The sequence below is a fragment of the Hyperolius riggenbachi genome, chromosome 9, assembly GCF_040937935.1.
Source record: "Hyperolius riggenbachi isolate aHypRig1 chromosome 9, aHypRig1.pri, whole genome shotgun sequence".
NCBI lineage: Eukaryota > Metazoa > Chordata > Amphibia > Anura > Hyperoliidae > Hyperolius > Hyperolius riggenbachi.
Window position 1 is genome coordinate 112,528,417 of NC_090654.1, and position 144,179 is coordinate 112,672,595.

Genomic DNA, 144,179 nt, shown 5'->3' on the forward strand with positions numbered 1-144,179 from the left:
CACCCGATGGGCATTACGAGTACCTAGTGATGCCCTTCGGGTTGTGCAACGCGCCGGCCGTCTTCCAGGAGTTAATCAATGAGGTGTTCAGGAAAGTGTTGGGGAAGTTTGTTCTGGTTTACTTGGACGATATACTGATCTTTTCGTCCAGTCTCTCTGAACATCGCCAGCATGTCAGATGGGTTTTAAAAAAGTTAAGACAGAATCAACTTTATGCAAAACTAGAGAAATGCCTCTTTGAGGTAGAGTCAGTAGCCTTCTTGGGGTACATTATCACCACATCTGGTCTCTCGATGGACCCAGGGAAGGTTTCGGCTGTCCTGGAGTGGCCTCAGCCTGTGGGGCTGAAGGCACTTCAGAGATTCCTGGGGTTTGCCAATTACTACAGAAGGTTCATTAAGGGGTACTCAACCATCATCGCTCCTCTCACCAGCCTCACCAGGAAAGGGGCTGACACTCATCACTGGTCACCAGAGGCTCATGCGGCCTTTTCGACCCTAAAGAAACTGTTCTGTTCTGCCCCGATACTGAGGCATGTTGATGTCGCCTTCCCCTTCATTGTGGAGGTTGATGCCTCAGAGGTGGGGGTGGGAGCTGTGTTATCTCAGAAGTCAGGCTTGCAAGGCAAGTTGCACCCATGTGCCTATTTTTCTCGCAGATTTTCACCCGCTGAGAAAAACTATGACATTGGCAACCGTGAGCTCCTGACCATCAAATTGGCATTTGAGGAATAGCGACACTGGTTAGAGGGTGCAGAACACATTATTACAGTTTATACAGATCACAAGAATTTGGAGTATATTGAGGGGGCTAAGAGACTTAGCCCTCGCCAGGCCCGGTGGTCCCTGTTTTTTGCAAGATTCAGATTTGTAATCACGTATACTCCCGGAAGTAAGAATGTCAAGGCCGATGCTCTCTCCCGGTGTTTTGAGCCCGAGTCAGTGCAGCCTGCAGTTCCTGAAACCATCCTACCCCCAAAGGTAGTTTTGGCAGCCACTGAGACATGGACAGATTGGACAGCCACGTTGAGTCCCTACCAACAGGATGTACCAGAGGGAAAGCCTGAGGGGGTCATGCTTGTGCCGTTGCCTTTCCGTTAGCAAATCCTACAATTATTTCATCCTCACAAGAATGCTGGTCATCCTGGAGCCACTAGAACTCAGGATCTACTAGCTAGATGTGTCTGGTGGCCTACTCTGCCTACAGATTGTAAGGAATTTGTAAGAGAGTGTGCTGTATGTGCAAGAAGTAAACCCTCTCGTCAGGCCCCCGTTGGCACTTTACAGTCCTTGCCAGTCCCCAATGAACCCTGGACTCATATTTCCATGGATTTTGTAGGTGAACTTCCTCGGTCTGAAGGCAAATCAGTCATTTGGGTGGTAGTGGACCGGTTCAGTAAGATGTCACACTTCGTCCCTCTGAAAGGACTCCCCTCAGCCCAGGAATTGGCTGATCTCTTCATCCTGCACATCTTCCGGCTGCATGGCATTCCGGAAAATGTAGAGTCAGATCGGGGAGTCCAATTTGTTTCAAAATTTTGGAGGGCCTTTTGCCATCAATTAGACATGGAACTCGCATTTTCATCAGGCTACCACCCACAGACCAACGGTCAGACCAAGAGAGTTAACCAATTGTTGGAACAATTTCTCAGGTGTTACGTTGCTGATGCGCAAACCGATTGGGTAAAGTTTTTGCCGTTTGCAGAGTTTGCGCACAACAACCTGAAGAGCTCTTCTTCTGGGTTCTCCCTATTCCAGGTGGTGTCAGGGAGATCACCTAAGTTTGCTCCTTTTTCAGTCGCTTCCACTCCTTTCCCAGCTCTGGAGGATTGGAAAAGGGCTCTGAAAGATATTTGGGCAATGGTTAAGCGGAACCTAGGGAAAGCTTTTCAAACCCAGAAGAAGCAGGCAGGTAAACATCGGTCTGTAGAGTGGAGATTCTCTCCAGGAGATTTGGTGTGGGTGTCCACTCGTCACTTGGCCGTAAAACAATTGTCACCCAAGTTGGGCCCTAAATTCATAGGACCTTTTCCAGTGGCCAAGAAAATCAATAATGTCACTTATGCCATTTATCTCCCAGCCAGTATGAAAGGTGTGAGATCATTTCATGTGTCCCTGTTGAAGCCAGCAGTGCAGGTGGACTCCTCTCCCCCCCTCCCCCCCCCCCCCCCCCCGTGTTGGTGGATGACCAACCAGAGTATGAGATTGAAAAGATTCTGGATTTTCGCCTGGTACAGAATTCGGTACAATATCTGATCCACTGGAAGGGATATGGCATAGAGGAGAGATCTTGGGTGCCAGATTGTCGCATGCATGCGGAAGAATTAAAGAAAGAGTTCCATGACTTACATCCTGGGAAGCCTGGTGGAGAGTGTCCGGAGTCCACTCCTGGGGGGGGGGGGGGGGGGGGGGGGGGTACTGTGAAAGATTGCGGAGAAGCCGCCGCTTGTGCTGGTAGTGAGGCGGCGGTTTCCGCGCACAGAGCGGCGGTTTCCTCACAGCAACATGCGTCTTTGTTATCTGGACCTAGTAGTGCACACAGATGGAGAGCAAGACAGGCTCTCCGTCCTTGTATTGATTACCGAGGGCTGAATAAGATCACAGTGAAAAACCGCTACTCGTTGCCTTTGATTGACGATTTGTTCACGCAGGTGGCCAATGCCAAGATTTTTTCCAAGCTAGATCTCAGGGGTGCATACAATCTAGTCCGTATCGGGGATGGTGACGAATGGAAGACGGCCTTCAACACACCCGATGGGCATTACGAGTACCTAGTGATGCCCTTCGGGTTGTGCAACGCGCCGGCCGTCTTCCAGGAGTTAATCAATGAGGTGTTCAGGAAAGTGTTGGGGAAGTTTGTTCTGGTTTACTTGGACGATATACTGATCTTTTCGTCCAGTCTCTCTGAACATCGCCAGCATGTCAGATGGGTTTTAAAAAAGTTAAGACAGAATCAACTTTATGCAAAAACTAGAGAAATGCCTCTTTGAGGTAGAGTCAGTAGCCTTCTTGGGGTACATTATCACCACATCTGGTCTCTCGATGGACCCAGGGAAGGTTTCGGCTGTCCTGGAGTGGCCTCAGCCTGTGGGGCTGAAGGCACTTCAGAGATTCCTGGGGTTTGCCAATTACTACAGAAGGTTCATTAAGGGGTACTCAACCATCATCGCTCCTCTCACCAGCCTCACCAGGAAAGGGGCTGACACTCATCACTGGTCACCAGAGGCTCATGCGGCCTTTTCGACCCTAAAGAAACTGTTCTGTTCTGCCCCGATACTGAGGCATGTTGATGTCGCCTTCCCCTTCATTGTGGAGGTTGATGCCTCAGAGGTGGGGGTGGGAGCTGTGTTATCTCAGAAGTCAGGCTTGCAAGGCAAGTTGCACCCATGTGCCTATTTTTCTCGCAGATTTTCACCCGCTGAGAAAAACTATGACATTGGCAACCGTGAGCTCCTGACCATCAAATTGGCGTTTGAGGAATAGCGACACTGGTTAGAGGGTGCAGAACACATTATTACAGTTTATACAGATCACAAGAATTTGGAGTATATTGAGGGGGCTAAGAGACTTAGCCCTCGCCAGGCCCGGTGGTCCCTGTTTTTTGCAAGATTCAGATTTGTAATCACGTATACTCCCGGAAGTAAGAATGTCAAGGCCGATGCTCTCTCCCGGTGTTTTGAGCCCGAGTCAGTGCAGCCTGCAGTTCCTGAAACCATCCTACCCCCAAAGGTAGTTTTGGCAGCCACTGAGACATGGACAGATTGGACAGCCACGTTGAGTCCCTACCAACAGGATGTACCAGAGGGAAAGCCTGAGGGGGTCATGCTTGTGCCGTTGCCTTTCCGTTAGCAAATCCTACAATTATTTCATCCTCACAAGAATGCTGGTCATCCTGGAGCCACTAGAACTCAGGATCTACTAGCTAGATGTGTCTGGTGGCCTACTCTGCCTACAGATTGTAAGGAATTTGTAAGAGAGTGTGCTGTATGTGCAAGAAGTAAACCCTCTCGTCAGGCCCCCGTTGGCACTTTACAGTCCTTGCCAGTCCCCAATGAACCCTGGACTCATATTTCCATGGATTTTGTAGGTGAACTTCCTCGGTCTGAAGGCAAATCAGTCATTTGGGTGGTAGTGGACCGGTTCAGTAAGATGTCACACTTCGTCCCTCTGAAAGGACTCCCCTCAGCCCAGGAATTGGCTGATCTCTTCATCCTGCACATCTTCCGGCTGCATGGCATTCCGGAAAATGTAGAGTCAGATCGGGGAGTCCAATTTGTTTCAAAATTTTGGAGGGCCTTTTGCCATCAATTAGACATGGAACTGGCATTTTCATCAGGCTACCACCCACAGACCAACGGTCAGACCAAGAGAGTTAACCAATTGTTGGAACAATTTCTCAGGTGTTACGTTGCTGATGCGCAAACCGATTGGGTAAAGTTTTTGCCGTTTGCAGAGTTTGCGCACAACAACCTGAAGAGCTCTTCTTCTGGGTTCTCCCTATTCCAGGTGGTGTCAGGGAGATCACCTAAGTTTGCTCCTTTTTCAGTCGCTTCCACTCCTTTCCCAGCTCTGGAGGATTGGAAAAGGGCTCTGAAAGATATTTGGGCAATGGTTAAGCGGAACCTAGGGAAAGCTTTTCAAACCCAGAAGAAGCAGGCAGGTAAACATCGGTCTGTAGAGTGGAGATTCTCTCCAGGAGATTTGGTGTGGGTGTCCACTCGTCACTTGGCCGTAAAACAATTGTCACCCAAGTTGGGCCCTAAATTCATAGGACCTTTTCCAGTGGCCAAGAAAATCAATAATGTCACTTATGCCATTGATCTCCCAGCCAGTATGAAAGGTGTGAGATCATTTCATGTGTCCCTGTTGAAGCCAGCAGTGCAGGTGGACTCCTCTCCCCCCCCCCCCCCCCCTGTGTTGGTGGATGACCAACCAGAGTATGAGATTGAAAAGATTCTGGATTCTCGCCTGGTACAGAATTCGGTACAATATCTGGTCCACTGGAAGGGATATGGCATAGAGGAGAGATCTTGGGTGCCAGATTGTCGCATGCATGCGGAAGAATTAAAGAAAGAGTTCCATGACTTACATCCTGGGAAGCCTGGTGGAGAGTGTCCGGAGTCCACTCCTGGGGGTGGGGGGGTACTGTGAAGGATTGCGGAGAAGCCGCCGCTTGTGCTGGTAGTGAGGCGGCGGTTTCCGCGCACAGAGCGGCGGTTTCCTCACAGCAACATGCGTCTGGGTTATCTGGACCTAGTAGTGCACACAGATGGAGAGCTACGCGCGCGCCGCAAGACGGGCTCTTTATGCCAATAGGAGAAGGGTCAGCTGATCGGGACGGTCAGCTGACCCCAGCTCAGCAGATGATTGGTTGATGGGAGCTGGGCGGCGCTGAGGAGCGCTTCACTGTATATATCTCTTGCTGTTCAGTTGCTGGTTGTCTGGCGTTGCGAATACCTATGTGTTAGCACTCAGACCTTAGTCAGATCCTTCAGTGTGGTGGAACCAGGTGGACCTGGGAATCCACACTTAGCCAGTTTACTGTGTATTATCTGTGTTATTCATTAGACCAGTTCGAGGGTGTAGAGACCACGGACCTCACACCCCAGACTAGGAATACTGTGTATCATCTGTGTTATTCACTAGACCAGTTCGAGGGTGTAGAGACCACGGACCTCACACCCCAGACTAGGAATACTGTGTATCATCTGTGTTATTCATTAGACCAGTTCAAAGGTGTAGAGACCACGGACCTCACACCCCAGACTAGGAATACTGTGTATCACCTGTGTTATTCATTAGACCAGTTCCAGGGTGTAGAGACCACAGACCTCACACCCCAGACTAGGAATACTGTGTATCATCTGTGTTATTCAATTAGACCAGTTCCAGGGTGTAGAGACCACGGACCTCACACCCAGACTAGGGAACTTGTGTTATCATTCTGTTATACATCAGACTAGTTCCAGGGTGTAGAGACCACAGACCTCACACCCAGACTAGGCATTGTTTGATATCTGGTATGACTTTGCTTTCCTGACTATTCCTCTGATCTCTGACTCGGTACCTTGCACTTCTGATATTCCGTTGCCAAACCCTGCTTGCCTTGGATACCGAATCAGCCTTCTGTCTTTGTACTTCATCTGTCTGTGTGTTGTCGACCCGGCCTGCCTGACCTGTCTGACTGTCACCCACCCCTTGGGTGCTCAGTCCTCCTGCAGGGGTCCCCTGCTTCTCAGAGGGGGCACTGCTGCTAACCAGTCAAGGTCTGCTCCCTCCTGGAGCCCTTGACTGCAGTAGAGTCTGTTTCTACTTATTGGACCACCTGCTACCCCGGTGGTCCGATCCATACTGTTACACCTAACACTTACACGCTTCAGGTGCCCAGAGGTTAGCGATATATCTGTATTATCGGTGATTCTGCAGATCATCAATAATCAGGTATATATCTGTTTTCTTGGTGATACTGCAGATCGCCAATAATCAGATTCTCTCTGCGTGCTGACACCCATCGTTACATATACATTTATGATGTCATGTTACTGCCCACTTTTTGTGTTGTATAAATTAAAGGTTTCACTGACAGCTCATCAGATATTATACTATAGACTACTTTTGGTCTAATAATATCTCCACATATGTGCAAAATAAATTGTATTCTTTTTAATTTGGAAACCGCTCAACGTTCTTGTTTTATATCTGAAAATTGAAATTTCTCCAACAGAAAAATAAGGGAAGGTTCACACACACATCCTTGGAAAACATCTGTGTTTTTTTAAACAGGCGATTGTTCATTTGCAATGTGCATTTTCAGAGCTGCGCGCATTCCACATGACGTGTGCACAACACAGTGTGCGGTTCAAAACTTTCGCATGTGCAGTTCAGAATGTGTGTTGCAGCTTAAGGCGGGGAGAAAGAAGGACTAGGGATGGGTAATGGGAGGAACAGCATCAGAAGATCAGTTCCCACTTATAACAGATCAGTTTGGCACAGAGCGAAATGGACAGTTCTGTCTCTGCTCTTTTTTAGCCTCACGTTTGCAGGAGGATGAGTTGCCCCATAGGCAGCTATGGGCAATGTATATGCTCATCTAGAAAAACGCAGCAAACTGATCGTATTTTTTTTTTTAGGACAACTGAAATGAAAAGAATATGGAGGCTGACATATTTATTTCCTTTTAAAGAGGAACTGTCGCGAAAATCTTAAAATTTAAAACACATACAAATAAGAAGTACGTCTCTTCCTGAGTAAAATGAGCCATAAATTACTTCCTTCCTATGTTGCTGGCATTTACTGTACAGTAAGTAGTAGAAATCTGACAGTACCGACAGGTTTTGGGCTAGTCCATCTCTCCATAGGGAATTCTCAGCATGGCTTTTATTCTTTATAAAGACATTCCCTGAAAAAGATTTATACAAAAATGCTGGCCAGCCTCCCTGCTCACCACACACTTTTTTGGCAGTTGACGGAGCAACTGCCATTCACTAAGTGCATTTTGAAAATAAAGAAGTCCCTGACAACCCCCCATGAGGAGATGGGCTAGCCCAAAACCTGTCGGTAATGTCAGATTTCTACTACTTACTGTAAGTGACAGCAACATAGGAGAAAAGTAATTTATGGCTCATTTTACTCTGGAAGAAATGTACTTTTTAATTGTATAAATTTACATATATTTTAAATTTTAATATTTTCGCGACAGAGGTCATTTAAACAATACTAGTTGCCTGGCTGTCCTGCTGATCTATTTGGCTGCAGTAGTATCTGAATCACACCAGAAACAAACATGCAGCTAATCTTGTCAGATCTGACAATAATGTCAGAAACACCTGATCTGCTGCATGCTTGTTCAGGGTCTATGGCTAAATGGATTAGAGGCAAAGGATCAGCAGGACTGCCAGGCAACTAGTATTGCTTAAAAGGAAATAAATATGGCAGCCTCCATATCCCTCTCACTTCATTTGTCCTTTAACAAGTGCAAGTGGATCCTATTTTTAACATTAGGCTCTACTTCCTGTGCTGAGCATAGCTGCAAAAAACGTACCAAAAGGGTACTTTTTTAACAAGTGGGAACTAAGTCTATGAAGAAGGTAATTTAGTTCACCATGGACTTCATTCAGTATTTTTTACCCTATCTCTTGGCTGTTGAAGTTGATTAGCACACTTTGTATTTATATATTAGGTTTGTTAATAACACAAGTATACAAAACTAGGTCTCAAATAATAAGCTTGATACTCATGAAATAGCTTATATTATGCTGAATACACACGGTGCGTTCGCGCACTCGATTTCCCGCTCGATTCCCGTTGCATGCGAATTGACCTAACGATCCATCGAAATCCAAATCGGACATGTTGGAAATTAACAAATCGACGGGAATCGAGCGGGAAATCGAGTGCGCGAACGCACCGTGTGTATCCAGCATTAGTCTGCTGGCAACATACATCACCCAACTTTTTTTGACATAAGACAAAAGGACACCTTCAAGACACAACTATCACATCTCTAGTCATGCCCCCACCACACCCCTAGTTACACATACCACAAATGAATAAGCAAAAATACACACTGGTCCTTTCTATCATCCTTAGCTATTTTTAACATTTGAAAATAAGAAATATTTAATTTTAAAGGGTGGAGATAAAGTTTAGAGATCATTAAACACATTTTCAATAGAAAAACATACATTTATGTAGATTTGCACATCACTCCTGAAAAAGGGACAAATTAAGTTTAGGGATCAGAGAGATTTAGTGCGTGCGTGACAAAGGGGATCAGGGAAATTTGGGCGCCCAATATTTGCTAGTAGAATTTCAGTAAAATGTATTGATAGTCTACATTTTAAAAGTGTAAATTACCATAGTAAAGATCGGTAAATAATACTTATAATTTACTACAACTTAACCTAACACTATTCTCACACAGAACCCTTCCTTACTGATGCCTAATGTTCACCAACCCCATACGCCTAAACCTTAAAAACCAAAGTAGGTCATCTCGGTGCTTAGTGCCGAAGCTGGGTACCGTCATAGCACTAGTGCTATTGCTGCGCATCCTGCACAAGAGTAATTCAAAGATCACCAGTCCCAGAATTACGTCTCCCTCTGAGTTGCTACAACTTAAGAGGGGGAAAAGCATTTAGTGCAGCAGGGTGAGCTGTCCGCCCCCGAGCTCACCTGCAGCCGAATTATACATATGTTTAAAAACACCCTCCCCCACCTAACCTTAACTGTCCCCCCCACTCCTAACCTTTAAAAACACCTCCCCCCCCCAAATGCCTAACCTAACCTTCCCCTTCTTTAAAACCACTTCAGCACCACAGGGTTTTTTGCTTAAAAACCAGAGCAATTTTCACATTTCAGCGCTCCTCCCATTCATTCACCAATAACTTTATTGCTACTCATCAGATGTAAATGATCTATATCTTGGTTGTTTTGCCACAAATTATGCTTTGTGAGGGTGATATTTGCTTTTAGTAATTATGTTATTATCTGTGCATTTTTAAAGGGAAAAATTTGAAATAAAAGTAAAAATACACTATTTCTCCATTTCAATCCACTATAGTTTTCAAATAAACAATGTTACCATAGGTAAAACCCACACATTGTATTTGCTAATTTGTCCTGGTTATCTCAACATTTAAATAATGTTCCTAGATCAATGTATGGCGATAATATATTAGTTGGGAATAAAGGAGTATTTTTTTCTGGTTTGTGTTTTTTGTTTTCTCATTGTACTCTATCAGTAATTAAAAGCCCTTATCTTCATGATTAACAGTAATACACTCTCATGGCATACATATTTTAAAAGCTAAGTCCCTAGAGTAACTATTTATGTATTCTCAATGCTGTCACTTTTGGTTTTTTTTACAAGTATTCATTTGGGGGTACAGAGTATATACAAATAACAGTTTTATTGCTTTTCATTCAGTTTTCCAGTAAAAAAAAAATCACATGACTTAGCCCTCAGTTGTCAAACAACACAAAATCTATTCTCTCACTTGTCACGGTTAAAATGATACCCTATATACATAATCAGATAGCTTGTTGGGCATACAGCACACTGTTAACCACAAGTACGCCTATCTACTCCCCTGATCCCCAGGTGAAGTTCTGTGGGGAGTAGATAAGCGTAGCAAGGGTTGCAAAGTGGTTAATTAAAATTAACCAACCCCTGTGGCAATTATAATAACGTTAGGGACAACATAATAAATTGTGGCTAGACAGTAAATTTGGGCATCTACACCGGCCAATAAATAGTGGGTTCTCCAAGGGTGCCTATGCATCAGGCGCAGGTGCCCAAATTTCACAGTATAGCTGCAAGTTTTAATGGCGAGTATGCAGCCGCCCAAGTTTCTCCCGATAGTGGGCACACAAATTTCGCCAGATCTTTTGTTTTGCATTGGTACTTAGGGCCTGTTTCCACTGGCGCGATTGCCGTGCCGAATCCGCAGTTTCCCCGCAGGCAAATCGCATGGGGAAACTCTGCCACAGGGTACAATGGTGCCACCAGCCGAAATCGCTTGCGCTAGCGATTCGGCCAACAATGCCATCCGAAATGGTGCAGGAGGCTGAGTCCCATAGCCGTTACAGGCACGGCTGATGAGATTCGTCTGCGTAGCCGCAGACCTGGAAGTGCCAACGCGTGCGGCTCAAGTGGAAACGGCCCTTCTTACATACAGAAAACTTTTTGAGGTACATTTATACATTGGCGACAGAACAGACTCAACCTTCACATGACATCATTTTATTTTGGTCTCCTGTTAAAATTATCTAAACGTCCCACTGCTTTGTCTGCCAGAAGGCACTGCACACTCAGAATGACATCCTGTCACAGAGTACTCCATGTCCAGCTGTTGTGTAAGGCACATGACAGAAGTTACGAACACTCGTCCTAAACAGCTGTGGCACAGTTACGTTCTGTTTGTTCAGGTTCATTATGTCATAGACTGGTGACTGGCATTACGTTCTGCGGAAGAAGACGCTGGAGGGACCGTCGCGCCACGCCCAGTCACGTGAACACACACCGCATTGAGGTGCCTCTTACGTAACCTTTTCATTGAAAGTAGTGTCCGCCCCGTCGCCAGCGCAGGCCTATGGAGACGCCAGTGTGTGAGTGACAGCAGCTGCTCCTTTCCCATCATGCCTCGCGAGGATGTTTGAATGGCGCATCCTGCAGTCGGAAGCGACCAGGCAGACCCCGCAGTGAAGTGAGGTTGAAAAGTGAGCGGAAGTCGGTGGAGTGGAGGTGTTCTGTTACCCCCCGTCGGGGCCATGAGCCGGTGAGACGTGTGTCCTGGTGCCTGGGTGCTGGAGTATGGCGAGTGTCTGGGGCGGCTGTGTTAGGCCCAGAAGTTTAGCTTCGCCTTAGTGATGGGCAGACATGGCTTGTTAGGCTGAAGTATAGACAGTGAATAACCGCTCTCCTGGTACTTTCCTCTTCAACTTGCACAAGAATGTCTACACATCATTCCAAGTTTCTCTCAGGTGAATAGGTGACTGTGGGCCACCTAAGTCTCTTCATGATCCTGGATCAAGTCTCTTTTAGGGGTAGTTTTGCTTTTATGTGTTCTGTGTACATGTGGTGTATTGGTGTTTAAAAGTTGTTCCCAAATGTGGGAGTAGATTGTTGTTGGGCTGGCGCACAACAAGAGCGGTTTTGAAAAGCGCTTGGCTAATTTATTTCAATGGGATGGTGCACACCAGAACTTTCCCCCCCCCCCCCCCCCCCCCCAAACGCAAACTCTGGTCCTGCAGCATTGCTGATTTCTGAGGCGATTCAGCCTCAATGTTAAGTATAAGAAAATTGGAAAATCGTTCGGAAAAGTTCTAGATCAGAGCAATTTTCCAAGTGTTTTTATTACAGAAGCTTTTCAGTTACAGCTCTACTGTAAAAAAAAAAAAAAAAAAAAGTAAACGCTCCAAAAATCGCTAGGCACTTGATTAGAATCGCTCTTAAAAATCACTTCAAAAAGTGCTGATCGTTTGTGATTACGCTAGCGCTTTCTGGTGTACACTGGCCATATAGAGGTATGTGCGCTCTATGATGACCAGCTAACTTGCTGTCAGTTTGGAGAAAGGTGTTAGGTCAGATTTTAGTTGCAGTATGTGTGCCGGTTGGATGGCTAGATCCTGTTATTAATGCATACATACAAAGTTGGATCTGAAAATTATGGGGAGAAATAAGCCTATGTCTCAATTTTATCTTTGCTTGGCAGGATCTAGAATTTGTGAGAGCTGAAAAGGAAAAGCACAGCTGAAAGCTAATTATTTTAACCTCCCTGGCGGTTTATTAAAATCCGCCAGGGGGCAGCAAATACGTGTTTTTTAAAAAAAATAAATTTCGTGTAGCGAGACAACGTCTCGCTACATGATAGCCGCTGCTCAGCGGCATCCCCCCAGCCGCTCCGATCGCCTTCAAAGAACGGGATCTCTTGGAGGGCTTCCTCCGTCGCCAGGGGAATCCGATCCACCCCACAGCGCTGCCTGGCACTGATTGGCCAAGCAGCGCACGGGGTCTCGCCTGGGGGGGCCCTGCATCGCGGCGGATTGGTGGCGGCGATCGGGTGAGACACGCAGCAAGCAAAGTGCTTGCTGCGTGTTTAAAAAAAAAAATTATTCAAATCGGCCCAGCGGGGCCTGAGCGGCGACCTCCAGCGGTAATGGACGTAACAATGCGTCCATACCGCTAATGGGGTTAAGGGTCCCATACACTGAGCCGATTAGCGGCTGATCGATTGCAAATTGATTGACTGGCCGATCGATTTGCGGCCGATTTCAATCGAGCTGACATGCTGGAAAATCTAGGTCGATCTGTTGAGATTGCTTATTTTGCATTGGACCTAATGGAAATCTGATGGCAAAAAATACCATCAGATCGATTTTTCAATAATTTCATACTGAAATCTATTGGAAATCTGTTCCTAGGTACACACCATACAATTTTCTGTTAGATTCTTCTGTTAGCTTTTTTCCATGTTGTAGGTAAATCTATCTGGCAGGTAAATCTAAGAGAAAATCTAACAGAAAATTGTATGGTGTGTACCTAAAAAATGTTCCTAAACACATCAGATAGATCATCAGATAGATTTCTGATCTATCTGCTGCTAATCTAACGAGTGTATGTCCACCTTAACCTGACCTTTTTTCTTAGTTAATCCAACAGGCATGTTTTAATTAATGTATTAGATTTACATGATTAGCTGTGTGCTAGTTTTCTTTAGGGGATGCAGGAGGAAACCTGATGGGGAACAGTTCTCCAATCACAGGACCCTCTTTCAGCACAAAGCATTGTGATTGGCCAAATAGTGTGGTTGGAGTTTACTACAACCTAGTGGAAACCAGCGCCCAAATTCTGGGTGATTTAGAGCAAGGGAATAAACATTAGTTTTGTATCTCATAACTAATCAGGAGACAAGCTGTCTCCTGATAGTCTAATCATGCCTTTTCAATTTAGCTACTGGAGTGGCCATGTGTTGCTATGAATGTAATAGCATGGACTGTGTCGGCACACTAAGTGATTGCAGCAGCGTAGTTTGCTTGTTAAAGTGGACCTGAACTTTTGTTGAGGACAGAAGGAACAGAGAAATGTACCCTGTATGTATTTAGAGAGTTTAGCCTGTCTAATCACAAATTGTAATTTGATTTCTCCTGGGTCAGCTGACTGCCACAGCAGATAAGCTAACTTGATGCACAGGATTTTAAAGAGGATCTGTACTGTCTGATTTGTACAGTAAAAAAAACATACCAATCGAGTCATTATGATCTCCTGGATCCCCCTTTGGGGTTTCTGCCGCGATCCTGGCTTTAAATTGCCAGTTTGAGGCAGTGTTTACAAACAAAAAACATGGCCGCTAACCCAGGGCTGCGGAGTTGGAGTCGAGGAGTCAGAGTTGTGGCAATTTTGGGCACCCGGAGTCGTGGTTTCATAAACTGAGTCTGAGTCGGGAGTCTGATGATTTTTGTACAAAATCTACAGCCCCGTTAAGTATTACACTAAGGAGTTGGAGCCATTTTGGGTACCCGGAGTCGGGAGTCGTGGTTTTAAAAACTGAGGAGTCTGATTTGGAAGATTTTTGTACCGACTCCACAGCCCTGCGCTAACCAGTAAGGTGTGTGTGTGTGTGTGTGTGTGTGTGTGTGTGTGCGCGCATTTCTATATCACACTCACTCACCTAAAGCATTATTAGGGACACCATACTAATATGGTGTTTGACTCAATTTCGCCTTCAGAGCTGCCTTAATTCTACGTGGCATTGATTCAACAAGGTGCTGAAAGCATTCTTTAGAAATGTTGGCACATATGGATAGGATAGCATCTTGCAGTTGATGGAGATCTGTGACTATGGGGGCCATTTTAGTACAGTGAACTCCTTGTCATGTTCAAGAAACCAATTTGAAATGATTCGTGCTTTGTGACATGATGGAAGTAGCCATCAGAGGATGGGTACATGATGGACATGGTCAGAAACCAGGGCTGTGGAGTCGGTACAAAAATCTTCCGACTCCTCAGTTTCTGAAACCACGACTCTGACTCCGGGTACCCAAAATTGCTCAGACTTCGACTCCGACTCCTTAGTCTAATACTTAACAGGGCTGTGGATTTTGTACAAAAATCATGCGGCTCCGACTCCTCAGTTTCTGAAAACCACGACTCCCGGGTGCCCAAAATTGCCCCGACTCAAACTCCACAGCCCTGTCAAACAATGCTCAGGTAGCCTGTGGCATTTAAACGATGCCCAAATGGCACTAAGGGGCCTAAAGTGTGCCAAGAAAACACCCCCCCCCCCCCCCACACACACACACACCATTACACCACCAGCCTGCATAGTGGTAGCTAGGGTTGCCGCGATATACCAGTATTACGATATATCGCGGTTTGTTTGTGCACGGTATCCATACCGTGCACAATCTCGTTTTTACCGGTTTTAGGGGGCGGGTGACCGGGAGGGCAGGGCGATGTAGCGGCTGGGTTGCGACGCAGCGACGAGCGCACGAACAGCGGTGGGGATACAAATACTTGCGAGAAGCCAGCTCCATCCTTCACAATGTACCCGGGCTTCATTGTACTTCCTGTTCTTGCATCACATTTCCTCGAAACAGCGCCCCCTGGGTGCTATTACAAGATGATGCAAGAACGTGAAGTACAATGAAAGCCCGTACATCGGTGAAGGACCTGGCTGCCAGCATGTGAGTATTTATCCCTGCTGCTGCGTCCCCTCTCCATCCCCCCGACTCTCTGTGCTGCAGCCACCTATTTCTGGCTACCTATGCTGCGAGCACCTTCTACTGACTACACCCATCCCTGGCTACCTATGCTGTGAGCACCTACTACTGGCAACACTTGTCCCTGGCTACCTATCCTGCGAGCACCTACTACTGACTACACCCTGTCCCTGGCTACCTATCCTGCGAGCACCTACTACTGACTACACCCTGTCCCTGGCTACCTATCCTGCGAGCACCTACTACTGACTACACCCTGTCCCTGGCTACCTATCCTGCGAGCACCTACTACTGACTACACACTGTCCCTGGCTACCTATGCTGCGAGCACCTACTACTGGCTACACCTGTCACTGGCTACCTATGCTGCGAGCACCTACTACTGGCTACACCAGTCACTGGCTACCTATGCTGCGAGCACCTACTACTGGCTACACCCATCAGTGGCTACCTATGCTGCGAGCACCTACTACTGGCTACACCTGTCCCTGGCTACCTATACTGCCTGCCACCTATTGCTGGCTACCTATACTGCGGTCACCTATTACTGGCTACCTATGCTTCGGCCACCTACTACTGGCTACACCTATCCCTGGCTACCTTTGCTGCGAGCACCTACTACTGACTACACCTGTCACTGGCTACCTATGCTGCGAGCACCTACTACTGGCTACACCTGTCACTGGCTACCTATGCTGCGGCCACCTACTACTGGCTACACCTATCCCTGGCTACCTTTGCTGCGAGCACCTACTACTGACTACACCTGTCACTGGCTACCTATGCTGCGAGCACCTACTACTGGCTACACCAGTCGCTGGCTACCTATGCTGCGAGCACCTACTACTGGCTACACCCATCACTGGCTACCTATGCTGCGAGCACCTACTACTGGCAACGCTTGTCCCTGGCTACCTATGCTGCGAGCACCTACTACTGGCTACACCTGTCCCTGGCTACCTATACTGCGGCCACCTATTGCTGGCTACCTATACTGCGGTCACCTATTACTGGCTACACCTATCCCTGGCTACCTATGCTTCGGCCACCTACTACTGGCTACACCTATCCCTGGCTACCTATGCTTCGGCCACCTACTACTGGCTACACCTATCCCTGGCTACCTATGCTTCGGCCACCTACTACTGGCTACACCTATCCCTGGCTACCTATGCTTCGGCCACCTACTACTGGCTACACCTATCCCTGGCTACCTATGCTTCGGCCACCTACTACTGGCTACACCTATCCCTGGCTACCTATGCTTCGGCCACCTACTACTGGCTACACCTATCCCTGGCTACCTATGCTTCGGCCACCTACTACTGGCTACACCTATCCCTGGCTACCTATGCTTCGGCCACCTACTACTGGCTACACCTATCCCTGGCTACCTATGCTTCGGCCACCTACTACTGGCTACACCTATCCCTGGCTACCTATGCTTCGGCCACCTACTACTGGCTACGCCTATCCCTGGCTACCTATGCTGCGGCCACCTACTACTAGCTACGCCTATCCCTCTCTACCTATGCTGCGGCCACCTACTACTGGCTACAGGGGGGCCCGGGTCAAAACAATTGTACTATACCGTCATACCGTGGTATTTTTTTTTTTTTTGGGCGGTTATACCGTGGAATTTCATACCGTTGCAACCCTAGTGGTAACAAGGCATGATAGATCCATGTTCTCATTCTGTTTACGCCAAATTCTGACTGTCGACACTCATCAGACCAGGCAACATTTTTCCAGTCTTCAACTATCCAATTTTGGTGAACTTGTACAAATTGTAGCCTCTTTTTTTCCTACTTGTAGTGGAGATGAGTGGTACCCGGTGGGATCTTCTGCTGTTGTAGCCCATTCACCTCAAGGTTGTTCGTGTTGTGGCTTCACAAATGCTTTGCTTTGCATACCTCGGTTGTAACGGGTATTTCAGTCATTGTTGCTCTTCTATCAGCTTGAATCAGTCGGCCCATTCTCCTCTGACCTCTAGCATCAACAAGGCATTTTCGCCCACAGGACTGCCGCATACTGGATGTTTTTCCCTTTTCACACCATTCTTTGTAAACCCTAGAAATGGTTGTGCGTGAAAATCCCAGTAACTGAGCGGATTGTGAAATACTCAGACTGGCCCATCTGGCACCAACAACCATTGCTTAAATCGCTTTTCTTTCGCATTCTGACATTCAGTTTTGAGTTCAGGAGATTGTCTTGACCAGGACCACACCCTAAATGCATTGAAGCAACTGCCATGTGATTGGCTCAGGGTTGTGGAGTCGGCTCAATTTTGGGTACCCGGAGTCAGTGATTTCATAAACGTCGGGAGTCTGAGTCGGATGATTTTTGTACAAAATCCACAGCCCTGGTAAGTGTTAGACTAAGGAGTTGGAGTCAAGGAGTCGGAGTCATTTTGGGTACCCGGAGTCTGAGTTGGAGTCGGTGATTTCATAAACTGAGTTGGAAGATTTTTGTACCGACTCCACAGCCCTGGATTGGTTGATTAGATAATTGCATTAATGAGAAATTGAACAGGTGTTCCTAATAATCCTTTTAGTTGAGTGTATATCTCATGTTACAGTATATTACAGGTTTTTATTACATAGTGAATTATCTGCACTCCAGTCTGGGATTCTCACAGTTTCTAAGCATGTTTCTCAGCAACTCTCTCCCCCCTCAGACTTACAAACTGCATGACACAGACAAGCTGTCTGTGAGAAATAAACATAGCGCACAGAGCCTGCAGGGGGCATGCATAGCTGGTATTCATTACAACAGAGACAGCCCATTCATCTCTGGGTCGACAAAGCTTGACAAAGAAAAGATTAGGTATATTACAGAGATAGTGCAACTAGAAATGCTGCAGTAATCTAGACCACATTAGAACAGGTATAGGAACTTATAGGATAGAAGAAAGAAGGCTGAACATTTTGTTACATAGTCTCTTTAAAGAGTAACTGTCGGGCATAAAATCAAAAATCCAATTCTTTATTTTTATCTGGTAAACAAAGTAATAAGGATGCTAATCGGGCAATCCAAAAGTTAAAATCACTATTACTTTTCTTGTTGATAAATTATCATCCACCAGTTTACATGACTCTTATTTAGTACACAGAAAATTTGGTACACAAAAGAGAAGTTGCAGGGGTTGCTGGGTTGTTACACACACCACACACCACACACCACACACACACACACACACACACACACACACACACACACACACACACACACACACACACACACACACACACACACACACACACACACACACACACACACACACACACACACACACACACACACACACACACACACACACACCCCTCCTCTTTAGAGGGACTCCGAGCAGTAACTAAAATCAAAATCTGAACTTACCTGGGGCTTTCTCCAGCCCACCGTAGGTCGGGAGGTCCCTCGGCATCCTTCTGGCTCTTCTCCCAGGCCCTGCTCAGAAATGGCTCCCGGCGACACTGGGCCCGAGTGTCTGGCTCCTTCTTCCTGAAAGATCATGTCAGTTGTCACCACGCCGGCCGCCTCGCGTCATCACGGCGGCCGGTGTGACAGTACTCCCGGAGACTGGACATAGATTTTAATTCAAAGCCTTCCTGCTGCAGGTTAGAATAACGTGGGAAGCATGGTGGCGTATTGGTTAGCGCTCTCGCCTTGCAGCGCTGGGTCCCCAGTTCGAATCCCAGCCAGGCCAACATCTGCAAGGAGTTTATATGTTCTCCCTATGTCTGCGTGAGTTTCCTCTGGGTACTCCAGTTTCCTCCCACATCCCAAAAACCATACAGATAAGTTAATTGGCTTCACTCCAAATTGGCCCTAAATTACGATACATGCACTACACGATACATACAGAGACGTATGACTATGGTAGGGCCTAGATTGTGACGACCTTTGAGGGATAGTTAGTGACAAGACAATATACTCTACAGGGCTGCTCAATATGTTAGCGCTATATAAATATTTAAATGAAACGTGATCGGTTACAATGCTGAGATGTGAGCAGCCCCATAGAATTGGATGGGCAATGAGATGACATGCAAAATTATTCTGCAACGCAACTGATGCACTGTGAACCTAGCCTTATGGTTAGGCCTCTGTTTAGGAGGCTCTCAGTGGATGGCAATGGTTAGCTGTATGGACAGAAAAGGGGATAACATGAAGGGGGCATGATTCTGTGTGAGGAAGGGTTTGAACTCAAAGGGAATGTTAGGTGTCAGGAGAAGGGAGTTGATAAGGATATTTGTAACAAGCAGCTGTATGATGGGTGAACAAAGCTGAAACTGTCACTGGAAAAACATGCAGTTGAATTATCTATCATCTTCTGCACTAGGGATGGTCAGTGAGATGCAAATATGGGTTGATGCAGTTTTGTGAAAGTTTTGTATGCAAACACATGTAGCTTGAAAATGGACCAATTGAATTCTGCTTTCATAGTAAACAATGTCTGGCACTTCCACATACGCTTCTACAATACTTTTTGTGTGCAGTTCTGTGTACTGGACCATTCAATGTTTTGAATGAGGTCTATGCGTAAAACCAGACACACAGTTGCTGCGTGTTGCAGTACTGATGCACTGTCACCTGCAACTTATAGTTGGGGGTCTAACCAAACTCAAAATAATACAAACACCAGCAAAATTTCTACACTGACACGCATTTTATGTAGTGTAGTAGGGTGTGTGGTCTCCTCTTGCAAAGCATCTGTCCTCTTGTTAGGAACGCAGCGCTGCATTACATTTCTGGTACTTCTTAGTCCCATAAACTAATGCTAGGTGGCACAGGTAGATTCTGATTCTTGATGCAGATCAAGAGAAAAAAAGATACTTATCTGAGAGGTAAGGCCTATACAGCCGCCTCTCCCGGTGCCCTCGGTGCAGCGCTTGCTCCTGTGTTTTAATCCCCTGCTGAAGGGGACTTCGGGAACAGAGTCCTCCTGAAGACAGGCAGCTCCATACTGCACAGCCGCGAGTGCAGTATGGAGCAGCCTCTTTTCAGAAGCACTCAGGCTCCTGAAGACTTTCTGAAGCCTTTGGCAGTGGAGGGAGCAGTATTTGACCAAATTGGTTAAATACTGCTCCTGGGGACAGCGCTGCCCCGAGGGACTGGGAGAGGAGCGGGAAGGCTCTATAGGACCCAGAGCCTTCACTCTCCTTGGGTAAGTATCGTTGTTTTTTTCACACAGTTCCCATTGACTTTAAGTGCTGCATATGTGTCAGGAGTCAGGTCATGCCACTCTCTGCCTGCTGGTGGCAACATTGACTTGAACTTTGATGAACTTCCTTTATTCCCAGGTGGCTCTGGGGTCTGTGTGTCCTGGACTTTCTCTGTTCCACCATTAGGTGGCTCTACACTGTTTGGAAATGGCTCTGCCTTTGCAAGGTTGCTCTATATGGACTGTGCATCTCAATTATACAACAGGTGTGTCCTCATAAAATGGCCCTGCAAGATGTAACCTGTGCCAGAACTTTGTCCTTACAGGCTTGAGTATCTGGACAACCCTGGTTCCTTGTTATCCTTTATTCCTGTATCTGTTACTCTGTTATTGAACATCTTTTCTGTCTGACCTCGATTCCTGCTTGCTCCTTTTGTACCGTGATTGCTCGATTATTGCCGAATTTATGCTCGTTCTGACCGTGACTTCTGCCTGCCGCCTTGCACTGCGATTGGTGTATATATTCATCTTGTATGTATGTGTATATACAGTATTTCGTTAGATAGGGTTTTTTTTTTTTTTGTATGGTGTGTGTATGCATATGGTGGTTGCTACATTGTATCTAGTTGTCAACGCATTTCCTGATTGTTTGTATATAGTTTATGCATGCGGGCGCAGTGAATTTGCATAATGTATGCCCGATTGTTAATAAACGTTTTTGCATGGTATTTTCTGCCTCAGTGTCTGTGTTGCTGCAAACTGCAATCAATCCGTTTCTCTGTTCATGTTTGTGACAAATTTTAAGGTGTTCTGTGGAGGGGCTCAAAAAACGACACTTAACTGGGGCTTCTATCGGCCCCCTGCAACTGTCATGTTCCGCGCAGTCCTCCTACGATCTTCCTTTCCTCTGGATCCTATCAAGGCTATCCCGTCCTCCTCCATCCCATGGTGGTCTTGCTGAGCCCCTCTGAACAGTGAGCATGTAAATATTTGCTTTCCCAGCACCTGAGCAGTAGAGTGGACCTGACTGGGATCGGCTATTTCCGCCTTATACCGAGCCGATGGCCACTACTGCGCTGGAGCTGGGGAAGGTAAATATTGCAGGCGCTACTGACAAATTGTAGGCTGTGGCTTCAGAGGGGCCCAGTGAGACCACCAGGAGATGGAGGAGGTAAGTACCCCAGGGGCACTTTTTTTTTTTTTCTTTTCATGTAGCGAGACAAAGTCTCGCTACATGATAGCCGCTGCTCAGCGGCATCCCCCCAGCCCCTCCGATCGCCATGGCGACGGGGCGGGATGACGTCACCGACGTCATCGACGTCGTGACGTCAAAGGGGATTCCTATCCACCCCATAGAGCTGCCTGGCACTGATTGGCCAGCCAGCGCACGGGGTCTGGGGGGGGGCGGCTGCGGCGCGACGGATATCGGCGGGTAGCGGCGTCGATCGGGCACTGCACGCAGCTAGCAAAGTGCTAGCTGCGTGCAGCAAAAAAAAAAAATTATGCAAATCGGCCCAGCGGGGCCTGAGCGGTGCCTTCCGGCGGCATAACCCGAGCTCAGCTCGGGCTTACCGCCAGGAAGGTTAAGGACCGGCCACTTTTTTTTCCATTCAGACCACTGCAGCTTTCACGGTTTATTGCTCGCTCATACAACCTACCACCTAAATGAATTTTGGCTCCTTTTCTTGTCACTAATAAAGCTTTCTTTTGGTGCTATTTGATTGCTCCTGCGATTTTTACTTTTTATTATATTCATCAAAAAAGACATGAATTTTGGCAAAAAAATGATTTTTTTAACTTTCTGTGCTGACAGTTTTCAAATAAAGTAAAATTTCTGTATACATGCAGCGCGAAAAATGTGGACAAACATGTTTTTGATAAAAAAAAAAAAACCCATTCAGTGTATATTTATTGGTTTGGGTAAAAGTTATAGCGTTTACAAACTATGGTGCAAAAAGTGAATTTCCCATTTTCAAGCATCTATGACTTTTCTGACCCCCTGTCATGTTTCATGAGGGGCTAGAATTCCAGGATAGTATAAATACCCCCCAAATGACCCCATTTTGGAAAGAAGACATCCCAAAGTATTCACTGAGAGGCATAGTGAGTTCATAGAATATATTATTTTCCGTCACAAGTAAGCGGAAAATGACACTTTGTGACCCAAAAAAAAAAACTTGCGACAAAAAAAAATGAAATCTGCCACGGACTCACCATGCCCCTTTCTGAACACCTTGAAGGGTCTACTTTCCAAAATGGGGTCATTTGTGGGGTGTGTTTACTGTCCTGACATTTTGGGGGGTGCTAAATTGTAAGCACCCCTGTAAAGCCTAAAGGTGCTCATTGGACTTTGAACCCCTTAGCGCAGTTAGGCTGCAAAAAAGTGCCACACATGTGGTATTGCCGTACTCAGGAGAAGTAGTATAATGTGTTTTGGGGTGTATTTTTACACATACCCATGCTGGGTGGGAGAAATATCTCTGTAAATGACAATTTGTTAATTTTTTTTTACACACAATTGTCCATTTACAGAGATCTTTCTCCCACTCAGCATGGGTATGTGTAAAAATACACCCCAAAACACATTATACTACTTCTCCTGAGTACGGCGATACCACATGTGTGGCACTTTTTTGCACCCTAACTGCGCTAAAGGGCCCAAAGTCCAATGAGTACCTTTAGGATTTCACAGGTCATTTTGAGAAATTTCGTTTCAAGACTACTCCTCACGGTTTAGGGCCCCTAAAATGCCAGGGCAGTATAGGAACCCCACAAATGACCCCATTTTAGAAAGAAGACACCCCAAGGTATTCCGTTAGGAGTATGGTGAGTTCATAGAAGATTTTATTTTTTGTCACCAGTTAGCGGAAAATGACACTTTGTGAAAAAGCACAATTAAAATCAATTTCCGCTAACTTGTGAGAAAAAAATAAAAACTTCTATGAACTCACCATACTCCTAACGGAATACGTTTGGGTGTCTTCTTTCTAGAATGGGGTCATTTGTGGGGTTCCTATACTGCCCTGGCATTTTAGGGGCCCTAAACCGTGAGGAGTAGTCTTGAAACAAAAATGACCTGTGAAATCCTAAAGGTACTCATTGGACTTTGGGCCCCTTAGCGCAGTTAGGCTGCAAAAAAGTGCCAATCATGTGGTATCGCCGTACTCGGGAGATGTTGTATAATGTGTTTTGGGGTGTATTTTTACACATACCCATGCTGGGTGGGAGAAATACCTCTGTAAATGACAATTGTTTGATTTTTTTTTTTTACACACAATTGTCCATTTACAGAGAGATTTCTCCCACCCAGCATGGGTATGTGTAAAAATACACACCAAAACACATTATACTACTTCTCCTGAGTACGGCGATACCACATGTGACACTTTTTTGCAGCTTAGGTGCGCTAAGGGGCCCAACGTCCTAATCACAGGTCATTTTGAGGCATTTGTTTTCTAGACTACTCCTCACGGTTTAGGGCCCCTAAAATGCCAGGAACCCCACAAGTGACCCCATTTTAGAAAGAAGACACCCCAAGGTATTCCGTTAGGTGTATAGCGAGTTCATAGAAGATTTTATTTTTTGTCACAAGTTAGTGAAAAATGACACTTTGTGAAAAAAAAACAAAAATCAATTTCCGCTAACTTTTGACAAAAAATAAAATCTTCTATGAACTCGCCATACACCTAACAGAATACATTGGGGTGTCTTTTTTCTAAAATGGGGTCCGTTTCTGGGGTTCCTATACCGCCCTGGCATTTTACGGGCCCAAAACCGTGAGTAGTCTGGAAACCAAATGTCTCAAAATGACTGTTCAGGGGTATAAGCATCTGCAAATTTTGATGACAGGTGGTCTATGAGGGGGTGAATTTTGTGAAACCGGTCATATGCAGGGTGGCCTTTTAGATGCCAGGTTGTATTGGGCCTGATCTGATGGATAGGAGTGCTAGGGGGGTGACAGGAGGTGATTGATGGGTGTCTCAGGGGGTGGTTAGAGGGGAAAATAGATGCAATCAATGCACTGGGGAGGTGATCGGAAGGGGGTCTGAGGGGGATCTGAGGGTTTGGCCGAGTGATCAGGAGCCCACACGGGGCAAATTAGGGCCTGATCTGATGGGTAGGTGTGCTAGGGGGTGACAGGAGGTGATTGATGGGTGTCTCAAGGTGTGATTAGAGGGGGGAATAGATGCAAGCAATGCACTGGCGAGGTGATCAGGGCTGGGGCCTGAGGGCATTCTGAGGGTGTGGGCGGGTGATTGAGTGCCCTAGGGTCAGATAGGGGTCTAATCTGATAGGTAGCAGTGACAGGGGGTGATTGATGGGTAATTAGTGGGTGTTTAGGGTAGAGAACAGATATAAACACTGCCCTTGGGAGGTGATCTGACGTCGGATCTGCGGGCAGACTATTGGTGTGGGTGATCAGATTGCCCGCAAGGGGCAGGTTAGGGGCTGATTGATGGGTGGCAGTGACAGGGGGTGATTGATGGGTGGCAGTGACAGGGGGTGATTGATGGGTGGCAGTGACAGGTGATTGACAGGTGATCAGTGGGTTATTACAGGGAAGAACAGATGTAACTAATGCACTGGCGAATTGATAAGGGGGGGGGGTCTGAGGGCAATCTGAGCGTGTAGGCGGGTGATTGGGTGCCCGCAAGGGGCAGATTAGGGTCTGATCTGATGGGTAACAGTGACAGGTGGTGATAGGGGGTGATTGATGGGTGATTGATGGGTAATTAGTGGGTGTTTAGAGGAGAGAATAGATGTAAACACTGCGTTTGGGTGGTGATCTGATGTCGGATCTGCGGGCGATCTATTAGTGTGGGTGGGTGATCAGATTGCCCGCAAGGGGCAGGTTAGGGGCTGATTGATGGGTGGCAGTGACAGGGGGTGATTGACAGGTGATTGACAGGTGATCAGGGGGGATAGATGCATACAGTACACGGGGGGGGGGGGTCTGGGGAGAATCTGAGGGGTGGGGGGGTGATCAGGAGGGGGCAGTGGGCAGGGGGGGAGATAAAAAAAAAAATAGCGTTGACAGATAGTGACAGGGAGTGATTGATGGGTGATTAGGGGGGTGATTGGGTGCAAACAGGGGTCTTGGGGGTGGGCAGGGGGGGGGTCTGAGGGGTGCTGTGGGCGATCTGGGGCAGGGGGGGGAGAAATCTGTGTGCTTGGGTGCAGACTAGGGTGGCTGCAGCCTGCCCTGGTGGTCCCTCGGACACTGGGACCACCAGGGCAGGAGGCAGCCTGTATAATACACTTTGTAAACATTACAAAGTGTACTATACACTTTGTATGCGGCGATCGCGGGGTTAACATCCCGCCGGCGCTTCCGTATAGCCGGCGGGATGTTGCGGTGACAGGCGCCGGCGGAGGATCGCGTCACGGATGACGCGATCGCTCCGCCCATGCCCTTAGAAGGACCGCCGCCTCTGTGGGTGAGCCGGTCCTTCAGGGCTCCACTTCCCGGCCGCCTCTGTGCGTTAGGCGGTCGGGAAGTGGTTAAGCTAGCAATAGTTTTAGAACCTGAGATGGCATAAAATATACATACCTTGGGCTTCCTCCAGCCCCTTTTAGTCTTATTGGTCACTTGCCATCCTGCTACGCCTCCTGGTTCTGCAATACAGCTGGTAGTTCGGGCAGTCTGTGCATGTGTGATCCGGTCACCGGGAGAGGCCTGCACAGGTGCAGAATGCTTGCGGCTACGGGAGCGTGTGCATGGCCGTACTGCGCCTGTGCCGACTAGCCAAATTGAGGAAGAAACAGGAGGCGGAGGATGGTAGCGCGGGAGCGATAGAGCGATAAGCCTGAAGGGGGCTGGAGGAAGCCCCAAGTATGTGTGGTCTTTTTTTGTTTGTTTTTTTGTTTTTCTTTTCCACCCCCCCCCCCCCCCCCCGTTTTGGGCAATTTTAGATACGCTTTAAAGTCATTCGTCCTGTTGTGGGTATGTATGTTATATTGTATACAAAACACACTGCGTGCTGATACTCGCGTTCCTCCCCACCTCACTTGACTAGTTTGCCCCCTCTGCACACAAAAAACAAATTAAAATCTCAGAGGCTGGCGCTCAGTCTCCAGCACACCCCCACGTGTCTGCTGCACAAGCAAAGTAACTCCCACTGGTATAAATCACATATGTCTATATTATTGCATAGGAGAGTCCTTCATCTGGTCAAAACACACTATTTTTCACTCAGGGGTCCGCATCTTCATATAACAGTCCATATACACTTCTTAAAGAGAACCCGAGGTGGGTTTGAAGAATATTATCTGCATACAGCAGATGCATCAGAAGGTGCATCGGGTTCCTCCGCTGTAGGCCTCACCTCCACCTCCGACATTCTGCCAAACAGCTCCAGCACGTCTGTCACTGCTGCTCCACTCCAGACATGCTTGGCCCATGTGTCCCCATCCAAAATGGCCGCTTGGATACGCATAGGAAGTGGGGTAGAACGTCAGGTTTTTGTAGGCAGTGTGTTCTGTGCCTTCCGTTTCCCATTGGTTTCTGTGTTCCGGATGGTGCTGTCAGGCTCCGGTCCGGGTGCGTGGGCCGGAGATCCGGACCCAAAAAAATAGCGCATGTTGGAAAAGAGTCCGAATCCGATCCGGCTCGATTAGTACGGAACGGACGCGTGTGAACGTCCACATACACTTTACATTGCTATGCGGAACGTATGTTCCGTTTGTACAGCAGTGTTCTCCCCAGAGCCTATTACCCGGGCGGAGCGCCCACCAGATCTCTGTCCCCGCCCGGCTGCTGTGATTGGCCGCTTTCTGCATCATTAATTCTTTCCTCCGCACGATAGACATGACAGCTTGGAACGCAAGCAGAGACACCATCTCCGCCCTCCTCCTCAGCTCCTTCCTTCCTATCAGCAGCGTGGAAGGGCGGGGAAATCTCATAGCAGAGAGAGGAACAGGCAGACCGAAGGAACTTTCAGCTGGAGTCCGCACTGAAAAGAATGTGCGGTTTGATTTGTTATCTTTTGGTGAGTCACTCCCGCTGGCTACTACAGTGGACAGACGCTCTTCTCTTCCTCTCCGTCAGAGCAGCATGTACAATGCCCCCTTCCCCAGGTCCTTCAGGTCACAAGAATGTCAGAGACCTCAAAGAAGTGTGGCACATTAACATATCAACATGTTTCTTTATTCTGGTGCATTCGGTGAGAGAGATAAGTGGTTTACAGAGGCTGTAAAAGGCAGCTTTCATTCTGCCTCCTGTGTCTCTGCACTTTATCACAAGCTGACACTTGGTTTGCTAGCTATTAACCCCAAATTGTTCAGTTCAGTTCCATCACTGTATTATCTAGCTTTCAGTATGGGCAATGGCAAAAAGTTTAGTTCAGCATTTTACATCAAGTTTAGCCTTTTTTTTTGTCTCAGCAGTTAGTTATTTAGGTTGAGAAAGACATACATCCATTGAGTTCAGACAGACTACTTGTATGTTCACAAATCACTGTGCTGTACAGAACAACTGTAGTGAGAGGTATAAGGAGGCTGCCATCTTTATTTACCCGACAGCCTCGCTGAGCCTTTGCCTTTAATACTTTTAGCCATAACCCCTGAACAAGCATGCAGCAGATCAGGTGTTTCTGACATTGTTGTCAGATCTGACAAGATTAGCTGCATGCCTGTTTCTTGTCTGATTGAGACACTACTGCAGCCAAGTAGATCAGCAGGGCTGCCATGCAATGTGTATTGTTTAAAAGGAAATAAATATAGCAGCCTCCATATTCTTCTCACTTCAGTTCCCCTTTAAACTAGCATGGCTTTTGCAAAGTCTTCGCTGGAGTTCTCACCACTCATGTCGCCTGCCCGTGTGATCAGCTTTAAGTCAGCACTCCTCTGCAACTAGTGTGTGCAGCAGCAGGAGTAACATACATTGCATGCAGGGATGGTGAATGGTGTCAGGTCATATATGTGATGATGGGGCTATGGCACTAAGGCCCCATTCACACAGGTGCTTTTCAGGGAATCCTTAGAGCTTTGCTGAACGCCAGCGAACAGAGAATCGCTATGACAAAGCTGCCCTATGGTGGCATTCACACTGCAGTTGCGATTTGTATGAAAATCAGAAATGCACTGCATACAGCATTTTGTGAGTATTCGCAATGCGATTTTTGTTTCTTGAACAAGTTATCGTCCCACCCAGTAGCACTCAGTGTGATGCTGACCTCTCCCCAGCCAGTGCGATTCCCCAGCCAGTATGACCCTCACTCTCCTTTCAGCGTTTCCTTACTTTCTGACCCAGCAGCACCCTGCGTAACCTTACTTCCCCACCCGGCTACTTTTTCATGCCACCCGGCTGGAAAATATTTCTGGGGAGAACACTGTACAGTATGCGGTGCGTATCAAATCCGGAAAATCCGGATAGCGAACGCTAATGTGAACCGGGCCTAAGGGTGTGAGATGTCTGATTTAGCATGTGTACTGTGTGGCTGTAGCATTCAAAAATACTGAGTAGATCTACAAACCGGATTTGTGTTGAGCTTGAACATTCATATGTGGAAAGTAAACAGATAATTCGGAAGGCTTTTGGAGAGTACGTTGTGAGTTCATTGCAAAGAGAGCTGCAAAGATGGTCAAGGATGTGTTGAAAGTGATCCACACTCTGGAGGGCAAAAAACTAGGAGCACATCACCTTAGAAAGTTAAATCTTTATGGGCTGCAGTCATTAAGATTGGTGACTCAGTGTGGGAACTAGAAGCTAATCTTGATATTCCAGAAACTGCTGAATCTGAGATTTTGACATATCCTCTTTGCATTAAAGGTGATGTGGCAAGATCTGTTGTGGGGTTTGCTACCAGAGCAGAAGAAATATTGTGCTGCAGTTATTTTTATTTAGATACCACCAACATCAAAACAAATAGAGAGCATAGACATGAGCTGTTAAAAACGCTTTATAGTCAGGACATCCCGCAATACAAATACAAACATGGGTAATGTGTTTTAGACATTACCAATAATGGTACATGCTCATATGATACATTTGCTGCAGAGTAAGAGACTAGGAAGAGGTCCCTGCCCTTCTGAGCTTACAAGTTAGATGCTAATGGTTTGTTTCAAACTGCGATCAGTGAACCAGAAGAGGATAGTAACCAGAGAGGAATGGGTCTACAGCCATTATCTGGAAGTAAAGGCCCTGTTGTCCCAATGGAAGTGTCCTAATTTTCCATGCCTAAATGAGGCATGGCGAAGTTGCAGCAAGAGCGTATTAAGAACAAGTGTTTTTATGATTTGTGAGGTCCATCATGATTAGTTTGGGTGTTCAAATGCAACATGGCGAATTCTAAACACCAGAATATTCCCGTTTGCCACTGTTTAGCACCAATTAAGCGGATGAGGTCAGGAGGAGTTCACTGGCTCTCGAGTCACATTGCGCTTCACTAATACTTTCTACTTCTGGTTTGGAAGGAAGAGGGATTGGTCATGTGAAAGGCAACAAGGTTTTGTTTCTTTGTATCTTCAACTGTATCTCTTCTTGTATTACATAGCTGCATACTTTCCTGACAGACCTCCGGCCTATACATAAAACCTGGGAGAACCAACACAAAGTATAATGTTCTCAGGAAACCAAGGTCTTGTCAATACACTTGGGCAGACCCAAGGCCAACCTTTCAGGCAGTTAACTGGAATGATCAAAATATATATTTTGCTACTGAGAATGTCAACTTAAAGGGAATGTCCAAGCAAAATAATAAAATGAGTTTCACTTACCTGGGGCTTCTACCAGCCCCATGCAGCCATGCTGTGCCCTCCTAGTCACTCACTGCTGCTCCAGTCCCCCGCTGGCAGCTTGCCGACCTCGGAGGTCGGCGGGACGCATTGCGTACATTTTTACGCATTCCCGCTGGTGCAGGAACATTAACACATACATTTTTACGCATTACTGGTTCAATGCATAAAAATTTACGCATTGAACCAGTAACGCGTAAAAATATATGTTAATGTTCCTGCACTAGCGGGAATACGTAAAAATGTACGCAATGCGTCCCGCCTACCTCCGAGGTCGGCAAGCTGCCAGCGGGGGACTGGAGCAGAAGTGAGTGACTACAAGGGCACAGGATGGCTGCATGGGGTTGGTAGAAGCCCCAGGTAAGTGAAACTCATTTTATTATTTTGCTTGAACCTTCCCTTTAAGTACATGCATATGTTTTCTTTTCCATCTGATCTTTTGATTGATCAGTTGGATCTGCAAAATATGCACAGTCCATATTTACATGCATATTTGATCACTCGGCTGCCTATGAAAAGTTGGGCTTTACATTAAACATCCAACAGAAGAATTTGCTTTTGCGGTGTTTTTTTTTTTTTCTTTTTCTTTTTTTTTTTAAACTACATGTTGGATTAGTAGAGGGTATATAGTTGTGTATTAGGCCTAAAGCTATGTACACATGCTGGATTAAATTTAGTCAAGGCAGCCATTAAAGGTAACCTGAAGTGAGTCATATGGAGGCAGCAATGTTTAATTTTTCCTTTTTAATCCATACCAGTTGCCTGCCAATTCTCCTGCTCTTTGGCTGCAGTAACGTCGAGTAAAAACAAATAGCGGATTTATCTTTCGATCTAACAAGTGATGATTGAATAGTGTATGGCCAGCTTTAGAGGCTGAGGATCAGCACAACAGCCAGCAATTTGCATTGTTTAACCACCTTAGCGTTACAGGCGAGCTCAGCTCGTCCATTACCGCCGTGGTGGATATCTTAGCCCCTGGTGGGTCTTGTTTTTAAAAATTTTTAAAACACGCAGCTAGCACTTCGCTAGCTGCGTGTTTAATTTGGTCGCCGCCGCGAAAGAGGTACCCCCCACCCCCCCCAGACCCTCAGGGCAGGCTGGCCAATCGCCACCAGGCTGTGCTATGGGATGGATCGGGACTCCCCCTGGCGTCATGACGTCATTCCGATCGTCGCCATGGCAACGAGGGAAGCCCTAACAGGAAATCCCTGTTCAGAGCGGGATTTCCTGCTGGGTATGATCGGAGGGGTGGGGCGGGATGCTGCAGGGAGGGGGGAATAATGTAGCTAGCGCTAGGCTAGCTACATGATAAAAAAATTAGGTTAAAAAAACCCACCCGCAGTCGAACGCCGCAAATAATCAAAACGCCAGGATGGTTAAAAGAAACTAAATATCTCAGCCTTCATATACCTCCAAAGATGTCCAATGCCAAAAGCTATTTGAGTGCATATGAATCCTATTTTGTGTAAAAGGCATGTGAGAAAATACCAGATTTTAAAATGTAATTCTGTGAGAGACCTACAATATTTCAAACTGGCACAGTGTGCATGCGCACCTGTTGCCATGGTTATGTGTATACAGTTGATCCTTCGGACAGCGGAAGTGTCAGACACGTCTTCAGCTTCTCTTGGGTTTCAGCAACATCAGCAATTTCCCAGAGAGCCAGACAGGAGACATATCGACTAACAGCTTGTGCAATTAGCTAGCTGACTTGAGGGTGATTCACTTTGTAGCACGAGATCCCCGTACTTTGGCCTAGTAGGCCATCTGTCAAGTGAAAGGCAGCCTATTGGGCCAATCAAAGTGCAGGAATCTCGTCCTACAACCAGGAAAAAATATTTACATCGGGTGTTTTGATTTTGCCCCTTCACTATGCATTAACTATGTGGATGCCAATGGATAAACAAGACGGACACTTTTTTTCACCTATGTTTGCTCTACTCTCTAGAGCCAGCTTGGAGATCTTAATTTAGTTAGGTTGTGTGTACTTTGCAGGTCCGTATTCAGACGGGTACCAGAGAACGGAGCAGGTCACAACCCCTACTAGAAAATATTCCTTCCTTCCTTCCTTCCTTTTTTTTTTCCCCCCCTCTCATTGAGATGGACTTTAAAATGTTATATTGAAGACAATGCTATGCCTATGTTGGAGTTGCGTGAAAACTATTCTTATTGATTGTTTTGTGACAGATTGTGTGGGGATTATGGCATCAGGAGCCCACGATGTTAAGAAGCGGAACCTAGATGATGACAGAGCCACTGATTACCCAAGAAAGAGGGTCTCTCCTTCAGCCAAGCAGAACATGAAGGAGGTATGGAACTTATTCAGGTTTTTTTTTTTTTTTTTTTTTTCCAAGATAAAGTAGACTTTCATTGTATGGCATTTTTCCCTTTAACAATTTTGTTTTCTATGCATTTTAATGAGAAAAAGAGGAAAAAATTGAAAACACATTTCTCAGTTTTAACAATTCCATTTTAAAAATAAAAATGGCTAGTGTGAATAAAAAAAAAACCATTTTGTTTGGCTTTTTCTACTGTTTATCGCAAAACTTAGATTCTGCTGCTGTCACAATTTATATTTAGGGTATTTGATTTTGAAATAATGCTACAGGGTGCTTTTTTCACTATAATTTGAGAAAATAAAAGTACTTTTAATAGTAAAAATCAATCTTATTGGTTTAGGGAACATATATTCCCTTTCACCAATTAGTTTTGCATCAGATAGTGCCAGAGGTGTGCACAGGAGCAAGCCCAATTGTGCACAGCTGGGCTTCTGCTACAAGATGTTTATCTATGTCCTCGTGGCTTCGATTAAGTCAGAGGACGTAGCTATACTGCAGTGGTGGATAAAGTGGTTAATAAACCTTATTTTACTGGCATGCAGTATTAAAAAAAAAAAGTTTTAATTGTTAATAGGTGTTGCTTGCTGCACGGAAAAATGTATTTTAAACGAGTTTAACACGAAGCTTCAGTTTGTTAAAAAGTGGTTTATTTTTTGAATGCATTGTACGGTCATATACCTTACATAAAAATGCTAGCGTTTCATATGTACATACACCATGCTTTCATAAAATGGTGACACCTCTGCATGCTGGCATCTAGTCGTCCTATCTAAAATTTCTCAATATAATTGAGAAAATTATTCAGGCCATTTACTCAGTACATACTTGAAGCACCTTTGGAAGCAATTTCTTCCTGGTCATCTTTGGTTGTCTGAAAAGCATTGCACACCTGAATTTAGAATTTTTTAATTTTTATAATTTTTTATCATTTTGTCTTGAGATCTCGCGCTCTGGCAAGTTGGAGGAAAGCTATGTTGACGGATTTTCTGGTCTTGATAGAGGTTCTTGTCTGGTTTCAAGTTGGATCTATTGCTGGGTCACTCAGTGCTGACCCTAAACGATTCTTTGCTATCTTTGCCTAGTGTCTGTGTGCAGTTGGAAGGCAACCACTGGCGAAGTCTGAGATACAGAACACTATAGGAATAGGGTTTCTGTTTGCAGGCAAACATTTAAAAGCACAATGTAATAGCTTAGTGTGCAAATGTTATATTTTCAGTGTGAAAAGCGATTTCTGTAGCTGAAAGGAGGGCCAGAAGCAGAGGGTAGAGTGATTTTTTTTCAAACCCTATGGGAATGGCTAATGAACAGGCATGGATTGCATTCTTGTCATTTTTTTTTTCAGACTGCAAGGGGAAGGCTCCTGAATTGTAGGCCATAGCACAGGCAGCGAGTGACCATGTTGGAATCAAACATGTTTTGACACACACACTTCAGCACTGGCCGTTGTAGTCTGTCCTTCTCGGGAATTGCATAATTTGCTAATTTTTGTTCTAAACTGAAAGCCAATTTTTGCTCTTTCCTGTATAACGCATGCTTTTTCAAGTTCAGTACGTTATGATGCAGTCCAACAAAAATGCGGGGGCAAAATATGATCCTAAAACTCCAATGAAATTGATAAAGCAAGTTTGCTCCCAACCTTAGAAAATGGTTCCTAAACTGAGGCTTTAACCACTTAAAGAGGAACTTGAAGAGGAGGCTTTCTTTAGGTGGGACATTATGCCAAAAATTATTTTATTTTAAATCTGTTTTAATGGGAAAATAGGAAAAAATGTGGGAAAAAATTCATTATTTTTCAGTTCTCGGCCATTATAGTTTTTAAATAATGCATGCTACTGTACTTAAAACCCATGAAATGTATTTGCCCGTTTGTCCTGGTTATAAAACAGTTTAAATTATGTCCCTATCACAATGTTTTGCGCCAATATTTTATTTGGAAAAAAAGGTGCATTTTTTTTTTCAGTTTTGCGTCCATCCCTAATTACAAGCCCATAGTTTATAAAGTAACATTGTTGTACCTAGGGTTGCAACGGTATGAAAATGCACGGTATAACCGTCACAAAAAAATTTCACGGTATTACACAATTCTCATTTCAATTAACCTGAACCTGCATGATCTGTGGCTGGAAATGCAGGTTCTCTTTAAAAATGAACTTATCTGCTTTGGTGGCAGTCAGGTCACAGGTGACATGGGGAGAGAGCAAACACATTAGACGTTGATTATGGTAGGATTCGATTGTGCGCTCCTATGAGGACAGTCAGTGACATGACTGTGTACTCTGTAAAGTGCTGCAGAAGATGTCAGTGCTATATAAAGACATAATAATAATAATAATAATAATGTGGGCATTAGACTATGGAAGGATTAGATTTAGAGCTCCTATGAGGGCAATCAGTGACATAACTATAAACGTTATAAAATCTTTATTGAAGCACTATAAAATAAATACATCATAAACTTAATACAGGTCAGAGAGAGGAAAGTGAGAGAGAAGGAAGGGAAATACACAGCAGTCTGTGAGAGAAGGCAGGAAGGGACAGTAATAGTGGGTACACACGTTGCGATTTCCCGCTCGATGCTGGTTGATCGATTATTTCCGACATGTTCGATCGGGTCTCGATTGATACAGCTGTCAATTTGCTCATGTTAAGTATGCAAAACCGACGGCTGTATCAATCGAAACCCGATTGAACATGTCGGAAACAATCGATCGACCAGGATCGGTCCCGCCAATCGAGCGGGAAATCGCAACGTGTGTACCCAGCATAAGAGCTAGCAGAGAGAGAGGCAAGAAAGCGGAAGATTGTCATGAAACAGAGGTAGAGGAAAAGGAGAATGTGGGGGGGGGGGGGGGGAAGTAAGGCAGATAGAGGAATGAAGGGGGGACGGATGTTGAAAAAGGTGTGAGAGTCAGAGGAGAGTGAGTGAGAGATGTCACACCACAGGTGGTCCAGTTCAGCAGGGCAGGGGTTAAAGCAATGGGAAGGGGGGTACAAGGAGGGAGGTGAGAGGAGCATATGGGATGTAGAAAAGCAAAGCAGGACAATAACAGGGCAGCCAGACACAGGAACTTAGCTTGCTTATGTACAGTTAATATAGTGCAGACCTTCCACAGTGCTTCAGCGTCTCTGATTCTGTCACTGGAACACGCAAAAGAAACAGCTCATCTCTCCCCACCTCCTGTGCATCTGTCAGCTTAGTCTCTGCAGCTGATAAACTCACCGCTGCTGGCTTTCATGCTGGTGTCTGGCACGCACTTTCAAACAAGCCGAGCGGGAATGAGAGGGGGTGGCGCTCATCCTTAGAGCAGGAAGCTCTGCAGGGCTGTAATGTGAGCTCCGTGTTTCTGGCCGGGAGCTTTCTGTGTGTGCGTTCCAACCGCGGCCAGGAGCTCCCTGCATATGCGCTCCAGCTGCGGCATGACGTCCTGTCCTGTGCGTCACCATCCAGCACCAGTCAGCAAGCTTTGGGAGCTTGCTTTTCTAACGGAGGGAGACAGAAAGCTGGGAAATAGCGGCGCGGTGGCGGGCATAATGCGGAAGGCGGCGAAAGCATAAAAAAAGGTATTCCGAGAATCTGCATGGTATGATTGCCATGCGATGTGAAACCGCGGTATATTGTGATACCGGTTTACCGCAACAACCCTAGTTGTACCCTCCTGACATAAATATTTAAAAAGTTCAGTCCCTAAGGTAACTATTTATGTAGTTTTTTTTTTTTTTTTAATTGTAAATTTTTTTTGTTTTAATTACAAAAAAAAATTGGGGAGTGTGGGAGGTAATGAGCTAATTTTTTTTGTGTAAAACTAATGCATTTGTATTTAAAAAATGCTTTAGGGTGTAGTTTTACTATTTGGCCATAAGATGGCCACAGTAACATTTTGTTTATGCGGCAGGAAGTGCTATGAGGCTGGGAATTTTTTTTTTCCCAATGTCCATTGATCTCCGGGCGGCGGCGTGCATTGAGCGGGAGTGCGCGCATGAGCGGGAGGGCGGGGAGCGCGGGAAGTACGGATTTCACCGTCCCTGGTGGTAAAAGGATGGAAAAAGGGACGGAGAAATCCGGGCGGCTGAGGGTGAAGTGGTTAAGTACCAGTGGTCTCATCCCCCACTTCCCCCCAACCCCCCCCCCTCCCTTAAGGACCACAAACCACTGGTACCATAAATGTCTGAATACCAACTAGTCTCAGCACTAACCACTGTCCATGCCACATGCAGGAATCCTCAGGCCACTCACTCTGCCATCTCTATGACGACAGATTCCTTGTGAGCCGGTCAGGAGTAGCTTGCATTGGCTCCTGACCCTGTCTATCAATGTAAGCCAATGGGAGTTGCTTACAATGAAATTGGCTCCTGACTGGCTCACAGAGATGGCAGGGCGAGTGAGTGGCAGCGGAAAGACAGTGACTAGATTGCCAGGAGCGACGAAAGCGGTGTGCGGCGGTGGTGAGCTGAAATCTGCGCCCTGGCAGCCACAACGCCACCAAAACAGGGCGTAGATTTCAACTAGCGTAGTCCTTAACCAGTTAAAGGAAACCTGAGATGAAAATAAACGGATATACAGTAAACTGTTCTGTCTATCCTACTCTTTCTAGTTATTTGTATGCTTGTCACTGTACATACATGTGATTATGTCACCTCAAGTAGCCTTTAAAGAGGAGCCGCAGTGAAAATAACATGAGGAATAATTTATTTATTTATTTTTTTTTTACAATATTTCTTCATTGTAGCTTTCCCTCAGAGTAACCCTTCAGTCAGCTCTGATGAAAAGCTCTCTATGACCGGTTTCCACTACATGCTTTACTTTTGAAATGGCATTTCTGAGGTCTTGAGTGATTTGGTTTTATAAGAGCAGGAATTGTTTGAAGGTCCTGTACATGACTTTTTGCCAACTCTATGCTGTTTTCAGGTGTCTTAGGAGAGACTGTCATCTGCTACTCTACTGCAAAATGCAGGTCACCTTCAAATTTAAGGACACTACTCACTACTCTTCAGTTTTGTTGTACTTCAACTGATTGTCATAAGACCCTCCATAGCATGGCAAATGTACCAAGACCGGTCGTTATCGGCCACCTCAAGTCAGGCATGTGTACGAGGCTTTATATTGTAGAGCTTATTGCTTTTCAGTAGAACTTTGAGCTAATGAGCAAAACCAGAACAAGTGACACAAGGCACAATCCTGTCCACTACTGATGGGGCGAATCAGTTGGTGTAGGTCAACTGAAGTATAACTGGACTGAAATAGGGATCAGTTCAGACTGATGTTCATGTGGCGTCAGACCAGATTTCCTCTCAGTATTCCACAGATTTTTATTTAGTTTTTTGCAAACCTGGTTTATGTTTATCAGCAGAAACTGGTACAGTTAAATTGAGTTTAGGTTAGACAGTCAAAGGGAACCTCATGTGACACTAAGGTCACCAGTTCAACGTACCTGGGGTTTCTTCAAGCTCCCTGTAGTTGTCCTGATCCCTTGCTGTCCTCCTCTTCTCCCTTTAGCCGCTGTGCCTGTCAGTTGGCCAGTCATGGGCTACTGCGTATGCATGCCCCTGGACCAAGCACGCCTTGATCACACGCACTCCCAGGGTAAGAGCATTCTGCGCAGAAGCAATTTTTTTCTAACTGTGCAAGTGCACAATGCTCCCTTCCACAGTAGCGCCTTTAAGGTGCAGACAGTCTGGGGCCTTGTCTGCAGCTTTCAGATGGGCACAGAGGCTCAAGCAGAATAGTGGGAAATCAGCAAAGGACAAGGACGACTATAGGGGACTGGAAGAAGCCCCAGCTAAGTTAAAGTGTACCTGAGATGAAGGGGACTAAAAGGTGTGTGTGTGTGTGTGGTTTTTTTTTTTTTTTTTTTTTTTTTTCTATATGCATATCTGGGGCTGTCTCCAGCCCCCTCCGCGTTGATGGCTCCTACGCCGGCGGCTAAATCCTCCTAGGTGGTCCGGTAGCTGCCCTGTTCACTGTGACCAGTCGGTGCAGTGCGACCAAGCGCGCTCCCCATCTCACTCCTGCGTCTGGGAGCAGTAGTATTGCGCAGGTGCAGAATGCTCCTGGTGACAGGGGCGGGCGCATGTGGGCAGGCCGTGCATGCGCAGTATGCCTATCTGACCGCGGTGAAGGGGGCTGCTACCAGACCATCAAGGAGGATTTAGACACCGGCGTGGGAGCGATCTGCGTGAAGGGGCTGGAGGAAAGCCCAGATATGTATAAAACTTTGTCCCCTTCATCTCAGGTTCCCTTAAAACTAGTCACCTTAGTGTTACTTTAGGTTCACTTTAAGCTGTAATAATGGTACTGACTCTTAAAAGTAGCAGTATTGTAGTGTCCAGACCTTTCTAGAGCAAGAAAGATTTTGACCATATGCAGTACAAGAAAAATACTTTTTGATTACATTTACCTTGAAATTATGAAAAAAATCTTTTAGAAAATTTGGTTTGGTATCGCACACAATGTTTTTTTGTTTTTTTTTATAAGCCTTCCCAAAAATCAGAGTTTTGCTTTTGCACACTTTTTTTGGGTCACATGAACCTTTTCTAGTGATTGTCATAGACGTTTTTTTTCCCTGAAATTCTCTGAAAATTCATGGTGTGATGAGCAAATCTAACTAGTTTTTCTGCTACTGTGTATGAATCTTGCAGTCTTCCTTGCTGCAGGCCCCACACCTTAGCTTGTATTTGCAAAGCTGGGTTGTGATGTAAAATAAAGAACCCTTTTTACAAGGATGTAAATTAAAAGGATATGCAGCATGTTGAACAAGTTTATTTATAGAACAATTTTGTTTGAAGTTGCCTTTATCCCTTTTTTCTGTCTGTATGTAGTTTGAGATGGTGATACTTCTACATATCTCTATGGCTATATCTCTATCTATATATATATATTTTTTTGCCTAAAATTTTTGCAAAGTGGTAATACCTCTATAAATATATTCACCGCATGAGTTTTTTTTTTTGTTTTTTTGTTTTTTTTTAAACCGGCTTTTAAGTTTATAACCTGGGAAAAAAATAAATTGGTATTTGTGACCACTAGAGATGCAAATAATTTCTAGTTGACACAGTCTTTCCCTTTTCTCTCCAGTGCTTATTTGGAATGGCAAAGGCAGGCTGGTTATATTGGAGTCTACTGTAGATGAGAATGTAGTCATGCCTTTCCCTGCCTGGCCATACTTTAGCTCTCCATAAGAGCAGAGGCTGTCTAAAGTCTGGTACACACTTTCCATTGGGATTGCCCAATCACTGACCAATTTTACCAGCTGATATACTATGAGCAGATTGTGTAGGTAAGCTCTCATACTATTCAATATCTCTCAATCCTCATACCACATGGAGGTCATAAAATTGGTCAGTGAATAGCCAATTATAATTGAAAGTGTGTACTAGGCTATAGGTGCGTACGCGCATCCAATTTTGATTGGCCAGTTTTAGCCCATTCGATGTAGTATTGGTGCCAACAGATTAAATAGGGATGAGCTTTTGGCATGTAAACTTTGTTCCACAGGTGCAGCCTGTGACAGTGGGGGGAGGGCACAATGACTCTCTCTCCCCTGGCTGCAGCACTGTACACTGTGCTTTATCACTCAGTTACTTCCTTATTCAGGAGGAAATATCGGACCGATGGATCACTGTGGCCTGGGGTGAGATTTACACCCTCGTGGGTCGCATCGGTTTCCGTTCCAACTCGGTGGAATGGTGTTTAACATGCCGAAAGTTCATCCCTATTTTTGAATACTATGAACAGATTGTGTTGGTAAGCTCTCATACTACATAGAAATGTTACCATTTGCCTATGATTGGCCATTCCAAAATTGGTTGTGTGTACACACCCTTAGTGGCTGGCATCACTTTTGACGGCACTAACAGCAGTTGACCTACTTTGGGGTAAGATTCCATTCAAACTTGTTCTTTTCTTTGGGAGCACAGCTGCTACATTGGTAGATTGAGGTTCTTGCACTTTAGATCTATTGCGGTGAAGTGTTGTATTTCTTTTGGACCATACAACGCACCTGACCATAAGACACACTTAGGTTTAGAGGACAAAAAACCAGGAGAAAAAAAAATATTCTAAAACTTATGCGTCCATGGTGCAGGGGTGTGTTGTGGAGCATTTCCGCCTCCTAAGCTAAACATGCTACCAGGTGAGTGTCTATCTTGTCAATGGCAAAATTGTTACCATAAAGATGTAATTGGACTACTGGCAATCAAGCTGGATTTTCTTTAGTCTAATTTTACCTGCCTTCCCTGCTAAATTAACCACTTGCCGACCGCCTACTTCATATTGGCGGCGGCAAAGTGGCAGCCCCAGGACCACGTAACGCAGATTGGCGTCAGGTCCTGGGGCACTCTCTGGCCGAGGATCGCGCGCTGGGATGCGCGCGCATCCACCGGCAATAGGCTCCGCCCACCCGCGACGTCAACCCGCCGGCCAATCGGAAGCGCCGGCGGGTTGTTAACCCGACGATCCCCGGATAGGAAGCGTATAATACGCTTTGTAATGTTTACAAAGTGTATTATACAGGCTGCCTCCTGCCCTGGTGGTCCCAGTGTCCGAGGGACCACCAGGGCAGGCTGCAGCCACCCTAGTCTGCACCCAAACACACTGATCTGCCCCCCCCTGCCCCCTGATCGCCCACAGTACCCCTCAGACCCCCCCCCCTGCCCACCCCCCAGACCACCATTTGCACACAATCACCCCCCTAATCACCCATCAATCACTCCCTGTCACTATCTGTCAACGCTATTTTTTTTTTTAGTCCCTAAACTGCCCCCTGCTCCCTCCTGATCACCCCCCCACCCCTCAGATTCTCCCCAGACCCCCCCAGACCCTCCCCCCCCCCCCTGTGTACTGTATGCATCTATCCCCCCTGATCACCCGTCAATCACCCGTCAATCACCCGTCAATCACCCGTCAATCACCCGTCAATCACCCGTCAATCACCCCCTGTCACTGCCACCCATCAATCAGCCCCTAACCTGCCCCTTGCGGGCAATCTGATCACCCACCCACACCAATAGATCGCCCGCAGATCCGACATCAGATCACCTCCCAAGTGCAGTGTTTACATCTCTTCTCTCCTCTAAACACCCACTAATTACCCATCAATCACCCCCTATCACCACCTGTCACTGTTACCCATCAGATTAGACCCTTGCGGGCACCCAATCGCCCGCCCACACGCTCAGATTGCCCTCAACCCCCCCCTTATCGATTCGCCAGTGCATTATTTACATCCGTTCTTCCCTGTAATAACCCACTGATCACCTGTCAATCACCCCCTGTCACTGCCACCCATCAATCACCCCCTGTCACTGCCACCCATCAATCAGCCCCTAACCTGCCCCTTGCGGGCAATCTGATCACCCACCCACACCAATAGATCGCCCGCAGATCCGACATCAGATCACCTCCCAAATCCATCGTTTACATCTATTCTCTCCTCTAAACACCCACTAATTACCCATCAATCACCCCCTATCACCACCTGTCACTGTTAACCATCAGATTAGACCCTTGCGGGCACCCAATCGCCCGCCCACACGCTCAGATTGCCCTCAAACCCCCCCTTATCGATTCGCCAGTGCATTATTTACATCCGTTCTTCCCTGTAATAACCCACTGATCACCTGTCAATCACCCCCTGTCACTGCCACCCATCAATCACCCCCTGTCACTGCCACCCATCAATCAGCCCCTAACCTGCCCCTTGCGGGCAATCTGATCACCCACCCACACCAATAGATCGCCCGCAGATCCGACATCAGATCACCTCCCAAGTGCAGTGTTTACATCTCTTCTCTCCTCTAAACACCCACTAATTACCCATCAATCACCCCCTATCACCACCTGTCACTGTTACCCATCAGATTAGACCCTAATCTGCCCCTTGCGGGCACCCAATCACCCGCCCACACCTCAGAACGCCCTCAGACCCCAGCCCTGATCACCTCGCTAGTGCATTGCTTGCATCTATTTCCCCCCTTTAATCACACCTTGAGACACCCATAAATCACCTCCTGTCACCCCCTAGCACACCTACCCATCAGATCAGGCCCTAATTTGCCCCGTGTGGGCTCCTGATCACTCGGCCAAACCCTCAGATCCCCCTCAGACCCCCTTCCGATCACCTCCCCAGTGCATTGATTGCATCTATTTTCCCCTCTAACCGCCCCCTGAGACACCCATCAATCACCTCCTGTCACCCCCCTAGCACTCCTATCCATCAGATCAGGCCCAATACATCCTGTCATCTAAGAGGCCACCCTGCTTATGACCGTTTCCACAAAATTTGCCCCCTCATAGACCACCTGTCATCAAAATTTGCAGATGCTTATACCCCTGAACAGTCATTTTGAGAAATTTGGTTTCCAGACTACTCAGTTTTGGGCCCGTAAAATGCCAGGGCAGTATAGGAACCCCACAAGTGACCCCATTTTAGAAAGAAGACACCCCAAGGTATTCTGTTAGGTGTATGATGAGTTCATAGAAGATTTTATTTTTTGTCAAAAGTTAGCGGAAATTGGATTTTTGTTTTTTTCACAGTGTCATTTTTCACTAACTTGTGACAAAAAATAAAATCTTCTATGAACTCACCATACCCCTAACGGAATACCTTGGGGTGTCGTCTTTCTAAAATGGGGTCACTTGTGGGGTTCCTATACTGCCCTGGCATTTTAGGGGCCCTAAACCGTGGGGAGTAGTCTAGAAAACAAATGCCTCAAAATGACCTGTGAATAGGACGTTGGGCCCCTTAGCGCACCTAGGCTGCAAAAAAGTGTCACACATGTAGTATCGCCATACTCAGGAGAAGTAGTATAATGTGTTTTGTGGTGTATTTTTACACATACCCATGCTGGGTGGGAGAAATTTCTATGTAAATGGACAATTGTGTGTAAAAAAATCAAACAATTGTCATTTACAGAGATATTTCTCCCACCCAGCATGGTTATATGTAAAAATACACCCCAAAACACATTATACTACTTCTCCTGAGTACGGCGGTACCACATGTGTGGCACTTTTTTGCACCCTAAGTGCGCTAAGGGGCCCAAAGTCCAATGAGTACCTTTAGGATTTCACAGGTCATTTTGCGACATTTGGTTTCAAGACTACTCCTCACGGTTTAGGGCCCCTAAAATGCCAGGGCAGTATAGGAACCCCACAAATGACCCCATTTTAGAAAGAAGACACCCCAAGGTATTCCGTTAGGAGTATGGTGAGTTCATAGAAGATTTTATTTTTGTCACAAGTTAGCAGAAAATGACACTTTGTGAAAAAAAACAATTAAAATCAATTTCCGCTAACTTGTGACAAAAAAAAAAAATCTTCTATGAACTCACCATCCTCCTAATGGAATACCTTGGGGTGTCTTCTTTCTAAAATGGGGTAATTTGTGGGATTCCTATACTGTCCTGGCATTTTAGGGGCCCTAAACCGTGAGGAGCAGTCTTGAAACGAAATTTCTCAAAATGACCTGTGAAATCCTAAAGGTACTCATTGGACTTTGGGCCCCTTAGCGCAGTTAGGGTGCAAAAAAGTGCCACACATGTGGTATCGCCGTACTCAGGAGAAGTAGTATAATGTGTTTTGGGGTGTATTTTTCCACATACCCATGCTGTGGGAGAAATATCTCTATAAATTGACAATTGTGTGTAAAAAAAATAAAACAATTGTCATTTACGGAGATATTTCTCCCACCCAGCATGGGTATGTGTAAAAATACACCCCAAAACACATTATACTACTTCTCCTGAGTACGGCAATACCACATGTGTGGCACTTTTTTGCAGCCTAACTGCGCTAAGGGGCCCAAAGTCCAATGAGCATCTTTAGGCTTTACAGGGGTGCTTACAATTAGGCACCCCCCAAAATGCCAGGACAGTGAACACACCCCACAAATGACCCCATTTTGGAAAGTAGACACTTCAAGGTATTCAGAGAGTAGCATAGTGAGTCCGTGGCAGATTTCATTTTTTTTTGTCGCAAGTTAGAAGAAATGGAAACTTTTTTTTTTTTTTTGTTACAAAGTGTCATTTTCCGCTAACTTGTGACAAAAAATAAAATCTTCTATGAACTCACCATGCCTCTCACTGAATACTTTGGGATGTCTTCTTTCCAAAATGGGGGGTATTTGTACTATCCTGGAATTTTAGCCCCTCATGAAACCTGACAGGTGCGCAGAAAAGTCAGAGATGCTTGAAAATGGGAAAATTCACTTTTGGCACCATAGTTTGTAAACGCTATAACTTTTACCCAAACCAATAAATATACACTGAATGTTTTTTTTTTTATCAAAGACATGTAGCAGAATAACTTTCGCGCTCAAATGTATAGGAAATTTTACTTTATTTAAAAAATGTCAGCACAGAAAGTTAAAAAAGTAATTTTTTTGACAAAATTCATGTCTTTTTTGATGAATATAATAAAAAGTAAAACTCGCAGCAGCAATCAAATAGCACCGAAAGAAAGCTGTATTAGTGACAAGAAAAGGAGGTAAAATTCATTTAGGTGGTAGGTTGTATGACTGAGCAATAAACCGTGAAAGCTGCAGTGGTCCGAATGGAAAAAAAGGCTCTGGTCCTTAAGGGGTTTTATGACTGCAGTCCTTAAGTGGTTAAAGTTGTGTTCGCTATGTCGCCATATTTTTTTTTTTTCTTTCCTCCCGCCCCTAGCTCGGCAACCTAAAATGCAGAGCAGGGAGCGCTTCATATATTTACCTTTTACAGATACTGGATCAGCTCTCCTCTTCGTCCACCGTGCGGATGCTAAAATGCCAGTATCCTTTTCTTGCTCCTGATCACATGATATGACGTGCCATCCAGGGCTGTGGAGTCGGAGTCGTGGAGTCGGGCAATTTTGGGTGCCTGGAGTCGGAGTCGGGAAAAAATGCACCGACTCCGACTCCTAATGAATTTGTAACTGTAATTAAAATAGAAAATATGATAAAATGTTCTATTTCTCAGATAATAGTCATTAAAAATAATGTATATATACAGTAATAGCTGTGCTTAGTCCACAAAAATGAAATAAACCAATCAAAATTAGTTACTTGTGCTGCTTCAATAAAGCAGTCCCCGTATTTTTAAGGTCAGATATACATATCTGATTGTGACTGTATATATGATGTGTACACAGGAATCTCTTATACATACTAAATAACATCTATGCTGTAAGAATAAAGCCTGATGTGAAGCTGTGTCACTAATACAGATGGTCAATGAGATGGAAATAAATCTGCACTGATGCTGATTTATGCAAATGTATGCACTCCCTTTGCTGATGAAATCAAATAATTTGATATGTTGTTAAAATTTAGTTTGGTGACTACAAATTAAAGGGTACCTGCGACGGATGAAAAGTAAAGTTTTATACATACCTGGGGCTTCCTCCAGCCCCCTTCAGGCTAATCAGTCCCTCGCTGTCCTCCACCACCCGGATCTTCTGATATGAGTCCTGGTAATTCAGCCAGTCAGCGCTGTCTGGCCGCATGCCGCTCCCACAGCCAGGAACATTCTGCACCTGCGCAATAGTGCTGCACAGGTGTAGTATGCTCCTGGCGGCGAAGTGTGTGCTTGCGCACTACGCCCGACTGGCTCAAGTACCTGGACTCATAGCAGAAGATCCAGGTGGTGGAGGAGGACAACGAGGGACTGATTATCCTGAAGGCGGCTGGAAGAAGCCCCAGGTATGTATAAAACTTTCATTTCATCTGTCTCAGGTTTACTTTGTTACACAGTAGTACTATACTCTACATATGCACTCCCCACAGAGCTGCAGGGAATCCACTGAGAATGCTGTGCACATTGAACACAGAGGTGTTGTCTGTCACCCATAAACCTTGTTCAGATTGTGCATGAAGAATGTGTAATAGAGGAAGAATCTCCTCATTCCCCTGCAGAGTACCTGCACATCACTCTTACATGTACCCACACTTACATTGCCTAGGGCCTGATAGATGTTCTTTGTTCCGGTTTGTACCTTTTACAAGTACTCTTACCAAGGACTAGTTTTAGTCTAAAGGGAATAAATATAGTAGTCTACATATCCTTCTCACTTCAGTTGTCTTGTAAAATTCCTAAGCGTTGGCAGTTAAGAGACGAATTTCATGTTACATACTTTTAATCAACAAAATTGTAATATGCAAATTAGGAGTCGGAGTCGTGGAGTCGGAGTCGGTGGAATCCTAAACTGAGGAGTCGGAGTCGGTGGATTTTTGGACCGACTCCACAGCCCTGGTGCCATCGACCTAGAAGATGTCAGCATTGCCGAATTGCTCAGTGGAGAAAGAGGAGAACTGATCCAGCATTTGTGGGAGGGTGTGGGGGCAGGCACAGGTAACCTTGAAAGTTTCAATAATTGGTTGGTTGGTTGATTGACTAGTGTGACAACTTTTTCCAATGGGTGATGAGTGATTTGGAGTGTTCGGTAACGGTAAATCAAATGAGCATTCACAAGTGTATTTTGTTTACTTGGGTTGTTCTTTGTTTTCTGATATATTATTTAAAGATCAGGCACAACTGGTACTAATCGTACCACTGTAGCTATCTGGGTGGTAAGGTTTGTGTGTGTATGTCTTTGTGTTTGTGTCTTTGTCTTTGTGTCTGTGTCTTTCTTTTTGTGTGTGTGTGTATATTTATACAAACTCATTTTGTACATTTTGTGTTATGACAGGACATTCTCTGGCAGGGACAGAGAGAGCATTTGGAAAACAGGTAAGCTTTAAATTGACATTGTGTCTTTTTACCTATAGTGATGGATGCACTTGACTTCATCTCCAACCACAGAAAAGGGCCAATAGTGCCTTTAGGGTCTATTTCTAAAGAGTGCTAATTGGCATTAATACTGAAAGTAATGCAATTTCAATGGAATAGTTGTCATTGAATGGGTTTTTGTTTTTTAAACAGCTTGCTGCAGATTTTTTTCGCATATGGAAAAATGCATGTGAAGTTTTAATATCCTTGTGGAAACTGGGACTTATTGTTACCATACAATTAGCCTATTATGTTATTTTTATTATAATTTGCAAATAATCTGTGAAACTGCAGTACATAAACCTTATGTTATATGATGTCTAACCATCACTCCTTTTCTATAGCTTCTGATTGAGCAGTTCAGCAGTATGTGTTTTAGACGTCTCATCTGAATACATTACACTGTACGTAAGAGTGCAAATCTTGTTTTCACGTCCCCTGATCCATCCTTTAACACCTACACAGGTGGGCTGACAGAGTAGCCTGGAGGGAGCTATACCGTACAATAGCGTTCTGAAGGAGAGGGGTAAATCCTGCAGTCCTGCTTAAAACTTATGTATGTTTGCATACACTGGTTCAAAAAGAGGAGTGGCTTATGGTCTGTACCTGCTATATGGTGAAAATGACAGCTGTATGGGGGAGACTATTGCTGCAAGTGTTATGTGGGGCTTATGATAGCTGCACTTGTTATGAGGTACATTTTACTTAAGCCTTTTCAAATTCTGGCTCAAGAGGGCAACACAATGGGGTCAGTTAATACAACCCACCCCTACCAAAAGCACAAATAAAAGCATGTGATTTGTAAATCCATGTAGACTGTATATTCCTAAATGGTACTAACACTGCATGGTATAAATTGAAACTGAAGAGTCATGTTTATTATTTAAAATCCATGCAGATTTTGAATTTGACGCAATCTGCTACTTGAGAGAGATTAGTAGCCAACTTGTCTTCAGTTAAGCTAGATCTGCTTTCCATGTGAGATAAATCTGGTCTTGTGTGGGAAGCATTGGTGCTTATTACCAATAGCAACTAGTTTTAATTCTTCTTTTTATTTTGCAAATTGGCATTCAAAAATGACAGCTGGAAGCAGGACAAACTTTTTAGGGGGGAGCAAATAGTCATTCTCAGTTACATAGAGAAAGAGTTAGTTCCCAGCAAGCTGGTGATCCAGAACTCCTAGAAGTGTGTAATGGGCTAAAAAGGTCCAAAAAGCCCTGTTAGTAAAAATGCTATGTAAAACAGAATTTTGCTTTCTTAAAACAGAAGGTATTTGCAATAATTCAGGTTGGAGTGAGAGTAGTGTCCCACAGTGCATCAATGCTGAATATGCAAATCATCGATGAAAGCTAAACACTCCTCCAGACCTACTAGAATGTAATGTGTCAGCTTGTTAAAGTGTACCAGGAACGGTAAACGCTGCATTATTTATACCTAGCTGGGGCTTCCTCCAGCCCCAAGAAATGTGTGGGCTCCCTCACCATCTCCTCCAGCTGCTCCGCTTGACCGGTATTTCTATCATTTGGGTCCACTAGTCCTCTTCTGCATATGCCCAGCCGCACATGTGCCGCTGTTGCGCTCCCATGGCTGGTTGCCCTCTGCGCTTTCAGAGTAGTACTGCGCTGGCGCGCGAAGAGGTGCTCATGCAGCCAGGCTGTCTATGCGCAGAAGAGACTGACCCCAATGCCGGCGGCTGCTATGGGAGAATGTAGCAGCCGGGGAGGACGGTGAGGAAGCCCACACACCTCATGGGGATGGAGGAAACCCCAGGTAAGTATAAATATTGCAGTGTGAACTGTCTCAGGTTCACTTTAATAATCCAGAACCACACTAATCCAACATGCATACAGATTGTTTTTGGACTGGTTGATCCTCATCAGTGCATGGCATGGATTAATATGGCTCTATGGGGTAGGACTTGACACACCCAGAGTTAGACTACCCAGCAAGATCATGGGGAACCAGAACTCCTAGGAGTTGAATAATTGCAAATACCTTCTGTTTTAAGAAGGAAGAATTCTGTTTTACATGATATTGAGAAAGGTCACTGACTTCTGTGCACATGATCCTCCATGAGATGTGAATTAGAAAATATGTAGAGCACTGATAAGAAAACAGCAGCCAAGTCCTTATCACCCATTATATCTGTACAGGAATTTAACTTACTTAGCACATTTTTCACACAGGCTTGGTTTAAAAAGCCCTGAGCATTGTATATTTGAACATGTTCTCATTGGATTCCTAAAATAATCTTAAGCCGGTCATAAATTATTCAACCGCACCACCAATTGGTGCCACAATACACATCACCAAAAACTGCTGTAGCCGTTCTTGTGATGTTGATTGAAATACTAGTAGTTGGTCGATCAGTGTGGCGATGGAAAACACCAGTTTTTGATATATATATATATATATATATATATATATATATATATATATATATATATATATATATATTCCCCCCCCCCAAAATAGATGACCTCTAGTGTATGGCCAGCTTTATTCAAGGACTTTTCTTTGTGTGCCACCAGCCCCTGTCCAAATATATGTAAGATCAACAATGTATAACATTTGCTGCCGTCTAAAGACAGCCTAGAAATAATAGTGAAACACAAAGAAAAATGTGGTCATTGCAGAGCCCCAGTATTCAACAGGACATCAGGGAGTGTCCCTAATTAAGCTTGGTACACACATTAATTTTGATTGGCTAATCATTGACCAACTTAACCACTTCCATGTAGTATGAGGACATGGAGCTCAGTGATTGGCCAATCAATATTGCTTATGTATGCACCCTTAGTCCTTAACTGATCCTCTGAGATACTGCTAAGGGTGCGTACACGTATTTTAATTTTGAGTGGCCAACTTTACCATTTCCATGTAGTAAGAGGGTCAACAATTTTGACTACTATGAACAGATTGTATAGGTAAGCGTCTAACTACATGGAGGCGGTCAAATTGGACAGTGATTGTCTAATCAAAATTTGATGTGTGTTCAAGGCTTTAAAGTAAATGTCAAGGGGATTTAACCACTTTGTCCACTGCTACAGTACAGCTACAGTATATCTACGTCATCTGTGGGACCCTCCAAGCCACCATGACATAGATATACTGACTTGCTTGCAGCCCTGCTGTGCACGATCGGGTGCACTTCAGAGCGCACCCCCCCCCCGCACTGTCAGCTGCCTTACTAATTGGTGAAAGGAAAAATTTTCCCTTGTAGCCAATTAGTGACCCTCCCCGCGGATGAACGATCAACGATCACTGCTGTAGCAAACAGCGGTCAGCCTTCATCTCTACCCCTCCGCGCCAGATCGATAAAAAAAATGCCCCTGCAAGGATAATCTCGCCTTACCTGGTTCCTGCGATCATCCTTCAGCCCCGGCTTCCATTCACCGCAGCGCACGCAGCCCTGTGATGCCGAATATCCGGGTCCCGGCTTGATGACGCCATCAAGCTGGGACCCGGTGTTGGGTATCACAGGGCTGAGTGCAGCGCGGTGAATGGAAGCTGGGGCTGAAGGATGATCGCAGGAACCAGGTAAGGTGAGATATTCTGCTTGCAGGGGCATTTTTTTTCATCAATCTGGCCACGGAGGGGGCAGAGTAGTAAGTGGGGGGGGGGGGTAGTGTTTGAAATATATTTCGGGGCCCATCAGGGTAACTGGGTGGGGAATTAATAATGGGGGGCACATCTGATGGTCCTGGGAGCCATAACCTAACACTGGGGGCACATTTGGCTATAATGGGGAGGGGGCGCTAATCCTGGGGGCACATCTGGCTACAATGGGGAACATTGATCCCGGGGACACATCTTGCTATAATGGTGGGCCCTATTCCGGGGGCACATCTGTCTATATGGGGGGCAACAAATACGGGGGACAGATCTGGCTATATTGGGGGGCACATCTGGCTATACTGGGGGGCTAATACTGGGGACACACCTGGCTATCCTTGGGGGATGTAATACTGGTGGCATGTTTATCTACTGTAGCATTTTTTTAATGTTTGCTAGAATTGGTGAAACCTGAGGATTGATGCAATTTTTTAATCCCCCCCCCCCTTCTTTTTCTCATTAAAATGCATAGCATTTTTTTCTTGGGTTAAAATACCCCCCATATGAAAGCCCGGTATGTCCTGAAGAAAACGATACCTAGATCATTTAGGTGTCGTGAGTAGGGATAAAGTTTGATGGCTGTTTAAGGACATGGCTAAAGCGTCAAAACTGCTCTGGTCCATAATGCTGGGCATACATGGCTCGTTTTATATTATCAATCGAGCCGCTGATGGCTCGATTGATGATATTCAACCTGTCCGATACCCCGCTGGATCGATTCTACGCTCGATACCGGCGAGAACAATGGGAGCAAACGAAGCGCTGATTAGCAGCGCCCGCAGGGACCAGCGGGAATCGATACACGCGGACGAGCTGTCGCGCTGGCTCGATACCGGCGCATTCTCGAGCCGTGTATGCCCAGCATAAGGGGAAATAAAGGTCTGGATGCAAAGCAGTTTAAAAAAATAAATAAATAAAAAAATCTGACACTTGCCTATGGATGGGAAAGGCTCTGGGTCATAGAGCCTTCCCGCTCCTGTCACAATCCCTGCGTTTCAGTACTGACACCCCCGATAGTATCCAAACGATCGGTCGAATACTGCTCTCCTCACCGCATTCAGGCTCCCAAAGACTTCTGAAGCCTCCTGCGGCAGGGGATTTGAACTGGGGATCCAGCGCTGGAAAGAGGTGACCGTGAGAGGAACGGGAAGGCTCTATATGACCCAGAGCCTTCCCACTCTTTATCTTTTTTTTTTATTTTTTTTTATTTTAAATATCCTTGACATTGGCTTTAAACGTGCTCTGAGTTTAGGAATTGCTGAGGACCTAGATGTATGTCCTTGAGGCTTATCTAGTGTTTCAAAGGAGGGATGGATGGATGGAATCCTCAAAACGCCTCAATCTTTATATCTGTTGGAGGAAACCTACCTGGCTGAGTTTGGTAAAATATAGAAGAAATGATAAAAATTGCTAAAGATATTTATTTATTTATTTTTGTAAAGCCTATTTTTAAGGCAGCAATAAACCCCATCACTTCAGAACACAGCGCTTAGCAAGCAGAAGCATTGGTCTATTTTTGGGAAGCTGAAGTCCTTTTTAATTAAAAAGAAAAAAAGAATCCTATTCAGAATTAAAACAGCACTGCAATGTTCAGTGTCCGGTGGTCAGTTGACTGTTCTCTTCTGCAGCTGTTGAAATTGATAGGATTGTTGTATAACTTTTGGTTGAATTTTTGTGTATTTGTTTTGTGAACAGCAATCAGCAGCTTTACAAAGCGGTGTTTTTCAAGAGAAAAGCCCAAGACCAGGAGCAGAGCCCCAACTACAGAAGGAAGCCACATCTGCAAGGCTGGGGCTGTGACATGGCAAATAAAGAAAACGAGCTGGCAGCAGGAAACCCGCACGATAAGCTCCAGAATGACAGGCACACCTTTGTATTGAACTCCAGTGACTCAGGCTCATCACAGAGCGAAGGAGCGTCCTCAAAATATAGCAGTTTCTTTGCAGAGGTATTGTTTTCTGTTCAGCATCTTTTAAGAAACATTATATATTGCATTACTTTCTTTTATAGTTTAAAAATGATATTCCCTATTGATTTAAAAATGCATTCTGTAGCTTTGCGTAGTGGCAGTATCATAGCCAATGAGGTTTATCCGAGGCGTGATTATTGCTTATTGAGAAAAAATGCATTCTGTTGAAATGTCTAAAGTGTGGCTGGTGTTCCTTACCTAAAGGCCACTCTCTCTGATGGGACTTTATACATGGATCAGTCAGTCTGTCTATATTGCGTAAATTAAGCCTTAAGTCACAATCCCTGTCTGGCAACAGTCCTTGCATGTATGTATGAGGCTTTAGACCTGAGGCCTAGAATTGCAGTTCATTTCCACCAACATAATTCAAGTGTAAGAAAATGTAAGCATCTTCTCATTGTTAAAGGGAACCAGAGACGCCGGACATAGCAAAAGAAAAAAAGATTTCATACATACCTGGGTCTTCTTTCAGCCCCATAAGCCTGGATCGCTCCCACGCCGCCATCCTCCGCTTCCTGGATTCTCCGGTACCGGGTCCCATCACTTCTGGCGGACGTGGACAATTGTCCGCATCACAGGGGCTCCCAGCATACCCTAGCACGTGCGGCTGCGCAGTATGAAGCTGCACGCGTAATGGTATGCTGGGAGCTCCGGTGATGCGGACAATTGGCCGCGTGATGACGCCGACTGGCCGAAACTACGGGTCCTGGAACTGGCTGATACAGAAAGCGGAGGACGGCAGTGTGGGAGCGATCCGTGCGTATGGGTCTGGAGGAAGCCCCGGGTATGTATAAAATCTTTTTCCTGGCGTCTCTGGTTCCCTTTAAACATATGCTTAAAGAGAACCCGAGGTGGGATTTAATAATGTTAGTAGGGCACAGAGGTTGGGTGTGCATGCTATCACCAGCCTCTGTTGCCCTATAGTGTTCCCCCAGGTCCCCACTTCGCTTTGCCTTCCCCGTAATAAAAACCACTGTCCCTTCCCTCCCGCTGATTGGAGGGAAGTGACGGGAGCGGCGATATAGAGGAGGTGGGCAGCAGCGCTGAATGGCACCACAAATGTAAACAGCGTTCTAGTGACAAGGTGCATGTCGTTAGCACGACGGTTTTTATTACGGGGGACAGCAGAATGGGGGGGGCCGGGCCTGGGGGCACACTATATGGCAACAGAGGCTGGTGACAGTATGCACAACCAGCCTCTGTGCCTTACTAACATTATCAAATCCCACCTCGGGTTCTCTTTGAAGAGAGCCCGAGGTGGTTTTTGGGGGGCAGATCGGACACAGAAGCATGTTCTCTGCTTCATGACATGCCTCTGTGTCCCACCACCGCTCTCTGCCCACCTCCACTGCCGCGATATAGCCCCCCGATATTGGTGACATCTTTTGCCATCTCAGAGCCAAACACCGGGGAGAGGGATTCCCTGTTCAAAACCCCCAACAGGGGAGTTCCTACTGAGTTTCTAGAGCTGCCGTTGTGCAGCTCTCCCCCTGGCCATGCCCCAAGATACTCCCCTCCCCCACTTCCCCAGCGTCGTGACCCAGAGGTCGTGAAAGTGGGCCAGTACGGCCCACAAGAGCGGCGGTTTTTGCGGCTATCTGATCCGCTCGTTTGCAAATGATTAACTTTTTGTAAGAAAGGGTTCACACTTGTGTTATTTTTTTTTTTTTTTTTTTTTTTTGCACACGGTGCAGTATGCTGTCAGGTTCTCTCATAGAGAGAACCTGACAGGGGGGGGGGGGGGGGGGGGGGGAGAGAACCTGACAGCATACTGCACCGTGTGCAAAAAAAAAAAAAAAAAAAAAAAATAACACAAGTGTGAACCCTTTCTTACAAAAAGTTAATCATTTGCAAACGAGCGGATCAGATAGCCGCAAAAACCGCCGCTCTTGTGGGCCGTACTGCACATAAAACAACGTATTAAATACTTAAGGACCACGCTAATTGAAATCTACGCCCTGTTTGGATGGCTATCTGGCTGCCAGGGAGTAGATTTCAATACACCGACGCCACGCGTTCTCGCCGCTCCCGACGATCTCTCTGCTGTCTCCCCGCCGCAGCTCACTCGCTCTGCGTCTCTATAACGGCAGAGTCCTGTGAGTGGGTCAGGAGCCAATTTCATTGGGCCCTGACCCTGTGTATCAATATAAGCAGCTACCATTGGCTTACATTGATAGGTAGCATCAGGAGCCAATGAAAGCAGCTCCTGACTGGCTCACAGGTACTCTGCCGACATAGAGATGGCAGAGTGGGTGGCTGAGGTTCCTGGAGTGTGGTTGGATGGCGATTGCGGCGGTGATTCGGCGTTGTTCTGCCATTTCTTGTACCAGCGGTCTCTGGTCCTTAAAGGAATCCTCAGGCACAATACTTCTGCGCCTGCGCAGTATGCTGTGGACAATGTGGGTTTGACAGCGACGCTTCATGCAGGCGCAGTAAGGACAACCTCACATCCTCTGCACCTTGCGGGGACCCCGGCCCGGTGGCTGCGAACGGAGCTCTGTGTGGGACAGACAGCTGTGAGGGGCTGGAGAAAGCCCCAGGTAAGTAAATCAGTGTTGCTATAATTGTGCCTGATTCCTTTGAGGGGGCAAAGACCACTGGTACTTATGTGGTTAAAGTCAAAGCCTATTGATAAACATTGGTTCTCAGTTTTCCTGTCCCGAAAACGCACATGAACACAGACAAGTGTGAATGCTAGCTAATGGTCAATTTAGAGACATTGCTGGCTACTGTCGTTCCATAAAATGTCAAACAGAATTCTTATTCATATTTGCATTTTTTTATATACAGCCTTTGGTTTTTTTTTTTTTTTTTTTTTTTTTGCAGGTCTCAAAAGATCATGAAATGATGTCCCAGGTTCTCTTTAGCAGGAATCTCCGGCTAAACGTAGCACTAACATTCTGGAGGAAACGCAGTGTGAATGAACTTGTTGCCTATTTAGTCAGGTATTTCATTTTCACTACATATTTTTTGTTATAATTAATCGGGACCTGAGTTGGTGGAGAAGAGAATGCTTGATCCTCATATTAGGCTTTCACCTGGGTGATTTGAGTGCTTGATAACTTGGCTTTTTGAAGAGGCGCTGTGGCAAAAAATACATTTTATGATGTACACTCGCACACACTATTGTGCATTTATGGCACAGTAAATGTATTTGCTTCCTAGCGTTTACTTGCAGTGGTATTATAAGAACAGCTTTGATCCTCTAAATTACAGATGTTGACACGTAATACAGAACTGGTAGACAGCATAATTGTTGCTGTGACAAATATATTGTGATGAACATGTACAGCAACCTACAGGGAATATGAGAGGATGTACAAATGAACATGCATGTTTGGCTCAGCTCTGCATTATATTTTTTCCCATGGAGTGAGAAGATGGTCTGTAAAATGAAACTTGGAGCAATGATCTGAAAATGGTAGCAGAAAGAATCCGCAGCTCTACCCTGTGCTAACCTGTGGAGTAACAGAGGTAGCAATAAATCCACAAAACATACTAGGGGAAGTAATAGGCAAAAATATAAACTTTATTATGGTATCACATAGGAATGGCTAATGTATTTCAAGCAAAGGAGCATCCCTTAGTTCTAGCCAAAGTTAATGGTACACCTGACCAGAGTGCTGTAAACACAGCGCCGGAGACTTGGGCACAGTTGGCGCCATCATAGGCCGCAATAGGAATCACGGCTATAGTGGCGCTCTGAGTGATTTGGGTGCTGTCAGAATACTGAGCTCAAATTACGATAAAAACACTAATTCGGCTGCCAGCAATAGCTGGAAAAATTACATCTTTCCCCCACTATCCACGGGGACTTGGAGGGGGAATAGTAATGAACGCTGCTTAATTATATGTATGCCACCTTATATGTATGTAATAGCACCATCCACAGAGCTCAAATTTAAGGACAGATATATAAATGCAAAGCATGAATGAATGCAACGTATACAAACACTAGTAAATGGAAACCTGAATGCTACAGTGTGCTTGTGATAATATATGGAATTTCACATTACAAAACCGTGAGTGAGTGAGTAGACCATTATCATTTGGCTATGACTCCTATGCCCAAAACGTAATGCATCCTATGTGATAAAGTTTACATTTTAGCCTATTACTGCACCTTGGATGTTTTGTATACTTATTGCTACCTCAGTTCTCTGAAAATCTTTCAAATTCCCAGTGCCCCAAAGACATCTAAGAATGCTCATACAGAAGATGTATGAATAACGTATTTTGGACTTGAAACCTTTTGACTAAGGATTCCTGTTTCAGGGTAGCTTCTGCAGGTTTTATTGCAAACATAAGATATTACCTGTCTTGATAAATGTGCCTTCCTTTGTTCTTTTGATTTAATCTATGTTTAACATAAGACATAATTAGTACTGAGCATATTTGTTCTATATCTGTAGGATGCAAGATTTAGGAGTGGTGGCAGACTGTCTCCCAGTTCTCACAAACAGGTAATTGCAGTTGCTATGTGCATAATACATTTTATGGCATACTAACTTTGCCAGAACGCAGCCCTGTAGTAAAAGTATCTCTCATATAAGCTTTAAAAACAGTATAATTTAATTTCTGACATTAAAAAATAAGTCTTTTACATAAAATATAGTGGAAAAAAAAATAAAAGAAAAATTTATCAACATATAAACTCCTGACTGCAGCATGTCAGGAAATAGAAAGTGTACAGGTACACTTAGGGCTCTTTCACACTAGAGGCTGCGGTAGAAAAGGCTAAAACACTGCCTTTTGCTGTCAGTCTTAGTGCTTTTTTGAAGGCGTTTTAACGCCAATACATGACTATCAATTGAAATGAGAAATGCTGCGGTCGGCCCTGAAAAAGTGCCGGGGAGCTTCAAAACACAACTCTCAAAAACACAGCGTTAAGTGTGAAAGGTAAAATGAGTCTCTAAACTTTCATTTTACCATGGAAAACGCTAACTATGGCCGTGGCGGTAAAACGGCCCTAGTGTGAAAGAGCCCTTACCTAAATGCATTGTGAGGAGAAACGTGGATCTGCATGAAGAGTAAAAATAGAAATGATACCAAGGAGTTTTATGAATTGTAGGTTGCAGAAATGCTGCATTGTGTTGGGGCTATAGATGAAGACTTTGTATCTTGACCTCTAGACTGCTTTAACCTTTTCACTACCAGTGATGAGGTAACCTCGTCTTGGAAGTTAGTGTACCTGAGGCGATAAAATCTTATCGGAGAAGAGGGAAGCCTCTGGATACTGCAGAGGCTTCCCTCGTCGTGGTGACCCAAGTGCCCGTGCATGAAGAGGAGCTTCAAGAAGGTCCTGGGCAGGGGCGGTGGTCTGTAGGAGGATGTAGGAAGCCTATATTTTCTGCCTCCTTGGTTTCTTAAAGAAAAAATGTGCCGCTGGGGGGTACTGACCTTGGGAGGGGGAAGCCTCAGGATCCTATAGAGTATTCATCCGTCCCACGGTGGTCTCGCTGAGCTCCTCCGAACGGCTGCCATGTAAATATTTCCCTTCCCAGGTCCAGCATAGGCGCAGTAGCGGATCTCGTCTCGGGATCACGTGGAAATGGCCAATCTCAGTCAGCTCCGCTCTACTGCGCAGGCGCAAGTCTCCTGCGCAGGCGCAAGTCTCCTGCGCAGTAAAGCGGACCAGATTGGGATTGGCTATTCTCGCTTAGCCCATCCGAGAGCCACTGCTGTTCCTGCGCTGGAGCCGGGGACGGTAAATATTGCAGGTGCTACTGCGCCACAGCTTGATAAATTGTTGGCTGTGGCTTCGGAGGGGCCAAGCGAGAGCACCATAGGACGGAGGAGGATGGGGGAAGCCAGAGCCTTCCCCCTCCCGAGGTAAGTACCCCTCGGGCACTTTTTTTTTATTCTCTTTTAACGGTGTAAAGCAAGCTTGTGGCTGTTATTGCAGGGCTTGTGGCTTTTATTGCAGTCTCAATGTCTATTTGCTCTGTTCGCTTTCTGCTTACAGTAGAAGTGACCTGGGTGTGTAAGAAAACTCATCGGTCCTACCATGTTTGTAAATTGGGGAATCTCACACTCCCGACTTACAGCTCGGTTTCAATGACGAGCACCTGCCAGAGATACTGCACATATAGGACTAATTGCAGTAATGAATGATGAAAACAAGCAAAAAAAAGCATAAGGTAGCATCATATTGTAATTGCATACACTATAGGATACTACACCCTTTTGTAATTTTGGTTTTAGCCATATTGGACAAGTAAGCAGTTTTGAATTCAGATATATAGATATATAGATAGTTTCATCTAAATGTTAGTGAGAATGTGTAAAACTATGCTTTACATATAAGCACAATTGCTTATATGTAAGCAGTTGTGCCCCTACATAGTAGCTGCTGTTGACTGCAAACACGAGGCAGATTCACTAGAGCAGGTGGTGGAAGATCCTGCTATTTGCTGCCTATGTTAAAGAGCCCCAGGAGATACTAATTTACATAGCCAATAAGCTGTGGCCCCCATGCAGAATATGTAATATGCGTAATATGTTGGCGCTTTATAAATACAATAAATAAAATAAAATAAATATATAGGCATAATATAGTTAATACTTGATATAGGCAATAACCTACCTTTCCATTTAGAACTGGTTTATCTACAGCCTTAACTTGGATGCAAGTCTGAAAATGTTTCCTAACCTTTTTACCTTTTTGTTGCAGCTTACAAGAAGACAAAGCTACAGTTACAGTTGGCTGTTGTGTTGATCTCTTACCACTGGTCAAATCTTTGCTGAAAAGCAAGTTTGAAGAGTGAGTTGTGCATATATCATTTGTTCTGTTCTTAAAAATGTACCTGCACTAGCACTGACTGTGTAATGGGGTTTGATTTTAAAGAACTGTAGTGAGAGGTATATGGAGGCTGCCATATTGATGTCCTTTTAACCTTCCAGGCGGTAAGCCCGAGCTGAGCTCGGGCTATGCCGTGCAGGAGGATATCTCAGCCCCTGGTGGGGCGATTCGCCCCATTTAAAGTGCTGTGCGCGCAGCTAAAGTGCTGTGCGATCGCCCGCACGCAGCGGCGGAAGAGGGCCCTTGCCAAAGCCCTGCGCTGCCCGGACCAATGAGTTCCAGGCAGCGCTATGGGCTGGATCGGAGGCGTCTGACGTCAGGACGTCGGCTGTCGTCCATGACGTCATTCCGATCGTCGCCATGGCGACAGAAGCCAAACGGGAGCGCGTTATATACGCGTCCCCTGTTTGCTGTTGATGCCGGCGACGATCGCACTAGAGGGACACATGCGCCCTCTAGTGGTGTTTCATGTAGCTACCACTCTGGTAGCTTTACATGAAACAAAACAAAAAAAATTTAACGGATTTCTGCCTATTTGGCAGAAAAAAAATCAACCGCCAGGATGGATAAGTAATACCAGCTACCTGGCAGGTCCTGCTGAGCTATTTGCCTGCAGAATCGCACCAGAAACAAACATGCAGCTAATCTCTTCAGATCTGACAATGTCAGAAACACCTGATCTGCTGCATGCTTGTTCAAGGTCTAGGGCTAAAAGTATTAGAGGCAGAGGATCAGCAGGATAGCCAGGCAACTGGTATTGCTTAAAAGGAAATTAATATGGCAGCCTCTATATCTTTCACTACAGTTCTCCTTTAAAGTAAACCAGAGACCACAGCATTGAAAGAATCGATACTTGCGTGCGCGCAAGTTCCGGGCAAAAGACCCCCGACTGCCGCGACTGGACCAGTTATTAGGGCTGATTGCAGCTGAACGGCAGACCGTGGGAGGACAGTGAGGGACTCAGACGTGCTTATGGGGCTAGAGGAACTATCGATTCTTTCAATGCTTTGGTCTCTGGTACATTTTAAAGAAGGAAAATAAAATGCTTTTACAAGTGTAAGCCCATGTATAAACCTACTACGCGCCATAAGTATTGAATAGTATTAGCCTGCCGACCAGAGAGTGACTGTGATCTTTGCCCCAGAGATAGTTTTGGTGCGCATGTGCAGCTGAACTACCTCCAGGGCAGAGGTTGCCTTCACTGGCTGGTTGGTGGGCATTAACGGGAGGATGTACGAGCAGCAGGAGCATAACTGGGAACAGACACTGCAGTACATCTATCCTAACATGCCTGCAGCTATACATTGACTCGGTTTGCAGAGTGTTTGTTTCGGTATTCCTTTTAAGTACACAAACACTCAGTTGTTTAGCAAAGATCAACCACACCATTTAAGAGGCACGCATTAACATTACATTTGCAGACGAGAGGACTGAGGGGTGCTTTAGCCTGTTGATTAAAACTTGGCCACTTGGTTATCTGTGGAACAATTCTCTACAACCCTGTGAACATTATTCTGTGTGAAAATATTTTTAGAGCCGTTTAAAGAGGAACTGTAACATAAAAATATCCCCTGGGGGGTACTCACCTCGGGTGGGGGAAGCCTCCGGATCCTAATGAGGCTTCCCACGCCGTCCTCCATCCGTCAGGGGTCTCGCTGCAGCCCTCCGTGGAGTCCGGGCAGCGGTGACGTCATTATTTACCTTCCTGGCTCCTGCGCAGGCGCTCTGACGGCTGTCGGCTCCGAACTACACGGAAATACCCGATCGCCGTCGGGTCCGCTCTACTGCGCAGGCGCAAGTTTCCTGCGCCTGCGCAGTAGAGCGGACCCGAATGAGATCGGGTATTTCCGTGTAGTTCGGAATGGAAAGCCGCCACAGCGCCCCCGCTGGAGCCAGCAAAGGTAAATATTGAAATGACAGTCGGCACAGTCGCCGGCTGTTCGGAGGGCTGCGGAGAGACCCCCGTGGGACAGAGGACGGCGTGGGAAGCCTCATTAGGATCCGGAGGCTTCCCCCACCCGAGGTGAGTACCCCCCAGGGGATGTTTTGAATGTTACAGAGTCTCTTTAAGATTGATGACAGAAGAGTTGTCATTTTTCTATATTTTTGCTTTTACAGATATGTTATAGTTGGTCTTAACTGGCTTCAGGCAGTTGTGAAGAGGTGGTGGACACAATTATCTACACGTTCTGAGGATCCACCAGATGAGTAAGTGTCTGGGGCCTGATTGTCTGCTGTGCGTTATAGCCAAACAGGAGTGTGATCTGTATAGATTTGTGAATATAGAACAACATATGCTTGTATGCAATGTTGTGGGTGGAGGATTGTTTATTGATTGCTGGCTGTTCTCAGTGCCAATGCCACATGTTGCCGAGGTGACTGAAGGAGGGGTGGTACGCACAGAGGGAGAGCATTGCAGGAGGCTCCCAGGTGAAGCATTTCTTTGGAGCACAGGAACACGTCAGCTGCTTTTATTGTAAAGATACATTGAGGTTTTTTAAACCTCTGTTTAACTACTACAGTATTGGAAGGGGCTGGAGGCTCTTCAGTTTTATGGACATTACCTGAACTCTTCTGCATATGGATAACCAATGTCTTGATTGTCTGACAGTGTGAGATGCATTTCCCCAGCCTAACCCTCTTGTCTATCGGTACTAGAGCCCTTCACTGCTTAATTTTCATACACCAATGACCACATCTCCACAGATCCTACTGTAAAGGCTCTGAAGTTTGCTGATGACACAGCAAGTGGACTCAAAATAGGCATGTGGTGAGACAGCTTTCTTTCTGGTGCAGCAGCAACAACTCAAAACTTAATGTTCTTAAGACCAAGGAAATAGATTTCAGGAGACCTAGGACCCCCCACCCTAAATGGATCTGCTGTGACCTAAGTAGTCATTCAAATTCCTTAGACCCATAATATCTTAACCTAAAATCGGCAACAGTGTTGCTTTCCTTCATCAAGAAAACCCTATAAAGGGCTTATGGCAGTTGAAAAAGTTTATCAAACAGCAGTTGTGCAATTTTTCACTACAATTATTGAATCCACAGTCACATCAATAACTGACCGGTCCTGATCTGTATGGGAGAAGGTGAGACTTCAGCCCATCCTTAGATCATCAGAAATGATCATTGGCTGCAATTTAGCTTCCCTGCAGGACCTCAACAGCAGGTACAGAAAGAAAGTGACCAAGATTACCCTCGACCACTCTCACCCTGCCCACTCCATCTTCCAACTTCTGCCTTCAGAAGAAAGATACCAGTCATGTAACAAAAACTTCCAGACATTGGAACAGTTTCTTCCCTCAGGTGGTAGCCCTGCTTAAAGGATACGTTAGCCCTTGTAAAAATTCAAAAACGGGGGAAGCAGGGATGTGTAGTAGGCTCACCTCGTGACCAATGCTTCCCCTGCTCTCCTCTGCAGGTGCTGCCCGGCGACGCACCTCCTCGATCCCGTGGCCGGAATCTTCTGTGCATCGCCAGGCAGCGCCAGTGACGTGCACACCGACCCACCCAACCAGGAAGTAGCTTCAGGAGGGCAGTAGGCTTTAATGGGGAATGGGGGGGGGGTGAGTGGTGGGCATGAGACAAGCCTACTACACATGCCTGCTCACTCCCCCCCCCCCCCCCCCCTAGTTTTTTTAATTTTTACAAGGGCTAAGGTATTGTTTAATGCAGAACCATACTAATTCTGGAAATGCATGGGCTTAAAAATGTTGCACAGAACTGCTTTATTCAATTCTGCCCTTGTATTCTACTTTCTGTGACTGCTAAGCAACTGCCAAGTCCAATTCCTTGTAAGTGGAAACTTGGCCGAAGAAAGTTATTCTGATTATGTTTGAATACTTGCAGTATTGATCATTCGATTCTCTTTCTTCCAGGAATGTCCTGATACTAAAATGCCAACTTAATGGAATGTGGCTTCAAGAAAATCACCTTGCATCAGTTCCAGGTTATACTGGCAATATAGCAAAGGTAACACAAATGCTTGAGTTTAGTGACTAAAAATATAAACTGCTGTGTAGGACATGGCCTTGATTAGTAACTTCTGAAATTAGCTGCCAAAGTTGCCATATATTTAACCATCAAGGCTGTTTTAGGATTATTTTAGTTGTGCTAGAAAAGCAGAGGACATTGCCAAAGGTCAAACCTTGGAAACAGTAACATTGTTTTGAGCTCTGTAAATACATTGCAATTCTCCTAGGTTAACTCCATTTAATGGACAGCTATAGTGAAAGGGTTATGGATAGATATGTCGCGAACCTTCGATTTTCGGTTCGTGGAAGGTTCGGGGAAAAGTTCGCGAACCGCAATAGACTTCGATGGGGATGCGAACTTTGAAAAATAGAAAAAATTATGCTGGCCACAAAAGTGATGGAAAAGATGTTTCAAGGGGTCTAACACCTGGAGCGGGGCATGGCGGAGTGGGATACATGCCCAAAGTCCCGGGGAAAAATCTGGATTTGACGCAAAGCAGCGTTTTAAGGTCAGAAATCACATTGAATGCTAAATTGCAGGCCTAAAGGGCTTTAAAACATCTTGCATGGGTATACATCAATCAGGGAGTGTAATTAGAGTTCTGCTTTACACTGACACACCAAACTCACTGTGTAACGCACCGCAAACAGCTGTTTGCGTAGTGACGGCCGTGCTGGACTGGTGCGCACCATGGCGAGAGTGCAGGCGATAGTGGTTTTCAAGCCCATATGGTCGCCAGGCTGAGGTAGCTCAATGACAGCAGTCACAACAGTGATTGTCCAGCTGATCGAATTTGGTCTGTCCACAATGAAGCAACGACCTTATTCTCTTCTTGTATGTAGGTAGGCATAGGTAGGAGTGCCCAGTATAGGTAGGCATAGGTAGGTGCCTCAGTAGTTAGCTAGGCAAAGGTAGGAGACCCAGTATAGGTAGGTAGGTGCCTCAGTAGTTAGCTAGGCAAAGGTAGGAGACCCACTATAGGTAGGTAGGTGCCTCAGTAGTTAGCTAGGCATAGGTAGGAGACCCATTTATATGTAGGTAGGTGCCTCAGTAGTTAGCTAGGCATAGGTAGGAGACCCACTATAGGTAGGTAGGCATAGGTAGGTCACCTAGTATAGGTAGGTAGGTGTCCCCGTATAGGTAAGGTGCCCCAGTAGTTAGGTAGGCATAGGTAGGTGTCCCAGTATAGATAGGCAGGGCCTGGCTGGCACAGTAATTACCAAGGTCCAGCTGCAACAGATAGGGCTGTATAATGTCAGTGAGCAACACACACAAAAAACCAAACCCATCAGGAAAACATTAGCTCTCAAAAGAGCTGTTGAGGAGGGCTATTTTAGCAATAACAATCAGCCAGGAGCAAGCCAAGAGCCTAACTAATCTTTCCCTAGGAGAAAAAATATGCAGCAGCTCTCCCTAGTCTGTCTATTTGCAGCAGGCACACGAGTGAGTGTCATGGCCAGCGAGCCTGCCTTATATAAGTGGGGGGGGGGGGGGGGCTCCAGGGCTTAGTGTAGCCTGGATGGCTACAATCGCGAAAATAGAGAAAACTAAAAGGCGTAGGGCGACGATTTAGGTGTCACCAGAAAGAGGAGAAAGAGAGCTTTAAAATATCCATCTTTCCATAGTTACATTGTATTACACAGGGCGACTTTTTCCTAAAAGTCAGCAGCTCCATTCTGCTGAATGGAGCTGCTGACACTGGGGAAAGTGTCGTCCTGTGTAATACAAGTAACTATGGAAAGATGGATATAATTTTAAAGCTCTCTTTCTCCTCTTTCTGGTGACACCTAAATCGTCGCCCTACGCCTTTTAGTTTTCTCTATTTTCGCGATTGAAATCACGGCCGCAGCAATTTTAATCGCGAAAATAGCGAAAACTAAAAGGCGTAGGGCGACGGTTTATATATCATTGGAAAGAGGAGAAAGAGAGCTTTAAAATGATATGCATCTTTCCATAGTTTCTGCACTGCTTGGAGTCCCTTTAATCATATGTGGTGGACTTGCCCAATTATTGAAAACAAATGGAACGAAATAGAATCCTTTTGCAATGAACGCGTTCCAGATTCATGTAAATTGAACAATCATACCATAATCTTTGGAGATATAGGTGAGGGTGAAGCCGGACTGATGGACACTATAACTATACCAGCAGTAACAGTCGCTAAAAAATTAATAGCCCAAAACTGGAAAAAGCAGAACCCTCTAAAAATAGGAGTGGATACAAGAATTGACCAGCTTTCTTGAATTAGGAGAGTGGGAGTCAAATGAGTTAAATGAAACTATTTCAAACACGAGATTACATAGCTGGCGTCAAATTTGGTCTAAAATATTGAATTACTAAAGGAGAAGCAGACATAAAAATTATTTATATAACATTATATATGAAATCTTCAATACCTTGATGGTCCAAGCATAGTTGGGAGATTATGGGTGAACTATGGGCATAATCAGACCTATGGGTTAGGTAGCAAGGAGAAAGTTTGAGTGTAAAATAATGTTGTTTGATAGTAGGAAGTGAATGTTTGTTTACGATGATGCATGATACATTTCCTTAGAAAAAGCATAATGAAGAAGATACAAAAGAGAGAAAACCAATGATAACACAGGAGCACAGCAATGAAGCTATGTTTTCTCTGTTGAGCAGGTGACTAATCTGAGGGAAAAAAAAACAAAACAAAACTTAAACCTAGTCAGCATTCAGGACTTGGACCCTTTTTCATATGGGAGACTTAACTGCCTGCTTGTACAACAGTTCAGACACTCTGCTGCCGGCCACTAGTTTCACATGTAGTGGTGTTACCTGGCATAAAAAAACTCAACCTGTCCCATCTGACCATGGCCAAACTCTGATGTGACTTCATACGGAGGCTGCCTTTCCAACACCCGTGCTGAGCACTAGCAGCCAGGACCACGCACGGCAGTAGGTGACAGGCGGTGATTTTACAGTCTTCAGCCTCCCGTGTAAAAGGGGCCTAAGTACACAGTAGAGGCGCTTTCACTCTAAAATGTTCTGTTGCTCTGTTGTTGATCAACATATTATCTGGATAAAGTTAGTAAACCTGATAATAAATTAACATAGTCAGAAGAGGGGCACAGTCCTGTGAAATGATAAAGGGGCCTTCCGTTGCCCACTTTCACCTTAAAGTACCCCTGACCTCGGTAAACACATACTGAATGAAACCCATGGTGGGCTAGGTTACCTCCTCCTGAGTGTCCTGATGCTGCTCGTTGTCCTCTGGGTCACTCCTGTATCCAGTCCTCTTACCTCCCGAGACTTCCGGAAGTTCCTCCAAGCAGCACGGAGCAATTTCTGAACTGTGCGTGCTTTGAACTGCATATGCGCAGTGAAAGTGCTTGTGGTAGAGCGCTTGCTTTCGCTGTGCACACTCTGTTTGGAACTTGCACCATTTGGGTAAACTGGGGGAAGTTTTTGACTTAAAGAGGATCTGTAACATAAAAAGATCCCCTGGGGGGTACTCACCTCGGGTGGGGGAAGCCTCCGGATCCTAATGAGGCTTCCCACGCCGTCCTCCATCCGTCAGGGGTCTCGCTGCAGCCCTCCGTGGAGTCCGGGCAGCGGTGACGTCATTATTTACCTTCCTGGCTCCAGCGCAGGCGCTCTGACGGCTGTCGGCTCCGAACTACACGGAAATACCCGATCGCCGTCGGGTCTGCTCTACTGCGCAGGCGCAAGTTTCCGGCGCCTGCGCAGTAGAGCGGACCCGACTGAGATCGGGTATTTCCGTGTAGTTCGGAACGGAAAGCCTCCACAGCGCCCCCCGCTGGAGCCAGCAAAGGTAAATATTAAACTAACAGTCGGCACAGTCGCCGGCTGTTCGGAGGGCTGCGGAGAGACCCCCGTGGGACAGAGGACGGCGTGGGAAGCCTCATTAGGATCCGGAGGCTTCCCCCACCCGAGGTGAGTACCCCCCAGGGGATCTTTTTAATGTTACAGAGTCTCTTTAAGCATTCCATCATAGACTTGGAGCTTTTAGTCTAGGCCCACTATGAGCTTTATTCTTTTTATTTTTTTTCACGTGTTAGGCGCAATTTAAATCAATTATGTAGTCGTCACTGCCTAAGTAGTTGGCATGGCTGCATTTTTCGAAGACTTGTGTTAAAAGCTGCACTGGCTGCTTTCACTACTGGGCTTTGCTGAGTTCTGGTGAGATCAACTGAATTTTGGGAGCCAAGCTTGGTTAGGATCAGCAGCCAGTGCTGCTGAGGTGGCCAAGTGGCTTTACCCACCAGTGTGGAGTGAAGGTGCACTGGCTGAAAGCTGTGCTGGCCGCTTGCACTACTGGGCTTTGAGTTCTGGTAAAATCAATAATTTTGGGAGCTGTTGGGACTTCTTGGGGCATGCTAGGACCCCAGATCAGATTTCAGTAACCATGCAAATCTAGCCACACTGTTTTGGTAAAGAATACCATTGGCATATATTATGAGGTTGACAGCAACTGGTGCAGACTTGAGATGAAGGTTATAGATCTGCTTTAACCAGTTCGCATTCAGTCGTTTTTCGCTTCATGCATCCGAACAATGTTCACCTCCCATTCATTAGCCTATAACTTTATTACTACTTATCACAATGAACTGATCTATATCTTGTTTTTTCCGCCACCAATTAGGCTTTCTTTGGGGGGTACATTTTACTAAGAGCCACTTTACTGTAAATGCATTTTAAAAGGAAGAATAAGAAGAAAACGGAAACAAATCATTATTTCTCACTTTTCGGCAATTATAGTTTTAAAATAATACATGCCTCCATAATTAAAACCCACGTATTGTATATGCCCATTTGTCCCGTTTATTACACCATTTAAATTATGTCCCTATCACAATGTATGGCGACAATATTTTATTTGGAAATAAAAGTGCATTTTTTCCGTTTTGCATTCATCACTATTTACAAGCTTATAATAAAAAAAAAAAAGAAATATTTCATCTTTACATAGATATTTAAAAAGTTTAGACCCTTAGGTAAATATTTGTGTTTGTTTTTTTTTTTTAATTGTAATGTTTTTTTTTTTTTTAATTAAACATTTTATGTGGGTATTTTTGGGAGGGTGGGATTGAAATTGTATTTTTTTTGTAAATATATGTGTATTTTTATTTTTATTTAACATTTAGATGTAGTTTACTTTTTGGCCACAAGATGGCAGCCATGAGTTGTTTACAGTGACGTCACTCTAAGCGTACCACGTACGCTTAGAGCGACATAGGAGGCAGAAAAAGCGTAGCTTCCGAGAGAAGCTGTCGCTTTTTCTGCGGGGGAGAGGAATCAGTGATCGGGCACCGTTGCCCGATTCACTGATTCACTGGCTAACAAACCGCCGGCCGATCGCGCGCGTGCACGCGCGCGATCGGCCGCGTGGACGCGCAGGAGCGCACATGGCTTCCTGGACGTGAGTTTCACGTCCAGGAATGTGAAATAGTTAACATCCAAAAATGTGTTAATCTTTTTCTATTTCTCCCCAGGATTTGGATAGCTACTTATCCCAGCTGCGTTGACCTGAGGAGTCACCAAAAAGATCCTGCAGATACTTAAGAGCATCAGCAGACCACTAATGTCTGATGGATCCTTCCTAACCTTGGGAAGATTTTTTTTCACACGAGATGAGTAGTAAAGCAAATGACTTTAAAGAGAGCTTTGTCTGGACACTACTCATCAATTATGCAGCCACGGCCATAAGTGGCGACTACCTGCTTCATATTGAAGTAGTGTTATTTCAAGGTAGCTGTTTAAAAATTCAGAGGTAACGTTTACCACGTACTCCTGCAAGGCATACCTTGCCACAGTGCCCTCTACTCCTCTTAGGACAGCAGAAGCAATGACTTTATCTACTGCCACTGGAATAGAGTTCTGCAAAAAATAGACGGCTGGAAAAAATATGTACTTTTTGTGCGACTCCAAGTCTCTGCAAAACACTGTGCCTAAAACTTTTTTTTTTTTAACATGTGACACTGGATATTGCAACGTTTCCAATTGTGTTATATTGTTTGAGGCATAATATTAAAGATGTTTGCAATAGAAAGAAATTCTGCTTTCAGCTACATAACTCACTGCAACGATTGTCTTGTATCTATTTCTGTATTTCATATTTTGTGTGAACTTGTGTTCAGTACAGCTGCAGCATTATGCTAATTGACGAGCACACCACATGTCATTGGTCACCCGGGGCGAAGGATGTGCCCAGGAGCAATCTCTGGCAGATTCTTGGAATGTTCAGGGACTACTTGGGACATGCTGGATCCCCAGATCAGAAATCTGATTCCAGTTCCAATGTTATACTGATGGTACAGTCGTGTTCTGTACAAACGCATTGTCTCATGTAGGGATCAGGACTTGATTTCTCAGGTGACAGTGCAGGGCTTAGTGACATGCAGATGCGTAGCTAGGCTACAGCCTTGCAACAAGTTCTGTTGATATGGGGGAGGTGCATGGCGCAGCGAATGAGGGCGTAACTTCTGTGGGAAGGGGTTTGACAGGGAATACAATGTCCTTGGTCTAGATGATCCAGCACTCAGAATCCTTCAGCAATGCATTGGAATGGCCATGCTAAATATGCAAAATTCTCAAAGAAATAATATGGCCCTAACCTATTGCCTGAGGACAGCTGAAGTAAGAAGACTATGGAGGCTGCCATATTTCCTTTTAAACAATACCAGTTTTCTGGAAGCCCTGCTGTAGAGGCCTGCGCGGGTCCACTTTTTCATACCCGACCCGCGACCCGCTTCCTGGTGAATTGAATACCTGCAACCCGACCCGCAGAACCGCTACCTGCACCCGACCCGCAGGCCCGCTACCCGACCCACTACCCGCGACCCGCTTTTTTACAATTTCTTGTAAAGTGCACATTTAAAGTAACATTGGGAGCTGTAAAGTTAGTAAAACCTATTTTTATACTCAAACCAAAGCTAAAGAAGGTTTTAAGCTTGCTTTCACGACCCGCACCCGCAGACCGCTACCCGCAACCCTTCCCGCACCCACAACTCGCTACCCGCAGTTTAAATCAATTCGGGTACCCGAACCCGACCCGCATTTCGGGTTAACCGCGGGTACCCGACCCGCTGCAGGCCTCTACCCTGCTGATCTATTTGGCTGCAGTAGTATTTGAATAATGCCAGAAACAAGCATGCAGCTAATCTTGTCAGATCTGACAATAACATCCAGGGCTGTGGAGTCGGAGTCGTGGAGTCGGGCAATTTTGGGTGCCTGGAGTCGGAGTCGGGAAAAAATGCCCTGACTCCGACTCCTAATGAATTTGTAACTGTAATTAAAATAGAAAATATGATAAAATGTTCTATTTCTCAGATAATAGTCATTAAAAATAATGTATATATACAGTATATATACAGTAATAGCTGTGCTTAGTCCACAAAAATGAAATAAACCAATCAAAATTAGTTACTTGTGCTGCTTCAATAAAGCAGTCCCCGTATTTTTAAGGTCAGATATACATATCTGATTGACTGTATATATGATGTGTACACAGGAATCTCTTCTATATACTAAATAACATCTATGCTGTAAGAATAAAGCCTGATGTGTAGCTGTGTCACTAATAGAGATGGTCAATGAGATGGAAATAATTCTGCACTGATGCTGATTTATGCAAATGTATGCACTCCCTTTGCTGGTGAAATCAAATTATTTGATATGTTGTTAAAATTTTGGTTTGGTGACTACAAATTAAAGGGTACCTGAGACGGATGAAAAGTAAAGTTTTATACATACCTGGGGCTTCCTCCAGCCCCCTTCAGGCTAATCAGTCCCTCGCTGTCCTCCACCACCCGGATCTTCTGCTATGAGTCCTGGTAATTCAGCCAGTCAGCGCTGTCCGGCCGCATGCCGCTCCCACAGCCAGGAACATTCTGCACCTGCGCAATAGTGCTGCACAGGTGTAGTATGCTCCTGGCGGCGGAGTGTGTGCATGCGCACTACGCCTGACTGGCTCAAGTACCTGGAATCATAGCAGAAGATCCAGGTGGTGGAGGAGGACAACGAGGGACTGATTATCCTGAAGGTGGCTGGAGGAAGCCCCAGGTATGTATAAAACTTTAATTTCATCGGGTTTACTTTGTTACACAGTAGTACTATACTCTACATATGCACTCCCCACAGAGCTGCAGGAATCCACTGAGAATGCTGTGCACATTGAACACAGAGGTAATGTCTGTCACCCTTAAACCTTGTTCACATTGTGCATGAAGAATGTGTAATAGAGGAAGAATCTCCTCATTCCCCTGCAGAGTACCTGCACATCATTCTTACATGTACCCACACTTACATTGCCTAGGGCCTGATAGATGTTCTTTGTTCCGGTTTGTACCTTTTACAAGTACTCTTACCAAGGACTAGTTTTAGTCTAAAGGGAATAAATATAGTAGTCTACATATCCTTCTCACTTCAGTTGTCTTGTAAAATTCCTAAGCGTTGGCAGTTAAGAGACGAATTTCATGTTACATACTTTTAATCAACAAAATTGTAATATGCAAATTAGAGGAGACGAGGAGTCTGAGTCGGTGGAATCCTAAACTGAGGAGTCGGTGGATTTTTGGACCGACTCCACAGCCCTGATAACATCACATGAGGTAAATTATCATACGTTTTGATAAAGATTAGTGAATTGAGGGCCTTAGTGCAAAATGTACATTTTTAAAATGGGGGAAGTGGGGCAGAAAAGAGAGAGGTGATGGCTTGTATTTGCTGAGAAGTGCTGCAATCACAGATTTTCAGTGGAAATTCACACAGCTCTCTATTCACTGTATGCAACCCTGGGAAAGTTGCATTCTGTGACTGAAATTGGTGGGTAGATTCTCCTATGAGCTGGATTTGTATTTTCCTCTATTAGTGGGACTAAAGCAGACACAAAGTGCTGGCCAGAGGGATTAGGGTTTGGAAGAGCGAATATCATAAATGTTTATTCAAAATTTTTAAAAGATAGAAACATACAGTACAAAAATAAGAACAAACAGTGCCCAACATGGCCTTACATATCTTTCGGACAGGATGCAATATAACAGAGTATGGGTCTAAGACCCTGCAGACATATAAAAAGCGAGAATACAATTTGCATTATTATACATAATGATGAATCATCCTTCAGCATGGATCTAGGTGAGGTACGATCAAAAGTAATAATTGTACTGCCCGTTATGTTCTTCTGTCTAATAAATCCGTGCTGGACACCAAAACATGTAGAGGAAAGAAGACAAAAACAGAGAGAGAAAAAAGAAGAAAAACATGAATGAAAGAAGAGGGGAAAAAGAGGGCCCCTCAGACCCCCCCCCCCCCCCCCCCCCGAAGCACTAGAGGCATAACCGTTAATCCCTGAAACATTCCCAACAGGAGTTAGACTTCGGATTCAAGTAAAAGTTTCCCCTCCTCGGAAAGAGTAAACACCTCCCACCTCCTCCATATCAGTTTATATTTCTCCTCCCTATCTGAGGCTAAGTGGATCAGTAATTCTGTATGTTTCAAAGCTGAAAGTTCCTGTAACCAGTCTTGGATCTTCGGGGCCTGAGTGGATTTCCAGAATTTAGGAATGGTTAATTTAGCTGCTGCCAAGATATGGCGGACTAAAGATTTTTTTGTAAGCTCTGATGGAGCAGTCTATTTTGAGGAGCAACAGGGAAAGTGGCTCATTGGGTACCCTGATCTCGCTTACACTTTCTATAATTTTGCAGATTGTTTCCCAAAAGTGGGTAAGTTTGGGGCATGTATGCCATATATGGATCATATCTCCGACTGCCGTGCCGCATCGCCAACATAAATCTGGGATAGTGGGGTTGAAGCTGTGAAGTCTTGCTGGTGTTCTATACCAGTCTTATGTACACAGATTTTAGTAACATAATACAATAGATATAGATGTGTTAACTGTAATTTCAGTGACAGCTTGCATGATATGTCAGGTTAATTGAAAAAATGGACAATACAGGGAAATGCAGAATTGTGACCATATAACATTTACACCATACATCACAAAGAGACACTACAGCATATACAGTGGGTTGCAAAAGTATTTGCCCCCCTTGAAGTTTTCCACATTTTGTCATATTACTGCCACAAACATGAATCAATTTTATTAGAATTCCACATGAAAGACCAACACAAGGTGGTGTACACATGAGAAGTGGAACGAAAAGCATACATGATTCCAAACATTTTTACAAATAAATAACTGCAAAGTGGTGTGTGCATAATTATTCGGCCCCCTTTGATCTGAGTGCAGTCAGTTGCCTATAGACATTGCCTGATGAGTGCTAATGATTAAATAGAGTGCACCTGTGTTTAATCTAATGTCAGTACAAATACAGCTGCTCTGTGAGGGCCTCAGAGGTTTAAGAGAATATTGGGAGCAACAATACTGTAAAATCCAAATAACGCACAAGACAGGTCAGGGATAAAGTTATTGAGAAATTTAAAGCAGGCTTAGGCTACAAAAAGATTTCCAAAGCCTTGAACATCCCACGGAGCACTGTTCAAGCGATCGTTCAGAAATGGAAGGAGTATGGCACAACTGTAAACCTACCAAGACAAGGCCATTCACCTAAACTCGCAGGCCGAACAAGGAGAGCGCTGATCAGAAATGCAGTCAAGAGGCCCATGGTGACTCTGGACGAGCTGCAGAGATCTACAGCTCAGGTGGGAGACTCTATCCATAGGACAACTATTAGTCATGCACTGTACAAAGTTGGCCCCTATGGAAGAGTGGCAAGAAGAAAGGCATTGTTAACAGAAAGCATAAGAAGTCCCGTTTGCAGTTTGCCACAAGCCATATGGGGGACACAGCAACCATGTGGAAGAAGGTGCTCTGGTCAGATGAGACCAAAATGGAACTTTTTGGCCAAAATGCAAAACGCTATGTGTGGTGGAAAACTAACACTGCACATCACTCTGAACACACCATCCCCACTGTCAAATATGGTGGTGGCAGCATCATGCTCGGGGGTGCATCTCTTCAGCAGGGACAGGGAAGCTGGTCAGAGTTGATGGGAAGATGGATGGAACCAAATACAGGGCAAACTTGGAAGAAAACCTCTTGGAGACTGTGAAAGACTTAAGACTGGGGCGGAGGTTCACCTTCCAGGAGGACAATAACCCTAAACATAAAACCAGGGCAACAATGGAATGGTTTACAACAAAACCCATCTATGTGTTAGAATGGCAAAGTCCAGATCTAAATCCAATCGAGAATCTGTGGCAAGATCTGAAAACTGCTGTTCACAAACGCTGTCCATCTAATCTGACTGAGCTGGATCTGTTTTGCAAAGAATGGGCAAGGGTTTCAGTCTCTAGATGTGCAAAGCTGGTAGAGACATACCCTAAAAGACTGGCAGCTGTAATTGCAGCAAAAGGTGGTTCTACAAAGTATTGACTCAGGGGGCCGAATAATTACGCACACCCCACTTTGCAGTTATTTCTTTGTAAAAAAAAATTTGGCATGTATGATTTTCGTTCCACTTCTCACGTGTACACCACTTTGTATTGGTCTTTCACGTGGAATTCCAATAAAATTGATGCATGTTTGTGGCAGTAATGTGACAAAATGTGGAAAACTTCAAGGGGGCTGAATACTTTTGCAACCCCACTGTAACAGAGATATCCCATTAGCACATGCCGCAGGGTGGGTGAGCGAAATTTCATCCAAGGCATATGCAATAAACCTTAAACCAGACATTTAGGTGTATAGAAGTAAAAACAAAGAAAGATCTTTTGCATTATGTATTTAAAGTGTACTGAGATGGGAAAAAATAAAAATATACACACTTGTTGCTGCCTCAAGCCGCCTTCAGGCTGATCGCTCCCTCGCCGTCTTCCCAGGCCGCCTGGATCCTCCACTAGGCGGCCCGGTAATTGGCCCAGTCGGCGCAGATGCAGTCCAGCTGCACACACTCAACCTGCCTTGTTCTTCGCCGGAGTGTTCTGCGCCTTTGCGCAGTTTCCCCGACTGGCTGAATTACCGGACTGCCTAATGAAGTATCCTGGTGGCCTGGGAGGATGGAGAGGGACCGATGAGGCTGAAGGAAGCCCCAGGTCTGTATAGAATTTTTATTTTTTACCATTTTTCATCTCTGATTAACTTCAAAAAAAGTTACCTTAGCAAATTGTGTAGAAATGCTAGAGGCACTAAAGCCTAAAATCAGTTTCAGGCCCCTGCACACTGCAAATCCGGTTTGCCATTCCGATTTTCATGGATGCTATTAAAAACAAAAAAAAAGCAGAAAAAACACAGCCTGCAGTAAAGATTAAAAATCGGAATTGCGTGTTAAAATCGATTAAAAGTGAACTTGAGCAGAGACAATGAAACAGTAAAAACTTTAAAACTAGATTTAAATATAAAATAAAAATGTGGGATATCTAAAAAAAAAATACAATTGTTTTTCTCGTGTTTTTTTTTTTCACCTCGCATGTCTTTAAAAATAACATACACCTCAGATTTTAGGAATATTCAATAAATCAAGCCAGTATGGGATTTGATGGATCCATTTTTAAGCTGTATAAATTTGCATTAAATATGCATAATGTTGCATCAACTCAGAATTAGACCTCTGCAAAGTGTGATACAGACAATCCATCTGCTGCCGTTATGACTATAGCAGCAATCGGTAAGTAATTTAGGCGCCGTAACGAATGACACTAAAAACACTAATTCAGCCGCCAGCAGTTGCTGGAAGCTCTATTACATCTTTCCCCACTATACATGGCGGCCTGGAGGGGAATAGTAATTAGCACCATCTGGATTTTTGCAGAAGCAGGGTAAGCCATTTTTTCGGCTTTATCCTGCACCCAAATCTCCAGTCGGCTTAATTATATGTATGCTTTAGGCCTTCTTCACACAGACACCTGCAGGCAGAGTATCCACTGCCTGTCAGCTACTCCAATGTACCAGCCAGGCACTTGGCACAGGTAATAAGGAGGAGTAGGCTATGTAGGCTCACCTAAGCATGGTGACAGCTGCACTCAGAACTCACATGAGGCGGTATTTAGCTGCTGTGCAGCCACATTACATGTCAAGTGCTGAGATGCATGTGGCTACATATGCTGTCTGGCAGTTTCATTCAACTGCAGCTGGAAGGTGCTGGTAGTCTGGAGGCTGAACTACATGGCAAGCATGCAATCCTGCTGTCTATGTACAACAGGACTTGGATAGTGAAAGAAAACACTGCATATTGCTCCCTTACCTTTATCCTTTTTTTTCCTTAACATAGTATGTCTTGTCACGAACTGTCCCTCAGAGGGGCTCGCAATCTAGTCCCTGTCTATGTATCGTGTAGTGTATGTATCTTAGTCTAGGGCCAATTTACAATTTAGGGGGAAGCCAATTAACTTAGCTGTATGTTTTTGGGATGTGGGAGGAAATTGGAGTACCCGGAGGAAACCCATGCAGACGGGGAGAACATACAAACTCCTTGCAGATGTTGACCTGGCTGGGATTCGAACCAGGGACCCAGAGCTGCAAGGCGAGAGCGCTAACCACTACGCCACCATGCTGCCTCTTTTTACAAAACATGCACGGTTGGTAAACCTTGATGACTGGGTAGGGAAATTCTGCCTTATTGTACCCCATCCCACCCAAATCTTACCTTCATACTCACTTATGGAAGTCCTCAACTTTAGGAACATGTGGCCCCATCATACTGGTGGGCAGATAAGTAGCTGAAAGCTATTCAGGGTCACATGGTATAGTGGATAGCACTCTTGGCTAGTAATGCAGAGTTGCTGGATCTCAGACAGAGCATTATTCTTACAGAGTTTGTATGGTCTCCCTGTGTCTGTTTAAATTAGCATTAGACTATAATGGTGATAGGACTATGGAAGGGATTATTTTATGAGCCACCTTGGAGGGACAGCTAGTGAGAACACTATACAGTGTGTAAAGTGCTGCAGAAGATGTGGTAGAGGGTCATCGACACCCTAAAAAAAGAACACACAAACAGGAGCCCAAATGGTGCAGTATGTCAAGAGTAATGCTGGATACACAGGGTGCGTTCGTGCACTCGATTTCCTGCTCGATTCCCGTCGATTCGTTTATTTCCAACATGTCCGATTTGGATTTCGATGGATCGTTAGGTCGATTTGGCATACTTTGCATGCGAATCGACCTAATGATCTATCGAAATCCAAATCGGACATGTTGGAAATAAACGAATTGAGCGGGAAATCGAGTGCGCGAGCGCACCGTGTGTATCCAGCAATAGAGAGCCTGAGGTGGGCTCATAAAAGAAAAATAAAAAAAAGTAGGCTACCTGATCCAGGGGGTTGAGCGGATCAGGTAGCTGCAAAAAAGCACCGTTCCTGTGGGCCGTAGTGGCCCACTTTTACTTTTTGTGACCTCTGGGTCCTGACGATGTAAGGAGAGACTTTGTGTCTCACAACGTGCAGGGGGAGTGGCAGGGGGCGTGGCCAGGGAGAGGGGGCTGCCGAATGGCAGCTCTGGAAACCCTACAGGAACGCCCCGGCGAGCGCTTTGAACAGGGAATCCCTCTTCCCCGTGTTTACCTCTGAGATAGCGAGTCATGAGGATAGATGACATGTGGCAGAGAACATGCCTCTTATGTCCCATCTGCTCAACTCTTCTCCAACCCCTCCCCCCCCCCCCCCCCCCCCCCCCCCAAAGAACCTCCTCTGGTTCTTTTAAAAGGGATACTTAAGCCAAGTTTAAAAATGTAGTTTTACTTACCTGGGGTTTCTGCTGGCCCCCTGCAGTCAGCCTGTGCCTGCACTGGTACTCTAGGATCCTCTGATCCCCCATTTTTTTTTTAGCCTGGCTTAAGCATCCCTTTAAATCGCAAATGTAAAAATTAAAAAAAAAAAAAAAAAAAGGTTGTGGTGCTCACAAAAGAAGGCTCCACAAGTATCCTGAAAGCAGGTGGCGATCTATAAACCTGACTCTACTCGGGTGAACGGCTGGAAATGGATCCCCTTTGATTTCTCTACACAATTAATCATTTTGATTAAAATGTGGTAGAACTGAACAAAAAAGTTTTAACGTGTGTCACCACTTTTGGGGAGGAGAGAAGGGCAGATCAAGTTTTTTTTTTTATTTCTGTAAACTGTAATAACGTCAGAGAAAAGAGCACAGGTAATAACACAACAGCCGCTCACTGCAGGGGCGTAACTAGAAATCACTGGGTCCCCCGTGAAACTTTGGATGAGACCCCCTCCCCTCCTGCTTTCTGCATAGGTAAACTGAGAACCAATGTTATTCAATAGACTAGTGTACCCTTGAACGTGCACTAAAAATAACAGACAGCAGTGAAGCACTGCACGCATTTTCTCTATCAATTACATTAGCTTCTGTGATAAAACGTACATGGTTTCACACATACAGACACACATAGGCCTCAATTCATCAACAGGTGTTCGTTAATCTATGCAGTGTTGTTATATTGCTGCATGCGCAGTTTATCGAGTTTGTGAAGCATTCATCAAACATTTTCCGCTTCACAACCGCCTGCGTTATTTTTCCACAGCCATTCGGTAACAGTTCGCTAACCCTTCGCTAACTCTTCGGTATTTAATGTGCTCTGTGATATTTTACCGAAGTGAAGGGTGGAATGTGTTGCAGTCTGGGTAATATAGGCGGGCTTAAAGCAGCACGTGAGGAGGAGGAGACGACCATTATAATGGCTACGGGGAGGAAAGCCAGCGTGTTTTTTTTCAGCAGCGTAGCCATAACTCTCCTATCCCTCCCGCGGTTTTAAGCCACCCTCCCTCCATGTACATTTGTACCCTGGGGATATTCCACTTTCCCCTGCGTTACTAATATGTTTATACTGACATCAGCCGCCCTCCTCTCCTTTAATGCAGCGTTACAGTGCCTCGCATGCTGCAATCCCCTTCTACACGGCTACCCCTGTTCACCATCGCTTGCATCCATAGAAAATTACTGTCCATCTAGCCGCTGCACTCCATTTAGCCGTGCCCCGAAACTGTACCGTGACTGTGCTGCACGTGGTGGAGGAGATGGACGGTATTTTTCAGTGGATGCAAGCGACGGTGTACAGGGTGGGAGAGGTGGCCGTGGAGAAAGGGGGATCGCAGCATGCGAGGCACTTTGTAACGCTGCATTAAGGGTGATGAGGGCAGTGGTGGGGGGGGGGTTGGAAGCATGAGGGGTTGTGATGAGGGCACATGTGAAATGGGGAGGGGGGGTTATAAGAAGCAAGCGTGGGGCTTTCTTTCCGTTACACTCTGACAGGAATAACGACAGAGCAGTGAAGGAGATAACTAATCCTAAATGTAACGCTAAACCACGCCCACTTTCTTTTTCATGAATTGCACTTTCTTCCGTTTTAGCGAATTGTTACCGAATCGTTAACGAATGTTCGCTAACAGCTGTAGATAACTTTGATGAATCCTGAAATGAAGTTAACAAATTCGGTATTTTACCAAACTGTTGTTAACAAATTTGCTAAGTGTTGATGAATCGAGGCCATGGTGTGCAGAAAAAGCATACAGAAAACCGCACATAACAAACTGATAGACGAGTGTGCTACCAACCGCAGCTTATTTCACTCACTCTGTGTCCTTTGATGGAGCAGAACTGGCTCTGCAGACTCTTCCAGCATCACTACAGTACAGCGCATTTGAGGAGGGGGTGGTGGGGCTGGGCCGGATCAGTTCATTTCAGCGCGCAGCTCTGAGAGCCGAGCGCCAAAACTGGGCGCTGTCATAGCAGCAATGCTATGATGTGCGCCCTGCGTATCGGTAATTTGGGGCTCTGGTGGCTGCTAGACCCTGAATTACATCTCCTTACATCTGTTGCGACAACTCAGAGGGGGAATAGTATTTAACGCCGCCTCGGAGTTTAGCGGCAGTGGGGAAAGCTGTCATTTGGCTCTCTCCACACTGAACTGAGCGGCGCCGATATAATATGCACCTGGGGCTGGGGACTATACACAAGACCCTGCTGTACACTGAATAGGGACTGTCTACAAAACTTTGTATGATTCCTTATCAGTTGCTGAGCAGATGCAGTCATTAGAAAAATTGTGCAGAGCAGAAAGTTTTTTTTTTCTTTCCATGCCCTTAGTTGTCAGTCTCTCAGGACAGGTCTATTGTTACGTGGCGCCCCTGGCTCGCTGGCTGCCAGAAGCTTTACATTTGTACTAGCTTCCCACAGGAAGGTAGGCGCCATTTTCCCGAAGACCGCACGGGGGCGCTGCTGGAACTGCCCTGATTTTTATTTACCTCTCTTTGGTAGCGGAAGTAGTGCCCTGCGATTGGAGAGAGGGAGAGCCAGGAAGTAGCACAGAGACTGCTCCGTTGTGCATTGGCAGCGTCTCTGGGGTTGCTTGTATAACATACGCAGTGTCGGTGATGGCTCTTTGCGCTGCTGCCGTGTGGCGCGGCTCTCTTCTCCTCCTCTGGGCTTGCCTAGCGCTGTCCGCCGACAATGACATCCTCCTGAGCCCGGGGCCAGGCGGGGAGAGGTATAAGGTGGAGGGCCGGGCTGTCGTCCCCGGGGTGAGGCCGCAGGACTGGGTGAGCGGGGCCCGGGTGTTAGTAGACGGAGAGGAACACATCGGCTTCCTGCGGTAAGAGAGCCCGGGCTTTATACACGAGCTGTGTTTTCATTTGCAATAAAGAGGGGAAGGATAGCACAGAAATTTAAATTAAATATTTGTCACAATTCCGTTTGCTTCTTTTTCCTGCTGCTTTATGGGGAATTTGATTTAGTTAGGGCTGAACTGGAAAGAGTCGCAGTGCTAATGAGATTCGGAAACCTGGTGATGCAATCATGTTTTTGTATGAGAGCAAAGACAAGACTTCCTCAGCAGCTCAGGTGGTTTGCAATTACTGGGCTTTGGTGAACCCCTGTGGGTTTAGGTGTATGTTTGGTCCCCCGAAGCGGTGTACACACGATACATGAAATGTACAGTAGCCTTCAATGCCGATTAACAGCAATCTGCCCCCAGATTGATTTGGCCGAACACTGACTGAAAGCATTGTTCTCCCCTCTCTAGCTGTGACATGGTTCTACTGCGCTACTCTGCCTTCCCATCCTAGTGTTCTCCCCAATTTTTATTTCCAACACGATGGCACGAAAAAGTAGCCGGGTGAGGCGTGACAGGAAAATTCAGGGTTGGCGAAACTCTGCATATAGCATAGGAGGAGGAGGAGGATGCAGGCCGATGACAGACGGGTGCTCACCAAAATTTGCCGGGTGGAGCATCTGGCTAAAAGAACTTGAGGGGGAGAAACACTGTATTCCCCCTCACATAGCGACAGAACTTGTGCCTGGCCTACAGGCTAACGTTGCGTCTCTACAGCAAGGGTTCCGCAATTGGATTCTAAGGATTTGAGTACTGAGCCCTGCCACCTACATGTCTCGTGTGTACAAGGCTCAATGCACACTAGACTGTCTATAGGTGTCTTCTGAAACTTCTGGCATACAAAAAATGCAGTGGCAAATTCCAGTGTGAAAAGAAAACCATTCAGTTGCATTATTGAATGTTAGTTTTCTTTGCAGCTAGGCATTTGGCAGTTACTCAGAGATAACACACTGATAAGGGTGCTTTAGTTTAAAAGAGGACCCATCAGATATGCAGAACAGTTCAGTCATTGATAAACCTCTCTGCTTTATTAATATGGAAACCCTTTCTGTATCTATATAGACAGCAGGCAGAGGAGCACAGCAGGCAAATTGGTAATGCTTACCATGGCTATTTTACTACTACTATTTCATGTAGCTCATATGTTGTGCTGTTATCCTTCTTTCCCCATTATATAGCGACTGAACATCACAAAATGTTGCTCAAGGGATCGTGTCCTGATCACCGGGAGAGACATTGATAGTGCTTTTTGTACACGCCTTCAAAAGTCAGGACATCTTAGCACTGTACTGTTCAGTGACTGATAAGGTTACAGGAGAAAATACCTTTTAACCCCCTTTTTTTTAATATGAGTATTTTCACAAGGCTTATGGTGTGTATAATTCTGTTGGTGTAGAGGGGACGCTTTGACTGTGGGTTTACTTTAAGCAATGACATGAGTATTCTTATATTGTTCCCTATTTAATGTTCGTAGTCATCCTTGTACGTTTTGCTCCTTGGTGTTTGTAGGACTGATGGAAGCTTTGTGGTTCATGACGTTCCCTCGGGTTCCTATGTGGTGGAAGTTGTATCTCCAGCTTACCGCTTTGAACCTGTCCGTGTTGATATCACATCCAAGGGTAAAATGAGGTAAAGAACAATTCTATGTGACAGCACAGTAATATGACAGATCTCAGCATTCCATCTCCTGAAGTAGAAATTAACCAATTTCTCTTTATGTACATGTTATTTAGTGTTGCTTCAGAAAGTTTACAAATGAGTCCTTTTATGATTGACTATTATGGACAACAGTATCAAATATATCATTCAGGAGGCCATTGAAGTGACATGTCAGATGCCTTCTGCACTTTAACATCTTTCTAATATATACATATTTTTTTTTTATTTGCATAGTGCCAACATCTTGTGTAGTGCTGTACATAGAACAAAACAAATATTGGAGAACATAGGTACATGAGAATCAGGGCATCCAGCAGTACAAATATACACAGTTGATTTGCAGTTTGAGACATCAGCAATGCAGGTACTCCATTCATATAATTTACAACAAAATGGGAAACAATAGGAGGAGAACCTTGCCCTTGTAATCTTATAATCTTGAAGGTAGTTGGATGGAGACACTAGGGAAGATCTGCCCCCCCCCCCCCCCCCTCAACTGACATGGTGGTTCTTGATCTAACATACAATCAATATATGAACAGATGCGCTAAAAGCAGAGTAAAAAGCTTAAAATCAGTTTGAGGGAGGCGTTGGTGGAGTTACCTCGCCATGTAGACTTGAAACAGCCAATTATCAGCAAAAATTACTTTAACTACAAAATTTACGTGTTTTATGGGTCAAAGCCCGCTTCCTAGGGCGCTATAATAGAGGTAACTGCTATTTGAGTCTGATCTAGAAAAAGACCCTCGGCAGGGATGAGCTCCGGATGAAATCCGAATGAGTTTCATTCGGATTTCAATTTCTAATAAGTGCATATGAGCGGGTGTGTGTGTGGGGCGGTTAAAGTTACCCAGCATCCTTCTTCTTTAACCTGTCCCACGCTGTGTTCCAAGCTGCATCACGTGACTACAAACACTTCCTCCTTCCGGGTTGAAGGAGGAAGCGTAGTAGTCATGTGACGCAGCGTGGGACAGGTTAAAGAAGGAGGTTGCTGTGTAAGTTTAGCCCTCTACTGCACACACCCGCTCAGCTGCACTAATTAGAGGATGAAATCCAAATGAAACTCATTCGGATGTCATCTGAATTTTATCCGGAGCTCATCTCTACCCCTCGGTCATGGACCACTGTGAACATGGCCTGTTTGTAAGCTGCATCATTTCAAATCTTTTGCTCTTCAAATTTTTTTTTTTCTTTTTCTCTTAACACAAGTCCTTGAACTTGCAAAGTTTGTCATATACAACCCTTAAAAAAATTACATTTTCATTCTTATTTTATTTTTCCTTGTTTAAATAACGATCTCAATTTTCTCAAGGGCCAGGTATGTAAATCACATAAAAACCTCAGAAGTTCTGCGGTTGCCTTACCCTCTTCAGATGAAATCATCAGGTCCTCCATCCTATTTCATCAAGCGTGAAACCTGGGGCTGGACAGACTTTTTGATGAACCCAATGGTAAGTGGGTATTACAGGAGTATTTTATACTTGCATTGAAGTGGTTTGTTTTTCACACATTAGACATTGGCTGGTAAAAACACAAAAACCAGTATGTATGGGCAAGATCTTATAATTTGTTTCTGTAATCTTTTAGTGCCAAGAAGGTAGACAGAGCCACAGCTACTAGAAAAAAATAGAGCTTAAAGGGCAACTCCACGGAAGCTCATTCATTGAATACTAAGAACAATTTGTTTCTTGACATACAAAGCAATTAAGCATATTATTTAAACCAGTGATAAAATAATACCAAGCCAGCAGACTTCTAACCCTTAAGGCTCATACACACATCAGACTATAGTCTTTGGAAAATGAAAGATCACAGACCAATCTTACCACCCTTCATGTAGTATGAGAGCCATACTCTACACAGTCTTTTCTATGGAGCTGAACTCCACATCAGAAAAAAATCTTTGCAAGATGCTGCACACACAGATGCTGTACACATGCAACAGATCAGTATCTGCAAAAGATCTGTTCCTGCCAAAAATCCATTCCTGCAAATTGCAATGATAGTCTATGAGATCTGCAAATTATCATACACACATGATTTAACTGACATTCATCTGCAGATCAAGCAATCATCCGCAGATCTGAAAATCCATCCTGGTGGATCTGATCTGCAAATGAATGTCAGTTAAATCATGTGTGTATGATGATCTGCAGATCTCATAGACTATCATTGCAATTTGCAGGAATGGATTTTTGGCAGGAACAGATCTTTTGCAGATACTGATCTTTTGTGTCTGTACAGAATCTGTGTGTGCGCAGCATCTTGCAAAGATTTTTTTTCTGATGTGGAGTTCAGCTCCATAGAAAATACTGTGAAGGTATGGCTCTCATACTACATGAAGGGTGGTAAGATTGGTCTGTGATCTTTCATTTTCCAAAGACTATAGTCTGATGTGTGTATGGGGCCTTAGAGTGGGACTAAACACAACTGTTTCCCTGCTCTCAAAGCTTTGCTACAAAATAATTGTGGAAACCAATCTCATCAATTCATGAAAACTCTGAGGCTTTTTAACACTAGGTAAAGTCTAGTAGAGACTTTCATACTTATGCGGCACAATGGACGTGTTTTTTTTTTTTTTTGCCTCATTGCCATCACAAAGTCGACAGTGCATTACCACATGAACCATGCCTACCACTTGGATCATGCAGTAATACAAGTTAATGGGCGATGCAGTCAGTGTAAATGGTGGCACGCATGCGCAGACTGACGGGAATTTCAGTGACGTACAGCAGGTCTCAGTGGGAGCCGGGGCCATGTATATGACCCTGTCAGCGCACTGTGTGGTACCCAGTAGCTGGAGTCCCACAGGACATGAGTTTACAGACTAGAGCTGGAGACATACATGAGTGAAATACCCACAAGACCCGATATCTGCGCAGTCAACAAAAATATAATCCTAACTAAATTGTTCAACCAAGATTCCTACCAATGAAAATGAAAGGGTAACATCTGTAAATATATGAGGTTGAACACAAATTGAAAGCGCACAGCAGGAGAGGCATAACACTGACCGTAGAGCCAGAAATGAATTGCTGTATCAAATTAAAGATATATCTACAAATTAAAGATACATCTTGTTCTCAGTTAGACTTGTCTTGTCAGTGGATAGTGTAATGGTAAAGGGCTCTGCCTCTGAGACCAGGGTTCAAATCTCAGCTCTCCCTATTCAGTAAGCCAGCACCTATTCAGTAGGAGACCTTGGGCAAGACTCCTTAAAGGAACACGCAAGCCAACCTAAAAAAAATGAGTTTTACTCACCTGAGGCTTCTACCAGCCCCCTGCAGCTGTCCAGTGCCCACGTAGACTCGCTCTGATGCTACTGGTCCCGCCGGCAGCCACTTCCAGTTTCGGCGACAGGAGCCAACACGCCGGGAACGCGAGTGATTCTTCACGTTCCTGGCCGCAATAGCAGTATAGAGGGCGCTATTGCGGCCAGGAAAGCGAAGAATTGCTGGCGTTCCCGGCCTGTTGGCGCCTCTCACCGAAACTGGAAGTGGCTGCCGGCGGGGCCAGTAGCCTCGGAGCGAGTCTACGTAGGCACCGGACAGCTGCAGGGGGCTGGTAGAAGCCCCAGGTGAGTAAAACTCATTCTATTTTTTTTTTTATTTTTTTTAGGTTGGCTTGAGAGACCCTTTAACACTGCTGCTGCCTACTGAGCGTACTCTAGTGGGTACAGCTCAAGCACTTTGAGGCTGACAGGAGAAAAGCACAATAAAAATGTTATTTGTCTTGTCAGGCAGTATGTTGGCTAGCAGTACACAAGAAATAATACCTATGGTCAAGATCTCATCATTACAGAAGCGCATAGCTAGAGCCAAGCACATCTTAGGACAGCCTAGTTTTTGTTGAATTCTGTCTTCATGCAGGAGATTGTTGAATCACCTAAAGTAGAATGCAGGCCTTCTTGTCAGGCCTGTTTTTATGTATTGCAATTAGTCTGACTAGTGTGGATTGGTAACGGTTACTCATGCCACTAGGAATATGCTATATGTTTTCTTGGTGCGAAATCTACCAGAGACATTTTAAGGTAACCATAAGTCGTTTGTGTTTCTTGTTTAACTTTCTATTTTGCCACATTTGTCTCTGAGCTAAACCTTCCAACTCTTGTTTTGCATTCTGCAGGTGATGATGATGGTTCTGCCGCTGCTGATCTTCGTGTTGCTCCCTAAAGTTGTGAACACCAGTGATCCGGAAATGAGACGGGTAGGAGTTTGTTTTTCTTGTTCTATGGCTGTTACTTAAATGCCAGCTCAACCTAGAACTGATATTTAGTTTTTCTGGACACTGATGGGCTTAGATTTTACTTGACCAAAACAGTCCTTTCATCATTTGAGACAGAAATCCAAAATGTGTTCAGGGATCCCCTGACGACGCTTGCCATCTGCCAGAACCGCTTCACCTGATGCCCTTTTTTGTGCAGGCAGTTCCTGTAGCATGGGGCACCTCTCAATAGAGCTGGATACGCTGAGTGTATTGATTTGATCTTCAGTTTAACATACTACATACTCTAGTATGTAAAAGCATTTTCTCTGTACTTACACAGATAGTACACTAACCATGGTGGGTGCTGGTTCCTTTTTAAAAAACAAAATACAGCTTCGATTATTGCATCTAAAGTGCTCCTACTTCTTGGCTGTCTTCACACCTTATCGTTGTGGAGGATTTACAGTGAGTTACAGATCACCATGGCTAATGTATTAGATCAAAAGGCTGCAAAAGGTTTAGCTAGCACTAGGCTAGCTAGTGTAGGTGGCCAGCACGCCCCCCATCCAGCCGCTTATACATTACCCAGCCGGGTTCCAGTGATCACCGCAGCCTCCCTGCAGAACTCCGGTCTTCACTATGGGGAGGATCGTACATGACATCTCCGTCATGTACAGTCACGATCTTCCCCATAGAGAAGACCGGAGCTGTGTTGGGAGGCTGCAGCGATCGCTGGAACCAGGCTGGGTAATGTATTTACTGCTGGATGGGGGGATTGCGGGAGATCGGGGGTTGCTGGCCACCTATACAAGCTAGCCTAGTGCTAGCTAAATCTTTTGCAGCCATTTGATCTAATAAATTAATCATGGGGGACTCGTGAGGCTAGTGAGCGGTATGTCCAGCACAGTATCGGGCATATACCGCTCAGGCGGTTAAAGGACAACACCTGAAACAAGCATGTAGCTAATGTTAGATCTGATAATGTCAGAAACACCTGATCTGCTGCGTGCTTGTTCAGGGTCTGTGGCTAAAAGTATTAGAAGCAGAGGATCAGCAGAGCAGCCAGGCAACTAGTATTGTTTTAAAAGAAAACAAATATGGAACCATCAGTCCTTTTTATTTATTTATTTATTTATTTATTTATTTTTTGGGATGAAAGGTAGACTGCCACCTAGAAGAGAGCCTCTGGGTGGTCCAAGGGCTTTTAGTGTCTGCCTTGACCTAACCGCCATTGGCCAGGACCCTCTTCTTGTTCGCATTCACGCCCCCTCAGTGTAAGAGTGTGGCCAGTACGGTTGTGCCTGCACAGTAGTAGGGATGATCAGAGATGCAAATAGTTCCTCCTTGCATTCACATTTTATGTAAATGTTATGTGGCTTGACCTTGGACCAATAAAAATTGACAGAATAACTTCCTGATTGGCCCAGTTTTCAAGCTGCATATAATTTACATGACATTTTTGAATGCAAGAAGAAATTATTTACATATTATCCCTATGCAGTAGTACAAAGCCAACTGTTTCCACTCACTATACAGACACGGCATGACCATACTCATATATATGCACAGTGCGACCTTGCTACTTCATAGAGGGCAGTGCGGCCATAAGAACATATCCAACAAGCTCTTGTCAGATATGATAATAGGGACCTTGCACAGCAGCATTGGGCTTCAAGATGGATCCGGAAGCCGCGGGCTTTCTTTATATGGGTAAGTATTTAAAGTGCAATGTTAGCCCAGATTTTAGCTGCCAAACATCATGATTAGGACTCTTATTGGTTCCCTGGGTAATTGCATTTTCTTTGCCTTTTTTTTTTGGTCTTGATAAATCGTCCCTTGGGAGTTTTGGCATTGGCATTGAACAGAAGGGCATGCATATCATTTTCTGTACGGTGTTTTGGGGTGCAGGTATGTGGCATATATCGATTCCTAAATCTCTTCTTTTCTTAAGGAAATGGAACAATCCATGAACATGCTGAACTCCAACCCAGAACTGCCTGATGTTTCAGAATTCATGACAAGACTCTTCACCTCCAAATCCTCTAGCAAGTCCAGCAGCAGTGGCAAAGTGGGCAAAAGCGGTGTGGGAAAACGGCGGCAATGATGTGAACTCTTACTGGAACTGTAATAAGGACCTGCAGATGTCTAAACTTAATAAATGTTGTTTTTCCATGGTCTGTAACGGAGCTGTAGATATTTCCAAAGCTATTTTGTGTGTGTATGATGAAGACAAGACATATGAAAACCGTTCACATGAACAGCTGGCATGCATTGATTCCACCACCTGTCAACTGCTGCCACTGTATGTGTGGCATTCACTGGAGGCAGTTTCGGGTGGCAGTGGTATGGCGCTTGAAGAACGCCATTTGTTGGGTATATCTGAGCAGAGCAGAATTATCAGCTGTGACATATGACTGTTTTCCACTATACAATTAACTGTACAGCAGCCTCTGTCCCAAACTGACCATGTATGTTGCCTCTTTCAGTTGCCTATACTGCCCCTGGTTGAGTTGTGGTCTGTCCTGTCTGCTAGGTGGCTGGGTTGTGCAGGTTAGTTGCCTTTCTGTGTTAAGGGCTCGTTTCCATATGCGCGATTTTAGCACTTTTGTAAACTCAACTAATGTGCGATCGCAGGGACCTCTGAAAGTGCATAGACTGCGCTGTCTGATGGTTCCATACATGCATTGTGATTCACTGAGGAATCGCAATGCATGGTTGCTTGCATCTTGGTACTTTGCGCAGTGATCACCTTCATTATAAATGAATGGGATCACGAGGAGGAGAATCGCGATGCAGAGCCGTGCGACACCATGAACACTTGCGTTTCATACAGAGAGTGCGAATGAGGCCTAAGCACACTAGTGCGCTTCTGTCTGCTTTTTTCGTTCTGCAACATTGCTGTGTTTCTGGAATTCGGACAGAAGTGCATCAGGGCCCATTTCCACTACATGTGAATTTGTGCTGCTTTTCTGCACACAAATTTGTATAATCATGTATATCAATGGGCCTGTTTCCATTGTGTGCAGAATCTGTATGCAGAAGAAATGTACACAGCAGTGTTTCTGTATGCCGTTGTTGCGTTGTTTACACATGCAAATGTGTACGTATGCAAATTTGCATCTGAAAAAAAGCATGAGAATTTGCATGCTTCTAGTGGAAGCAGACCCTAAGTGTGTGCTCAGGCTCTTGATGAACTACAGATTGAATTTGGGCTGGATTCACAGTGGGCAGTTGCATAACTACTGTGTTATGAGTCTAAACTGCAGTGGAAACTGGCAATAGACTTTAATACAAAACTTGCATGCAGCGAATTAGAATAATGTGGTCATTTACGACCCAGTACTGTGAACAGGCCCATAGAATTGTATGGGCAGTGAGTTGACATGCAGAATTATTCTGCAATGCAACTGACTATTGTGAACTAGCTCTCAGAATACATCTTATTTAAAACAGTACTATGCTGTTCCTGCTTCACATATTGCTATTGTTTCGGGTTTAAATTTAAGTTTCTAAATATATACACATGCTTTTATAAAATGTTTAGGGGTGCAGCCAGCTTCCACCAGCTAGTTCACTGTTAATGATGTGTTTTCTCTGTAGATATGCAAGAACATATATAATATATTGACTCAATATCTTTGTAGCATTATAGCTCCAGAAAAGCTGTTTGGAAGCATTAAAGCTGTGTCAAATAAGAGCACCCCCCAGTTGTCTGTCATGGTAATTAAACTGTGAATACTAGTCTTCCTCTTGTTTTATGTTATGCTTTTGTTTTCAATTGCAGGAATGCACTGTTCAGCAATATTTCATGGTTTTTGAAGGGGTTTATTACTTATTACTCACACCTTTGTCCTTGAAGCTTTCTCTGCTAATCTGTTGAGTCTTAAAGTGAACCTAAACTCCAGTATAAAAAAAAAAAAAGTTTCACTTACCTGGGGGGTCTACCAGCCCCCTGCAGCCATCCTGTGCCCTCGAAATCACTCCCGGATCCTCTGTTCCCTCACCGCCAGCTAGTTTTGTTTTTGCCGACTCAGAGTCAGCGGGCCGCCAAGCATCTAATTGCACGCATTCCAGAAGGTACAGGATGCTATTGCGGGCATCAACATGTATCTTTTGTACACGTGTTGACGCCTGCGAAAGCATCTTGTACCTTCGGGAACACGTGCAATGATGCACGTGACGGCCAGCCAACTCCGGGTCGGCAAAACAGAACTAGCTGGTAGCGGGGGACCAGAGGAGTACATTTGAAATCGGCGCCGGTAGACTTGGGCGCAAGATTCAGCGGTATATGACTGATCCTGCTTCTGCACAAGTCCCGGCCGTTTTAATTACTATTCCCCTCCCAGGCCGCCATGGATAGTGGGGGAATGAAATAATTCGGCTTCCAGCGAATGCTGGAGGCCGAATTATTTTTTTTTTTTAAGCAACCTCGGCTCCGTCTTCTGACGGACCAGACGTTACTCACTGAGCGCTGCAATAGGAGTGATTCCTATTGTAGTCTATGGAGGCGCCGGCTGCGCCCAAATCTAGCAGCGCTGAAAAGCACTGCTCCGGACCAGAGGGTCTGGGAGTTAACTTGCTTAGGTTTACTTTAAAGAAAACCTTAAGTGAGAGGAATATGGAGGCTGAGATATTTACTTAATTTTAAGCTATACCAGTTGCCCGGCAGTCCTGCTGATCCTCTGCCTCTAATACTTTAGACATAGACCCTAAACAAGCATACAGATCAGATTTCTAACTTAAATCTGACAAGATTAATTGCATGCTTGTTTTAGATGTGTGATTCAGACATTACTTATCCCAAATGACCAGTTGAATGCCAGGCAGCTGGAATTGTTTAAAAGGTAATAAATATGGCAACCTCCATACCCCTCTCACCCCATGTTTCCTTATAAGCCTCATGCACCCATTAAATAATTCTCAGCAGAGACCGTCACTTTGGCCATTTCAGCCAAGAATATGTTTGTATGCAGCTGCCCCATGACCTTGTTTAGTGGATCGCTATACTACCTGCATCGAAAGAGCTCATTATCCTTTTTGCTTACCCTTGGGCAGGATGCTGCTGGCTAGTGTGCTGTCTTGTCCCTCCTCCACCCTGAGTTGAGCAGTACACATTGCCTGCCCAAAGCATAACAATGTTTGTACAGCACTTCTTCCCTAAACCATCGTCCTGACAATTAACCAACAATGTGTAAGGAAAACAGTTATTAAGAATGTGTGAGGGCCCATTCACACAAGAGCTTTTTAAACGCTAGTGATTTGATAAGCTCTTGCTAATGCAATGCTATGGGGGATTTTTGCAAAATCACATCGCTCCAGTGTGAACACTCACATAAGATAACATTAGCAAGAGCTTTTAAAATCACAAAGCGCTTAGAAAAGCTCTTGTAGTGTGAACAAGCCCTAAGGGTCTTTACAGCAAGTCCGATAGCTGGATATACAACACTGAAATCGTCTAAAGAGGTTTTAAAAGGACAACTGCAGTGAGAGGTACAGTATATGGAGGCTGTCATATTTCCTTTTAAACAGTACCAGTTACCTGGCAGCCCTGCTGATCTATTTGACTGCAGTGGTGTCAGAATCACACCAGAAACAAGCAGCTAATCTTTTCAGATCTGACAATGTCAAACGCCTGATCTGCTGCATGCTTGTTCAGGGGCTGCGGCTAAAAGTATTTTAGGAAGGGGGTTAGCAGGATAGCCAGGCAACTGGTACTGATTAACAGGAAATAAATATGGCAGCCTCCATATCACTCTCACTTCAATTGTCTTTTAAAGGAAAGCTTAAAGAGAACCAGAGACGAAGCACCCTCCTGTATTTTACCATATCAGTGGGAACATGACAGTAAACACCTACTCTGCTCTGTGTTTCATTATTCACTGAACAATCTGCCTGTTAACAGCTCTGATGAGAATCCTGGACTTAGCATTCAGTCTAGCTTTGCCCTGGAGTGATTATAGCTGAGTCAGTCTTCTGTGATGTCTTTTCAAGCCCAAGCTTGCCCCCTCCTGGCTGTTTTCCTGCTATAAAGATACATAGCAGGAAAGCAAAACCACAAGGGGGCAGGCTTGGGCTTGAAAAGACATCACAGAAAACGGATTCAACTATAATCATTCAGGGCCCGTTTCCACTTGTGCGTTGCGAATCGCCGCGGTAAAAATTCGCATGCGGATGCGAATTTCGCATGCGGTTGTATGCTAATTTTCATGCGAATTCGCATGAAAATTCGCATGGATGACGCTGTATGCGAATTTAACCATGGCAGTGCCGGTGTGCTTTTCCATTGGTTTCCGAATTCGCATGAAAATTCGCATACCAAAGCCACAGGCGATTTCCCTATTAAATACATTAGCGGCGATTCGCATGCATTCCACACGCAGGCAAATTCTGAGGGCTCTGCCGTGCAGAAAAATCCTGCACAGAAAAACGCTCAGGAAAACTGACAAGTGGAAACAGGCCCATCCACTTGTATTGGCTGTGCGAATCTGCATGCAGGAAACGCATGCAGATTCGCGATAGTGGAAACGGGCCCTCAGGGGAAAGCTAGACTGAATGCTCAGTCCAGGATTCTTATCAGAGCTGTAAACAGGCAGATTGGTCAGTGAATAATGAAACAAAGAGCAGAGTAGGTGTTTACTGTTTATGTTCCTACTGATATGGTAAAATGCATGAGGGTGCTTTGTCTATGGTTCTCTTTAAGTTTAAAAAAAAAAAGAGATTTTTAACTTACATGGGGCTTTTTGTAGACCCCCTGTACTTGTACTGTGCCCATGACATCCCCCTGATCCCCAAAGCTAGCTGGTCGGCGGCTACTGCGCAGGCCAGATTTGCGGGGTCATTGCTTCTGGCAGGGTGGGATCAGGAGGACGTTGTGGGCAGAGTAAAAATCCAGGGGGCTGGATAAAGCTCCAGGTAATTTTTTTTTTTTTTTATGGTCTTAAGTCTTCTTCTTAATCTCATAAAATGTTTGTCCTTCAAACAAATGCTATTATTAAACTGCCCAATCAAGTTAAGTTTTCTGGTGAACGGTACATTTACTGGACTATTCATTTGATCTTTGATTTGAACTTAAGAGTTTCTAGCTGAAATATCTGTAGTTTACTTTGAATAATTTTGCAGAGTATATTTACAACAGTAAACATTTATAATGAAAGTCCTCAATAGTTTTTTAATCTTGGATCTAATTGAGGGGATGGGTTTGAATGTTATGTAAGGTTACAATACTTTTCTCTCAAAGATTATATTTAGAGGTTTATCACATACAGACAATGCAACAATATCCAAGGTATAAAACTTGCATTTTTGCACTTTAAAGGAAACCTTACATTACAGTAACCTCTTGCGGACCAGAGGGCTCTGGCTGGTTTAAGTTCAGAGCTGTCCAAGCCCTTTTAACAGGGCCGGGCCAAGGCATAGGCTGGAGAGGCTTCAGCCTCGGCGCAGTGTAGGAGGGGGCACACAATTCATTCAGCTGTCATTCCTAATTGTATTTGAAGCAGAAAGTAATAAGAAAAGGGGATACATAGCAGTGACTGCAAGCCAGATAACTAGATATTAAGGTGTTGGGGAGGTTGTGGGCCCTGTGGCCCTCTTAGTCTAATAGCAATCAGTGTGTGACGGCTGGGGTGGGAGGGATGGAGGGGCGCACTTTGGTGTCTCAGCCTTGGGTGCTGGAGGACCTTGTCCCGGCTCTGCCTTTTAAGAGCTGTGATTGGCTCACAGCAATCACAGGGTTGGCTTCTGACCAAGACAGGGAAGCTTTGCTGTCAGTGTGAAAGCAGAGTGAGCGGGTGCAGCGACATGGACATCGGTGGGAACGGTGAGAGCAAGCGGCGCACGAGGCGGGGATGATTGAAATCTGCTCCATGGAAGGAATAACAGCACATGAATAGAAAACCAAAATGCATTACTTCAAGACAGACAAACACAAATCATTAACCAAATGTACATTCATTACCTCTTGTTCATACAACTCACGTTCTTTAACCTCTTGAGTTTTACGCCGCTCAGGAAGTTTTGTTACTTCTTGCCTGGATAATAAAATGTCTCAAATGACTGTAAACCCTTTAGCTTAGCACTAGGCTAGCTAGTAAAGGTCTGGCACCCTCTGATCCCCGCCGCTCCGCCGTTTATACATTACCCAACCTGGATCCAGCAAGTGGCGCAGCCTCCCCGGACAGCTCTGGTCTTCACTATGGGGAGGATTGCACATTATGTCCCCGACGTCATGCGCAAACCCAATCCTCCCCATAGAGAGACCGTAGCAGTGCAGGGAGGCTGCGCGATCGCTGGATCCGGGGGGGGTAATGTATAAATGGGGGCATCCGGGGTGCCCGACAGCTGTTAGCTAAAGGGTTTACAGTCATTAGACTATTATTTCATTATGGGGAACTCCTGGGGCCAAAGAGTGTCGGGCATACCGCTAAGGAGGTTACAACTGTTGTGAGAGGGATATGGAGGCTGCCACATTTATTTCCTTTTAAGCATTAACAGTTACTTGCCTATCCTGTTGATTCCTTGCCTCTAATACTTTTAGCCATAGACCCTGAACAAGCATGCAGTTGATTAGGTGTTTCTGACATTATTGTCAGATATATTAGCTGCATGCTTGTTTCTGGTGTTATTCAGGCACTGCTGCAGGCAAATAGATCAGCAGGGCTGCAAGGCAACTGGTATTGTTTAAAAAGAAATAAACATGGCAGCTTCCATATTCTTCTCAGTACAGTTGTCCTTTAAGTCGTCTGCTTTGGCTCTTGTTAAAGAGTGACTGTAGTGACATATAGCAGAATGCAGTAAATTATTTAAAGTGAACCTGAGATGAAAATAAACTGATGAGATAAACAATTGGATCTGTCCTCCTACTCCTAAAAATGACCCGTTTAGATATTTCATGGTTTTACTTTATGTATAAACATTTACAAAATAGACAATGTTTTATAGTCTCTGCTCAATTGCAGTGTCTAAAAGAGTCCCAGAGCGAAAATTCATGAACTATTGACCTCTTTATCTTTCCATTTGCAGTCAGAAGCCCAGTTATCTACTTAGGAACGTGTTTTATAACTTTCATTTGTTATCCGTGAGCTTACTAGAGAAAAACAATCTGTTCCATAGCTAAATATTACTTCTTTCAGGCAGAGAAAAAAAGGAAAAGGAGCTCGGCATAAGTGTCGGTATGCTTGCCACTGTACATACACGTGTATCTCATCATGTCACATGTCATCTTGGGTACCCACTTTTACCGTAAGTTTCCTGCTTTCAGTATCACAAATCCTTCCTATATCTATATACAGTAAACCTCTGTTTCAGAACTCGGTTAACTAGAATTCTCAAGCAACCAGAGGAAAAAATCCTGGCCTTGCAGAATACACGATTACACTTCTTTATACAGTAATAAACCTCTGTTGCATTAAGTTGTCTGTCCTTTGTCTTATTTTGTTTTTAATTACTGTATTTCAACATTATAACAAGAGTGTATGGGAAGTATACAGTGTGGGGTATAGTACTGCTTTGCAAGGCCTTTTTTGACATTAACTCTCTAGCTACTAGAAACTACGCTTATCCAGCATCAGCCAATCCCTGTTGGTGGTGGATAATGGGGGTTTTACTGTATTGCTGTACATTAAATACAGCACTGCCCTCCCAGTGAGGTTGAGCCTAAGCTGTTTAGCAATGTGGAATTTGTCCCTCAGAGCATTCTGGGAGATCAGGTATATTTTCTACTGGCTTTGGCACTCTTAGTAAATGAACATCACCTGACAGAACTGAAGATGTCGCCCTTCATGATAAAATTCAGAATGCAAAATTGGGGAGTGGAAAGATTTATCACTGACTAAATTTAAAGGAGAAGATTGTAAAAAAGAAAAAAAAAATACAAGCAACGTTATTTTCACTACAGTTCCTCTTTAAGATACAGATATATATTTTGTGGCACAAAGATCTAAATTTTGTGTTTGTCATTGTTTGTGGTGGGGAGATGTCTCATGTTTTTGATGCTGTAACAAAAATGCTGATCGTGTTTTCGAGAATGTGGTTGATTCTCCTCAGGAGGAACACCAATTATATGAAGTCCTCACTCTTACTGCTCAAAACGAAGCAGAAAAACAGTGCAACTAAATTTGGGTGCCGGGTAAAGCCGAAAGACGGCTCACCCATGATCTAGCTATTCACGAACAACGTTGTTAAACTTTTACTTTGGTTATCCTGGTTTCAAGGGCAGAATATAGCAGGGCATTATTATGTAGCTCTGCCCCCCCTTTACAGCAAAGTTTCCCTCTTAAAGCCTTTTTGTCTGCTATGATGCATACTCCTAATCACAAATATGATTTAATTGTAATCGGCACAGTAGTATACTTTCTAAGATAATTAAATTGTTACTTTAACTACATTTAAATGATAAAATAGAGAGTTTACTCCTACAAGTTCAGTATCATAGATTGACTACTCTGGGGGAGGGGCATGTATACTAAAGCCTTTTTATGCAGCTGTATATAGTTCACATATATCTAAGGTTTGCACTCTATCCCAGAACAACAAAGATTAATGTAATTGTGCTTAAAGCTAACATCACCCCTCCACAACCCGACGTGTTTCACCCTCTAAAAAATAGGGGCTTTGTCAGGGGTACATATAAAGTGCAAGAGTGCTTCACGGTGCTATACATTAAAGTTCGACATCCTTCAATAAAATAATAAATCTGCGTTTTAGCCTCATGGATATCTATGCAGGCCAACAGTTTATGCAGCTTTCTATCTCCTTATATACAATCCATGGGATACACCTACCTCCCACCATCTCAAAGGCTTCATAGCAGGATTCCCCATGGTCCTAACACAGGACCTTTTATTAACCTCATGCCTCCATATGGTAGAATAACTAAATATCGATTGTTTCCTCAAAGTAATCCTGAAGCGACCTAAAAGAAGACTGTGATATTCACCTAAGAGGGAAGACTGGATCCCATATAGACTTCTCAGTCCTCTCTCCGTCCCCTCATTCCACTGTAGTCCCCTTGGTGAAATTATTCGACCAGCAGGTAGAATACATCATCAGCTCTCCTCTGGCAGCCCACAGAAGTACTCATGTCTTTGAGTATTTACGCTGATGAGCGGATTCATATGGCGGCTTCTATGGCTCACCTAATCCATTAGAGCCTGCGGCAATCAGAGACCTCTCCCTCACTTTGGCACTCAGCGCCGGGCGCCAAAACCAGACGCTTCATAGCAGCAAAAGTATGCGTGTGGGGCGAGTAAGAGCACACCTCCCTCCGAGTTGTGACAGTATTTAATGCTGCCGGGGAGTTTAGCGACAGCAGGGAGAACCATCATTTGTCTCGCCCTGCGCCCAACGCACCGACGGCGTGCTAATACGTACGCCTCACCGCTCCCCTAGTGTCGGCTTCTGCTGATTGCATCGTCAGCAGAAGTCTACACTAGTGTAGCAGTGATGAAAAGGAGAGGTTTCTGATTACTGTGGGCTCCGATGGATTAGAGAAGCCGCCGTTGCTCTCATTTATTCAGGGGGAGCGGAGGAGACATGGGACAAGAGGGGACACATGGGGGACAGAAGAGAACACATGAGGTACAAGGGGGACACAATATTTGGGGAGAACATCTACAAGATGCTTCTGGACCATGGACACACCAGGTTTAGTGTTTTTTTTTTCCCTGGTTTTTGCCCACTAAACCTAGTTGGGTCTTACAGTCTTTTAAAGCAAACCTAAGGGAGAAGGAAAAAATACTTGCCTAAGATCCTTCAGAGGCTTCCTGTGTCCTCTACTGCCCTATTGTCGCTGATCAAGAACCTTTTTTAGTTTGTGGCCATGCTCCCTTTCATGCATGAGCATGGCCATACTGTGCCTGCACAATAGCTTGGAGCCACTCACAGCAGGTAGCGCAACAACAAGAACCTATCCAACGAGCTCTTATCGGATATGTTCAGAGGGTCCGTGCGTGCCAACAGTGGGGACGAGGCGGACACGAGAAACCTCTGAACTATCCAGAAGCTTCCCTTATCTAGATAAGTATATTTTTTCTGCTGCCCCGTGTTCACGGTTTTGTTTTTTCATTCTCTGCCACTAGATGGTGTATTTAAGCTAAGAATAAGTCTAAACTCCCCAGTATTTAGTATTTTTAGTAAAGCTGAACTGAAAATAAACTTTTAGGATACTTACTTGTATGTGTTTATTAACCTCCTTAGCGGCAACCCCAAGTCAGACTCGGGCTGGAAATCCGCAGCTCAGAGCGGTAATCCCGAGCTTGACTTGAGGTAGCCGCAGGGAGAGAGGAATGGATGCACAGTGCAGCGTGGCAGAGTTTGTAACCCACCTCCCCAGGATACAGACACTGGCAGCCATTCTTCTTCCGATCCTCGGAGGCTCTCGATCCCTCTGGTGAGATTGCCATGTGTCGTTATGATGATAATCTTGACGATCTCACTATAGGAGTAGAGTGCCGCCAGGTGGACAGAGGGAAAATTGCAGCGCTGGATCCAGGGCTGCCGTAGAGCTATCTAGTGGTAAGACTTTTTTCCTCCTTTAAGGCTGCTTTCACAGCAAGACGGTACAGGCGCACGTTAGTGCAGCCTGTAACGCAGCCTAACTCACAGCAATGAAATCTAAATGGGCTGTTCACAGTGCCCACGTTGCGTTACATTGTAACGCTGGATGTCAACTTAAAGTGCTGCATGCTGTGCGTTATATGCGGCTAAGCCGCGTTAGACTGTTTGCACATGCTCAGTAATGTTGGAGGAGGAGGTCTCCCCTCCTCCTCCGCAGCCAGCCACATGGCTAATTAATATTCACTGCACTGTGACGTGCAGTGTTTACTTTACAGGAGCGGCCGCTCTGTGCTGCGATTGGCTGGCGGGACCACGTGATGCGGATCACGTGGTCTCCGCATCCCAGAGCACAAAAAAGGCGCACCAAGAGCTGCATAACGCAGCTCTAGGTAGCATCCTGCTCCAACACCACCAGGCGTTGCGATAGGGGCACGTTATGCGACCTATAACGTCCCCTAAAACGCAACTTCCTGGTGGGAAGCAGCATTAGGGTCTAAAAGCTTGTGAAAAAATGTCATCACTTTTAGAACCTATAGCTAGGGATGGTAATGGTAAAGAGAAAATTAGTAACAGAACAGTCTTATATTTTTAAGAATAGCAGCCATGTAATATCTGCGTTGTGGAGCTGCAACAAGCTGTTCAACACGCTTATTTGCAACTCTATTTTTTTAAACGCTTGCTTTACAGGAAATCAGAAAGGGACATCAAACAATTTGTTTGTAGGACTGGTACTATTATGTACCATACCTATGTTTATCTCATTATGTCACTTCAGGTACACTTTAAAGCCAGAATTCCCCAACACATACTTACTAGAGCCTTCCTGCGTCCTACTGGAGACCACTGCCTCTGACCCTCTTAAAGTTTGTGTCCCTGCTCCTATTCATGCACAAGTGTGGCTGTGCTGCATGGTGCTGTTATTTCTTTACTGCACTCCAACACAAATGTCATGATACAGCATCTGCACCAATGCAGAGGTCCTGTTACTGTCACATGCAAGGACCAGAATTGCAGAAACCTTTAATTCCTTGCTAGTCTTACATAGTCCATTTACTAATTGTACAACCCCCGTTAACTATACCAAGTTTGGCAAAGGGGTGTAATAGATTATTAGATGTTTCTCAAAGCACAAACATAAACGTTAACAAGTTAAAGCCTGCCATCAGTGTGCCAAAACTTTAACCAGTTCACCACTGAGGGATTTTTCCCCTTTGGACAAGAGCAATTTTCACAATTCACCGCTCCTGCCTTTCATTCCCCAATAACTTTATCACTACTTATCACAACAAAATGATCTATATCTTGTTTTATTAGCCACCAATTAAGCTTTCTTTGGGTGGTTCAATGTGCTAAGAATTATTTTATTCTAAATGTATTTTAATGGGAATAATAGGAAAAAAATAATTATTTCTCAGTTTTCAGCCATTATAACACATACTGTTATACTGTAATTAAAACCCATGTAGACAGAAAGTTCATGTACGCTTTTTAACATGACTACTTTTATATACTTCTTGTCAGAATCAGAATCAGAATCAATTTATTTTCGCCAAGTAAGTTTGCACCTACAAGGAATTTGTCTTGGCAGTTGCTTAACAAACACAAACAAAAACAATACAAGGACAGACAGTGTGAATATTACAAGTTAAGGACGTTATAAGCATAGTGGCAGTAAGCAATGTGAGAATTGTTCATGTTTAGTTCTGTGCTGATTACTTTCAGTCCTAGCAGCTCTAACGTGGTTCAGCATTAACCTATTTTGGTTCCTGGACGTAGAAACTACGTCCAGGAACCAACCATGCGCGCTACCGCGCACTCCCGCGGCCGATCGCGCGCGCGCACGCACACTACCTGCCGCGGATTCGGTAGCCACGGAATCAATGTATCGGGCTATGGTGCCCGATCATTGATTCCTCTCCCCCGCTGAACAAGCGACAGCTTCTCTCGGAAGCTTCGCTTTTTCTGGCCATTCCCTCCCCGATGCGTCACTCTAAGCGTGTGTTACGCTTAGAGTGACGTCGTGTAAACAAACTCATGGCCGCCATCTTGTGGCCAAAAAGTAAAACTACAACAAAAAGTAAAAAAAATTAAAATCAACACACATTTACATTAAAAAACTTTGGTTTACATTCCACCCTCCCAAAAATACCCAAATAAAATGTTTAATATAAAAAAAAAACATTACAATAAAAAAACAAAAACATGTAAATATTTACCTAAGGGTCTAAACTTTTTAAATATCAATGTAAAGATGAAATATTTCTATATTTTTTTTTATTTTAAACTTGTAAATAGTGATAGATGCAAAACGGAAAAAAATGCACCTTTATTTCCAAATAAAATATTGTCCCCATACATTGTGATAGGGACATAATTTTAACGGTGTAATAACCGGGACATATGGGCAAATACAATACTTGAGTTTTAATTATGGAGGCATGTAGTATTTTAAAACTATAATGGCTGAAAACTGAGAAATAATGAATTTTTTCAGTTTTTTCTTATTCTTCCTGTTAAAATGCATTTATAGTAAAGTGGCTCTTAGCAAAATGTACCCCCCAAAGAAAGCCTAATTGGTGGCGGAAAAAACAAGATATAGATCAGTTCATTGTGATAAGTAGTGATAAAGTTATAGGCTAATCAATGGGAGGTGAACATTGCTCAAGTGAAAACGCCGGAACGCGAATGGGTTAAGTATGGCTACCGCTTGAGGAAAAAAACTGTTCCTGTGTCTAGAGGTTTTGGTAGCGATTAACCGGAATCTTACTCCTGAAGGCATGCGCTGGAAGATGGAGTGAGCTGGGTGAGAGGGGTCAGAGGCAATTTTGGTTGCTCTCTTCCTGCACCTGCTAGTGTAAAGATCCTGCAGGGAAGGTAAGCTACAGCTAATTATCCTTTCCGCTGATCGGATGATGCGCTGCAGCCTCCCCTTTTCTAATGCTGAGCAGGAGCCAAACCATACAGTCATAGATGATTTTATGGTGGATTCGATGATTGCAGTGTAGAACTGCACCATTAGATTTTGAGGTAGGCCAAACTTTTTCAGCTGCCGTAGATGGTACATTCTCTGTTGTGCTTTCTTGACAATAGTGGCAGTGTTGTTGTCCCATTTTAAGTCGTTTGAGATCGTGGACCCAAGAAACTTGAATGACTCTACTTGGGTTATTGTGGATCCATTTATGGTTAAGGGGAAGTGCTGGGGGGGAGATCTCCTAAAGTCTATTATCATCTCCATAGTTTTGAGAGCATTTAGTTCCAAGTTGTTGCTGCTGCACCAGGAGGAAAGCTGTCCCACCACATGCCTGTATGCATACTCATCCCCATTTTGAATTAGACCAACAACTGTTGTGTCGTCTGCAAACTTCAGAACCTTAACAGATGGATCTGTGGAGGTGCAGTAATTGGTGTAAAGTGAGTACAGCAGTGGGGAAAGCACACAGCCCTGGGGTGCACCAGTGCTGACTGTCAGAGAGCTTGATGTGAGTTTACCAAGTCTAACACGCTGTCTTCTGTCGGTTAAGAAGTCTGTTATCCATTTGCAGATGGGTTCAGGTATGTGTAGCTGGGAGAGCTTGCTGTGCAGCAGTGATGGAATTATGGTATTAAATGCAGAGCTGAAATCTATAAATAAAATCCTGGTGTAGGTTCCTGGGATATCTAAATGCTGTAGTACATAATGCATACACATGTTCACGGCATCGTCTGCGGATCTGTTAGGCCTGTAGGCAAATTGCAAAGAGTCCAGCAGGGGATCTGTGATGGATTTCAGATAATTCATTATCAGTTTTTCAAATGCTTTCATGACCAGTGATGTCAGGGCAACGGGCCTGTAATCATTTAAACATGTAGGTTTTTTTTTTTTTAATTGGTACAATAGTTGAGCTTTTAAAGCACTCAGGAACAATTGAGAGTTCTAGAGATGCTTTGAATATGTCTGTAAATACAGGCGCTAATTGGTCAGCACAGAGATTTAAGCATTTTGCAGACACAGTGTCTGGTCCCATTGCTTTCCTGGTGTTTTGTTTTTTAACCACTTGAGGACCCACCCTTTACCCCCCCTTAAGGACCAGCGCTGTTTGTTGGGATCTGTGCTGGGTGGGCTCTGCAGCCCCCAGCACAGATCAGCGGGCACGCAGAGCGATCAGATCGCCCCCCTTTTTTCCCCCATATGGGGATGATGTGCAGGGGGGGTCTGATCGCTCCGGTCTGCAGGCATGTTGCGGGGGGGCACCTCAAAGCCCCCCTCCGCGGCGAAATTGCCCCCCTCCCTCTCCTACCTGTCATGCCCAGTGATCCGGGCTGCACAGGACGCTATCCGTCCTGTGCAGCCAGTGACAGGACGTCCCCTGTCACACGGCGGCGATCCCCGGCCGCTGATTGGCCGGGGATCGCCGATCTGCCTTACGGCGCTGCTGCACAGCAGCGCCGTACAATGTAAACAAAGCGGATTATTTCCGCTTGTGTTTACATTTAGCCTGCGAGCCGCCATCGGCGGCCCGCAGGCTATTCACGGAGCCCCCCGCCGTGAATTGACAGGAAGCAGCCGCTCGCGCGAGCGGCTGCTTCCTGATTAATTAGCCTGCAGCCGGCGTCGCTGGTCCTGCAGCTGCCACTTTGCCGACGCACGGTATAAGCGTGCGGTCGGCAAGTGGTTAAAGAGTCTATTTACTTCTGATTGGCATATTGTTATAGCATGCACATCTGGGGACAGGTTAGCAGATTGTGTCTGGTCTGCTGTGTTGTGTACATACTGAGGCACTGCAGGGGGTGGAGATGATGGCTGGTTGGAGGAGTGCTCAGTTTGCCTGTGGCAGAGATGCAAATTGACTTGTTGTGTTTGGCTTTTGTTGGTAGTGTCAAACCTGCAATAAAATGTATTCAGTTCATTTGCAAGCTGCAGGTTATGTAGTGAGGGGGGAGGAGATCTCTTCCTGTAGCTGGTAGAGATTTCCATATTGTGGATGAGTCGGCGTTAGAAAATTTTTCCTCAAGTTTTTGAGAATAATCTTTTTTTGCGTCGGTAATGGCTCTCTGCAGTTTGTATTTCACAGCTTTGTAGAGGACTTTATCGCCTGTACGATATGCCCTTTCTTTATCGAGGCGCAGCTTCCTAAGATGTGATGTAAACCAGGGTTTATCGTTATTGTACCTGGTGCACTTTTTTGAGGGGATGCAGGACTCTTCACAAAAGGTAATATATGATGTCACAACGTCAGTGTATTCATTTAGGTCACTGGTGGATTCTTTAAATAAATTCCAGTCAGTTAAATCAAAGCAGCTCTGCAGTTTTTCTACAGCTTCACTAGTCCATTTCTTAACTGTGGTCACTACAGGTTTGCCAGTTTTTAGTCTTTGGATGTATGTTGGGATAAGCTGTACAACAGCATGATCAGAGTTCCCCAAAGCTGCCCTGCTGACAGAGTGATACGAGTCCTTAGTCGTAGTGTAACAGTGATCGAGTGTCTTACCTTCTCTAGTTGCGCTTGTGACGTGTTGCCTGTATTTGGGGAGTTCTTTGGAAAGGTTAGCACTGTTGAAATCCCCTAGTATGATAAAAAAAGAATCTGGGTACTCCCTTTCCACCTCAGTGATTTGATCTGCGAGATCTTGGAGCGCAGGCTGCATACATGTTTGTGGAGGGATGTACACAGCAGCCAAAATAAATGAAGAAAACTCACGGGGTGAATAGTAGGGTCTGCAGTTTATGAAGAGAGTTTCCAGCCCAGCCGAGCATGTCCTCTTAATAACTGTAACATCCGTGCACCATCTATCATTAATATAGAAGCAGAGTCCTCCACCTTTGATTTTGCCAGAAGTAAGTGGGTCCCGGTCAGATCTGTAGAGTGTAAATCCATTAATAGGCAGAGCGTTGTCTGGAATAAGCTCAGATAGCCAAGTTTCTGTGAAGCAAATAGCCGCAGAGAGATAAAAGTCCTTCTTTGTTCTGATCAGTAGTTGAAGCTCATCTAGTTTGTTGCATATGAACCTGACATTAGAGAGTATGATTCCAGGTAGTGGAGAGCGCAGTCCTCTGCGTCGAAAGCGAGTCTGGATCCCGGAGCGCTTGCCTCTTCTTCTAAGCCTCACTGCCTGGTTCAGCACTGTAGCTCCACTGGTCAGAATCCCCAGAAGATCAAGTGTAGATGAAATATCCAGGGGTAGATTATATTTAGCTAAGTTCCGAATGCTCAGTAGTTGTTCACTGGTGAAGGTTATCCGGGTTGGGTTGCACAAGGCAATGTTGAAAAACAAAAATACATAAAACAAACATAGAAAGACAGAGCAAGCTGCCGAGGCTGCCATCTCCAGGCGCCTTCCTCATTGAACAAGAGACTGGTGTTGATGTTGTTGTTGTTCTTATTGTATAAAATACATACACATTTTGTACTTTTTTGTCTATTTTGAATAACGATTTATATGTTTCTCATTGTGTGTAGTGTTTCTTTAAGGATTCGGCTATTGAGGGCTTGGGGTGGAGTTTTTTCTCCTCCCACCTATATATAGCCGTCCCCTTAATAGGTTCAATTTTAACTATGACTAAGGGCAGATGGTAAGCCCGATACGCGTCAGTTGATCCTGTGATTTTATTGCACGTTGTTTTGTGGATTTTTTTCAATAAAGAAAGGACATTTTTCACATCAGCCAAATCTGGTTTGCGGATCATCCTTTCTTCCACAATTAAAACCCATGTATTTTATTTGCCCATTTGTCCCAGTTATTGCAGCGTTTAAATTATATCCCGATCACAATGTCTGGCGACAATATTTTATTTAAAAAAAAGGGTGTTTTTTCTAGTTTTGCATCCGTCACTAATTACAAGCCCTTATTTGCAAAAATAACAGTAATATACCTGGTTGCGATACATATTAAAAAGTTAAGTTCCTAAGGTATTTATGTTTTGTTTTTTTTAAATGTCACTTTTTTTTTTTTTTTTATAAAAATGTTTTATTTTGGTAACTATGGGAGGGGAGGTAAGAGGTTAATTAATTGGATATTGTATATATTTTTATTTAATGGGATGTATTTAGGGGTAATTTTACTACTTGGCCACTAGATGTCCCCTACCCACTTTATTCCTATTATGTATCGTTTCCTGCATACATGCGTTACAGGAAGCAACGCGTGTATGCTTTACTTTCACTTTTGACAATTGATCACAGGCACTTTGATCTGTGTACTAACAGGTGGCGACGGGAGCACGCACAGTGGCAATCGTGGCAGGAGACGTATTTCTACACCCCTGGAATGGAAACAATGCACCTTGGAACTTGTCATGCCCAGTTCAGAAGCACTCAAGCATGGCACCAAGCCCTTCCTGAGAAGGACTTGACTATTGAACCAATAAAATATTAAAAAGGGCAAGAACAGAGGATTGGAAAGGCCCTGAAGAATAGGTGCAGGAAGACTTTCAGGAGATTGGAGTCTGTGGCTGAGCCAGGCAATCTGCATCGTTTAAAAGGAATTAAATATGCCAGCTCCACATCTCTCTCAGTTCAGGTGTGCTTTAATTGGCACTTCTGTCAACAACAGCTTACTTTTAAGGTGAATTCACTGCCCATCAGCTGCTTCCGTGAACCAACCGGGCACTTTCTAGCGCTTGACATACGCATTGAAGAAGCGGCCTCCTATGGCATCATATCTAAGAAGCGACATATCTTGTTTTTTTTTTTTTTTCTTTCTTGCAGCTGGGTAATGCCACTGTGTTTTTTGGTTACAAACGCTGCCATTCAGCTGCATTTAACTGCAGCTGAAAAGCACCTGTGGTCGGCAGATGGGAGGCTAAACTGCCCGACGAGCGTGTAGTTCAGCCTGCTATGTGAAAGGGGCCTAATAGTTGCAACCAGCAGCTTGGCACATTTCTATCAGAAATCTGAATAACCTGATCAAACTAATCACTAGGGATGTTCCTGCTTGATGTGTCATGATTGCAGAGGGTTAATGATTATATACATGAAAATTTGACCACTCCCCTCAGCACCTGCTTTCCCATTTAAAATCATGGTCACTTAGCAGGATGAGCATAGCCCCTCCTTTCTTGTATGTTTTAACAGCCATGGTGGTCTTGCTGAATGGTCCCCTGTGCCAGTACAGCTCATTTATGGAATGGTGCATTTTTTTGCTCCCGGCAATCTTAGACTGATTTATGTGCATGTGTGTGTTCTCTAGAATGGTTGAACCTGACAGGCCTCAGCGGGAATCCCAGGTTATGAGCATAAAATGTTTGCTTGCGTGCTGACTGGCATAGGCAGAGTTGGGACCCTTACTGTTAACGGGGAGACTTCATTGCTGGTATAAGGGACTAGCACACAATGCTATTGCACGCAATCCATTTTGGGACCTAATGTCCCTTTCTTCAATCACATAATTTTGCAACCTGGTTGTTTTAATGCTGCTAGTGTTCCAGCTTGATGTGAGTGTCATGAGTGCAGAGTGTTAATGATTGTTTATATGTAAATTTGACCACTTACCTCAACACCTTCCGTTTAAAATCATGGTCTCTTAGAAGGATGAGTTTAATCCCTCCTTTCTGGTATGTAATCACAAGGGATGGTTAATAAGTTCCAAGTTGTTACAAGATTATTCAAATATTGGATGCAAATCTATGCAGCTTAAAATTTACCATCTGAAGTAGACTTTGGCAGAAATAATTGGCTGCAGTACATTTTCAAGATGCATAAATTTGCTTGCAAGATCTGCATAATTCCGTACCATCCCTACTAATCACTTACTACTCCAAGAATTCTACTATGCCTAAGCAACACTACTTGCAGTCACACAAAGCAAACATTTAAAGGGTTTGGGCTCATATAAAACCAGTGGATGCACAAAACCTCTCCCCCAAAAATTGAGATTTCATATCCATATCCATTGATATGAAGACAAGCCAAGGGCTACAACAAGGTGAATCTAATTCTACTGGTCAAACAAGTGGAGACAGTACACCACAGGCTTGCAACAAACGCTGTGTATTGGAGCACAATAGGGTCACAACATGTTTTGGGTGGAGCGCATTTGAGGAGAGGCCCTGCCCAAAACATGTTGTGACCCTGTTGTGTTGCAATACACAGCCTCTGTTGCAAGCTTGTAGTCTGATGTCTCCATTTGCTTTATTTTTGGATGCACAGCAGGAGTGGTGTTGCTACAGGGGTCTGGCACAAGCGAAGGAATTCTTAAGCCTCATCTACACGCGTAGATGAGGCTCCGTTGTTCCTTATCAATCGAGCCGCTGATGCGGCTCGATTCATAAGATCCGACAGGTCGGATCTTGCCACCGCCGATTCCCTGCTCGTTCCCCGCGATAGGACAATGGCAGGGAATCGAGCGGAAGATAAGCGGCGTGGGCGGGGACGAGCGGGGAATCGAATCCGACGCACGCGCGGGCGAGCGGGGACGCGGCGAGTACGCGGGGGGATGCGGAAGAGGCAATCCGGCGGCTAATCGAGCCGCCGGATCGAAGCCTCATCTACGCGTGTAGATGAGGCTTGAGACCAGTTAATAGTGCTGACAGGTGAGATTTGTTCAGTTTGTAAATCTAATTCTAGAGAACCTATGTTGGAAGTTGATGCTGATGAATATTACACACACGAGTGAATCCACAATTGGACACAATCAACAAGAAGGTGGAGCACAGGTGTCGAACTTCAGTCCTTGAGGGTCATATCCATGGCAGTGTTTAGGATGGACTGAGAAATGGAGAAATGTTGCATAATTACATAGTTAGTTGGGTTGAAAAAAGACATACGTCCATCGAGTTCAACCAGAAATAAAGTACAATACTAGACTGCACCCTTACATATCCCTGTTGATCCAGAGGAAGGCATGGTCCAATTAACTCCAAAAGTGAAAAAATTCCTTCCTGATTCCAGATGGCACTCACATAAAATCCCGGGATCAACACAATCGGGAATTACCTAATAATTATAGCCATGGATATTTTTCAGGAAAGCATCTAACTTAACCCAATCAAGCTCACTCAATCAAATGTGCAGAGCTTACATGACAGGGCAATCAGTCACACCCAGCAGAAATTTAAAAGACTTACATAAAACCACCAGATACAAAAAGCAGAAATTTTAAAGACTTACTTAAAATTACCAAATAAACATAACATCTCCATAAAACAAATTATTGGTTCCACATAGTGATAAATATGAGCTCAAGCCGCAGTCATGGACCAAGACAGCATTTACTGTTTAGTAAACCCGATAAGACTCCCTTTTGCATACATCCCAGCCAATTATCTGTAGACACACCCAGTTATCACTTGTGTTCAAGTTCTTGGTTAGCTCTTCTACTTCGCATGGCAGTTGTGTGGCACGTCAGCTTCCACAGCAGACAAGGTAAAGCAGTTGTATAATACTCCCACAATCCCCCCTCCTCTTTTTTCTCTTTTTACAAAATCTAACATATAAATTCAACTTTTTAAATAGAAAATTATTTTTTTGTGACAAATAGTTGTACACGCATTTTGTAACTAAATGTTATTAAAATTACTGCTCTGATTCAGTCTGAGGCCAGTTGTATCATATAGAATGTACTTCCCAGTATTGTCTCGTCTTTGTTCACATCATCAGTTTGTTTTTGTAATTAGACATCTGCACAAAGCAGGAAGTACAATTTCAGACATCCTACATACAGTATATCCGTATGTAGAAGTGATATGTATTTCTGAAGGGTTGTAAGAGAATCTATATTGCTTGCAACCCTACAGCTGTACCAACCCTACAGCTACCCAACCCTCACTACAATGATTCATATCACTAAGTACAAAAAGGCTTGTTGACCTGCTAGCAATCTATATAGCTGATTTGGTTACTTTTCTGGAGTTATACTTTAACCTATCTAATGGTTATACGGCCCAGTTATGCAGTCCAGTGCTTAACATTTTTCAGAATTAGCCATCACAAATACTGTAAGAAGCTTCACTAGGTTTCAGTTTTATTACGTCACATCAGTGGCAGTGCCAATTTCAACTATTTATGGCATTGTTATTCTCCTCCAAAAAAAGTAATAACATCACGGAATCAATTCATTATGTTCATGATTTAGTCACACTTACAGAACACGACACATGCAATTCCAGTTTTACTACTTTTCTAACGCCTCTTAGACTAATACGCCAAGCAGCATTCCTGATTAAGGTACAGATGTATTCCATATCTAGGGGAAGAAGTTAAATTCTGGCTGTAGAAAATCTCCATCACCAAAATTTGCTGGATCAAAAGGCTCTATGGCTATTGGAGGTAGATCAGGATAATAGGGTTGAATAGGTGTATCAGGTTTAGGAGGCCAGATGGGATCATATGGAAAAGGATCGGGAGGATTTTCTGGAGGTATCGGAGGCCAGATGGGTTTATATGGACTAGACTTGGCTGGTTTTCCTGGGTCTTTATGAGGCAAGATAGGATTATCTGGTAAAGGCTCGGGTGGATTTTCTGCTGGAAGCGGAGGCAGGATGAGATTATATGGAATAGGCTTGGGTGGTTTTTCTGGGGCTTTCGGGGGCAAGGCGGGAAAAGGATTTGGTGGATCTTCTGGGGTTTTTGGAAAAGTCTTTGGTGGATCTTCTGGGGGTTTTGGAACCCAGAAGGGCTTGCGGGACTGAACCAGAGGTTTTGCAAGCGCAGAACCATGTGAGGTTTGAGAAGATCCTAGAAAGGAAGAAACAAATATTAATGTAAAACATACATTGTATTATTTTCCAATACAGTGAATAAAACAATATCAGAAAATCTACTCATTGCTCATTTTTGTAACATTCCAAATTATAGTATTTTAGCAATAATTTTGCCTTTTTTTTTTACAGAAAACTCAACATTTGCTTTCATTGGGCATAAAATATTAATAATACAATACTTTTAAAAAATGTCTATCAAAAGTTCCTGTAAATAGGTGTTCACCAGTCACATTTCTGTGACTGGTAAACTGGTATTCTGACTGCGCGTGCAGATTTCTGCATTGGTACAAGATTAGCCCTTTGATGAAGTAAGGTAAGATGACACCCAAGGTGGGAAAAATGTATCAATATTCGCTGTTTCAAGTGATCAGTACTTAAAGGGGAACTTCAGCCTAAACAAACATACTGTTATTAAGTTACATTAGTTATGTTAATTAGAATAGATTGGTAATATAATCTTTTACCCACCCTGTTTTAAAAGAACAGGCAAATGTTTGTGATTAATGGGGGCTGCCATGTTTGTCATGGGGGCAGGCATCTTTTTGGTTGAAAGGAGGTGACAGGGAGCATGAGACACAGTTCCAACTGTCCTGTGTCCTGATAACCCCTTCCAGCTGCACACACTAGGCTTCAAATGTCAAATTCAAAATGTAAAAAAAAAAAAAAAAAAAAAAAAAATTGCACCAAAACAGCAGAACGAGAACAACTGCCCGGGCAGTTTTCTTCTGTGCAGCTAAAAATGAGGCTTGTATAAGAGAAACAAAGTTCTGATGCTGTGAAACTGTTAAAGAAACACGAGGCCTTTTCAGTGCTGCTGAGTCGGTTTTTAGTCTGGAGGTTCACTTTAATAGTTCCATATCAAGAGTTAACATGATTAATATTCTTAGTTCTGGATGAGATATTTACTACTGGTAACACCTGGTGCTCACCATACTATAACCAGTATGTGTGGGAGGGGGTAGGGAAGAGGGGGTTGTTTTAGTTTTTGCTATCAAACAGCTTTATTGAAAGCATAAAAAGTCAATCAATGAAAAAAATAAAGCATACAACTTACTGAATACTGTACAAATAAAACCTAATAACTGAAATCTAATAGCCACAGTACTAGTCAACAACATCACAAAACATTATTTTTGTTACATAACAAGGTGTAGAAAGCATTGTGCCTACTGAGCTTTTGTACAGCCAAATGGGTACTAGTGTGGGGTGTATAAAGATAAGTGAGAACCATGTGTTGAATTGAGCCAGGGTTCCCAAATATTAAAAAGGAAGGAGCGTTCTCTTGGGTACAACTTGTAAGATATTCCTTTTGGCATATATAGTTCAGTTTAACCACTATTTGATTCCAGTCTATATCATTGGATAACCACTTGGCCCCTATAGAAATTCTGACTGCTGACACCAATTTAGTGAGTAGTCTATAGAGTAGTCTAGTTCTGCTATAGATGGTGAATTTATTCTTGCATTGAGTAACGTATTAACTGGGCAAGGAGAGATAGAATTATAAGATACGGTACTGGTAACTCTATATATTCGAAACCAGATCATTTGAACAAATGAGCAGGTCTACCATGTGTGCCAAAAAGTGCCCATATATTGACATCCTCTGAAACACACGGGATGTATTGAAGATGAGTATTTAGACATTCTATCTGGAGTAATGTAGGTATTATAAAAAAAGTTTATAGAAGTCTCTGTCGGGCTAGAATTAGGGGGACATTTTATAGTAATGGCCCTTAACTTTTCCCAAGATTCTTGAGTCAGTGATCTTCATAGGTCATTCTCCCAGGCCAATTGAGACGAGGATTTAATCTAAACAGTGGAGGCAGTTTATTATCACTGAATCACTGAAATCACTTTACCAATGGGTATTTAAGCGAGAAATGTTTTCTCTATAACAGTCAAGGGCTCCTTAACCACTTGAGGACCGTGGGCTTTACCCCCCCCCCCCCCCCCCTTAAGGACCAGGCACTTTTTTTCCATTAAGACCACTGCAGCTTTCACAGTTTATTGCTCGGTCATACAACCTACCACCTGAATGAAATTTGGCTCCTTTTCTTGTCACTAATAAAGCTTTCTTTTGATGCTATTTGATTGCTGCTGCGATTTTTACTTTTTATTATATTCATCAAAAAAGACATGAATTTTGTCAAAAAAATGATTTTTTTAACTTTCTGTGCTGGCATTTTTCAAATAAAGTAAAATTTCTGTATACATGCAGCACGAAAAATGTGGACAAACATGTTTTTGATAAAAAAAAACCCATTCAGCCTATATTTATTGGTTTGGGTAAAAGTTATAGCGTATACAAACTATGGTGCAAAAAGTGAATTTTCCCATTTTCCAGCATCTCTGCCTTTTCTGACCACCTGACATGTTTCATGAGGGGCTAAAATTCCAGGATAGTATAAATACCCCCCAAATGACCCCATTTTGGAAAGAAGACATCCCAAAGTATTCACTAAGAGGCATAGTGAGTTCATAGAAGATATTATTTTTTGTCACAAGTAAGCGGAAAATGACACTTTGTGACCCCAAAAAAAAAAATTTCCATTTCTTCTAACTTGCGACAAAAAAAATGAAATCTGCCACGGACTCACCATGCCCCTCTCTGAATACCTTGAAGTGTCTACTTTCCAAAATGGTGTCATTTGTAGGGTGTGTTTACTGTCCTGACATTTTGGGGGTGCTAAATTGTAAGCACCCCTGTAAAGCCTAAAGGTGCTCATTGGACTTTGGGCCCCTTAGCGCAGTTAGGCTGCAAAAAAGTGCCACACATGTGGTATTGCCGTACTCAGGAGAAGTAGTATAATGTGTTTTGGGGTGTATTTTTACACATACCCATGCTGGGTGGGAGAAATATCTCTGTAAATGACAATTGTTTGATTTTTTTTTACACACAATTGTCCATTTACAGAGATATTTCTCCCACTCAGCATGGGTATGTGTAAAAATACACCCTAAAACACATTATACTACTTCTCCTGAGTACGGCGATACCACATGTGTGGCACTTTTTTGCACCCTAACTGCGCTAAGGGGCCCAAAGTCCAATGAGTACCTTTAGGATTTCACAGGTCATTTTTGTTACTACTCCTCACGGTTTAGGGCCCCTAAAATGCTAGGGCAGTATAGGAACCCCACTAATGACCCCATTTTAGAAAGAAGACACCCCAAGGTATTCCGTTAGGAGTATGGCGAGTTCATAGAAGATTTTATTTTTTGTCGCAAGTTAGCGGAAATTGATTTTAATTGTTTTTTTACACAAAGTGTCATTTTCAGCTAATTTGTGACAAAAAATAAAATCTTCTATGAACTCACCATTGTAACGAACGGTGAAGCACAGAGAGGATCTGATTACCGGTGATCTGCAGTATCACTGGGAATACAGATGTATACCAGATTATAAGTGATCTGCAGTATCACCGATAATCCGATATACAAGCTAACCTCGGTTCACCTGAGTAGAGTGTAGTGTTTGGTGTAACAGTAACACTTAGAGGACTGGCCTCTGTGCAGTGAGGAGTACTGCACGGCTTCCTTCCGAAGACCTGAACTCTCCAAGGCGGGAGGAGTCAGGCTGACAGTAGGAAGGTTAGTCTGAAAGTGACACTCAGGAGGTAGTGTCACTAACAGGACGGGGAACCGCCTCCAATAGTAAGGTTGGTTCTCGAGGTCGGACAAGCCAGGTTGTAACACACGGACAGATAAAGTACAGAATCAGAAGGCAGAGGCGGAGTCTAGGTACAGGCAGGGTTCGGCAACAGGGTATCAGAAATATCGAGGTACAAGATCAGGAGGCAGAAGCAGAGTCTAAGGACGAGCCGGGGTTCGGCAACAGAGTATCAGAATGGCAAGGTACAAGATCAGAGTTCAGGAGGATAGTCAGGCAGGCAAAGAGTCATAACAGATAATCACAATCAAACTAGTACTTTAAGCTATCAACAGAATCTAGCTAAGTGTAGGATTACAGCTCCAGCTGGTCCCGGCACACTTAAGGATCTGACTACAGGTCTGAGTGCTCCCACGTATGTGTTTGCAACGCCAGACAAAGAGCAAGTGAACAGCCAGCAGTATATATACACAAGGACCTCTCCAGGACCTCCCTAATTGCTGGACCAAAGAGAGTAGTGGAAAATGTCAGCTGACCCGCCTGGTCAGCTGACTCCCTTCTGGCTGTTATTTAAGCTCTGCCTCTGTGCGCGCGCGTGTCAGTCTGAATCTAGGTGGACTATCAGTCCCAGCCACACCAGTACTGTTTTGCAATGTATCCAGTGAACTGAGTGCGGGAGCTGCCTCTAATGCAGATTCCGCCGTTACCAATGCGGAATCCGCCGTTCTGCCTATGCGGCATGCAGCGTTTTTTCCGCGTTGTGACGCCCTGCTGGACGCGTAAACAGCCGCCTCACCTTGAGAGGCAGCGGCTTTTCCGCGTTTCATCACAACCATACTCCTGACGGAATACCTTTGGGTGTCTTCTTTCTAGAATGGGGTCATTTGTGGGGTTCCTATACTGCCCTGGCATTTTAGGGGCCCTAAACCGTGAGGAGTAGTCTTGAAACCAAATGTCGCAAAATGACCTGTGAAATCCTAAAGGTACTTATTGGACTTTGGGCCCCTTAGCGTACTTAGGGTGTAAAAAAGTGCCACACATGTGGTACCGCCGTACTCAGGAGAAGTAGTATAATGTGTTTTGGGGTGTATTTTTACACATACCCATGCTGGGTGGGAGAAATCTCTCTGTAAATGACAATTGTTTTGATTTTTTTACACACAATTGTCCATTTACAGAGAGATTTCTCCCACCCAGCATGGGTATGTGTAAAAATACACCCCAAAACACATTATACTACTTCTCCTGAGTACGGCGATACCACATGTGTGGCACTTTTTTACACTCTAACTGCACTAAGGGGCCCAAAGTCCAATGAGTACCTTTAGGATTCCACAGGTCATTTTTGTTTCAAGACTACTCCTCACGGTTTAGGGCCCCTAAAATGCCAGGGCAGTATAAGAACCCCACTAATGACCCCATTTTAGAAAGAAGACACCCCAAGGTATTCCGTTAGAAGTATGGTGAGTTCATAGAAGATTTTATTTTTTTGGCACAAGTTAGCGGAAATTGATTTTAATTGTTTTTTTTCACAAAGTGTCATTTTCCGCTAACTTGTGACAAAAAATAAAATCTTCTATGAACTCACCATACTCCTAACGGAATACCTTTGGGTGTCTTCTTTCTAGAATGGGGTCATTTGTGGGGTTCCTATACTGCCCTGGCATTTTAGGGGCCCTAAACCGTGAGGAGTAGTCTTGAAACCAAATGTCGCAAAATGACCTGTGAAATCCTAAAGGTACTCATTGGACTTTGGGCCCCTTAGCGTACTTAGGGTGTAAAAAAGTGCCACACATATGGTACCGCTGTACTCAGGAGAAGTAGTATAATGTGTTTTGGGGTGTATTTTTACACATACCCATGCTGGGTGGGAGAAATATCTCTGTAAATGACAATTGTTAGATTTTTTTTACACACAATTGTCCATTTACAGATATTTCTCCCACCCAGCATGGGTATGTGTAAAAATACACCCCAAAACACATTATACTACTTTTCCTGATTACGGCGGTACCACATGTGTGACACTTTTTTGCAGCCTAGGTGCGCTAAGGGGCCCAATGTCCTATTCACAGGTCATTTTGAGGCATTTGTTTTCTAGACTACTCCTCACGGTTTAGGGCCCCTAAAATGCCAGGGCAGTATAGGAACCCCACAAGTGACCCCATTTTAGAAAGAAGACACCCCAAAGTATTCAGTTAGGTGTATGGCGAGTTCATAGAAGATTTTATTTTTTGTCACAAGTTAGTGAAAAATGACACTTTGTGAAAAAAAAACAATAAAAATCAATTTCCGCTAACTTTTGACAAAAAATAAAATCTTCTATGAACTTGTCATACACCTAACAGAATACCTTGGGGTGTCTTTTTTTCTAAAATGGGGTCACTTGTGGGGTTCCTATACCGCCCTGGCATTTTACGGGCCCAAAACCGTGAGTAGTCTGGAAACCAAATGTCTCAAAATGACTGTTCAGTGGTATAAGCATCTGCAAATTTTGATGACAGGTGGTCTATGAGGGGGCGAATTTTGTGGAACCGGTCATAAGCAGGGTGGCCTTTTAGATGACAGGTTGTATTGGGCCTGATCTGATGGCTAGGAGTGCTAGGGGTGTGACAGGAGGTGATTGATGGGTGTCTCAGGGGGTGGTTAGAGGGGAAAATAGATGCAATCAATGCACTGGGGAGGTGATCGGAAGGGGGTCTGAGGGGGATCTAAGGGTTTGGCCGAGTGATCAGGAGCCCACACGGGGCAAATTAGAGCCTGATCTGATGGGTAGGTGTGCTAGGGTGTGACAGGAGGTGATTGATGGGTGTCTCAAGATGTGATTAGAGGGGGGAATAGATGCAAGCAATGCACTGGCGAGGTGATCAGGGCTGGGGTCTGAGGGCGTTCTGAGGGTGTGGGCGGGTGATTGAGTGCCCTAGGGGCAGATAGGGGTCTAATCTGATAGGTAGCAGTGACAGGGGGTGATTGATGGGTAATTAGTGGGTGTTTAGGGTAGAGAACAGATGTAAACACTGCACTTGGGAGGTGATCTGACGTCGGATCTGCGGGCGATCAATTGGTGTGGGTGGGTGATCAGATTGCCCGCAAGGGGCAGGTTAGGGGCTGATTGATGGGTGGCAGTGACAGGGGGTGATTGATGGGTGGCAGTGACAGGGGGTGATTGATGGGTGATTGACAGGTGATCAGTGGGTTATTACAGGGAAGAACAGATGTAAATATTGCACTGGCGAATTGATAAGGGGGGGTCTGAGGGCAATCTGAGCGTGTAGGCGGGTGATTGGGTGCCCGCAAGGGGCAGATTAGGGTCTGATCTGATGGGTAACAGTGACAGGTGGTGATAGGGGGTGATTGATGGGTGATTGATGGGTAATTAGTGGGTGTTTAGGGTAGAGAACAGATATAAACACTGCACTTGGGAGGTGATCTGACGTCGGATCTGCGGGCGATCTATTGGTGTGGGTGGGTGATCAGATTGCCCGCAAAGGGCCGGTTAGGGGCTGATTGATGGGTGGCAGTGACAAGCGGTGATTGATGGGTGATTGATGGATGATTGACAGGTGATTGATAGGTGATTGACAGGTGATTGACAGGTGATCAGGGGGATAGATGCATACAGTACACAGGGGGGGGGGTGTCTGGGGGGGGGGTCTGGGGAGAATCTGAGGGGTGGGGGGGTGATCAGGAGGGTGCAGGGGACAGTTTAGGGAATAAAAAAAAATAGTGTTGACAGATAGTGACAGGGAGTGATTGATGGGTGATTAGGGTGGTGATTGGGTGCAAACAGTGGTCTGGGGGGTGGGCAGGGGGGGGGTCTGAGGGGTGCTGTGGACGATCAGGGGGCAGGGGGGGGGGGAAATCAGTGTGCTTGGGTGCAGACTAGGGTGGCTGTAGCCTGCCCTGGTGGTCCCTCGGACACTGGAACCACCAGGGCAGGAGGCAGCCTGTATAATACACTTTGTATACATTACAAAGTGTATTATACACTTTGTATGCGGTGATCCGGGTGCTAGTAACCCGCCGGCACTTCCGAACGGCCGGCGGGTTACAGCGCGAGGTGGGCGGAGCCAGTCCCCGGCGGCCGATCGCGTCACGAATGACGCGATTGCGCCGCCCCGGCTCCTACAAGGACTGCCGCCTCTGGGCATGAGCTGGTCCTTGCGGGGTCCACTTTCCGGCTGACTCTGTGCGTTGGGCGGTCGGGAAGTGGTTAAAGAGACTCTGTAACAAAATTTTCAACCTTATTTCTCCTTTCCTATAAGTTCCTGTTCCTGTTCTAATGTGGTCTGGGTTACTGCAGTCTTCTCTAGTTTCACCATCTCTGAAATATCTTTAAATGTATCTAATCTAAATTCCTTTGTCAAGCCTTGTCGAGCCAGGGGAGAAAGGGGCTGGCTCTGTTGTAATGGGGACAAATTATGCACACCCCCTCCACACCCCCTCCAGGCTCAGTCCCGTGTGCTCCGCTTATGTATCACAGACAGCCTCTGTGCTCTCAGATTTAGCTGCTCTATGAGGCTGTCTTTGTGTCTGCCGGGGGAGTAAGCTGCCTGTCACATGCTTCACATGCAGAGAAGCTGTGACGAGTACAGAGCCTAATAATACCACAACGGAGGAAACAGCTGTGTTTATACAAGTTTAGGATTGTCACACTTCAGCAGCGCAGATCCCCAGCAGGAACAAGCAGACTGAATGAATGTACAACTTCCGGTTTTGGCGGCCATTTTCTTTGTCTAAAAAACATTTTATAAAAGTGTTTTTTATGGGCAGAACAGCGGGGGGGAGTGGCGAAAATAACACAGAGGGGACAAGGAGATGTCCCCCAACAAGGTGATATGTTTATTTTCATGAATTTTTTTGGATACAGATTCTCTTTACTATATGGGAAAGCATTATCCTGAATGAACCTATAAATGAACGTGTAGTTGGAGAATTCACAGAATGGAATATTAGGAATATCGTAAATTAGAAAATGATATAGTTGCACCTTTGAGAACTCTAGTAATGTTAAAAGGAGACCCATCGTGAAAACATGCTGCGCTTCAATCCTTGGGTGAAATCTAGGTTTCCAAAAAGGGCGGATAAAATACAACATTTGGGATAAAGTTTACAGTATATTTAAAATTCAGTCTGTTCCAGATTTTTAAGGAGATCTTGGTGGATTCTAGGGTTGCACTTGTAGCTGGGTTGAGAGGGCATCATTTTAAAGCAGGTAAAAGTCTGCAAGAGCCCTGATTGGCTGGGAGTTTCACAAACAGTGGATGCACTTTTCATTTGGAGAAGACTTTTCATGGTTGGTTTAACCTCCCTGGCGTTCTGGACGAGCTAGGCTCGTCCAGAGACGCCGGAGGTCACCGCTCAGGCCCTGCTGGGCCGATTTGAATAATTTTTATTTCAAACACGCAGCAAGCACTTTGCTTGCTGCGTGTCCTACTTGATCGCCGCCGCTCGCCGCCGATCCGCCAGTATCCTGCCGCGATACAGGCCCCCCCCCCCCCCCCCCCGAGACCCCGTGCGCTGCCTGGCCAATCAGTGCCAGGCAGCGCTGAGGGGTGGATCGGGACTCCTGATGACGTTGATGACGTCACGACGTTCGTCGCCAAGGCGACGGGGAAGCCCTCAAGGAAATCCCGTTCAGAACGGAATTTCCGGACGGGTCTTTGCGCCGGTGGCGATCGGAGGGGTGGGAGGGATGCCGCAGGGAGGGGGGAATCATGTAGCTAGTGCTAGGCTAGCTACATGATAAAAAAAAAATGTGCAAAAAACGTTCCCAGGGCCACGGGAATCAGAATGCCAGGTAGGTTAACTGCAGAAGGCAGGCACGTATGTTTCCAGTGCTGCTTCTAGGGATCTAGGTTCACCATAGACAATCACTAACAAAGCATGGGTGTTTTGACCGAACACTGCAAATGCAGCGCAGTAGACTTGGGCAGTGGGCACAGCTGGCGCCACCATAGACCGTAATAGGAATTACGGCTATAGCGGCGCACAGTCAGTAAATTCGACGCCATCAGAAGACGGAGCTGAAGGTACTTTTAAAACACTGTAATTCACCTTCCAGCAATAGCTGGAAGCCAAATTACATAATTCCCCACTATCCACGTGGACCTAGAGGGGGGAATAGTATTTAACGCCGCCGGGAACTTGTGCAGCCGCAGGATAAGCCATACCGGCTGTATTCTGCACCCGAGTCTCCCAGCGGTGAATTCTCTCGGACGCGTTTGGACTGCCAGCAGTGGCACAGGTAGGAGCATAAGTGCCGGCAGTCCTGACTTCCAAGTTGCTACTGAAACTAAAGGTGTCCATTAATGCTACAGTCTAATTGTACAATCATACCAAATCCAATATATTATGAATGGCTGTATTAGGCAGACCCTCATATTACATAAAAGTGATAAGATTGTACAACCAAGATTGTATCATTGGTGGGCACCTTTTGAGGGTACTTACTCTGCATATCCAGCCAATGAGTGACCTCTGCAGGTAAAGCCTGTGTCACTTTGTTGGACTACTGATTACTAGATCCAGCAGCATATGAGTGGCAGAGATTTAGTTGGCGTTTCAATAGTGATGGCAAGAACTGTTCATAGGCAAACAGTTCCCGGTGAGCAACAGCGAATGTTGCATAAAGTTTGCAATTCTCCCATACTTTATCATGGGGTAAACACAAACTTTGCGAACATTCGCTGTTGCTTGCCATTAACTGTTTGTCTACGACCAGTTTGTGCCATCACTATTTTTCAGTATTTGTAAAATATGTAATGGGAGATACTCCATTCTCCTATGGAATAATACAATACTTGCCTAAGAGTAAAGGGATAGCTCCATCAGTAAGGGAAACTTACAGTGCAACGAAAATGGCGTATACCATCTAACTTATTATGGAAAGCCATGCATGATGGGGCACTATGTACCATCAACCCTCCTGGCGGTCTATTAAAAACCGCCAGGGGGCAGCGCAGCAGTTTTTTATTTATTTATTGTTTCTAAATCATGTAGCCAGCCTAGGGCTCGCTACATGATAGCCGCTGTGCAGCGGCATCCCCCCGCCCGCTTCGATCGCCTCCGGCGATCTGCGATCAGGAAATCCTGTTCAAAGAATGGGATTTCCTGGAGGGCTACCCCCGTCGCCATGGCGGAGCCCCGATCCACCCCTTAGCGCTGCCTGGCACTGGATGGCCAGGCAGCGCACGGGGTCTGGGGGGGGGGGCGGCACAGCGGGTAGCGGCGAATCGGCGCAGAGCGGCAGTGCTCGGTGTGCACACGCAGCTAGCAAAGTGCTAGCTGCGTGTAGCAAAAAAAATTATGCAAATCAGCCCAGCGGGGCCTGAGAAATCCTCCTGCGCGGCTTACCCCGAGGGGTTACCGCCAGGAGGGTTAATATAACATTTCATTAGACCTTCCTTCCAAGATATGTTACATTTTTATAACTAGGTAAGAGAAGGTAAGAGGATGCAACACAAATATTAAATCATTCAAAACAATAGACATCACTTCCGCTGGTGTCCGCGTCTCCCAATGCGGAAGTATATGCAGGGCCGGCCCTAGACTTTTTGCCGCCTGAGGCAAATTTTGAAAAAATTGCGCCCCCCCCCCCCCGTGGGGGGCCGCCGCCGAGCTGGAGGGGTAGATGGCAGGACGGGGGTATTGGGCCTAGCGGTGGGCAGGGGGGGTCGGACCCCCCCCTCCCTCGCCTGGGACGTGACGTCAGTGGAGCGCACGCTGGACCGAGGAAGAGGTGAGTGATCCCCCGCCCGTGCCTCTTAATGTCTGTCGGCTGCTTACTCTACATTTAAAGCAGGAGGGGAGCGCAGATCGGGGGACCCAGGCGAGGGAGGGGGGTTCCGACCCCCCTCCCCACCGCTAGGCCCAATACCCCCGTCCTGCCAGCTACCCCTCCAGCTCGGCGGCTGGCCCCCCCGCACCCACGGACGGCGGATGTTGCCCCTAGAACTTTGCCGCCTGAGGCAAAAGTTTCACCCCGCCTCATGAGCGGGCCGGCCCTGAGTATATGGAGGGGACGGTGGGCGGATGCGGCCTTGCCTGCAACACTCCACACACAATGCACGGAATGGAAACTGTTCCATTGCCGTGCATTGGGTTTAGGACACCCACGGTGCAATGTGGCTATGTAGCCGCATCGCACCGCTTCTAGTGGAAACAGGCCCTAAACTCTCCACGACGTGTTTTGTGGGCTAACACTCCTACTTATCAGGTATACAATGAACTTAACCTGCTGGGCGGTCTGGACGAGCTCAGCTCGTCCAGTACCGCCGGAGCCTACCGCTCAGGCCCTGCTGGGCCGATTTGGCTCAAATAAAAAGCAGCACACGCAGCCGGCACTTTGCCAGCCGCGTGTGCTGCCTGATCGCCGCCGCTCTGCGGCGATCCGCCGCGAGCAGCGGCGAAAGAGGGTCCCCCCAGCCGCCTGAGCCCAGCGTAGCCGGAACAAAAAGTTCCGGCCAGCGCTAAGGGCTGGATCGGAGGCGGCTGACGTCAGGACGTCGGCTGACGTCGATGACGTCACTCCGCTCGTCGCTATGGCGACGATGTAAGCAAAACAAGGAAGGCCGCTCATTGCGGCCTTCCTTGTTTATTCTGGGCGCCGGAGGCGATCGGAAGAACGCCTCCGGAGCGCCCTCTAGTGGGCTTTCATGCAGCCAACTTTCAGTTGGCTGCATGAAATAGTTTTTTTTTTATTAAAAAAAAACCCTCCCGCAGCCTGCCTGGCGATCTTAATAGAACGCCAGGCAGGTTAATGTTTGGAATGGAGGTGTTCGCTCTTGTGTTTTTTCCTGACTATCAGGCCCCATTCACACTTAAAAGCATTTTGCGAGAGTGATTTTTCCGCAATTAACAAGAGAAAAATCACTGGACACTGCAGCGATTTTTCCGCGATCCCGATTAGCGCTTCTATAGCACTAAACGCGATCGCCGGGAAATTGCCTGATAATGGTGCAGGCTACAAGTTTGCTTTTGGCGATATGCGTTAATCATTGGCGATTAACGCAAATCACCCACGTGAGAACGGGCCTATAGGGTATTATTGCACTAGCGCTTAAAAAGCGCTAGCGCTTGAGCATTTTGACGAAATCGCCGGCAAAACGCTCTAGTGTGAATGGGCGCTTAGGCTCATTGAATATCTGCAGGCTAGCAATGTGTTCTGTTTCCATGCTGGGGGAGGAGGGCAGAAGTGATGTCACCCATCAGTCAAAGTGAGTGGGGAGAACAATGACCTCAGTTGGCGCATGGCCACATCGATGATCCGCCAAGCTGACTGCTGGCCAAGACATCAGGTAGCATTGGAGGCTGCTGTACACACACTAGATTTTTGGCATAGTCCATGTCATGCCAGTGCCATGTCACTGACTGTCCTCAGAGGAGCTCACAACCTCTAGTGTACCCTGCACCTGGATAGCACCCTCACTTAAAAATTCCTGGAGCCATCCCTGGAGGGAAACCAAAAGGTGGCTTGACTTGTGTTTTCATAAAGGGTTTTTATTACACTTCAGAAACTGTTTTGGTTTGGTCAAAACATATTTTCCTGGTTGGAAGTGCATTAGGCATGATTCATTTATTACGATGTTAACTATTCTGAGTTAATGCTAATATTATGCAATATTTCACAGCTTGGAATAAGAGCAATCAAATGCAGCAGCTGCTACATTTGATTCAGCCATTTCTAAGCTGCAAATATTTGTGTAATTTTAGCAGGGCCGGTTCTCTCATAAGGCAAAGTGAAACATTTGCATCAGGCACAGAGGTTGCAGGGGCAGCATATTTGTACTGTGTTTACACTTACAGCATGTAGTCAGAGTAGGAGGAAAAAGCGAGAGGAGAGCTAAGTGAAAAGGTCATCATTGGGGAAAAGCAGCTTGTTGTGCTGTGTGAGGAGTCTGACAGTGAGTGAGGAGGGGGGAGGCAGGAGAGCAGCAGTGTTTCATTTAACTAGCACAACAGAAAGGAGGAGGTGGCACTGTTATCCTAACTAAAGGCAGCCATACACTGGTCGGTTGCCACTAGATCGACCAACAGATAGATCCCTCTCTTAACGAATCGCATCACAGAGGGATCTATTGGCTGCCCATTACTGCACACAGATTTTTAATCGATTTTAGCTTGAAATCGATTCTCAGCCTGTGGAGCTGCCGTCTGCCGCCTGCTTCGTGCCCCCCGTGTGCTTCCCTGGCTAGCAGTGATACATTACCTGTCCGCTGGCGCAAGTCCCTGTCCGTGCTGACACTTTCTCCGGCTAGCCTGTCTCCTCATTACTTCCTGTCTCCTCCTGTGACGAGCGGAAGTACAAACAGAAGAGGGCGTTCTACTGTTTAAACTTTGGCTTGTCACAGGAGGAGACAGGAAGTATTGAGATAACAGACCAGCTGGAGAAAGTGTCATCACGGACAGGGACTCGCACCAGCGGACAGGTAATGTATCACTGCCGCTATGCTGCGTCGGTCGATCACCGCTTACGACACGCTCCCAACCTGCCCGCGATTAAGCAAAATCTTCCGCCGGGACAGATCGACGGAATCTATCAATTTCAATGGAGATCGATCGGTCAACATTTGCATTATCGATTTCACAGCAGCTTCAGTCACAGTGATTGAATCTGCTGTATATCAGCGGGAAATCAACGCAGTGTATGGGTAGATTAAGAGCTCCTTTCCACTTTAACCCATTCAGGTTCCGTCGTTTTCACGTGAGAAATGTTCACCTCCCATTCATTAGCCTATAACTTTATCACTACTTATCACAATGCACTGATCTATATCTTGTTTTTTCCGCCACCAATTAGGCTTTCTTTGGGGGGTACATTTTGCTAAGAGCCACTTTACTGTAAATGCATTTAAACAGGAAGAATAAGAAAAAAATGGAAAAATTCATTATTTCTCAGTTTTCAGCCATTATAGTTTTAAAATAATACATGCCTCCATAATTAAAACTCACGTATTGTATTTGCCCATATGTCCCGGTTATTACACCGTTAAAATTATGTCCCTATCACAATGTATGGCGACAATATTTTATTTGGAAATAAAGGTGCATTTTTTCCATTTTGCATCTATCACTATTTACAAGTTTAAAATTAAAAAAATATAGAAATATTTCATCTTTACATTGATATTTAAAAAGTTTAGACCCTTAGGTAAATATTTACATTTTTTTTTTTTTTTATTGTAATGGATTTTTTTTTTATAGTAAACATTTTATTTGGGTACCTTTGGGAGGGTGGGAGGTAAACAATAGATTTATAATGTAAATGTGTGTTAATTCTTTTTTTTTTTTTTTCAGGTGTAGTATTACTTTTTGGCCACAAGATGGCGGCCATGAGTTTGTTTACATGACGTCACTCTAAGCGTAGCACGCGCTTAGAGTGACACATCGGGAAGGGAACGGCCAGAAAAGGCGCAGCTTCCGAGAGAAGCTGTCGCTTTTTCAGCAGGGGAGAGGAATCAGTGATCGGGCTCCATAGCCCGATGCATTGATTCCTTGGCTACCGAATCCGCGGCCGGGAGTGCGCGTGCACGATCGGCCGCGGGAGCGCGCATGGTTCCTGGACGTAGAAACTACGTCCAGGAACCAAAATAGGTTAAGCAATGCAGAGCTGTGACCTCAGCGTGGCTCTGCGTTGCGCTTCACTCCTGGAGGGGTTGAGCTTGCAATCCTATTAATTATACTGAATGGGATCGCAGGCCGAATCGCCCCGAAATGCAGGCAACCATGCGCTGCGTTTCAGCTGTGAATTGCGGTGCATGAGCGGAAACATCAGAGAGTGCAGTCTATGTACTCTCTGATGTCCCTGCGATCACGTTTCCATATGGGCAGCTGAAAGTGCGCATATGGAGACGAGCCCTGAGGAGTAATGGAGTGGCTGAGGGCGAGTAGTTTATCACAGACTCACAGCTAGCCAGTGTGCTATTGTGTTAAGCTGCAGCATGTCATGTGAGAACATTAAATGAAGCAATTGTAAATTGTCAGATGCTGTGTGATCATTCTAAATCGGGGGCGCATCCTCACAAGTTTGCCTCAGGCATCAAAAGGTCTAGAACCGGCCCTGAATTTTGGCCAGAAAAAATGAAATTGCTCTCAAATACAGTCTCTTTTTCAGAGGAGTCTGGGTCAGGTTATGATGATAGGCACAGTCTACCGCAACTTTCACACCTCCCGTCGCTATACTCTGAGCACACCGGACCAGTGCTCTTCTCTCTTCATAAAGGGACTCACTGGTCATCTGGTTCACAGCATTTGGGTTGTAGGCCAACCCTCACCTTCAGTGGCAATCTCTTCAACTTTTGATATCTCTGTATGGCTGGTCACCACCAAAATAAAACTGCTTCCATTAGCATAAAATGCTTTTTTTTAACTTTGTAAAATTAAAAATTGCATTTACGGTGTAGCATGATACACGGGCATTGAATAAGGAATGCTGGCTCCTTCATGCTTGCCCCGATCAATGTCTCCTATACCCCACTGCCATCACTAGGAGCTCCATTCCTCGCTCTCCCCACTATGGTTTGGCATGAAAATAGTATCCTTCTCTGTGCCCTAGAGGTGAAAAGACTGTTACTAAAGGCAAGGCTTGGGCAGCAATCTAGATGTGTGAATAGGCTCCTTTGAGTTACTTAACAGGTTAGTCCCTTTAGGAAAGGGGAAGAGCACTGGTGTCAGTACACTCAAAGAAGGTGCCCGCAAATTTGGGTGGCAGATAATGCCGCTAGTGGACTATCAGTAATGTTACTGATATTCTACTATTGGGCACCAGATAATGCCGATAGAATGTCATTAATTTTATTAATGTTCTACTTTTTCTTCACCTAACCTACCTCTCACAATAACCTCACCTCCCTTCCTACTCCTAACCTACCCCCTACCTACACCTAACACTAGACCCCCCCCCCAACACTACAGTTAGAGGTTGTGGGTTTCACATACATAGTAGCCAAACTCTGGGCAACCATAGTAGCCAAACCGAGGGCCGGATTTGCCATAAGACACAGTAGACATGTGCCCACTGGCACCTGATGATGGAAAGGCGGCTCACTCCCCTCCCCGAGTGCCTCCCTCCCTCCTTCCCCATGCAGATTCCAGATATGAGTGTAACTGAGAAGGTTAACCACCCTGCTCTTGGCATTCCACTGACGAGATCTTCCTTCAGTCTGGTGCACCTCTGGTTTCTTAATATTGAGGTTCCTCTAGCTACATGGGAGCACCTCTAGCTACTTAATATCGATGGTACTTCAGGCTACCTTATACCAAGGGGCACCTGTAGCTATCTAACAGGCAAGGGAAGTAAGGGAGAACTGATAGCTAGGACAGCCATCACGCTTTTCGATGCAGTTTAGTGGGGGTCTGTAGATTCATGGAGGGCGAAGTCTAAGGTGCCCGGACATCTGTGCCTATAGACTCCTGTGAGCTAAATCCGGGTCTGGCCAAACTCCATGTGCCACTGTCTCACTTCATTTAACACCCCCTTTTTTAAATCATGGAACTTGACAACCATGTATTGCATTGCTGGTCCTATTGTCACCGCTACATGGAGTTTGTTACGGAGTTTGCCCCGTTATAGCCGCACTTAAGATTGTGGTCAAAGCCATGCCCAACTTCCCTACTTCAACTGGTGCTGAGTGGTTCAAAATTGAATGGTGTATGGTAGGTTTGATAAAATAATCTAATTGAACAAAATAAAAAATAACAATAAAAAAATTAAATCATATGGCCACCTCTAGAGTACCCTTGCAGTGATTGATGTTACACCTTAGGGCAGGCTTTCTCAACCAGGGTTCCTTGAGTACTCTGCAGGGGTTCCTTGGCATTTTCCCCAATTGTGGGATGAGTATAATAGAGCACATTATCATAGGAAGTATGTTAAAAATAAGCACTAAATTGTACTAAATGAGTGGCACTGTATTAGGTAGAAGTGAAATAAACAGCCTCACCTACTTTTAACCACTTTAGGATTCTGCGTACGCTTAAGTACGCCCCTGAATCCTGAAGTGGATTCCATGGAAACGGCCGCTCGTATAAGCGGCCGTTCCATGTCAGTTCACGGAGGGTGACTCCGTGAACACCCTGCGAGCCGCCGATCGCGGCTCGCAGGGTAAATGTAAACACACGGGGAAGATCTTTCCCGGTGTTTACATATATACGGCGCTGCTGCGCAGCAGCGCCGTGACGGAGATCGGCGATCCCCGGCCTCTGATTGGCCGGGGATCTCCGGCATCTGATAGGCAGAAGCCTATCCTATCAGGCGCAGGACGGAATTCCGTCCTGCGCCGCTCACAGGGGGAGGGAGAGGGAGGGAAGGGGAAGGAGGCCAGGAAGCGCTGCAGAGGGGGGCTTTGAAGAGCCTCCCCCCGCAAGCGCAAGTAGCCGGCGGCGATCAGACCCCCCCAGCAGGACATCCCCCTAGTGGGGAAAAAGGGGGGAAGTCTGATCGCCCTGGCTGCTATCTGATCGGTGCTGCGGGCTGGAGAGCCCCCGCAGCACCGATCAGCAAAACCACCCCCTGGTACAGAAGTGGTTAAAGACCATGCCACCTGCAAAATAAATGCAGGGGTTCCTTGAGATCAAAACATTGTTTGCAGGGGTTCCTTGAGATCCAAAAGTTATTTTCAGGGCTCCTCCAGGGTACAAAGGTTGAGAAAGGGTGCCTTAGGGCCAACACATCACATGCACTGGCATTGGCCCTAGAGGTTGAAGTCTAGAAAATTGTCTTTGAACTTAGGTTTTAAAAAGTAAGCAAGAGCAGCTGTTAATAAGCACTTACCTTCGGGAATTTTCATGCAGAATTTTTCACATCCATTAGAACAACACATTTCATTCCATCCACATTCTTCATGGCTTTCACAAGCATTTTCCCGTCCAGAAACGCATCGTGCATCAGAGAGGGGTATAGGACAGTTACCTGATAACATTTATTATATTCTAATTAGATAAAGCTAGTTACATATTGCGATTACAGACAAAAACAAATCTGTGTGTGCTCACATAAGAACAATATTGTAAAAAAAAGAATAAAAAAAGAATTGTAAGAACATTATTCTTCTAAAGAATGGATACGTTGGATTTTTAATGAATATTGCAAACATGGCCACATATTCCATTATGTAATTTAACTATCACACGCCCAAGTCACTTTTTAAAACTTCCTGCTGGTCCCTGCTAACAGAGCACAGGATAATTTAAAATGTACTCCCTGCTGCCGCTGCCGTTCGCGATCCCGCCCCCCCTCCCCCCCGCCATGCTTACCGTCAGAACACACAGAGCCGTGATTGGGTAAAGCCCTGAACCCCCCCCCCCCCCCCACACACACACACACACATATACAGGTGAATACAATTATAAGAAAGAGTATTTAAGGGGGTCAATGTAACGATTGGTGTAGCACACAGATGTCTGACTATTTGTGATGTGCAGAATCACCAATAATACAGACGTTATACCTGATTATGTGGTGATCTGCAGTATCACCAGTAATACAAGTATAGCAAATGACCAACAGTATATGTAATGCTTGGTGCAACAGTAACAGACTGAGTAGCAAATCCCCACCAGCGGAGCTGGTGGGTATGATAAGAACACAGTAACTGATTAGTTAGACTTTACCTCACCAGAGGAGCTGGCGAGAACTAACCGTACACAAACTGACAGTTTGGCTTTACCACACCAGAGGAGCTGGTGGGTACTGTCAGGAAGAGCACCTCACCAGTGACAAGGGCTCACTGGTGAGTAGAGAGGTCAGGCAGGCAAAGGTCAGCAAGGAGCGAGCAGGCACAGTACAGAATCGACAGGCAAGAGAATGGTAAGGTATCAGGCAGGGTTCAGCATCAGAGTCAGATAGGCAGAAGTACAGAAACGATCAAGGAGCAGAGTCAGATGGTAGCAAGAGTCATACACAATATATCAATATACAGTATAATAATATCCTAGTCTTGTGTGAAATCCCTGGTTTCCTCCCAGATCAAAGCACACCGGATACTATCTAAGGTCTGAGCGCTAGCACATAAGTATTCGCAACAGCAGACAAGTTGCGAGTGAACAGCGAAGGCTTTTGAAGCAGAGGAGACCCCACGGCCACGCCCACTCCAATCAGCCAATCCGGAGCGCCGTGAGTCACCTCTGACGTCAGCCGACCAGCTGGTCAGCTGACACGCCTCCTCCCTGCATAAAGGTCCTGTCTCCGCGCGCGCCATACAGCAGCTCTATGTGTAAAAGACAGACCCATCCTCGACGTACTAGACGCCAGAGGCACGGGCAAAGCCCCTGAGTGACAAGGCAAGGCGGCTGCGGAGGCATCCTGTATGCCAGCAGCCGTCAACTTTACGGATGTTACAGTCAATTGTAAGTTTCCCCTCCTCTTTTAAATTTCTCTGAAGAGTAGCAACATGGGGGTTTCAAAACAACTCTCAAGTGACCTGAAGACAAAGATTGTTCACCATCATGGTTTAGGGGAAGGATGCAGAAAGCTGTCTCAGAGATTTCAGCTGTCTTTTTCCACAGTAAAGAACATATTGGGGAAATGGAAAACCACAGGCTCAGTTCAAGTTAAGGCTCAAAGTGGCAGACCAAGAAAAATCTTCGATAAACAGAAGCGATGAATGGTGAGAACAGCCAGAGTCAACCCACAGACCAGCACCAAAGACCTACAACATCATCTTGCTGCAGATGAAGTCACAGTGCATTGTTCAATCATTTGGCGCACTTTACACAAGGGGATGCTGTATGCAGAGGAAGCCTTTTCTCCGCCCTCAGCACAAACAGAGCTGCTTGGGGTATGCTAAAGCACATTTGGACAAGCCAGCTTCATTTTGGAATAAGGTGCTGTGGACTGCTGAAACTAAAATTGAGTTATTTGAGCATGACAAGGGCGTTATGCATGGAGGAAAAACAACACACTAAACACTGCTCAAAATCCACTAAGGCATTCATGCAGAGGAACAAGTACAATGTTCTGGAATGGCGATATCAGTACCCAGACCTGAATATAATTGAAAATCTGTGGTGTGAGTTAAAGAGAGCTGTCCATACTCGGTAGCCATCAAACCTTAATGAATTAGAGATGTTTTGTAAAGAGGAATGGCCCAAAGTACCTTCAACCAGAATCCAGACTCACATTGGAACCTACAGGAAGGGTTTAGAGGCTGTAATTTCTACAAAAGGAGGATCTACTAAATATTGATTTCATTTCTTTATTTGTGGTGCCCAAATATATTTAACTTACTTTTTTATCATAACAACCAACGATTTATACAGGAAAATCATGACGATTAACAACGTTGCCCAAACTTTCGCATCCCACTGTAGTTATGTTAGGGACTCTTATGGCATGAGGCATGAGGGTATATTACTGTTATATTTGCATATATGGGCTTGTGATTAGTGACGGACGCAAAACTGAAAAAAAAATGCACCTTTATTTCCAAATAATATTTTGTCACCATACATTGTACTAGGGATATAATTTAAACGTTTTAATAGCCGGGACAAATGGGCAAATAAAAAATGTGGGTTTTATTCATAGTAGCACTTTTTATTTTAAAACTATATTGGCTGAAAACTGAGAAATAATTAATTTTTCCCATTTTTTTTTCTTATTCTTGCTAAAATGCATTCAGAATAAAATAACTATTTGCATAATGTACCACCCAAATAAAGTCTAATTGGTGGTGGAAAAAAAACAAGGTATATATCTTTTTGTTGTGACAAGTACAGATAAAGTTATTGGCGAATGAAAGGGAGGAGCGCTGACAGGTGGAAATTGCTCTGGTCTGCTACAGTAAAAACACTTGGGGGTGAAATGGTTAATTCTGATTGTACGGTACTTTCATTTTCCTACTGGCATAGCAGTAGAATGCTTTGTCAGCTATATGCTGGCGGGCGACGGACATTTTACAATAGGGGGGACAGCGCGGGGGTGTGTGTTTTCGTCACATTTGTTGCTCGTCCCGATATCACTCGCCATTACTGTCACGCACATGATCGAGCAAGTCAGCCCTACATCTTGCAGCATGTCTGACCGATTAATGCGACCAATTTTTGCCTGAATTTGGTTGCATTGCTGGTCAGGCATGCACTTAGCAGCACAGATTTTCATGCGATTCCGATCCTAATAACCAAATCAGATGTTCGATTGGCCCTCCTAGTCACCTGATGTATGGCCACCTTTACAGAATACTTATAATCTGTTAGGAAGATTTAAGATGGAACAAGGACAATGCTGGGAATACACCATGAGTTTTTTCGGTAGATAGATGGCTCGATAGATAATTTCCGACGGGTCCGATCTGATTTCTATCGTTTTTCTGATCGATTTCGTCATATAAGTGAATAGAAATCTATCAGAAAAAAGATCGGAAAATTGATCGGAAAAGCGATTGGCCAGTAAATCTGCTGAAAAAACTCATTGTGTATTGCTAGCATAAAGCATGCTAGACTGCGATTCAGGGCAGAGATCTTCAAACAATGGACATACACCAAGCCCAAAAGGCTGCAACCAATGTGTCAAGATTTTGCATGATGCTCTACAGAGAGAGCAATACGTTTTGAATCAGGATGACCATTTATTAACTTACAAGAAAAAGAGTAAGCTTTCGGCAAATAAGACTTCTTCAGACTCAGTTCCTGTATGCTGCGTCTGCTGACAAGATGTAATAACTGTCAGCTTATATACACTGGACAATAAAAGGAGATACATAGATTGTTTTGCAAACACAAATATGTGTAATTCAGATGCCTTAATTACAACATCAGAAGGTTACACAAGGTGGAAGGGCCCACACCAAAGAATCCAATTTTTGGGATACCAGTGCAAGAGAACCACATGCACTTTCTTTGTACATGCACTGACACAATACCCGATCATTGAACAGGTTGCCTCAGTAACATCAATAGGCAATAATTGTCTGACGAATACAGATACAGCCCTACAGCCCCCCGGTATGAGGAGAGCTGTGACTACAGCAAGGGGCTAGAAAAGGAAAATGAGTGACAGAGATAGCATTTCCCTACAGGAGATAACTGGGGGTCTCCTTTTGTGTGAATGCAATATTCAGTTAATATTTTTTTCATCTCTAATGTATATATATTTTTTTACTTAAATAGTTATTTGCATACTAACAATAAATGTACCAGATACAGCATTTCATTGGCGCAGATCTCCTTTTCCCCTGGTGTCTAAATGTGTGTACCAAGGTTCATCCTGACACTGTGTAAAATTAGCTTCACACAGAGGCATTGCTCAGAGTGATGCGTGCTGTCTGTCTCTATGGAGATGGGAGGCAGGATGACGATGCCATGCACAATGGATTATGGTAGGCAGGATAAAGAGAGCAACAATGCACTTGCCCAAGATGATCATACACTGGATGTTTTGGCAATGTATTGGGGTAGCTGTACAAATGCTAGATTCCAAAAATTACCAAACCTCTTCTGAGTTCCATCTAGCAAGTCCCTGCTAACTTTATTCTCTCCATCAGAGCCCCAATAACTCAAATGGTGAAAAGTATGTGGAACCAGGTTTCTTAGACAGCCTATCAATCTATGGCTATAAGTCTAGTCTATAGTAAGGAAGGATGCTTCCTTAGGGATAGCTACTGCATATTCCATCCTGCTATGTGGACCATTTCACAGCAGTGACCCTATGACTTTATGGACCTGTAAGGTAAGTACAGATGTTAGCATTATTTTTCCGAAAAGAATTGATCGTGATCATTTGGGTGACAGCGTGATGTCTCCTATCTTCTGCTGCTGTGTCTTCCACACCTGTCCATTTTAGATGTATTCAGCTTATGGGTAAGGGGGGGTTCCTGACTCTCCTCCACTTTCATCTCTTCATAGGATAGATATGCTGCATAGTAGAGAGATGGGTAGACTGGATTTATTAATTGTTTGATCCTGAAAGGGTAGGATGCATTTTTACTTCTAACCTGCTGTTCTTAAAGAGGCACTTAAGTGAAAAAAATAAATTGCGTTTTACTCACCTGGGGCTTACCTCAGCCCCCTGCAGATGATCGGTGCCCACGACGAGTCGCTCTGATGCTCCGGGTCCCGCCGGCGGCCACTTCCGGTTTCACCGTCAGGACCCGTCAGGCTGGGGAACGCGGCTGATTCTACGTGTTCCCAGCCAAAATAGCACCCCTATGCCGCCATATGGCCGCATAGGGGTGCCGCCGCGTTCCCCAGCCTGACGGGTCCTGACGGTCATATGGCCGCATAGGGGTGCTATTTTGGCTCCCTGCTGATTGGAGGGAAGAGACGGGGGCAGGGACCGGAGCTATGCAGGAGGCGGGGGAGCAGCTGAGACTGACACTACAGATGTAAACACAGCCTCACAGCACGGCTGTAATTTATGAGGGATTGCAGAGTGCAGGGGGACCTTAGTGGGGTTTGGGATAGCAACAGAGGCTGGGCTGTATAGGCAGATCCAGCCTCTGTATGCAGATAACATTCTTTAAACCAACCTCGGGTTCTCTTTAAGTCAGAATGTGATGAATTGTACTTTTTGGCTGAATGTTTTCTTAAGTAATATAATTCCCATTGAGCCTCTGAGGAAGCAGCATTGGTGTAGCGAAACATGCATCAGGCAAAATCCTCTTTTGATGCACTATGGTCAATTGTAACAGCCAGCAAGAGTATTTTTTTAACAAGTGGTGATGTATTGTCCTATGTTTAAGTTTAATGTGAAAAAAAAGTATTTGATTTTACACAATAAAAGCTAAATTATTGGTGTCACAGTAAGCCCAGGATTTCTTTTGAAAATACAATTGTCCATAGAAGGGTGTGCACCTTGTTTTTGTATATGCTACCTGGCATTGTTTCTGTATTTGACACAGATCTGTGCATGCCTTAACATGCAGATAACTTCTTGTGTCATATATGTGCAACGTTGTTGAGGGTGGTAGATATAAAGCACAATATGCATTCACTCCCACCTCCACCTTGCCACACCTACTGTTTCCCAGTAGCTCTCAAGACAATGACTTTATGTTAAAGTCTAGTTTATTACTCAAGAACAGGTCCTGTATGTAAATTAGTAGTTAACAACTCAAACAGGCACCAGCATGTCTATTGATTGAGTGATAAACTCTGGACAAGAAGTTACATTGCAGTATATCCAACAATGCTTTGCCACTATGAATAATTTAAGTTAGTTACAGCTAGCTTGCACAGCAGGAAACATGGCAGCGCTTTCAAACAAAACTTACACCTGAATGATTTCCCAGCACTCACTACAGGCAAAAGGGGGGTGAACTTATACCTGAATGATTTATCTGCATTGATGTGCAGAGCCCCGCTGGACTGCATTACACACCCAGCACTCACTACAGGCAAAGGGGGCTGTTAGCTTGTTAGCAGTGATAATATGATATGTGCACAAATTATTACCTAATTTTCCCTAATATTCCCCACGGCGGTGACGTACCCCCTCGGGGAAGACCTAAAACTGATCTAGCAATAAAAACATAATATTCCTCGTGCTGCTAGTCATACAAATGGTCTACACATTTCATAAAACAAAACAGACAGATAAGTGACAGCGCTCAAGGGGTGCATCCGAACTGCAAGCCTACAGAGGCAATGCAAAGCCCCTCCGGAACTAAATACATGCCTTGAATGCAAAACAGATGCAAATTATGTGCTAATTCTAATCTAACACCCCCCTTTGCCTGTAGTGAGTGCTGGGTGTGTAATGCAGTCCAGTGGGGCTCTACACATCAATGCAGGTAAATCATTCAGGTATAAGTTCACCCCCCTTTTGCCTGTAGTGAGTGCTGGGTGTGTGATGTAGTCCAGTTGTTGGGGTCCGCACATCAATGCAGATAAATCATTCAGGCATAAGTTTTGTTTGAAAGCGCTGCCATGTTTCCCGCTGTGCAAGTTCAATGTAAGTATACTAGTGGCCAGCTGCATTCACTGCTTCAAATTCACTTTCAACATTTTTAGATTAGAATTAGCACATAATTTGCATCTGTTTTGCATTCAAGGCATGTATTTAGTTCCGGAGGGGCTTTGCATTGCATCTGTAGGCTTGCACATCGGATGCATCCTTGAGCGCTGTCACTTATCTGTCTGTTATGTTTTATGAAATGTGTATACCATTTGTATGACTAGCAGCACGAGGAATATTATGTTTTTATCGCTAGATTAGTGTTAGGTCTTTCCCAAGGGGGTACGTCACCCTACTTAGTGGGGCATATGTTTTTGAAGCACTGAGCACTGTGAACATCTGGAGTGATACTCCAGATGTGTTTCATCATCATCCTACAATGCTGTTTTATTATCCATACCTAGACTTTTGGCTTCAATACACATCTTCAACCAGGCACTTAAACCTTAGGTTTAACTTGGTTTTCCTGGCAGAAACTCTAATGTGTGTATAGGTGTCTCTGAGGTTGTTTAAAGATCCATCATGCCAGATCTTTAATCTACAGCAATGACTGAACACATTGCATTACCCCTTCACCGGAAATTGCTCCTTCTCTCCTCCCCATAGCAACAGTACGTGTCACGCGGCTGTAGCTGAAGGAATCATCTGCATGTGCTTGTGCATGAAACTGTTGACCTATGGATCCCAAATGCTATGGGTGACAGTTATTGAAAGTGTGCACATTGCTTTAAACAACTCACATCTGCATAAGGAGTGTCAGTTAGCAAGTCGGTTGCTTGGAGTAGATGGATTGCCTATGCTTATAAGTGCCCAGGTGTCCCCTTCACTTCTTAGAACTGAAGAAGGGGCTCGGTAAGAGAAATGAGACATCTTCCAGAACACACATTGGGGTTGATTCATTAAGCTGCGCTACTACAGCAGTGAAGCTTAATGACAGCAGCGCGAGGTAATAATCTCCAGCGCACGCTATGCTGCCATAGCGTGCACTGCAAAATTACGCTATGTTCCAATAGTTTAATGAGCGCTCCATTAAACTTAACGTTCCACTGAACCGGATCCAGTGGCTTCAGAGGATGAGATTCCTGCACTTTGATTGGCCCAATAGACTGTGTGTCACTTGACAGGCAGCCTATTGAGCCAATCAAAGTGAAGGAATCTCGTCCTTTGAAGCCACATGACCCGCCGAAGCTCAGGCAGGGTTCAGTGGAGCGCTTGTTAAGTTTAATAGAGCGCTCGTTAAGCTATTGGAGTATAGCGTATTTTAGCAGCGCACGCTATGGCAGCATAGCATGCTCTGGAGATGATTATCTTGCGCAGCTTAATGAATCAACCCCATTTTCTATTATCTCTATTATTTAGTTTATAATGATGTATTACTATCATCATCATCATTATCTTTCATTGCAAATTCATATTGTTGTGGTGGATTATGCAAAGAAAAATAAGCAGAGGGATGGCCCTGCCCATATGAACTTACTAATTACTCAGCCCTTCCTGCAGGCAATGTCCTGCTTATGCACAAAAGTGCTTTATCAACTATTCTTTATGAAGGAGTTATGAGATCAGTTTATGCTGCAGTTTATTGTGTATGGTTCCCGCCCACATGTTAACTCTACCAAAACTTTTCTACTTCCTTTCTGAGAACTGTTCTTTTAGGGCTGGTTCACACTCAGCGTTTCTTCTGTGCTTTGCTGATCGCCAGCGATCAGCAATGCGCTGCTACTAATGTATCCCTATGGATACAATCACACTGCAGCGTTTGCGATTTCGATCAATCGCAAAAGCGCCACATGCAGCATTTTGGGGGCCATTGCCTGTGATTCTCGTTCTATTGAATGTGAATCACAAACGCAAGTCATGCAGTATCGCAAGATTTGGGCTTCAAATAGCGATTGCGGGCTAGTAGCGCTCCAACCGCCGAGTATGAACTAGCACTCAGCTTGATTACACCTATACCTTCCCTTTTGTCATGTAAGGTTCACTCTGTATTTACTGCCTATTCACCCCCAAACTGCTGTCATATACTGTACAGTATAGCAACCCCCAAGCTCATGCACGCATTTTTGTGCCTGGCTGCCACATTTTCTCTTCATGGACTTCCCAGCAATCATCTTTGGTGTTTTTTACACCTCCTCAACACTAATACCATAGCTGATACCACACAGCTGAAAATATCTCCTAGGAGAAAACTAAGGACAAAAAGTGAATTGCATATGGCCCTATTTCTTTTGATCTCCTCTTTCTTTTTCTCTTTTCTAGATTTCTTTCTGTGTCTCTTCCCTTTATCTTATATCTTTCTTTCTTTTCATATCTATATTTGTCTCTCTCTCTCTCTCTTCCTCTTACTTCTTTTTAAAATAACTTTTCATCACTTTGTAATTGAAAAAGTACCAAAAAGTAGTTAAAAAAGTTCCAGCAAAATTATTTTGAGTATTTTCTTGCTTGTTGGTACTAAAATATGATAGTAAAAAGAAACAAAAACAGACACTTGCCTGGGGCTTCTATCGGCCCCCTGCAGCTGTCATGTCCCGCACTGTCCTCCTCCGATCCTCCGTTCCCCGCCGCCGGTCCCAGTCTGAATAGTTGTTTAGCAAGAATACCGTAGTTCTTTAGCGTGCTCATTCCTGCTTGCGTCTCTGGGAGCTTACTGCGCAGGCGCAGTACAAGAACATTATGTACTGTGCCTGCGTAGTAAGCTCCCGGAGACGCGAGCGGGAGCGTGCACTATTTGTCTTGTTGGACAAATAATTGATCAGTGCCAGCGGCAGGAAATGGAGGATCGTAGGAGGACGGCGCGGGGCATGACAGCTACAGATAGAAGCCCCAGGTAAGTGTCTGTTTTTGTTTTTTGCTATCCACAGAACCCCTTTAAAAAGCATTTTATTGACGGGCCCATATGCAATTCACCTGAGTTTTCTCCTGGGTGATATTTTCATATGTCAATTAATTGCCTTTTAAAGGACAACTGAAGTGAGAGGTATATGGAGGCTGCCATAGTTATTTCCTTTTAATCAATACCAGTTACCCAGCAGCCTTGCTGGTCTATTTGGCTGCCGTAGAGTCTAAACAACACCAGAAACAAGTGTGCAGCTAATCTTATCAGATCTGACAATAATGTCAGAAACACCTGATCTGCTGCATGCATGTTCAGGGTCTATGGCTAAAAGCAGAGGCAGAGGATCAGCAGGACAGCCAGGCAACTAGTATTGCTTAAAAGGAAATAAATATGACAGCCTCCATATCCCTCTCACTACAGTTGTCCTTTAAACCAAGCAAGAATATATTCAACCTTTCTCTTGAGATTTCTTACTGGAGATGTCTTCCCACCTTATCAGTAAAATACATTTCAAGTCCCCAGGAAGCAAGAAAATACTGAAAGTTACTTTGATATCGTTTCAATTGGTAGGTGCTAAAAAGGTATTTTTTATATAAGATACAAAACTCAGGAGACTAGTTAATTGAATTGGGCCCTTTAGGGACGTTTCACACTGCCATTTTTAGCCAAACAGATCTGGTAAAACCAGGGGCGTAACTAGAAGTCCCTGTGTCCCCCTGCAAGAATTTGAGCCCCCCTGGGCCCGCTCATGGCCATTTAGGGGGAGCAGGAGGGGTCGCAGCATGAGGGGAAAGCTTTGCACATCAGCGGGAAGGGGGGACAGTCCCCCCCCCCCCCCCCTCACCTCGGGCTCTCCCCTCTGCGATCCCTCTTCTGCATCTATCTAAGTGGCAGCAGCGGCGGCGGTAGCTATAAATACCTCCATTCACCACCGGAGGTCTCCGATCTGCAAGGGCTTCTCCGATCTGCAAGGGCTTCACATTACTTCCTGTTTTAACAGGAAGTAATGTGAAGCCCTTGCAGATCGGAGCAGCCCTTGCAGATTGACGACCTCCGTGGTGCATGGAGGTAGTTATAGCTGCTGCTGCCGCCGCTGCTGCCACTTAGATGCAGGTGGGGAGAGCTCGAGGTGAGGGAGAGGGGGGGGGAACTGCCCCCCCTCCCCGCTGATGTGCAAATCTTTCCCCTCATGCTCCGACCCCTCCTGCCCCCCCCCCCCCAAAACGGCCATGAGCAGGCCCCTCGGGGGCAGGGGCTGCTTCCCCTATTGTTACACCAGTGGGTTAAACGGATCTGGTTTCTGCTTCACTGGATACATAAGGCTTCGTCCACACTGGCAAACAGATCCATGAAAACAGATCGGATCACCAGTCTGCTGAGGCAGCGGGTGAGGGAAGAAGGGTTTCTTACCAAGGCTTCTGTCTCTTCCTCTTGCATACCACATTGAGTTACATGACTACCACGCTTCCTCCTTCAACCCAGAAGGAGGAAGCATGGTAGTCACATGACGCCATGTGGGACAAAATTGAAAGGGAAGAAGACTTAATTAAGCCTGGGTAAGAAACCCTCCCTCCCTCACCTGCCCGCTCAGGTGCACTTCATCCCCACATCCCACCCAGGCCCCCACCCACAGTGGAGCATTGCCACCTCCCCCCCCAGACCCCACCCCCAGTGGAGCATCCCCACATTCCCCAAGATCCCCACCCCCAGTGGAGCATCCCCACATGTCCCCCAGTGGAACGTCCCCATATCCCCCCAGACCTTCACCCTCAGTGTATTTTGCCCTTCACTAGTACGAAGAAACGTTCCGTTCTCTCATTGCCCCCAATGCAGCGCTTCAGCTTTCATTTCCGTTTCCCTGGGCTCAAAATATTGGTGCTGCAGTAAACTTGCGGTCCATTCAGCGGATTGTGCGGAATGGATCCGTTTGAATGGATGGATGTGAATGGATCCATAGGTTAACACTAGATTCGTTTGCATCCGTTCCGTTTGTACAGTATCCATTCTGTTCCAATCCGCAAACGGACCGTTTTTTAACACAGGTTTGAAACAGCTCTTACTGCTATCTGTTTTCCCATTTGTGGCCAGGATGGATGTCAACCAATCATTGGACAGCAACCTGTATAATGTTTTCACAGGTTTGCTTTATTTCGGAGGATTTGGGCATAGGTTAAGCATGAATAAGACATGCATGAAGCACCCCAAAGTGCATAACAGAGAGGATCTAGAGCAAGTTGTTAGTTGACAACCAAGACCAAATTTTGCACTTGGAGAACACCAGCATGGCTTCCAACGTAGTCTTTAAAAACCAAAATTAAACTAAAGCGAAATTACAGTCTGGAATAGCACACAATAGAAACATGTTTCCTGCTATCTGATCTCCACATCCCATATAGTAATCCTATTAGCTTTTCTCCCAAAGTAATATCATCTGTTTAAAAACTCCCTCAGATCAGTGAGCTGCCATTGCATGGGTATGTTATATATATTTTATATAAAAAGCTCTTCAGGCTACTTGCACACCAAGACGTTGCGTTAGGTGCTATGTTAAGGTCGCACAACGTGCACCTAATGCAAGGCCTGGTGCTCTTCGATGTGGACGTCGGAGTGAGCCACGTTGTGCAGCTCACTCTGGCGTCCGTTATGCCGTGATGCGTACTCTTGGACGCATGAGGCATCACATGGTCCCGCCGGCCAATCGCCGCACAGAGCGGCCGCACCAGGAAGTAAACACTGCACGTCACAACGTGCAGTGAATATTAATTAGCCATGTGCCTGGCCACTCTCCGCTCCTCCCCAACCTGACTGAGCATGTGCAAACAGTCTAACGCGGCTTAAGCCGCTGTAACGCCGTAGCATGCTACACCTTCAGGAGAACGTGCAGCGTTACATGTAACGCAACGTGGGCAGTGTGAACAGCCCACTTGTGTTACATTGCTGTGCGTTGGGGGAGCGTTACAGGCTGCACTAACGTGCGCCTGTAACGTCCCTGTGTGTAAGCAGCCTCAGTGCTGAAAATGAGTTAGCTTCTACTTAGAATCAGTAATACATGCACACAGCTGTTCTCTGCTATGCTTGTTTCAGTCTTGTCTGCTGCAAATAGTGTTCAAATAACAATGTTAAAATTCACTGCATCATCAGCAAAGTCATTAATAAGCCTCCAGAGCAAAATGAAAGTAAATCTATTAATCCTTTCAGGTGCTTTTTTTTTTAGTTCCAAAATTATTTTATTAGGCCCTAAGGCCAAGTTTTCAGAGAGAAATAATGTACGATAATGGGTACCCAACATGGGCTCCATACAGTATATCATTAAAGGGGAACTGAAGAGGTATACAGCGGCTGCCATATTTATTTCCTTTTAATCAATACTAGTTGCCTAGCAGCCCTGCTGGTCTATTTGGCTGCAGCAGTATCTGAATAACACCAGAAACAAGCATGCAGCTAGTCTTGTCAGATCTGACTTTAAAGTCTGAAACACCTGATCTGCTGCATGCTTGTTCAGGGGCTATGGCTAATAGTATTAGAGGCAAAGGATCAGCAGGGCTGCCAGACAACTGGTATTGCTTAAAAGGAAATAAACATGGCAGCCTCCATATACCTCTCTCTTCAGTTCCCCTTTAACAAAAAAACATTCAGGTGAATAAAGATCACAACAAAGTTTAACAAACAATTCTTGCAACAAAGTGTGTCAATATATATATATTATATTGGTGATAGCATTGACCTTTCCTTAGCATGTATGGAGAGATAACGTAACTAATCCAGGATTGCAGGTAATAATGAAAGCTCTGTCCATAGGGAGCAGCTATGGCTGGTGGTAATTAAAGTTCTCGTTGGGATTGCACCCCTCTACTGGCACTTTTTTTTAAAGGAAATTAAAACAAGATTTTGTTCCTAGAAGTTCTTAAAGGATACCAGAGCCAAACCTATTAGGAGAAACAGGGGGAGCAGGCGTGTATGGTCGCCGGAGATGGGTCTCACTGCGCAGGCGTTAGCCCGGCTTGCGTGCGTCCGTCAGCACGCGACCACATCCGGGAGCGCTCTGTGCATGTGCATAAATCCATAAGGTCCACACACTCTTTCATAAATAACCTGCAATTTAAGGAGTGTGCGGACCTTCTGGATTTTTACATGTTGTTTATGGTGCAGCACCTCGACTTTCCTTATGTTGTGCGACTTTATCAAACTTGGACTGCGCATGCGCATGACATAATAGTGAATGAGGGGCACGCACATGCTAGGCTAGCACGTGCGCAGTGAGACCCGACTCTTGTGACTCTGAAGAGGCTGCTGGGGGTCATTAGGTAAGAAGGAGGGGGTACAGAGGAGAACAGGGGGGGGGGGGGGGGAGGGAGCGGTGGACAGGTCCCAATACATAGCCCAGAAACAGCACTACACTTAATTAGGCAACATATAAAAACATTTCATTCAATCATATAACACTATAACCAAAAATGAAAAAACTAGACACTACTTATTAAGCCTTGTACACATGCTAGAGCCATCTCAGCAGAGAATCTAGCATTAGTACAGGTGACTGATGAGATCTGAAGAGGGTGTTTATTCCAGATTTTTAGTGTCAATCAGTGGCTGAGTCCAATGTTTCCCTCCTAACCCC

At 44.9% G+C, this 144,179-nt stretch overlaps 3 protein-coding genes and 1 pseudogene across 4 annotated transcripts in view; 3 read left to right on the plus strand and 1 right to left on the minus strand.

The window, feature by feature from the left end:
- The first annotated feature begins 11,038 nt into the window (after positions 1-11,038).
- Positions 11,039-69,597, plus strand: KATNBL1 (katanin regulatory subunit B1 like 1). Of its 2 annotated transcripts, none has more exons than XM_068251663.1 (10): positions 11,039-11,278; positions 32,305-32,426; positions 47,116-47,156; positions 52,506-52,758; positions 55,606-55,724; positions 57,192-57,242; positions 59,453-59,542; positions 61,700-61,789; positions 63,463-63,556; positions 69,037-69,597. In XM_068251663.1, the coding sequence occupies exons 2-10, from the start codon at positions 32,319-32,321 to the stop codon at positions 69,067-69,069; spliced, it is 879 nt and encodes a 292-aa protein (XP_068107764.1). In that variant the 5' UTR covers positions 11,039-11,278; positions 32,305-32,318; the 3' UTR covers positions 69,070-69,597. The 2 variants fall into 2 exon arrangements, with proteins under 2 accessions (XP_068107764.1, XP_068107763.1); XM_068251662.1 differs by lacking the exon at positions 11,039-11,278 and adding an exon at positions 11,332-11,483.
- On the plus strand, positions 52,863-52,941 carry LOC137533726 (U4 spliceosomal RNA; annotated as a pseudogene).
- An 11,192-nt stretch (positions 69,598-80,789) lies between the features above and the next one.
- Positions 80,790-90,732, plus strand: EMC7 (ER membrane protein complex subunit 7). The gene is made up of 5 exons (XM_068253351.1): positions 80,790-81,105; positions 82,633-82,752; positions 84,095-84,233; positions 86,908-86,988; positions 88,940-90,732. The coding sequence occupies exons 1-5, from the start codon at positions 80,888-80,890 to the stop codon at positions 89,090-89,092; spliced, it is 711 nt and encodes a 236-aa protein (XP_068109452.1). The 5' UTR covers positions 80,790-80,887; the 3' UTR covers positions 89,093-90,732.
- A 19,727-nt stretch (positions 90,733-110,459) lies between these two features.
- The window catches only part of LOC137532624 (uncharacterized), a 40,483-nt gene continuing 6,763 nt past the window's right edge, over positions 110,460-144,179 (minus strand). Inside the window, exons 2-3 of the mRNA XM_068253354.1 lie at positions 129,607-129,744; positions 110,460-111,194 (exon numbers count right to left, since the gene is read on the minus strand). Coding sequence (XP_068109455.1) covers positions 110,704-111,194; positions 129,607-129,744 — 629 coding nt within the window. The 3' untranslated portion in view covers positions 110,460-110,703. The remainder of the gene's footprint in view (positions 111,195-129,606; positions 129,745-144,179) is intronic.

Bases quoted from the DNA above. Each gene is read 5' to 3' on its own strand.
- EMC7 (XM_068253351.1), top strand. From the start codon at position 80,888: ATGGCTCTTTGCGCTGCTGCCGTGTGGCGCGGCTCTCTTCTCCTCCTC. The intron at 81,106-82,632 runs GTAAGAGAGCCC...TGGTGTTTGTAG, and splicing joins GAACACATCGGCTTCCTGCG to GACTGATGGAAGCTTTGTGG. The intron at 86,989-88,939 runs GTAGGAGTTTGT...TCTTTTCTTAAG, and splicing joins GTGATCCGGAAATGAGACGG to GAAATGGAACAATCCATGAA.
- KATNBL1 (XM_068251662.1), top strand. From the start codon at position 11,453: ATGTCTACACATCATTCCAAGTTTCTCTCAG. The intron at 32,427-47,115 runs GTATGGAACTTA...GTGTTATGACAG, and splicing joins CCAAGCAGAACATGAAGGAG to GACATTCTCTGGCAGGGACA. The intron at 57,243-59,452 runs GTAATTGCAGTT...TTTTTGTTGCAG, and splicing joins CTCCCAGTTCTCACAAACAG to CTTACAAGAAGACAAAGCTA.